Below are 144,179 nucleotides of genomic sequence, written 5' to 3'. Positions count from 1 at the left end.
CCAGAGGCCCTATGTGACTGCGTGCTAAGAAACCAGCAGGCATCATGCTGGTTGGTGCTTTAAACTGAAACCTTAAAATCCACTAACAGCAGCCACAGATCCTATTAAAAGAGCTTTCTTCGTACTTGTAAGTTAGCAGGAATGAGCCAGTAAGAGGGTGGGGCTGTGTGGCCGGCTGGAAACTAGGTGTGATGAGTCGCTGTTTGGTTGCTAGGAGATGGGTTTTATGTGACAATACAATTCCTTTCCTCTAAAGAACTAGAGTGCTCGTTCTGTTTAATGAAAGCTGAGCATTTTCTTGGTACAAGAAGTACACGCAGTTTACATGAATTTTCAATAGTATAGTAAACATGGCTTATGAAAGGGAATACTATTCTATTCTAGAATTCTTCTGTTTGATTTACACCACCACCATAGAAATCATCTGCCTAAGGAGACAGGCTGACTCTTCCCCGTGTTTGTCTTGTCTGTCTGTGGTCTGAATGGGATAGATTGTCTCCAGGCTTTTAAATCACCGCATCTGCCTCTGCATTGCCTTGAGCCTTTCAACTGAGAGGGAGAGCTTATCTTCAGAGGTATGTCAAGGCAGAGAAAAGAAGACAGTGAAGCCCCTCACCCTGGGATCAAGGTGCATGTACTTCTTGTACCAAGAAAATGTTTCACTTTTCTTAACAGAAAGAGCACTCTAATTCTTTAGAGGAAAGGGATTGTCATATAAAACCCAGGGGATAATCAGCCTGTCCTACTGACTGATAGCCAAGAAATTTCAGTACAGTTGATAAAGCCAAAATTGCCTTGTGGGGACCACTTTTAGGTCAAGTCGACATGAGCCAGAGTCACTTAGAAAGAGGGAACCTCACTTGGGAATGGCTCCCACCAGATTGGCCTAACAGCAATCTGTGGAGCATTTTCTTGATTAATGATTGGTGTGGGAGGGTCCAGCTCACTGTGGGTGGGGCCACCCCAGGCTGGTGGTCCTGCTTGCTCTAAGCAAGCAGACTGAGCAAGCCATAGGGAGCAAGCCAGTAAGCAGCACTCCTCTGTGGTCTCTGCATCAGCTCCTGCCTTCAGGTTCCTGCCTCAACTTCCCTTGATAATTGATTTATAAGCTATAAGATGAAACAAATGCTTTCCTCCCTAAGTTATGTTTGGTCATGCTGTTTCATCACCGCAATAGAAACCCTAACTAAGACATACCTACAGAGATAATGTGTGTTTGCCTAAGGGTATCTCAAAGGAGTCGGTTAAAAACACCGGAGCTATTCCTACTTCAGGGGAGAATGTTTGTAGCCTCAAGTTTTACTGTATTAGTGCTGTGTGCTCAGGGTTAGGGTTACATCACTAAAACGTAAACAGTACTCTTCATGAAAACCACTTTACAATTTCATTTACAGAAAGGAACTAAGGTAAGAAACATACTTAAGCCTACTCTTATATTTTTACTTAGTCTTTAAACTTTAAGCTTGGCTTAATCTTTAAACCTTGTAGTTTAGATCCTTTGAGGAATGTAACTTTGAAAGCCACAGGGTCAGAGCGGTGAGATGGGTCAGGAAATAATGACTGTTGCTGCTAAACCCAGAGGCCTGAGTTTCATTCCCAAGACCCATATATAGCATAGCAGGAGGGAACTGTGTTCTGCAAATTGTCCTCTGACCTCCACACATGGCAGGGCTGTTCTCAAGCATAGTTAGCACAACTAACTAACTAACCAACTAACTAACTAACCAACTAACTAACTAACTATGTAAGTAAACAAATAAAGGTAACTAAAAGAAAATTTAATTTAGATGAATGAAATGCCACAATCAAATACAGCCATTGTAAAGACACCTAAGCATGACTCTCTCAAAGCTCACACCCATTTCTTGTGCATTTCTTATGCTCACACCCATTTCTTGTGCATTTCTTATGCTCACACCCATTTCTTGTGCATTATCCATTCCCTATTTGTCACACTGTCTAAATGATAAATTCTCTTATCTTTTTCTGAGCGAAGGTCCCTAAGGGGGATGGGAACTCTTCAGGCTGCTGGTATCTGTGCTGGGCTGTGTCTCTCTGCTGCCACTAATTTCTTCTTTTGTTGCTTTTTAATTATATTTATTTGTTTGTTTGTATATTTATTTCATGTGTGTCCATGTGTGTAGTTGCTTGTTTATTTATTTTGTGTGCATTTGTGTGTGTGTTATTTACTTTGTGTGTGTTTGTGTGTATATTTATTTTGTGTGTGTTCCTGTGTATAGTTTATTCATTTTTTTCTTCCTTTATTTATGCTGTGTTTGTGTGTGTAGTTATTTCTTTACTTATTTTGTGTGTGTGTGGAGTTATTTTTAATTTATTGTGTGTGTTCCTGTGTATTTATCTATTTATCTATGCTATGTGTGTTTGTGTATCTATCTATCAATCTGTGTTGTGTGTGCTTGTCTATTTATCTATCATTTATCTATCTATGTTATGTATCTATCTATCTATCTATCTATCTATCTATCTATCTATCTATCTATGTTGTGTGTGTTCGTGTGTGCAGCAGAGAATAACTTGAAGACATCCATTCTCTCCATCTACCATGTAGATCCAGGGATTGGATTCACATCCCCAGCCTTGGCATCCTCGATCACTGATCCATCTCCTGGACCCTCTTTGATTGATTTTTATTGATCATTAATATGAAATGGTACATTACTAATGCTAGTCTCTGTACTACGTCTTTGAACCCTCATAACTTTAACATCCTCTAACATAACATGTGACATATAGAGTGGTAATATAATTATTGGATAGATGAACAAGAGGAAGCACAAATGATTGATTATGATGTTGTGTGTTCCAGTTCTAGGGATTTGTTTTAATTGATTCAAGGCTCTGAAAACAGTGGGTGATTGGTATTACAAGAAGACAAGTCTTCCCACAGACTTAATTTAGGGTCCTGTCTCACTCTGTCTTCATGAAGCCATATATTTAGATAGAAATATAAGTAGAAACGTCTCAGGTATTCAGAATATGGATATCCTCTTAGGTTTAGGTATATAAAATTAATTTTTAAGTAGGAAGTTTTAGGATGCATTGCAGTGGCAGACTACCTACTCAGCTAACGTGCGAGCCCTGGGTTCCATCCCCAGCAACACACACACACACACACACACACACACACACACACATAAGGAAAGCATGCCGGCTTGCAGGTCAGTTCATAGGATCACCGTCTTTCCCTCAGGCCGTGTGAGCGTTTCCTGGAGCAGAGCTTTGCCGCTCTGCTCATCATCTGAAAAGGCATCAGCACAGCAGGAAGTAAGATGTGAGCAGCTCTTACTTCCTTTCCACTGTGTAGGAAAATCTGTGGATGAACTTTGCCCTCTGGGTCTCAGAGAATGAAAATACGTGCTCTGACAGGGCATTGGTGGACTATGGAACTCTGGTTTATATCCCCTAAGAGTGAAGGTTAATAGTCATTGAGGGTTCTAAGCTCTTTCCTGAATCCCTTTAACTCTCACAACAGCCCCACAGGGTGTGTGTGTGCATGTCTGTATAAGGGTGTGTACATGGGTATGTGTGTCTGTATGTGTGCATGTGTGTATATGTGTGTATATGTGTGTGTATGTGTATATATATGTGTGTATATGGGTGTGCGTGTGCTTCTCCTATATATTTTATTTTTATAGATTAAGAACAAGGCACAGGCCGGGCAGTGGTGGCGCAAGCCTTTAATCCCAGCACTTGGGAGGCAGAGGCAGGCGGATTTCTGAGTTCGAGGCCAGCCTGGTCTACAGAGTGAGTTCCAGGACAGCCAGGGCTACACAGAGAAACCCTGTCTAGAAAAACAAAACAAACAAACAAACAAACAAAAAAACCCAAGAACAAGGCACAGAAGCATTAAATAAGTTGTTTACAGACTCAGCATGTAACAGAGCCAAGTTTGGGTTCTAGATTAGCAAGGTTTAGAATTTATACTCCTAACCTTTCTAAGTCTTTGCCTCTCCAGTCAAGAAGGGAAAAGAATGGTCATCAAGGCACCGCCTTTTGCAACTGCACTCTCCTTGGCTTTGTCCTGGGATGGACCTGATGGCTCACATGATCCAAGGCTCAAAGGTCTTGCATGCACAAGGCAGCACAGATACCCTGCTGGGCCCCAGCACGCACCCTGTCTTGCTTTGAGAAAATCAAGGTGGATATTTACCTTCTCTGGGCTTGACTTGAGACCTACCCCTGCATACTCATATCCTCAAAGGCCGGGACTGAACTTCATAGGGGGCCATAAAAAGTACCTTCCAAGAGTCCAGCTCTTGCAAGGGCAAGCCTGGGGCTGCACCCAAGGAGAGGAGCTGACAGTCATTAAAGAGAGCATTCTATTCTCTGTCCTTGTCGAAGGCTGCCAGAAATACAGAAGACCCTACTGCAAGGGAAGAAGTGGGGGGTTGAGGTGCTGAGGACCTGAGTGGGGAGGGACCAGGCACATAATACATCCCGAAACACAAATACACACGCGTGCACACACACACACACACACACATGCATGCACATATACACATTTACTGTACAGCACACTCTCACTTCAGGTACACGTTGTATACCACACACTCACACACTACACGCTCCCCAGCACTTCCCTTTATCAGCAAACCCTTCTGGAGGCATAGACACCAGCATTCCAAAGAGAGCACTACTTGCTCCCCTGCCTGCTGAAGGCCTAACTCCCACACTAAATCACAGCAACTGCCAAAGAGCCGGTGGGCCCCACCCTTCTTGCAGGAAGTGAGAGAGCAAGTAGCTAGTTTTTCTTTAAGGGCTGGTGCACATGTTAAATAAGTGATTAAAATGAGAGAAAGAGAAAGAGAGAGAGAGAGAAGGAGGGGGAGGGGAGGGGGAGGAGGAGGGGGAGGGGGAGGGGGAGGGGGAGGGGGAGGGAGAGGGAGAGGGAGAAAGAGAGAGAGAGAGAGAGAGAGAGAGAGAGAGAGAGAGAGAGAGAGAGAGCTGTTTAAGAGGTAGTGACAGCTCTGGAGAAGCACAATAGGGAAGGGACCAGGCAGTAGCCTGGCAGAGACCACAGGATTCCCATAAAGTCTTTTATACAAAGCTCTGAAATTCCAGAGCCCGAAGGAGGTGGCTCCCTCTTCGGTTCAGTGGGGTTGAGCTGCCAAGAATGTACGGGAGCCTTCAGTGCCCTTGGGACATCTGAGCTGTGGACCAGGAAGGTTAGCCCTAGAGAAGATTCCATGATAGGGCCTGGGCTCCTTTGGCATTAAGAAAATCAAAGTGTGACATATTCTATGAACTTGGGGTTGTACTTCAGAGGGCCACACCCCCCACCATTAAAAAAAAAAGAAAGAAAGAAAGAAAGAGAGAGAGAGAGAGAGAGAGAGAGAGAGAAAGAAAGAAAGAAAGAAAGAAAGAAAGAAAGAAAGAAAGAAAGAAAAGAGGCTGGTTTACAGTGCAATCTGAGTAGACTTGGGATTCACAGAAAATGGACTTCCACTTAGGGTCCCTTAAAAACAAAAACAAACAAACAAACAAAAGCCCAAGAAGCTACAAGCAGATCGCTTCAGAACCAGAGGACTGTTAGTTCAAGGCTCTGGTGTATAGAATATAAGGTGCACTGGTCCCATCTGGTGTCGTGTTAAAATGTGGGTTTTCGGGACTGGGGAGATTGTTTGTGAAGTAAACTGCTTGTTGGGCAAACATGAGAACCAAAGCGTGAGCCCAGGAACCTATGTGAAAATCTACATACGGTGCCATGCACCTGTGATTCCAGGGCTGGGGAGGCGGGGACCGTGGTTTCTATAAGGCTCATTCCCCAGCCAGCCTAGTCTAATGGGCTAGCTCCAGGTAAATGTGAGAGGCCTTGTCTTAAGACACAAAATGGTGGGGCTGGAGAGGCGGCTTAGTAGTTAAGATGTCGCTCTAACAGAGGACCTGAGTTAGGTTTCTAGCACCTATGTCAACTGGCTCACAACTTCTCATAATTCCAGCTCCAGGGGATCTAACACATCTGGCTTCTGGGTACACCTGCACACACACACACACACACACACACACACACACACACACACACACCCCAACTCTCAGGAGGCAGATGCAAGCAAATCTAGAGTTTGAGACCAGCCAGGGACAGTGAGATCCTGTCTCAAAACATCAATAGTAACACAAATCTTTAAGAAACAAAATGGACAGCAATTGAAGAAGATATTAGAGACTGACCTATGGCCTCCACACACACGTGCACACATGTACACATACATGTATGTTCATACCATGATATATGTATTTCACAAAGGGTTTGGCAACTCCACCCGGCAATGCCAAGGCTTCTGAGTCTGGGACTAGTCTTTGAGTATCAAAGGGCACAAAGAGGACATGGGAGGGTTCGATCAGTGAGTGCTCCAGTGGCTGGAAGGCTTCCCAGAGAAGGAGTTGTGTTGTACCCTGCTATGAGACTGTATGAAGAAGGTGATAAATGCCCATATTACCCTGTATGTCACCTATAATGAGTCCTCATCATGCATGGCCACCATATAGTCAAAGTCAAGGAACTATAAGTCAAAGCCAGGGCAAGGATTGAGCCGAGTGATATAACCATGTGCTTAGTAGATGCTGGCAGTGGATGTGGGTGATATAAAGAATCTCTGTTGAGAGCTATTGTCATCTTTTCATTCCCAGATGCAGGGGAGTGGCATGTCTCCTGCTGGCCTCTGAGCCCTAGGCCAGCCTACTCCGCACCTGCTGTTCTCCCCCCATTTGTGGTTCTTGGGGTGCAAGGTAGACATGACTTCAATATGGCAGTGAAGGAAAACTCTGCGGTATTGCCTGATACCTTCCGGGCTGGTTATCTGTCAAAGGGAATGTTTGCAAGATGGTGTCTTCCATCCTGTTGCCTGCCCCTCAGTACCCATGTTCACAGAGCTCTTGCAGAGGGCCACAGTGAGAAAAGAGACATTAGATAGCCCATCACTAATGAGTCCTGTCCTGAGGGACAAGGGAAACCCTGGCTGCTTCTTCTCTGGGTGGAACTGACCAGGGAACAGGACTTGAGGTGAGCACATGGGGTGGAAAGTTATTTTTCCCTCTAAGCTGGCTGTGGCAACATGTGCTTGTAATTCCAGCACCAGAGAAGTAGAGTCAGAAGGATCAGATGTTTGTGGCTATCCTATGTAGTGGGTTTGAGGCCAGCCTGAGCTGCCGGAGACACTGCCAGAAAGAAAGAAAGAAAGAAAGAAAGAAAGAAAGAAAGAAAGAAAGAAAGAAAGAGAGAGAAAGAGAAAATCAAAACAAATCAACCAACCAATACACACAGAACAAAAAAAGCCACAAAACAATCTAAGTTGCTCTGCCCAGGACAGGACTCATTAGCATTGAACTATCTAATGTGTTTTCTCAGCTTGGCCCTCTGCAAGACAGCTAGAACTAGCTAGCTTCGTGAACAGGGGTGCTGAGGGGCTGGCAACAGAAGGGCGGACAGATGCAATCTCGAAAACATTCCCTTTGACAGATAACCAGCCCAGAAGGTATCAGGCAACACCATGTACCAGCTGGGCCCTGCCGGGGAGGAGCAGCTGGGCTCTCAAAGGCATGACAGGAATCTAAACAGAAGTGATTTATTTCCTCAACTTGCTGGCATGTTTTCATCCCTACATTTTTCTTCCTGTCCAGGAAGGCAAGGCAAATGATCTTTCAGTCACTTGGCAATGTTCCTTTTTTTTTTTTTTTTTTTTCTTTTTTTTTTTTTCTTTTAAATGCGTTGGTACCTGAAACTCTGAGTCTGTTGGGTGGATGGCAGCGTCCAAAGTTTCTCCTTTTATTCCTTAATTGTGCCTGTATGTGTGTGCACGTGGAGGTTAGAGGTCAATCTTGGATGTCCTGCCTTAGGAGCCATCCACTTTTTTTTTTTTTTCAATTGATGATATTTATTTTGATGTTGAAAACCAAATAGGTACTATCATACTTAATAGGTTTTAAATTTTTGATGGGCTTAAAAAACAAAAGTACGAATTATATTTTATTAATTTTTAAAAACATTACATTTTAATTATAATATATACACATATATATGTATATGTATATGTATATGTATATGTATATGTATATGTATATGTATATGTATATGTATATGTATATATACACACACACACACACACACACACACACACACACACACATATACATGTTATTTTTGAGAACAGTCTCTCTACATAGTCCTGACTGCTCTGTAACTCATTACGGAAACAAGCATGGCTTTGAACTAACAGATATCCACCTGCCTCTGCCTCCTGGGTGCTAGGATTAAGGGTGTGCACAACCATTCCTGGATTTAGTTAGTATATTGTTTGAGATTATAATAGAATTGCATAATTTCCTCTTTCCCTTTCTTTTCTCCAAACCCTCCTTGCTCCATATCTCTTTTTGCTCTCTCTCAGGTTCATGCCCTCTTTGTTCATTAATTGCATGCATGTTTATATGTGTATGTGTGTATATGTATACATATATGTATATTTACAACTGGCTCAGTCTGTATAACACTATTTGTATGTGTGTTTTCAGAGCTGACCACCTGGTATTGGATAACCAATTGTTTGCTTTCCTGGGGAAGACTGTTTCTCCTAATTTCAGCATTCCTTAGTTTTCTATAGTTCTTCGTGTAGGGTTGAAACCTTAATTCACCTTGTCTTTTGAGATTGACTCTCACTGGAACCTGGGACTCACTGATTTGATTAAGCAAGCTGTCCAGTGAGCCCCTCGGCTCCTCCTGTTACTATGTCCCCGGCACTTGGACGATGAGCATGCACCATCATGTTTGACTTTTGACAGGGGCTCTGGGGATGGAACTCAAGCCCTCATGCTTGAGCAACAGATACTTTGATCACTGTGTGAGCTCTCTACCTGATGCTCCTGTTCTTTATCTGATCTTTTTCAGTAACTGGCCAGGCGCACTATGTTTCCCAAGTGAAAGACAGAGTAGCAGGAGCAACCTTTACTCTTCCCCGATGAGCACAGAGCCCTACTCTCTATCAGCAGTTGTTTCTGGTCTAGTGCCTTCCTAGAGAGCCCCATGCCTGCCTCACCCTCCTGGGGAGCCCTGCCCAAGAAAGAAGTCCCTGTACACTCCCACAGTAGCTTCAGAAAACAAAGTTTGCTGTGGCCAGGAGCCTCTCCCACCTCTGGGTGTCCTCATCTCTAATCCCTCAAGACTTGTACCATAAAAAAATGTCATCTCTCTGAAGGAAGGGGATTCCCTGGGCTCCTCCTCTCACCCCCCCCCCCCTGTGTCTGGTGACACATTTAGCAAACCACCCAACAGGGGACTGGCAGTCTGTAAACAGAAGACTTGTTGCTATTGTCAGCGTCATCAGGGTGGCCAATAGAAACAAGGGAGGGCCAGACTCAGCAGACGCAGCACCATGTGCTGGGTTTGCAGGCCTGAGCAGGATGTGACTCCTGCCTCTGCCAGGAGCATATCACAGAGAAGAGGGGTGTTGGAATAGAGAGTGGGAGTGGAGAACTCCCAGAGAGGGCCTAAGGGACAGGCTGACAAACGAGAAGGGAGAAAGCAAGAATGTGACTTGAGCTGTTCCCTCCAGAGAGAGAGAGAGAGAGAGAGAGAGAGAGAAGAGGAGGGGACATCATGGAAGAGAGGGTTGTGTGAAGGCAGAGAGATGAGAAGATGCCTCTTTGGGGCATGGCATAGTCTAACTTGTCTGGAATGGAGATGGGAGGGAAGGCTGAAGGAAAAGGCACAATGGGGCCAGCTAGGGTGTGTCCATTCCTCAGCACCACGCAGGAACAAGAGCACCAGGAACTAACGGCTAGTTGACTTTGTGGGCCATGGTTGCACCGGCAATAGGAACCAAGGATGAATCTGAAGAAGCATATGATCAGGAAAGAATGATCAGGGAAGATCAGGGCAAGAGTCCAGGGACTCCCTGGAGGGAAGTTATGGAACACCCAGCTCAGTGGCACACCCACACGTGTGTCATCCACTGGGGGTCATAGGTGATACTCCCCACTGTACAGATAAGAGAACCATTGCCCTCAATGCTTGCTAGGCGGAATCATCTTGCTGCCCTCTCCCATGTGACTGTACAGGCTCCAGTGTGAAGTTCACAGCTCTTCCCACAGTCTTATTCTTGACTGTGTGTTCTGTGCACCTGTAACAACCCCCTAACCCAATGGGTCTAACTGCTTAGTGCAACCGCCAGACTCCAGGCATTCCACCGAATGCATTGTTCAGCCCGGCACGGTCTTCGATCTCCCCTTGTTTCTCAGAACACTAACATCTCTGAGGTTCATTAAATAGTGACTTTTGTAGATCATCCCTCACTTCGGGCTTGTCTGATGTCTCCTCCTAGGTTGAAGGAGGTGTTTGAGTAGAAACATCAAAGGAAGGGTTCGTGTTATTGTAGCTTATCAGATGGAGCAGGATTCCATCTGCCCTGTTATCAATGTTACTCATTTTTTTTTCTTGACAGGTCCTGGCTCAGGTTTATTTACACAAATAGCAAGCACTTAAGGATAACTCTGTATAGACAGGAGCCCAGGAAAACACCAGTCTTTCTGTCCTCACATGGATAGTTGAAGTCTTCTGTCCCAGAGTCCTCATGGGACCCAGGATTCTTGGCCTTGGCACTGGCCAGTAGAGCCGGAAACACTAGTGATGTGAGCACCCAAGCACTGGAGATGTGATGGACATCAGTAGTTCAGCATGGGCAATGCAGACAAATTAAATGAACCTGTGGCTGATGCCCTGGGGACTGTGACTTCCACAGGATTGACCAGGGCCAGAGGAGACTGTGCCACAGCACTGGCACCGTTGGCCCTCAGCTTATGTAACACTCTTTCTGGTTCATGTGTTTGTCAGGAGCTGCTTTATGGTTTCTAGAGTTTTGTTTCTTCTATGAATTCTGTGCTACTATGGGGACTGTGCTATGTCTACCCAGTAGCTGGACAGTTTTATCTACATTGATTGGCATACAACTAGAAGATTGAGCTATCTACCTATCAACTATTTATCTGTCATCTATTTATTATCTATCATCCATCTATCATCTATCTATTTATCACCTATCACTCATCTATCTATCATCTATCTATCTATCTATCTATCTATCTATCTATCTATCTATCTGTTATCATCATCTTACTATGGACTCATAGATTCCAATAGTATTAGATGAGTTTATAATTTCTTGCCATGTGTATAAATATTTGTTTATATTTTAGATTTATTTATTCTTACTCTATGTCTATGAGTGTCGCCTGTATGTATGTTTTATACAGTGCACACAGAGACTAGAAGATGGCATTAGATCCCCTGAAAGTAACATAACAGATGGTTGTGAGCACACAAGTAGGTTCTGTTCCTGGAACCTACTACTGGGTCCTCTGCAAAAGCATCAAGTACTCTCAACCACCGAACTGTCTCCCCAGTCCCAATGATATATTTTAACGTTTGAATCATTCCAGATTTGCCTAATGAATGCACAAGTTGGCTTCTGTGTCCTCCCGATTTACCTCTGTCACACTTGGGAGCTCTCTGATGTTCCAGCTCTACAAGATATTCTAAGTTTATCTTGTACTTTTCCTGGTGGTTATGGTTTCATCTCAGTTGCTGTATTAAAGCACCATGACCAAAGCAACCAAGAGGAGAGAAGGGTTTATTTCACCTTACAACGCCAGGTCACAGTCCATCATTGAGGGAAACCAGAGGAGGAACTTGAAGCTGAAACCCTGGGGAAACACTGCTTGTTGATACATTTTCTCCCCTCCAAGCTTACCTAGTTTTCTTACACAGCCTAGGACTACCTGCCCAGGTATGGTGCCAGCCACGATGGAATGGATTCTCCCTATCAATGAACAGCTAGGACAGTTTCCGACAGACATAACCAGCCAGGCACAGTGAGCGTTCATGAGCATTTCTGACTTCCACCGTGATGGATTATGGGTCATATGTTCTTCACAGACAATTGTCCTTAGAGGATCCATATGTGGCATGGGTGTTTCCCTTCCATCCCCACATGCACCTCTGAATGCCTCATCAGCTGTTCATTCCATAATTTACACTTCTCCGTTTCCATTGATTTTTTTTTTTAAAAGGAACACTGTCTTCGTATAACCAATAACAGTGTTAGAATGTGCCCCTTCAGTGACTGTGGTATTATGTAATTGTCACCTCCACAGCTAGAACCTTTAGTGATGCTCCTGGATAGGTACCAACAGAGAAAGAGCATCATCTTGTCTTTTGTAATGTCAGTTAAAAAAAAAAAATTCTTCAACTTGAAGTTCTTAGACAATAGTGTTAGAACTGTCCATATTTAATGTGATCTCTCTCCCCAGTGCTGGTGGCCCATTTGCTTGCTCTTCAGGAACAATGATTTCTAGCGAATAATTTTCCTCAAGCCCCACAAAGTTACCTCAAGTTCTAGTCCTAAGGTAGAGAGCAAAGTATATTATGGAAAAAAAAAAAAAAAAAACAAAGAAACAAAATACCATAGAAAAGGTATTAGGGAGAACGGCACTGCTCTGGAGACCTGCATCTCACATTCGGTCCTTCACCATGAAAGCCAGTCAGCTGTCTCCAGGAAGTGGCTTTTCTGATAACACATTGCCTTTAGGATGAGGTTGAATGCTTTTTAGTGACGGCCTGAAGCCATATTTTGTTGGGTTGCTTCATCAGAGACACTCGAGGGTCCTAAGGCCTTGTGAATGGTGTTGCCTATAATCTCCATTTGCTGCCTCTGTTCTTCCAACTTTGTACATAAACTTAAATTCTTCCATGTGTGTTTCTTGCTTATTCAGTTCTCTCATCCCTGGTAAAGCACAATCCTCGCCCTTCTGTAGCATGAGCCTCAAGTCACATTGTTTGCATGGACACAGGAAAAGACCAAGAATTCCTCGTAGGATGGATGGATACTTCTAAGGAGTCCACTTAAAATGTAGATCAGGGGTTGACAAGATAACCTAAGAAGTGAGAGCATTCTCGTCAAGCCTGACAGCAAGAGTTTGAACCCAGAGGCCCTCATAGTAAAAAGAGAAAAGCGTCTCCTGCAAGTTGTACACACATATACAGAAACATGAAATTTGGAAAAAAAAATTAATGTAGATTGGGCTCTAAGGTGAAAACTGTGTCCTTTTACTCAGGAAAAATAAAGCAAGCTCTCACTACTATGTGGCCTCTCAGTTTTGTCAGCAAACGCTTCTGGAGGGTAACAGTATAGAGTTTTCAACAGCAGCACTTGGTTAGAGTAACGACAACCAAATAACCCGAGTCAACCCTACTCTAATCACCACTCACAATGACAGGAGTCAAAAGGAAAATCAAGACCAGAACATTCATATATATTGGCACTGGACATCTGCTTTATTTCATACCTTGTTTGTGTCATTATTTTTATGACTAATAATTTGTCAGTTATTATATGGTAGATGCTAATTTCTCATCACTAAGAAAAAACTTGTTGTGCAAGATGGCTAAAACTAAAAGTATGCATTTGTAGTCTAGAAAGCGAGCCTGTCTCATTTTTTTTCTGTTGTATTGGCTTCTCATCTGATGCAAACAACTGACCCAAAGAAACATTTGGGCGTTAAATACATGTTGCATAAGGCACAGTGTTGAGTCAGGGAAAAATTATTCCACTTACATTCAAACTATTTAGTTAATATTTTATATGTTTCTATTCGGTTCACTTAAAACATATTTGGGGGGGACTGGAGAGATGGCTCAGCGGTTAAGAGCACTGACCCCTCTTCCAGAGGTCCTGAGTTCAATTCCCAGCAACCACATGGTGGCTCACAACCATCTGTAATGGGATCCGATGCCCTGCATGCAGGTGTACATGCAAATAAAGCACTCATATACATAAAAATTAAATAATTAAAACAAAACAAAACAAAAAACATATTTGGGTGTTGTACTAGTCAGGGTTCTTGAAAGGGATAAAATTTGTAGACTGAGTATACAGTACATGGGAGAATCTATTAGATTGGTTTATAGTATATTTATTATGAAAATTATATTCCTTCAATTGACCTATATGCCTCTGTCACACTTTGACTCTGAAGCCCCAGATCTCTAGCCCATATTATAAGTCCTAAGAAACTGGATCTCCATAGCACCAAAGGATGCAGCAACAAGGTAGATGCATTTACCATCAGGGAGCAAAGATGGGCAAGGAAAACAGCCCCTACCCCTACTCTTCCTCTTACCTCTTTATTCTGGGGTACCTAATACTCATCCTTAATCCTCCCTGTAATTACCCTTTCAGCTCCTCTAGAACTCCCTAGACCTTGCCAGAGTTAACTCTAGATGCAATCAAGTTGACAACCAAGATTAACTATCACAGATGGATAATGGCTTGTGTGTTCTGGCTGAGCAATGTCAGGAACATAGGTGAGCATGTTTGTCTTTCCTTAGTGTCAGAACAATAAAATTTTCAAAAGATACATCAATCTTGTTGACTTTAACTCACCACATACTCCTAATCTGGCAAATAATTCTAATCCTAACACTAACTCTGAGATCACATATACTCCACACAATGATAAGTAAGTAACAAAATGGCTAAAAAAGGGTTAATTAAAACTGTTTCAGGGCAGACATGGTGGTACACACCTCTAATCAGGTATAAGGATCGTTGTTAAGTTCGAAGCCAACTTGGTCTACATAGTGAGTTTGAGACTAGCTTGAGCTACAAAGCAAGACTGTAAAAACAAAACACTGTTGTGTGGTTCCTGGGCTGACTAAAAACAAGAATAGAGAGCAGAGAGTCACTGCAGTTGGTTAGTTGGGATAGTAACATGAGACCCAAATACAGAGCACAGCTCCAGGCTTTCTGGATCTACATTTAGGGTTTCCATTGCTGTAAAGAGACACCATGACCAAGGCTACCCTTATAAAGGACAACATTTAATTGGGGCAGGCTTAAAGGTTCAGAGGTTCAGTCCATTATCATCAAGGTGAGAAGAAACATGGCAGGAACCAGCAAGCATGGTGCAGGAAGAGCTGAGAGTTCTACATCTTGTTCTAAAGGCACCCAGGAGAAGACTTGTCTCATGGACAGCTAGGAGGAGCCATCCCTACAGTGACACACTTTTTCCAACAAGGCCACACCTACTCCAACAAGGTCACACACACCTCCTAATAGTGCCAGTCCTTGGGCCAAGCATATTCAGACCACCACATACACTGACCACAATTCAAGCAACCTTAGATCAAATGAGGATTTGGGGGTAGGTATGCTCAGATGAAGCCCCAAGGGCAGAATCAGGAAGTTAGTCCCCTGTTGATACAATGGCTTGTTATCAGATAGTCTGATGATCAGATAAGAATGTTAATAAGAACTGTATTAGCTATGCTTCCTTTTGTAAGTTGAGGGGTTATGCATTGATTGGCTTGATGTGTTTAATAAACTCACTGGCCAGGCTTTTCTGATATGTTGATATATCTATGTGTTCTTGATTTACTGGATTTAATCCAGTAAATTCATAGTTAGTTCTATTTTTATTTGTGTAAACATGTTATCATTTTGTGCCTCATGGTTTGTGCTGGACAGTGGCTGTTAATGTACACAAGCAATAAGCAGAGTTATTTGGCCTCTGCATTCACTCCCACAGTGGAGCTAAGTGTTCTTACAAAATGGAGTCACTTAGGACAAGACACAGTCTGAAAGATCTGTAAATATGGAGTAATGAAGAACAAGGTATAACTTGAGCTCCAGTTTGTCAAGTTTGCTAGTAACTTCCACTACCACTTACCTGCTCACTCATATACACTGCCTGCTTTACAATTTGCTACTAGCAGCATTGAAAATAATCTTTTGGGGCTGGAGAGTTGGTTCAGTGGTTAAGAGCACTGACTGCTCTTCCAGAGGTCCTGAGTTCAATTCCCAGCAACTACATGGTGGCTCACAACCATTTGTAATGGGGTATGATGCCCTCTTCTGGTGTTTCTGATGACAGCTACAGTGTACTCATCATATATATAAAATAAATAAATAAACTCTTTTTTTAAAAAGGGGGTGGAGTGTAAAAAAACAATCTTTTATATCTCTTATGCAAAAATCTTTTGGCAAGAAATTTCAATAGCTTTGAAGGGGAAAAATATACTCTGAAGTGTGTGTGTGTGTGTTTTATATTTATACTAAAATGAACATCTTTTTGTTAAAATCTGCTTTCTGGCTGGGCAGTGGGGGGTGGGGGGGCATGCCTTCCTGGAATCCCAGGACTCCAGAGGCAGAGACAGGTGGATCTCTGAGTTTGAAGCCAGCCTGGTCTACAGAGTGAGTTCCGGGACAGCCAAGGAAACACAGGAAAAAAAAAAAAAAAAAACTGTCTCAACAAAACAAAACAAAACAAACAAAAAAAACCAAAACAAATAAATAAACATCTTTCTGTTCTCTGTTGTTTTGTGTTTTGTTTTATATTTATACTAAAATGCAGATGTGTGTTTTCTTCTGTATGTACTTAGTCTTACCACATTGAGTCATGTTCATGAAGGTTTACAGGGTTGGAACCAGAGACCAGAAAGAAAACATACTTATTACCATAAAGGTAGCCTTTATTTTCCTAATGACAGCTTGTCAACCAGGCTCTTTGGCTATAATATTTCATAAAGTTCTACTAAAGAATAACGAATATGGCATGTGAGATGGCTCAGCAGGCAAGGGTACGTGTCCCAACATCTGAGTTCTATCCCTGGGATCCACACGGTGAACAGCGATTCTCATGTTCTTCTCAGGTCTCTATATATACACGATAGCCTACAGACACATATAGAGACGAATCAAAAAATAGCTGCTGTGGCTGTATGAGCACGAATCGCCCCATAAGCTCATATATTTGGATGCGTAGTCTTCAGGAAGTGGTATTACTTGAGAAGGATTAGGAGGTGTGGCTTTGCTGGAGTGGGTGTGGCCTTGCTGGAGGAAGTTTGTCACTGAGGGTGGGCTTTGAGGTTTCAAAAGCCCAAGCCAGGCCCAGCATTGCTCTCTCATCCTGCTGCTTTCAGATCTGGATACAGAACTCTCAACTACTTCTCAGCACCATGTCTGCCTGTGTGCCATCCCACTTCCCACCATGATGATAATGGACTAAATCCCTGAAACTGTAAGTTAGCTCCAATTAAATGTTTTTTTTGTTTTTTTTTTTTTTTTTAAATAACAGTTGCTGTGGTCATGGAGTTTCTTCACAGCAATAAAACACTAAGACAACAGTAATATAATTTTTAATTTAAAATACCAAAGGTTTAAATGTTGGACAGATTTTCTGAAGTTGTTTGTCAAATGAATGACAGACAATGAAACCTGATGCTGCTATTTTGGTTCTTGGGTTGATCATTGTCAAAGTTTCAGAAAGGACATTTGAACTGATGGATGGTAACTGCCTGACTGGGAAACCATTGCTCTGTAGACAGAGCAATAAAGATGTGATCATCATGAATCAGTGTGCTCTCTTCTTAATGATTCAGGGGAAGGGGCAAGAGAGAGCTCGCAGTTTTGAACACTGACTCACGTCATTCACAAATCTGGGAACATCAAATGGCTCAGTCAATCTTTTCAGTAAAGTAAGTTTCCGGTAAGGAAATGGAAATTCAAGGGTCGGCAAATCCAAACATTATCAGACAGAGTGGGGCTGGGGTTAAACACAGGCCTTGCTCCAGGCAGCTCCCACCTCAGCTTGGTGGGGGTTTTTGTTGTTGTTTTTTGTTGTTGTTTGTTTTTGTTGTTGTTGTTTGTTTTTTGTTGTTTGTTTGTTTTTGTTGTTGTTGTTGTTTGTTTGTTTGTTTTTTATTGTGGTTAAGCCTGGAGCTTCTGTCAGGTAGCTCTCAGTAGGAAAACATAGAATATTTGAAAGTCATTCTTATGAGCCACTTGCTTCCTAGTTCCTAATCCTAAGCAGATCTGAGATCACTCTGCAAACAGCTGTTTCCAAAGCCATGAGCACACAAGAAACCAAGATCTAAAAAAAAAAAAAAAAAAAAAGGCTTCGTCCTGTAGACTTATATGGTCTGCCCAGTCAGTTTCTGTCTAAAATCAGCAGCAGGACAATATCTTCTTGACCTCAACTCCTGTTGTTCCAGCCTTAGACTGTTTCCAAGTAAGACAAGAGAACACAGAACACTGACAGGAAAAAAGGAAGACTCCCTGCAGTAAGGCCATTTTTCTTTTCCTCCGTCTGGCTGAAATCTCCGATGTTCACAGAGACAGTGCTATGCTGTGCAGAACATAGGGAGGTCTGCAACCTCTGTAGTGGCTTGAGCCATTGGGGGGGGGGGGGGTCAATGTGTCATTTTCAGTGGAAAATAAGTGAACATTGAAGATGACCTCGTATTCTGGGTTTGGATTTGCTTTACCAAATCCAGACACCAACTGACACTGATTGTGCTAACAATTGATAGGGGTTGGTTTTGTGTACAGGGTGTTCAGAGGCTGGTTTCAGTGTGCAGAGAGATCTGGTTTCGGTCTGAATGTTAGCATTGGCATTTTCACTGGAGCATCTTCTGTTTCAATGCCGTCTAAAAATTATTTTCCAGCACCTCTGGTTAGTTAATAAAGATCTGATCAGCCAATAGCTGGACAGGAGAGTTAGGAGGCGGGGACTTGTGATCCCAGAGCAAGTGTCTCTGGTGAGGACCACAGGGAGAGAGCGATTGAGTATGAGGACTCACCATGAGCATTGGCATGAGGGGCTCGCCAGGGCAGTGGTTATGAAGACACTGATGGGACAGGAGCAGCCAGGGCAAGACTAAGGTGGCAAGTAACAGAGCATGTGAGTGGGTAGCAGCCAGCCTAATCAGGTTAGATTAGAGTTAGAATAGATAAGTATCTGCCCAGCTACAGTGCTCGCAGCTTGTTAATAAATCTAAGGTCTGTGTGTCATTATTCGAGAGCCAGAACAGGCATAGAAAAGCCCCGAATTACTGCTACAAAGGATGCTTTTGCCTATTCACTGGATAGGAAGAATGCCTCAAGATGGGCTGCACAGATGATGGCTTAGTAGTTAAGTACATTTACTCCTCTTTCAAAGAACCCAGGTTCAGTTGCCAGCAGGTACACAGCAGCTCACAGCCATCTGTAGGTCCAGTTCCAGGGGATCTAATGCCCTCTTCTGGGCTCAGAGGGTTATCAGCCATGTATGTGGTACACATACACACATGCAGGCACAATACTAATGCACATAACATGCAAATAAAATCTTTAAACAGACTATTTCAAGAGGTGCAATGTCTTTACAACACAGATCAAAGTTTTAAACTCACAGCAAACTGCTTTAAAAACTTTTTTTTTTAAGATTAAAAACATTTTTATTTTGTGTCTGTACATGGACCACAGCATGCAGGTGCCAAAAGAGGCCAGATGAGGGCAACTGTATCCCCGTGGAACTAGAGGTACAGTGGAGCGGCTGTGAGCTGCCCTGTGTGGGTGCTGGCACCTAAATCTTACTCATCTCCAAGGGCAGCCAGTACTCCTTCCAGCTGAGCCAATTCTCCAGCCCGCAACTAGGTATTTTGTAATCCAAGAAATGACACATAAAAGACAACAATGAAGCGTATTGGTGCACGCCTTTAATCCTACCATCTGGGAGGCAGAGGCAGGTGGATCTCGGTTAGTTCAAGGCTAGCCTGCTGTGCTTACTAGAAAGACCTGGTCTCAAAAAACGAAAACAAAAAACCCCACACAAACCAAAACAAACCAACCAACCAAGGAAAGAAACCACATTGTAGTAGATGAAGGCACACGAAGTCAAAAGTCCTTAGTATATACAGTTTGGCACTGCCATCGGGCTACCATGAGATTTCTAACAACATATGCAAGCTCTATGGGCCTTCAAGTATCTGGTTCTGGAGTTTTCCAGGATTCTTCCGTCTTGTCTTTAGAGCCCTGGGATACAAATACCGGTTATTAGTGACATGGAATTTGGAGATTCACATAGGTTCTCATGGCTGGGTATCAAGAGCTTTACCCATCAAGCCATCTTGCCAGCTCTTTTAAAGTATCCTAAGGGATACTTTGTGACTCACAAGGGTACTTCACTTGTTACACCATGTGTCCTGGGAAGACAGTCACATGCCTTGTACTCTGAGACTGTCTATTGATGGACAGTCTGAATCAGGTGTCCCTGGTCGCTCTAAGTACAGTTAAGGATGGAAATGAGAACTTTGTGATGTCTAAGGGAGGCGTCACGTCAAGCCAAGGAAATGAGGAAAGACACGCAACTGCCTCACGCTGAGGCCAGGAAACTGGACGGCAAAGTCAAGTCAGGATGGCAAAAAAAAAAAATCGTGGGCAGGCAGTTTAAGGAAGCTCTGGGCTCGTGTATGGGTTAGATTTTGTCTCCTCTCTCCCATCTGGCTGCTCGCTCCCAGTACTGCGAGGGTGGCTCTTGCCAGGTCCCGGTGACACACAGATTTTTCTCATGGAAACAGTCACACAGAAACCGTTCCCCGCCACATTCCAGAAAGGTACTGCGGTGCCGCATGACCGCATCACCGCCCAGCCGCACCAGCCTGGGAGCGGAAGCTCACATCCGCCCAAGCTGGCCTCCACCTCTGGGCGCACGGGCGGATCGTCACAGTGGCTGGCCAATCAGAGCGCGCGACTAAAATAGCGCAGTATAAATGCTGGCGGGAGGACGCGGGCCTTTCCGCGCCCGCGCCGGGCGGGGTTGCGCGCGCAGGTGAGGGCTCTCCGCCCCGCCTACTGCACACCTGCTTCCGCCCAACGTGGGCCCGGAAGTCGTTAGCCGCCGCTCCGCACTCTGGCGGCAATTTGGTTCGTAAGTGAGTTACACGCACTGAGCCGCAGCCTTGCGTCATCAGGCCGCTGTGTAGCGCCGGTAGAGCGGCACTTCCGGTGGGATCGCGCCCCGCCCGGGTTCTGAGGAAGGACCAGCCCTTCTCCACCCTGGGAGCGGTCCGGCTCGCTGTTCCAGGCCTTTCTAAGAGGCCGAGCTCCAGAGCGTGAAGGGACAGAGGGCCTGGTCCCCTTGCACACCTCACACCTGCCTCCATTCTCATCCAGGCAGTGACGTCATGCAGCATCGCAGGCCGAACCCATAGCCCATATTTAAGCTACTGTCTTCTCACCCTCTCAGCTATGTATAGAACACTTAAATTTGCTTTATAACAGAGGCTTTAAAATATTTAGGAACAGGATGCTGGGCAACAGAACCCACTCACATATTTTAAAAAAAATCTAATGAAAAGGAATAGAAAATTGACAGAAGCGTTGACATCCTAATATATTCAAGATTATGAGCAAGTAGAATTTTCCGGATAAATCTAATGACAACTCAATAGAATGATGCAGGGCATCGCTTGAGCCTTTCCCTCCCTCCCTCCTTTATTTTCTCCCGTTATTTTTCTCCATCTTTATTCACTTTTTTAATACACAATTTAAACTGAACAGATCTTAAGACAGCTGTGTAAACGTCTGCATAGGAGTACAAAGGCCATTAGCCCCAGGCCAAGATCTGGGCCATTAAAACATTCCAGGTTCCCCTTTGTTCTCTCCAGCCAGTACCATCACCCAGAGATAACCATTATTCCGACTTGCGTTTCTATTTGTACATTCTTAAATGTTAAATAATTATAATCAGACCATATGCTTTATTCTGTTCACTTTCTTTTATCAAACAATCTTGTTAAAAATCAACCATGTTTGTATATGCCCCTAGTTTGTGGGTTTATTGCTGATTCTATTACATGAACGTTCTACAATTAATTCATTGTACCATTGGTGAATTTGGGACCATATTCAGTTTGGGGCTGTTAATAAAGTTGCTGTGAACATTCCTCTAGTCTTTTGATGAAAGTACAGATTTTAAAAGTTTCTACTGAGAGTGTGTCTTTAGGTGTATTTGTGGTGTTTGTGGCTGGAGGCCAGAGGAGGCTGTTGTCTCAGTGCAATTACCTTCTGCCTTATTTCCTTGAGATAAGAGTCTCTCACTCAGCCCAGAGTTGGACTAGTATCCAGAAAGCCCTAATGCTGCTATTGTTAGGGTATTGGGTCTGCTTCTTATGTGGTATTGGGGATTTGAACTTGTATCCATGCACCACTGAGCCCACATTTTACATGGGTACTAGGGATCTGAGTTCAGATTCTCGTGCTTGGAGAGCAATCTCTTTACACACTAACCTGTCTCAGCCCATGCATGCCTATCCTTGATAACCTCGTCTCTAAAACTTTACAGGCAATAACACTGACTTTGAGAAACACACAGTCAGGTGGTGGTGCACAGACTTTAGTCCTAGCGCTTAGAAGATGTTAGGAGGTAGTTTACTAGGAACGAGTTCCATCTTGCTGGCAGAATCAAAACTGAGTTGGTGTTCCCAGGCCTCAAAACCCAACTCCTATCCTGCTTCTCCAGGTGTGTCATGTTTGAGAGGGAAGTTGCTGTTATCCCTGTTGCCCAAACTAAGGCATAAAAGTCATAAATATGCTGTCTGTCTTGATTTAATTGATTATGTGCCGCTTGGCCACTCCTTTGTTCCCTTATCATTCTAAATTCCGGGCCAGAGTCCAGGAGGGGATCTGGCTGCAAAAGCTGACTCAAGGACCCTGAAACCAGCTGACCTGGATAAGGCCCAGTCACCAAAGTTAACTCCCTTGTTTAACCCCTTGTGTCAAAATATGATTGACCAATGCACCAACCTACCCTGATCCTCCGTGCTTTGTGTTCCCATTCTATAAAAACATTGTACAGGCCCCCTTTGAGGATGCAGTTCAGATCCCAAACTGGCTGCCTCCCTGCAAACATGCAGAAAATAAACCTTTCATTTTTAAGCTTCTGTCTTTGAAGTGAGTTTTCTTGGCTTCCACTCCGAATCCAACAAAGGCAGAGGCAGGTGGATCTCTGTGAGTTCAAGGCCAGCCTGATCTACAGAGTGAGTTCCAGGACAGGCAGGGATACACAGAGAAACCCTGTCTTAAAACCAAAAAAAAAGAAAAATGTACAGTTCTATGAAATTTTACATATACATGGCCATTACCAAATCAAAATCCAGAACAGTCCCTCACTCAAAACTCCTTCGTGCCATGGTTTTGTAGACTTTCCTACTTGTAACCCCTGAAAACTACTAGTCTATTCTTTGTTGCTTTGGGTTTGCCCTTTTTACTAATAAAGTGTACTTACAAAGTAACATTCAGTGGATACTTTGAATCTGCCTTCTTTCATACCTGTGAGATCTGTCTAAATTGTTCCAGGTTTCAACAGTCCTTCCCTTTTCTTTCTCCCCCCCCCCCCCCCCAATCTCTTCCAGTGTCTTGCTATTTAGCCTTTGCTGACATTGAACTTGAAATCCTCCTGCCTCAGCCTCCTGAGTGCTGGGAATTTCAGGCATGCATCATAATTATGGTCTCACTTACAACAATTGCCAGAAACCATTTTCATATAAAGGCATGCTTCCATTTGTTTGTTTTATTTTATTTTTGAGAGGACATCTCATTATGTAGTCCAGATTGGCCTTGAATTTACTGATTTAAAACTCACAGTATCCCCTCTGCCTTACCCTCCTCAGTACTGGGATTACAGGCATGCCCCACCACATGCTTTCATTTCTTTTAATCTCTAGGAGAGAATAGTTAACTCTACATGAATTTTCCAAGTGTTACCCTGAGGGTCATGTGAGAGTTCTCAGGACTCTGCGCAGGTCCCACCCCTAAGGACCTCCAATCGCCAGACTCTGCTCACAGAGCACTACAGACCAAGCCCCTCCAGATGCCGGTAGCCAAGCTCCACACTATGGAGTAAAAAGTCCAAACAGAAGACTTGAAAACCTAGCAGTCCCTGAGCTTGAAATCCCACCAGTCCCTGGGCTTGAAAATCCCACAGATCCCTGGGCTGGCCCCAAGTTCAAAACTTGAAATTCCACCAATCACCATCCTGGAAATCTCCACCCTTGAAAGTTTCACCCTGCTTCCCCAAGAAACCCTACATAACCCCTTTCTTCTGCTCAGTTCTCTGCTGCTTCTCATCTGAGCAGAGGGAGGGTTTTTTTTCCTCCCAATAAATTTCTTTTGTTGTGTGGTGTGACTTTGTGGTATTTCTTGGCTCCCAGCTACAAGGATACCTTTCCCTTCAGAGCTGCAACACTTGACTGGGGAAACCATTTCCCTCAGAGCTGTAACACTTACACTCTGCGTCCTCACCAGCACTTGTCACAACTATTTTTAACTGTTAGAGGAGGAGGAAGTAGAAAGTGGAGTGAGTGAAGTCACCATGAAAGGAGATGGGCGATGAGCACATGGCCAGGAGAAACAGCAAGTATCTGGGACTCAACACTGGGGAGTAGCCAAGCCAGCAGTTAGAAGGGTAGATTAGGGGTGACCCCACAGTAATTGTCAAAGCCAAATAATAACCATAGTCTGAGTCTCACTTATTTGTAAGATAGTCTGGGATAAGCTTAAATTAGTCATATTACGTTTTGGTGCCCAATATGGGGCTCGAACCCACAACCCTGAGATTAAGAGTCTGAACTACCCAGGCTATTTTCTCTGCAGTGTACCCTAGATATGTGCTGTTTCTCCTGGCCATGTGCTCATCATCCTTCTTCTTTCATGGCTATTCCTCCTCACCCCACTTTCTTCTTCTTCCTCTTCTCAATTCTCTCCCCCAACCAGGTTACTCCAAACTCACCTATCTCTAATCCCACAGGTTGAGAGACACAAGTTTAAGCACACATCACTGCAGACCTACACTCTTAGTCCAATAATTGATGTCTTAACTACACTGGATATTTTATTTTATTTTATTTTATTTTATTTTATTTTATTTTATTTTTGCATTTTTTTAATGTATGAGTACATGCCTGCCAGAAGAGGGCACCAGATCCCACTATAGAGGGTTGTGAGCCACCATTTGGTTGCTGGGAATTGAACTCAGGACCTCTGGAAGAACATTTCTTTAGCCCAGACTCTTTCAATCTGAGACTATAATGTGCCTGTGTATTTATTTGGGTTGCCTTTTATTTGTTCACTCAACATTTAGAAGTATTCTTCCTATAGTTTCATTACCTGGTTAATTAGATTTATGATGTTTTAAAGCAATATTCTGATTCTGCCCTCCCCCCTTCCCCCCCCCCCTGGATTTTAGTACCTAAATGTTCCTTGTTGTTTTAAAGAAATGTGGCTTGTTTCTCAGTGTTGACCTTAATATAAATTCCAAGCTTGACTGACTGATTTGTTCATTCTGGAAGGATTTTGGAATCCAGGGGACTTTCCATCTACATAATTACATTGTTTGTGAATGGGGATGTTTTGTTTCTTACTTTCCCATATTTATAAATTATATTAACTTTTAGTGCCTCATTTTATGATAGAGCATTATTGTGATGTTGACTAGGAGAGGTGACTAGGACGTCTATCCTTCCTGGTTTTATGGAGAGTGTAACATCCAGTCACACTTAGTATGTTAGTTATAGGCATTTGTAACTTGTGTGTGTTAGTATGAACTTTTTGTTGTTTGTTTGTTTGTTTTTTGTTTGTTTGTTTTTTTTACTAGTCTGGTTTTTATTCCTATAATGAAATACCAGAGGTAGCTAACTTTAAAAAGAAAAGGGGTTTATTTAACTCACAGTTTTGAAGACTGAAAATTCAAGACCAAGAGGCCTTGTTGGTTTGGCCTGAGGTGATGACCTCCTAACATGACAACCAAAATATTTGACAGAGCAAGAGTCATCTGCCCAAAATCCCTTTGAGGCTTCAGCCTCAATTAATCTAAGAACCTGCAACTTAGAGATCCCACCTGTCAAAAGAAAAATGAAGAGGACCAAACTTCCAACACACTAATGTGCACATACTTACTGGTTTTCAAATATTGCTCTGGGATAAATCCCACTTAACATATAATTCTTTATATTGTTGTATTTAATGTGTCTTTTGCATCTGTGTTCATGAGGGTTACTGATACATGAGATTATTTCTTGACTTACACTTTATCTGATTTTTATATGTGTCATCAAGTCAAGAGAACTTTAGAGAAAAAGAATGCCACATGGTGGTGGTGGTGGCACACACCTTTAATCCCAGCACCCAGGAAGCAGAGGCAAGAGGATCTCTGTGAGTTTGAGGCCGGGTCTGGACTACAGAGTAAGTTCCAGGCCAGCCAGGGCTGCACAGAGAGACCCAGTCTTGAAAAACCAAATGAGCCAACCAACCAAAAATAAAAAACAACCCAGAGAGGAAATTTTGCCCATTGTTTCAGATGATTTTAGTAACAAGGACAGCAAGGCAGAGCAGTTCAGTCTGTGAAGAGGTAGTTTGTGGTACTGGCTGTTTCCATGGCAGTGGATTAGAAAACAGAAAGTAGGACCCACTGGCTTTCTCAGTGAAGAAAGGCACTTGCCACTAAGCATGATGACGTGGGTTTGAGCCCAGACCCCACATGGTAGAAAGAGAGAATTGACTGCCACTAGTTGTTCTCTGATCTACACACACACACACACACACACACACACACACACACACACATGCATGGACACACCTGTATACACATGCACTACACATACACACATATGCACACATATATGCATACACATGCACTACACACACACACAGAGTAAAAAAAGAATTTTAAGGAGAAAAAAAAATGGAGAGAATGAGGCCAGATCCAGAAATAGATATAACCTTCAAAATAGGACCCTCCTTCCCTCCCTTCCTTTCTTCCTTTCTTCCTTCCTTCCTTCCCTCCCTCTCTCCCTTCCTCCTTTGATTTCTTAGCTGCTTTCTTTGAATTTCTTTTAAAGATTTATTTATTTATTTCCTGTATATGAGTACACTGTAGTTGTCTTCAGACACACCAGAAGAGGGCGTCAGATCCCATTGCAGATGGTTGTGAGCCACCATGTGGTTGCTGGGAAGTGAACTCAGGACCTTTGGATGAGCAGTCAGTGTTCTTAACCACTGAGCCATCTCTCCAGCCCTTCTTTGAATTTTTTTGAGACCAAAAAGAGAAAGCTAATGTGTGTGTCTCTGTGTGTGTATGTGTCTGTCACTCCTCCACATGGGACAAGCCTCTGGTAAAGTAGTTTGTCTTAGCAGACAGGCCTGTCTACAGAGAACCCTCTTTTTTAGCTTCTGTGTGATTTCTTGCCCATGCCTGCAGCTCTTGTGAGGTCTGTGGAGATTAAACCCACACATGGGGCAAGTACCTCTAAGATGTCCCAGGACAGCTTGAACTTTATGTTTGGAGATTTCTCAAGTGGTCTTTCTCTTAGCACATTTTCTAAGACATCAGTTCTTTTGAAACATGGTGTGGCTCTTTTTCAATGGTCTGTCCTGGTTAATGTTCCATGGGAAGGAAAGGTTGGCTGAAGAACATACAAAGATCAGCTTAGGTGGCTGGTGGTTTTCAGGTTGGTGTACTTACTCTGAGAGGGGTGTTCAAATATCCACTCTCCTTTCTGTCCTTTGTCAGACACATTTAAAGCTCTGCTGTCTTAGGCACATGTGGGTTCCGGTAGTTATAACTGTGTTGGTGGCTTCATCACTTGTGTGAACAATGAAAGTGTGGGGCTCTCCTCTGGAAAAGACACCAGCAGCCTGGAAAAAGTCAGGCCTTAATTAGTCACAAGAGATCAACTATTGTGTCAACATTTGTATCAGTTCCTTGAGTTCCACTCAAAGGAGACAACATGACACCTGCATGTAATAGTTGATTGTAGGGGAGGACTCCGGGGACTAGGGAGCCCGTACAAACTTTTATGACAGGCAGAAGGTCTTCATAACTGAATGGAAAACAAACCTGTTCTTTAATGGAAAGAAGCCAAATGTCTATTTTCTGTGGTGTGGACTGAATAAACATTCTTGAAAAGATACTCAAGTTCCAAGGAACTCGTGGCCACGGTGAGTCACAAGATGTTCAGAAATGAGGGGGGACATCGGAGAACAGCTTTCAACAGCAACGCTGCTTTTTAGCTCTGGCAATCTTTCTTGCTCAGAAATCTGCTTGGACTTGAACACAGCGTGTTAGTCAGCTCTTCACAGCTCTGATGGACCTGAGAGGACAAGCTAGAGAGAGTTTGTTTGGGATTACACTTCTCACAGTCTTTGGGTCCAGGTTCCAGGCCAGTGACACGGCAAGAAGAGGATGTGGCAGGGACTCCTCACCTTATAGTGGGCAAAAGGGACTAGGGACCGGGTGTAACTTCTAAAACATGCTCTTAGTGACCTGCTTTGTGCAGCCAGGTCCCACGCCCTGGTTTCTATAACCTGATCATCTAGAGACCAAGCATTCAGAATTCGAGTCTCAGTGTACTGAGTTTCCAGGTACAGCTGTTGCAAAGAACCTGGATTCTCTTTCCAGCATCCATATAGGGTGGCTCATAAGACCTGTAAGTCCTGCTTTGGGGACATCTGACATCTCTGGCCTCCAGGACAACTGCACTGGTATGTACACACACCTACATAGATACACATACACATGCTTAAAAATAAAATAAATCTTACAAAACAAATCAAAAGCAAACCTTGAACTTGTGGGGGACATTTTATATACAAACCATTACTTGTAGCTATTTGAACTTTTCTTGGTTAGTACTTGTGAGATACATCTTTTCTATCCTTTTATTTTTAAACTGCCTATATGATATATATATATATATATATATATATATATATATATATATATATATATATATATATTGGTTTTTTTGAGACAGGGTTTCTCTGTATAGCCTTGGCTGTCCTGGAACTCACTTGGTAGACCAGGCTGGCCTCAAACTCAGAAATCCACCTGCCTCTGCCTCCCAAGTGCTGGGATTAAAGGCGTGTGCCACCACCGCCCGGCTAAACTGCCTATATGATATTTAAGGTAGGTTATGTGTGTGTGCTTGTGAGTGTTTTGTAGATAGTATATAATTGGCATTACATCTTTTTATTTACATTGATTGGTAAGTTTAGATCAAGGTTTATCAAACTATGCCTGGCCACTTGCCCATTTTATTAAGTAAAGTTTTATCAAAAGGCAATCATGTTAGGGTTGGAGGGTGTAAGAGCGCTTGCTGCTCTTTCAGAGGACCTGGGGTTCCATTCCCAGCACCGGTATGGTGCTAACAATAGTTTATAACTCCTGTTCCAGGGGGATCTTATGCCCTATTCTTTCTTTCTTTCTTTTCTTTTTTTTTTTTTTTTTTTTTTTTTTTTTTTTTTTTTTTTTTTTTTTTTTTTTTTTGGTTTTTTGAGACAGGGTTTCTCTGTGTAGCCCTGGCTGTCCTGGAACTCACTCTGTAGACCAGGCTAGAAATCATGTTTGTTTGCTTATGTATTATTTTGGCTACTTTTTACTCCAGAAGCAGAGGTCCACATGATTGTACTGGAGACCTCGTGCCTGACAAAAGTCACAGTATTTACTATCTGGTCCCTCCAAACAAAAATCATAATTCCTATTTGTGCCATCGACATTTAGTTGTTGATATGTTCGGATTTAGGTTATTTTTATGCTATTGTTTCTTCTAAATTTATCCCCTTTGTTCTTTATGCCTCCATCTCTTTTTTCTTGCCTTATTTTTTTTTTTTGTATTATGGGATAATTTTGTAGTATTTCATCTTAATTTTTCCATTTACTTCTTTGTATGTATTTTAACAACTGTTAAAAAAATACATAGGAATAACAAATATTACTTAAGGGCTGGAGAGATGGCTTAGTGGTTAAGAGCACTGACTGCTCTTCCAGAGGGCCTGAGTTCAATTCCCAGCAACCACATGGAGGCTCACAACCATCTGTAATGGGATCTGATGCCATCTTCTGATATGTCTGAAGACAGCTACAGTGTACTCATGTACATTAAATAAATAATATTTTTTAAAAACAAATATTACACTCTCAAGCCTCACTTGCACTAATATTTTATCAATGCTTGATAAAGGAAAAAAAATCTGAGATATTTCCGATTTAATCACCAAAGGCTGACAGCTGGAGGGCCAAGGATACATGGAGCCGCTACAACCCAGAGAAAAAACTTCTGAAACCTGGTAAATGACACCTAGGCCAAGGCCACCAGAATAAGTTTATATATAAACTTTACATATTGCTTATCTCATCCCGTGAGGAAGAAACTCATCACATCTCACCTCAAGGCTTTGCTTCCCTCACAACACGCTTCTCTCAGATAGTGCCCAAAAGTTCATGCCTTCTTTCTCCAGTAATGCTTTCAGCTTTAAGGTTGGCAGACATCCCCCGACCACCTCCCTCCCCCAGTTACTGCCTAGCCTGACTATTGGTGGTTTGCAAAAGTTTGTCCCAGGAACTGGCCCTTCTGTGGGCTAGCATCTGGAAATGGATTTGTTTTTGGGTGGTGGGGTGGGGTAAGGTTCAAGATAGGGGTTCTCTGTGTAGCTCTAGCTGTTCTGGAATTCACTCTGTAGATCAGGCTAGGCTTGAACTCGGAGATCCACTCACCTCTGCCTCTTGAATTCTGCGATTAAAGGCCTGGGTCACCACTGCCTGATGTGCACTGGGTTTGTTTGTCAGGGAAGCTATTGCTTCCCTTATCCATCCCTAACATTCAACACCTCTGCCATGTTGAAGCCAGAGGAAGGATGGTAGGGTGTTGCCCATACCCCGGACATCTGTCAGAGAGCACAGCAGGAGAGGGTCTGCTTCTTACTCAAATCGGTCTTGGACCCACTCAACTCCATAGAGACAAAGGCCACGCCATGATAAAGCCAGTTAAACTTCTGTTTCCCTGCCAGAGAACTGGCTTCTCAGAAATCCTGTGACCTGGAGTCTGCTAATCTGGCTGATACCTTTGGAGGTCCCCCTACTCATGGCTCCAAGATCCTCTGTATCCTGAGACCACTCCTGATACCACCGGTGCACAAAGGCCCATGGGGGCAGTGGACACACAGCATGTAGTTTCTGATTAAGCCAAATGGCCTACCCAAGATCAGAGTCCCACTCTAGCCCCTAAGCCTGTTCTGACCTATACCCTACCTCCTAATGCTGCTTTCCCCTTCAGTTGTTATTCTTGCTCTTTTGGGCAGCCTGGCAGTTTGGTCCCCTAATAAACTTTTCTTTCTACCTATGGGGTGGTCCAGTTAGGTGGTTTCACTGCCCCCTTGCTTACAGGAATGCCTTACTCAGTTGGGCTTTCAGTCCCTCTGAGAAACTTCTTAGCAGAGAGACTGGGCATGTTGCTTCCTTAGATTTGCTTTCAGATATTTATGGTTTTGATCCTATTGTTTGTGGTAATTATATTTATTTTTCATTTAAAGTTTTTGTTATTGGTATGTAAAAACACAAACTATTCTTTTAAACCTTGTGTAGCTTGTGGTTTTGATGCGTTTATTTAGTTAAAATTTCTTTAGATGCATTCATTTTATGTGTGTGAATGTTGTGTCTGCACATATGTATGGGCACCACATGTATGCTTGGTGCTCAAGAAGGTCAGAATAAAGCATCGGTTCTCTGAAACTGGAGTTCTGAAGGGTGGTGAACCACTATGTGGGTGCTGGGAACCGAACCCAGGTTTTCTGCAAGAGCAACAAGAACTCTTAACCACTAGCCTTCTCTCCAGCATTTATTTATCTCTCTGAATTTATTTATTAATCCTGATTGTGACTTATTTTTTATTTCTATAAATAAATTTTATGTCATAAGTATTTTTACATCCTTCTTCCCAACAATTATCCCTTTCTTTTGTAGGACATGGGAAAAACAAAAAAAAAAAACAAAAAACCACTCCCTCCCCATTCTTACAGGTTCTGTGGCTGGTGAAAGAATTGAACTGACAGACGACAGATTAACAGGAAAAATGTCATTTCAAGTTAAGTATTGTGGGGAGTCCCACAGAACTATGAGACTCAAAGGAGTGAAAGTCTGGGGAAGGAAAAGTGGTGAATCAAAGTTGCCTAGTCAGCAGGAAAAAGAGCTTAGTGGATAAAAGCTGTTTGATAGTTGCTGTTGCTTTAGATCAACACCGAGAGCAGCCACCTAGGGAGCAGCTGGCTTCAAATCCCTTTCTTTTGTTTCTTGCCTTACGGCACTGTGGGGGGCTCCAGTACGATGGTAAATACAGATGTGGAGAGTGGTTACTTTTACTCTTGAAAGGATGAGAAGGCTGTTCCCACCCATCTCCGTGTGTGTGTGTGTGTGTGTGTGTGTGTGTGTGTGTGTGTGTGTGTGTGTGTGTGTGCGCGCGCGCCCTTGTGTATTTGTAGGTTAATATGATCTCACATGATCTCTTAGAGCGACTCTGGGTTCCTTATTGTTCTAGAGACATTAACTGAGTCTTTGGCAGGCTCCAGGGAAGCCAGAGGCCTTATCAGATCAGAAAAGCCAGTGCTCGCTTCTCTGAGCTGTTGTTGACTAACCATGTCTCAGGACACAAGGGGTTGAGTGTGAACTGGGTTCCTCTTCTCTGTTCCCCTGGCAAGACCTGTGGTGAACACACTGTAAACCTAGGCCTAGTCCTGGAAGCCTCCGTACAATCTAATCTAAGTCTAGAATGTTTTCAGTCTCTGAGATTCTGTGTGCTGAACATGCAAACCCTTTCTTGGTCTCTCTGATCGCTGGCTGGTTGATTCAACTCAGTTGTTCTGGCTCAAACTCCTCTCCAAGCTGACTGATACAATCTGGCTTCTCTCTCTTGGTCTCTCCTGAATTGCTCTGTTTGGCCTCATACTAACTTTGGCAATCTGTTCTAATCTTCTGGATCCTTCTCATTCTCTGACTCGTTCTGTCTTCACCTGTGTCTAGCTTGTTCTCTCCCTGCAACCTCTCTGTGTAACCTGTCCCAGTAAAACTGCCTCCTCTTCTCTGCATTGCCCTCCTAAGTAGCTTCTGTTTCCTCTCTGTTCTCCTGAGAATTGGGCATATCCTATTCTTTTAAATCTTTCTCTGATTCATCACTTTGTCTGCCACTCAGAGCCACGTTACTTTCAAACGTGGCTGCTTCCTTCTACAAACTAACTTTACCTTCATTGTTTGGGATTAAAGATGTGTGGTAAGAGTGAGACACATCACAATTTGAAATAGCTTTTTCTAGTAAACAACACAATCTCAGGGTTCACAGTGTGATCACATATCCTGCAACAGGAACCCGTGCAACCTTCCTTGTGGGGTAGGGCTCACTGCTTCCAGTTCTGTAGAACAGAGGAGCAATCTTTCAACGATTCACAGGATTTCTGTCCCAAATCAATGGATGTCGATCTCTGATGAACACTGCTAATGCATTCCCAGTATTAGGAAAATAACGGGTTACCATTACCTTTCTGTCTCTGTGTCTTGCCTCTGTGACCCCTCACATGCTCCTTTCAGCATGTATGTGCATGGTCCCTGCAGAGGATTTGAGCATGGGGTCGGATGGATTTAGAGGTTGAGGGGGTGTAGCCTGGATTGGGAGGTGAGAGCTGAGAAAGCCTTAACTCCCTATCACAAGATACCCTGCTATACCCAAACCCTCCACCTGGAGGGCTCATTCTTTCCTGGTTTCCATTGTTTTGGTCCGTTATTTTTGTTATCAAGGGCTGTAAAAAGTTTCTGTTATAATATGTAAATGACCCTAAAAGGGGAAAACACACACACACACACACTATTTAGCACCAGCCTGTGCTTTCATTAGCACACTATTTATGTATTTATCACTTAGCTTTCTAATGATCCAGCATAGTTGCTGGCAGAACAGTAGGGAGCTATGAAGACGAGAGATCAGTGCCCAGCGGAGTCTCAATCTGCAAAATAAGGGAGTGTGCAGTAAATTATCATTCCCAGTTCCCACAGCTGAGCATCCCAGAGACTCCCGCAGCCCAGTGGGAGGACGGAGGTGAGAAGCAAAGATCTAATCACACAAGCGGTGCCTGGGGCTGCCTGGATCCTCCTCTGTGGCTCCTGTTGAGGAACCACAGGCTTCTCCGAGCTCCTTCTACCTTAGAGGTCTCTCCTCATTGATCCTTGCTCCTTGGATATTCTCCAGTCTCTCATCTCTCTAAAGCTTTGCCAGAGAGTGCTGACGCAGCCAAGGGTCTGGGTGTGGATAGATGGCAATACTCATCAAGTGGGATTAGAGACTTTCTCTTATGCTCTTGCAACCTGGTTTGGTCAGTGCTGGCCTTCATGGTGGCTCTGCATCACAACTCTCTAGCTCTAGGCTTTCAGTCTCCAGGGCAGATACTGTTTCTTTTGTTTTTACCTCTGGTTATTTTGTTGTTGTGGTGGTGGTGGTGGCATTTCATCTAGGCTCCGTCCTGCAGTTACCTGGCAACAGCCAGATGTGCCTGACTCACTATAAAAGGAGCTGCTTGCCGCCTCCTTTCTCTCTTGCTCTCTTTTCTTCTCCTCTTGCTCCTGCTCCCTTTCCCTCTTCCCCTTCCCTTTCTCCCCCTCTAAGTGCTCATGGCTGGCCTCTCTCAATTCTCTCTCTCTCTCTCTCTCTCTCTCTCTCTCTCTCTCTCTCTCTCTCTCTCTCTCCTCTCCATGCCTTAAATAAACTCGATTCGATTCGATTCAATTTGATTCGATTCGATTCTATACCATCCTGTGGCTGGTACCTCAGGGAGAAGGAATGCCTCAGCATGGGCCCGCAGGGGCACTTCCTTCCCCCACACCTTACTGTGCCTCCACCAAACATATTTCTTCCTTCCTATCTTTTTATAAAACACAAGAGTTGGGGTGGGGGTGGGGTATATAGTCCCAGATGGCCTTGAACTCCTAATCTTGCCTCCACCTTCTGAATATTAAGTTACAGGTATGTGCCATATCCATCTTCTCCCTCCAGCTCTTTCACCCAGGGTCAGCAACCTAGTAAGTGCTCAACACACTTCTTGTTGATGAATAGATGGGAAAGTGGGTTGACTTTCACTGATCTACAGCTGCCCTCTCTTGGATTCAGCCTTTGCTGTAGACTGCTCAAGTCTACTTAAACGCTAAAATTCAGTGGTTCTGATTCCACAATAACTGTCTTTAAAGGGGCCTCCCCGAGTTGTTTTCTCTCCTGTATAGAGTCTAGTCCCCTCATTACGAGATCCTCTGTCATCTCTGTAACAAAACCAGCTCTGGCTGTGCTGTATCGCCTTTCTATTAAGTTCTGAATTCAGCTTGCAAATATTTTCTGGAGATTTCTTTTTTTGTACATCAGGGATATTGATGTACAGTTTTTTCCTCTTTGTTTTGTTCTATTAATACCACCAGGTGAGAATAAACCCACTACCACAAATTTTGAGCTGAATTGGAAGCAAGCTTCATTAAATACTGGCCAGGATAATGAACACTGGCTGGGTCCATACCCAGGATTCCCAGAGTATGAATTACAATAGACAGGCTCTTATAAAGGCAAACCTCATGTGTAGTTGGGGTAAGCAGACTTGTTTGCAGAAGCAAAAATATGTGGATCTTATAGGAACAACAGCCCCAGCATCCCAGGAAGTTATCCGTCCTTGACAAGTGGGGCTTACAGGTTAGAGGCATTTTTGTTTATGGATCTCTTAAGCATAGTGATTTAAACTTAAACATAACTTTAGCCCTCAAAGTTCTTATCTGGTTTTACTGTCAGAGTAAGACATGTGTCTAGGTGTTTATCTATCTCTTTAGATTTTCTAGTATTTTTAGAACTTAAGTTTTCAAAATATTCCCTAATAATTCTTTGGATTTCTATGGAACATATTATATTACTGATTTTGTTAATTCTGGTGCTCTTTTTTGGTTTGAATGGCAAATGGTTTGTCATTTTTTTTGTGTGTGTGTTTGTTTTTACAAAGAACCATCTTCTTGATGTTTTACGTATTATTCTATTAGTCTCCATTCTTATTAATTTCTGTTTTGATCTTTTTAAGTTTCTTGCTACCTAATGGCCTTCCATTTTGGTTTTTGTCCCTGCTGGCTTGTTTCTTTCTCCTGAGAGTCTGAGTTACATTGTTAGGTTATTTATTTGCAATCTCTACAGTCTAATGGAAGCACTCATGGTTACAGACTTCCTCTCAGTCCTATCTCAAAAGTTCTGGTTTTAGTGCTTTGATTTTGATTTGATTCTAGAAAACTTAAAATATCTTGTCTGTTTTGTTCGGTAATATAATGATCTTTCAGTTCCTTCAGTGGGTTTTGGTTTGGATGATCCATGTAAAGACAAAAGTGGATTACCAACGTCGTCATTATTTTTGTGTCAGGACCTAAATGACCTTCTATGACTATTAGTATTTGCTTATAGCATTAAAGAAAAAAAAAAAGATTGCCTAAAAAATACTGGAAAAAGTCATAAACCAAATTAGGTAGGCGTATGACCTGGGATTTAAAAAAAAAAATAGATGTTTAAAAAAACTATGATAACATGAAATTATGACTGAAAGTATGGTTAAAATATAAGAGGAAATTTAAGGGCAAAAGAGAAAAAAAGGATGAAATATTGGAGACAATTGTTTCTGGGCCTTTGAATGTTGGGGACCTGCACCTGTAAGAGCTCTCTTTATTTTAGTAGTGTCCCTCCTTCACACATCAGAGGTCACTGCTGACCACACCTCAATTTGCAAATCGGTGGGTTGGGCAAGTTCTTCCACTTTCCTGAAACTCCCCAGTTTTTATCTCCTGGGGTGGCCAATGTTCTAGCATTGGGGGTGACTCCCACGTGTATTGGGATCATGGGACGTGAACATAATAGAGATCTTTATGGGCAGCTCTGTCTTTGTATTGTCAAGTCTCCCTAGGGATTCAGCTGTGGATGTCAAACGGTCTGCAGGGCTTCAGAGCTCTACAGCCGTGAACCTTGTGGTGGATAGAGGGCGCACACATTCACTGACTTCAACCTTAGAGCAGTCAGACTGCAGACGTGTTTTCAACTGGTGAGGCTGGATCCCAGACAAGAGGGAGGCCATCTTCCCCTGTCTACCTCAGTGCCCAGGCCACGTCTTCTGCTTCACTCACATTTTTGTTTGTCAGTGTTGGGCCTTCTTACTCTCTGTAGCTCCCTCCCAAGGCTGCCTCTCATCCCAGAATGGAGACAGGTTGAATGTAGGCTTCCCAACTTGTGATTGGCTTGTTGCTTGTTCCCAGGCTTCCAGGATAGCTCAATTCTAAAAAAAAAAAAAAAAAAAAAAAAAGCTCCCTCTCAAGTAGGTGTCTGATGGGGCTGGTGAGATGGCTTAGCATGTGAGAATACTTAGTGCTCTTACAGAGGACTCAGGTTCAGTTCTCAGCACATACGCAGTGGCTCACAACTGGCTATAACTCCAGTTGCAGGAATTCTAACACCTTCTCTGGCTTTCACAGGCTCCTGCCCACATATGACATACATAAACTCGTGAAGGCAAATGCCTCATCAATTTATTTAATTAGTTTTAGCACAATTACTGGGGGATTAGCCCTAAGCTATTTTTCTATGCTAGACTACTAACTATTTCCTGGCTATGCTCCCTAAGTTACTTGCTTTTTGCATAAAAGTGACTTTTATTCTCCTGTTATAATTGTTATCTAGGAGGCTTATTGCTTCCAGCCTAGGCCTAGGGCTGGAAGCTTCTAGCCCCCATACAATCTAATCTAGGCCTAGAATGTTTTGAGCCTCTGAGACTCTCTTTCTTTCTTTTTTTAAGATTTATTTATTTATTATACATGAGTACACTGTAGCTGTCTTCAGACACACCAGAAGAGGGCATCAGATCTCATTACAGATGGTTGTGAGCCACCATGTGGTTGCTGGGATTTGAACTCAAGACCTCTGGAAGTGCAGTCTGTCAGGCCAGCTGGACAATCAAGTGGGACCCTTAGACCCTGTGGAGAGGACTGAGATGCGTGAGAAAATAAGGTGGCACAGCAAGTCAAGAAGTCTGATCATGCTGACAAAACTTTTATTGTTCACACAGGTTATATACTCTAAAAACAGGATATGGGGAGGGGTAGGAAAGGAAAGAGGGCTTTGCAGGTGGAGGAAGCTAGCTGCAGCTGTGGGGTCTAAGTTATTCTTACAAAGCCTTGCCGTTACCAGGGGTTCTAACAACATCTATCTAGCAGGATGTTGGCTAAATCTAGAGATCAGGAGGAAGGGTTACTAAGGTGGGTTGCTATGAGGCCTTGTTTGAAATTCTGAGAACTGACAAGTGAATCATGGAAGGTAAGCAGAAAGAAGAATAGTAGATAGGAGAGCCAAGGGTGAGTGTTTGCCAAGAGTAAGGCCTTGCCATGGCTTCCCACACAGTCAGTGCTCTTAACCACTGAGCCATGTCTCCAGCCCCACCTCTGAGACTTCTGCTGAATGAGCTCACCCTTTCTTCTTTCTGAACTCTGGCTGGCTGGTTCAACTCAGCTGTTCTGGTTCAAACTCCTCTCCCAGACTGATTTAGTCTGCTTTTCTCTCAGCCTCTGACTTGCTCTGCTTGGCCCCATACTAACTCCAGCAATCTTCTCTAATCTGGCTCCATCTCATCTGGCTTCTTTTGTCTTCACCTATGTCTAGTTTGTTCTCTCTTCAACCTGTCTCTGCACAACTGTCTCAGTAAAACTGCCTCCTTCTCCCTCTCTGGGCTGCTCCACTTTCCCTCTCAACTCTACTGCACTGCTCTCCACGCACTCTACTGTATTCCTGCACTGTCTGTACCTCAGGTAGCTTCTTTTTCCTCTCTTCTCATGAGAGTTGGGCATATCCTATTCTGTCAAATCTTCCTGATTTGTCACTTTGTCTGCCACTCAATTAGACATCACTTTTAAATGTGGGTGCTTCCTTCTACAAACTAACTTTACCTTCATTGTTTGAGATTAAAGAAAGGTGTGTGGGAAGGGCTTGTCTGTATTCCAGCCAGAGGGATTAAAGGTGTGTGGTAAGGACTGAGCCACACTTCTCTCAGTCACAAACTCCTGGTCCATTCCATCAAATGGAGACCTCCTGCTCTGTCTCTCCCTCTCCCTCTCTCCCTCTCCCTCTCTCCCTCTCCCTCTCTCCCTCTCCCGCCCCCTCCCCCTCTTCCTCCCCCTCCCCTCCCCTCCCCCTCTTTCTGTCTTTCTCTGCCTCCCACCTTGAGCCGTCTACCTGCTAACTGAAGCCCCACCTTCCTCTCTTCTCCCTAGTAACTGGCTGTCAGCCACTTTTAATTAACCAGTCAGAGATGACTGGTGAGCAAAGTTTATGCAGCATCATTTGGTGCATCTGAAAATGTGCTTGTTTAGATTGCAATCAGGTGGGGGGGTCAGTATTTAGCATATGAATACATAGCAGCACCAGACCAACCCCCAACACATATGCACAAAAAAGAGAAGAAACGAAAGATTTAAACAAAAAGAGAAAGTGCCTGGCCTTAACCCTCTCCTGATGACCATCTTACTTGAAGTCATTGTCTTGTCAAGACCACAGCTGAACTTGAGGGTGTGAGAGATGTGTTCTTGGCTTGTAGGTGGGACTATCTTTTCACCCCAGCTGCCTAGCTTAACCTTTTGGGTGAGGCTTTTCTTCAGTTTCCCTCTCTGGGAGCTTCAGGGCCGGAGCTGTGTTTTTCCTGGCTTTCTTCTGTTGCCCCTCTGCACGCTACTTTTGCTGTCTTCTAACTCAGTTTTTGTCAGTCTGAGGCCTTTTGTCTTTTTTTGGGATGGAGCCTATGTCTGTTTACCTTGATGCTTTCCTTTTACTGGGTCACTTGGTGCCTCTGTCTGCCTTACTCTATAAGTCTCAATTCCTGTCTCTCCTCTTAAATCTCTCTCTCTCTCTCTCTCTCTCTCTCTCTCTCTCTCTCTCTCGTTCTCTCTACACACACAGACACACACAGAAAGAGAAAGAGGGAGAGAGAAAGAGAGAGAGTGAAAGAGGGGGTGTTCCTCTGTGGAACTTGCTCTGTAGACCATGTTGGCCTTGAACTTGGAGATATACCTTCCTCAACCTCCCTTTAAAAGTGTGTTTTAAGCATCTACCCAAGCTTCTGAGAGGAGGCTTTGTGTACATTTTTCTGCTTATGACAGGTGGGTTTGTAGAGTGAAAAATTATAAAGGCCATTTTATGAAATATGTGTAGATTTTTTGCCTTACAGAACTGAAAATAAGATTTCAGGCCTTCACATTCCAGGTGAAGGACACTTGCTGGATTACATTCCTCAAGCCTCGCCCAAGGCAGGAAGGCATTCCTGATTACAGATAAAGATGCTACCACCTAGGTGGGGCCCTAGCCCTATAGCCGGAAAAAGTAAAGATAGCAATCTGAAATGGCCGGATAGGGCACAATGGCATGGTAAAAACCACATTTTTGAGAAGAATGCAGGGCGATTTCCACATGACACTAATCATTTAGAGTGAATACCTCTGAATTGTTCCACTGTTTTCATGTTTTGTATCTTTAACAACCCCATCCCACTCCCCTGGTTTGTGGTTTTTCCCTTTAAAACCCTCCAAGGACTGGCCGAGGGGGTCGGACCTTGACTCCAGCGCGAGTACCTGGTCAGACCGCTGGCTGCCAGCTCTTTCCCTAATAAACCTCTGCTGATTGCATCCAGGTATGGTTTCTTGTGATCTTTGGGTGGTCGCGATTCCGGAGGCTTGAGGAAGGGTCTCCCGAGTATGGGGGTCTTCATTTGGGGGCTCGTCCGGGATATGCGACCACCTTAATCCAAGAACCACGCTGGGAGGTAAAGGGACACCGCGGTTTTTTCTGTCTGGTTGTTGTGTGACCTTTTGTATAAATTGCCTGGTTTTTCATGTACTGATTTCTGGTTTTTCATGTGCGGGTTTGCCTAAATCGTCTGATTTCTCGTGTGCTAGGGTTGCCTAAATCGTGTGCTGTTTTGTCTAGGTTTGTTTAAGTTATTTGGTTTCTAAGTTGTTTGTGCCCGTCTGTCTGAATTATTTGGTTTCTGAAAAGTGCACTTCGGTTTGGATTGGCAGCTGTTTCTGTCTCGTGAGGGGCAGTAAACCATTTTTGTTTCGAGAGGAGACAAATGAGTGATTAGCAGACGTGCTGGAGAGTCACTAGCTGCTGCACCCCCAGAGACGTTTGGGGGTTCATCTAGGTGCCGGGGAGGACGTGGAATCCCTCTAGGCTGGCACAGGTTTGCATCTAGGTGCCGGAGAGGACGTGGAATCCCTCTTGGCTGGCACTGGCGATTGAGACGGGTTTTTTTTGTTAGTCTTTTTGTGTGTTAACAATGAAAACTAGAGAGAAAAGGTCAGAAATGGCCACCGTGGTAGTTGTGCTCTCATGGCAGTGTGTCTATTTTTGGGTTGTTCATTGCTGGTATGTTAGAAATCTGTTAGACTTGGTCCAGCATAGGCTGACCAAGTTGTCTGAATCTGTTAAATCTGAATCTGTGAAGACTGACCGCGTTGTCTGGTTATTGGAGTCTTACTTGGAAGGTGAGAGGCCTTCCAGAAGGTCAGGGGATCTGACCGTTGGATTTCAGGGGGAAGGTGAGAGGCCTTCCAGAAGGTCAGGGGATCTGACTGTCAGGTTTCAAGAGACTGAGCGCTCCTACTTGGGAGAAGACGTGGAATCCTTCTCCATCTGGGGTCGTGACCAAATGTAGTTAAGTGTTATTTGTGCCACCCGTGGCAGGGGTGAGCTATCTGTGTTTTATGTACTACACGTGAGAGGGGTGAGTTATTTGTGTTGTTTTTTTTATATGTGTGTGTCTTTTCTTGGCAAATCATCTGTGTGTTAGCTGTTAATCTACTGTGTTAAACATCTTGAGTTAAAAATAGGTAACATGATTGCCGGCAGAGAGAGAAATGAAGCCGCCGGTACAAGAATACAACTGCAGAAAGGCGGGCAGGTCCTTTAATAAGGGGCAGCTACCTCGGTTCGTGCTCGTGTTCCTACAGCCCGCCTACCGCATGTAGGGAATGCTTCAGGTAACAGCACATGGAGGGTGCCCTCACCCAGCCCGCTCACCCAGCCCCCACTTGGCGGGCTACAACTCGTGGTTCCCCAGCACAGCAACAGCGTGCAACAGCTACCTAGTTTGGTATTCCTGGCTGTACTGGGTACCTTGAGGTCACTAGTGCAACAAATGGCGGTTTTCCACCTGCCGCCTATGAAGATAGATGAGAACCCAGGTGATAAAAGAAAAAAGAAAAAAAACCTGGCAGTGGAGCCAGGACAGCTAGACAAACAGCCACAGCAAGATTGTTCACCTGAGAGTTAATTATTATTTTTTTTTTTTTTAAAAAGAGAGACAAGAACTGGTTAAAACTGCTTACTTAATTTAGTTTAAAACTTACTTGTGAGGCAGTCTTGATTTACACAAGAAAAACTGATAATTCGCCCTGCTCTGTGGCTAGGAGAAGGACACCAGCAGAAAGCAGAAAAAAAGGGGGCCAGCAGTTTTTTTAGCTTCTGTAATAAGGAAGTTGATAATGATTTTTCCCAGTTTTATAAGTAAAGGAGTGCTTTTTTTTCTAAAATTACAGCTTAAAAGTTATAGGCTGCCCTGAGTCAGAAATATATATATATATATATATATATATATATATATATATATCTCCTTCAGTTTTGATAAATTTTTTAGCCATTACTGTTTGAGACAATTTCATTATTTGTATGAGATTTTCATTAAGATTTGGTTCAAAGATGAGAGTTCTGACAAGATAAAATTAAAGAAGTGGTGAAGACTTGTGCTCTTACGTTAGACATAAAAATGTTTACTTTATTGTTCTTGTTGTAATCAGAAATAACTCTTTAAAAGGTTTTTATAGAACTATGACCAAAGTTTCTATTTTGTTAAAAGTTAAATTCAAATAAGTGTCAAATGTAACTCAAGTTGCCTTTTAAAAATTGTTAATAACTGTATGAACCTTCAACATCTTAATAATCCTTGCTGTGAAATGCTATAGATAAGGCTATTCATTCTGATTTGGTTTCTTTCTTAGAGCTTCAGAGGTGAGCTCACATTACACCTGTGGACAAGGTACTGTTTGCAGACTGAATTAGGTTATGGTCTCTAGTGTGATGTGAACAGCAGTCATGCAGCCTCACAAATGCATCAGTCTACACAGAGTTCAAAGCAATAAATAAGGTAAAAGCCTTGCTTTCACAAGACCTTTGCAGGTTCTGGTCTTCAGATTGGGGACCCCGTCAATTGATCAGGCCGTGGTCAGCAGCAGGTCAATTTGGAGCAGATTTGACTGAGACCTCCATGTGACAGAAGGTAAGGGACACCCAGAGGCCCACGCCAGATTCCGCTGATAGGTCTTGAGAGAGAAGATTATATGAGACCCCACTAAGTTTGATCAGGACACATGAGGTTAAGCAGAGATCAGATAAGTTACCCACAGCCTTTCTAGACTAGCTCATAGAGACATTCTGTCAGTGTAGACAAGGCTCCAGAGGCTACAGAGACTACAAGATAAGTCATTGAAAGATTTAGGAAGTATACTACATATTAAAATGATTGATGGTAATAGCAAGTGAGAGAAGATTTAAAAGAAAGGAATAGAGAAGAGGAATAGAGAAGGTTTAGTGTAAGTCTAGAAGAAAAGAGTAGAGAAGAAGAATAGAGATAAGTTGCTGTGAGTCCACAGGAATAGAGAGGAATAGAGGAGACTAGAGAGAGGTGAAGAAAGAGAAAGGTGACAGGAAAGAATTTACAGAAAGCAGAAAAAAGGGATTCCAATCAAAGAGAGATAAAACTCTTTGAAAAAGACCAGTGTGTGCATTGCAAGTAAAGGAGCCAGCTTCAGGGTCCAAGAGGGTCCTAACAAATAGAAGCCAGGGCCAGAAAGTCCCAGGCCTCGAAAAACACCCCAAGTGGCGAAGATAACAGCTCTGTGTGAAGACGGCTATTGAGATAGACGGGGCAGCTTGGAGCCACCCAACTTTTGATAGACACAGGGGCTTCCTCCAGGCCAATGGGTCAAAAGGTATTCATGGACTACCCGAAAATGGTGGACTAAGAGATGGGCTGGGTATCCCATTCATTTATGGTCATCCTAGACTGTTCCTACCCTCTGTCGGGTTGAGACTTACTCCCCAGGATTGGGGCCCAGACAGGCTGCAACTAACTGACAAGAACTCACGGGTAGAGGAAAGGCTCCTCCTACTGACTCCAGCCGGGAGCCGAGGTAACGTGCTTTACAGACGGGAGCAGTTTTCTCCATGCTGGTCAGAGACAAGCCAGCGCTACTGTGGTGGACACATGCCATCTGGACTGACTCCCCACCCCTGAGATCATCGGTGCAGAGAACAACCTTGGAACTTGGGGCTGACAAGAAAGCCAACATCTGCATGGACAACAGGTATGCTTTTGCCACAGTCCATGCCTGCAAGGCTATATGCCAAGAGAGGAAACCCTGATGAAACCGGAAGCTGTAAATATTTGTTGCCCAGGATACCAAAAAGGGAGGAGACTCCAGCCTGAGGCAACAACCGGACAGATCAAGTGGCTTGATACAGGAGCCCTCCCAGGTTTGGGGCCTAAAATAGACAATGGCGCACACAAGAAGAGAGAACTATACTCCCCAGAAAGCAAAGGATTTACCAGGCTAAATACACAGATGGACTCTTAAGATATGAGTGCAACCAAGCAGCTAAGAGACTTAAAGCGTATAAGGGACCTTAGGTTCTAAGCCAGAGAAATAATAAGACTTAGAGTAGATAAGAAATACCTAGGAGAAAACAGCCTAGAATAGGGACCTTCCCGAGGTTTCAAGTGTCCTAGGTAATTAGATCAAAGAGCAGTTTTAAGGTAAGTCAGGAATTGAAGATCCACTGTTTATATTGTCTCCGAAGCTCAGGACAGGTAGAGAGAATATACAGGACCCTAAAATTAAACTACCCTTGGGAACTGGCGCTGGCTAGAGTGTCCCTTGTTCTTGCTCCATACCCAGAATGCCCATTTTGTGTGAGAAATGATTTTTCAGGCTACTAAAAGACTGTTCCTGGTGCTGTGGACCATCCGACCTCCTTGAAGTTCACCATCACCACCTGTGACTGATGTCAACTGGAGAAGATCCAGATGCCTGAACAACCCCCTACTCTTTGGCTCCAGGTCTTCTGCTATTCTACAAGGCTAAAGAAGCATCAGGCCTTGACTCCTGAGACCACCCCAGAGGCACAGGGAAAATGCTGCCTTGGAGGGTGGGACTTAGTGTGTGTACACCCAAGGTTAAATGACAGCTTGTGATTACAAGATTGAAGTTGAAATGTGAATCTAGAGTTATATAGATTTGTTCCTTTTGCAATTTCTCTTTATTATATATGTGATTTTATGTATATGTAGACAGCTATGTGCCACAAAATGTGGAAAAGTAAGAAGACAACTTTGAAAGTGTGCTACAAAGAAAAGGAAATGTTTTGAAACCCCTAGTCAATAGAATAGAGCCCAAGAACCCCTGCTAACAGATACCTAGTGCCTAAAATTGATAAATGGTAGACTTACAGCTCCGGGTTAACACCATGTGTTTCCACTGCTATCTTTGATGAAAACAAAGATTATTGTGTACTTGTCCAGCTAGATCCTGCAGGTACTCTTGAACTGAGTTTGAGATACACCCTAGATGATTCTGCAGACAGCCTATTTTCCTTGACTCTAGCTGTTACATTGTGACTAGGAGTGGCCATAGGTATAGAGACAGGTGTAACTACATTGATACAGACACCTCATTACTTTCATCAGCTGAGAGCTGCCACTGATGTGGATTTGAGAGCCCTAGAACAGTCAGTAACAAAGTTAAGTTGTTACTAGACTTGCTGTTTCTTAAAGGAGAAAGTCTGTGTGCTGCTCTAAGAAAAAATGTTACTATTATGTAGACCATTCAAGAGTGACCAGAGAGTAAATTCAGAAAAAAAGTTAGACCAGAGACAAGATAGAGAGGCACAGCAACGTTGATTCGAGAGTTGGTTCAATCCTCCCTTGCTGGACCCCTTGTGATTTTACTTTTGCTCTTAACCATAGGCCCCTACATTTAAAATAGATTAGTAACTTTTGTTAGAGAAAGGATAAATGCTGTTCAGCTTTTTGTGTTGCGCCACCAATATAAGACTTTGGGTCAAGAAAATGGTAATTATGATGACACTGGAGTTTAAACTTTTCTAAAGATCCTAATCGGAAAAAGTGGGGTGAGAATAGACTTATTAATAATTGAGTTTTTATGATTAAAAACATAACCAAATTGGAAGAGGTGGGGATGTAGAGTGAAAAATTATAAAGGCCATTTTATGAAATATGTGTAGATTTTTCCGCCTTACAGAACTCAGAACTGAAAATAAGATTTCAGGCCTTCACATTCCAGGTGAAGGACACTTGCTGGATTACATTCCCCAAGCCTCACCCAAGGCAGGAAGGCATTCCTGACTACAGATAAAGATGTTATCACCTAGGTGGGGCCATAGCCCTATAGCCGGAAGGAAAAAGTGACTCTAGATCGTTTGGGCTAGATTCTCTGAAATGTTCCACTGTTCTTGGTTACCCCTCCCTTGGTCTTCCCAGTGCTATGTTCAAAATTTGTAAAACAACCAATCATGTGTAAGCACACGAAAATGCCTTCCTCCCCCCACCCCATGCTATAAAAGACCCTTTATCCCACCACACGTGGCCAAAAACCCTGCTCTTGGAGCTAAAGAGCTTGTCGTTTTTGACCGCCGGCTCCTCCCCTAATAAACCTCTGCTGATTGCATCCAGGTATGGTTTCTTGTGATTATTGGGTGGTCGCGATTCCGGAGGCTTGAGGAAGGGTCTCCCGAGTATGGGGGTCTTCAGGTTTTTGTTTGTTTGTTTGTTTGTTTGTTTTTAACTATGTCTGTCTTTGAGCCTTAGGCAAACTGTTGTCTTGCCTGTCCCAATGGCTTGCATCTCTCTTGACTTGGTCAACTGGAATCTCAGAGAAACTCTCTTGGGGTCTCCTGAGCCACTTTGGACTTTCTCTGGCACAAGACACAGTTCACATTTGTGTTGCTAGCATTTGTGAGGCTAAAGGAGAATTGTCATGAGTTCAAGGCCTATATTGTGGAGTTCTGGGGTAGCCAGGAGTACTGAAGGAGACCTGTCTCAAAAATAAATCCTTTGGAAGCACCTAGTCACAGCAATGTTGGGCAGCAAGCTGAGCACAGAACAGGAGTCAATGTTGATATGATTTAGAATTGTATCAAGACCTCTGGGCCTTCTCAAGCAGGCACAGGGAAGCAGGGTGGAGCATGAGTTAAGTCAAGGTTGCTGTGGGATCTTAAGAGTATAAAGTCAGTGGAAGCTTGTGTGGAGTGATTTCAATAGCAACACACAAGTCTTTACCCATGCTGTCTTTACCACACTTTGAAGGAGTTGGTTAAGTCTTCAATCACAAGGGAAGAGTTTCCTTAGACTCTGAGCGACTCTGAGCCTCCTAGGGGCCTCTCAGCCCTCTCTGAGTGCTTGCATTTGAAAATGCAATCTGAGGAACCTGCAGAGCCAGTTACAGAAGCCTGGGGTCTCACCTTAGCTTTGCCCGTGCTCTGTGCTGTGTGCCGCAAGGTCCACACCCTCTGCTTACGTGAGTATCAGAGCTGAGCATTCTTTTCTGGCTACCGGGACAAACGTAAAATCTGAAACTACTTAAATCACTCAAGTCCGGGGCAGGTTGACCCAAGATCAAAACTAAGCAGGATGTACTGAGAGCTGGTGGGTACCGTGTGTACTTCCTGCTATAGCATGTGGTTGAAGTGCTGTAAAACACAAAATATCCTTTTTATTGAAAAAGCGATGCGTGTTTATTAACTTTAAAATTAGAAAACAAAAATGAACAAACAAAAACCATCCATAATCTTCCTCCCGCCATCCCTACGCCGGGTCATACTCTCTTGGCTACTTCCACGGCACAGGAGAATTTAAGATGGGATTTACCCGTAAAGCGACCAAGACAAAGCTCAGGGATAAATGTTGCTGATGCCTGGGAATGTCTTCACTGGGCTTGTGAGGACGGAGTAAGGCTACCACTCTGGGTTTAGTTAAAGGAGGAATATAAAGCCGAAAAAGCTGGAGACTCCCTGGAGCTCACTGTGCAAACCCCCTTCCCATTGCTCCAGACAGCCTGAGCTAACTGGGTGTTTCAGTGCGGCAGTGTTACAGCTGGGGCAGGAAGTGAGACATCTTTACCATTTTATTGAGGTTTAACAGGACTCACATGAAGAAGTGCAGAAATAACACTGTCCTTTTTTGGTTTTTGGTTTTCTAGACAGGGTCTCACTACCTAGCTCTCTGGCTGTCACTGTGTAGACCAGGCTGGTCTCAAACTCACGGTGATCCTCCTGCCTCTGCTTCCCAGATTAATAACACTGTTCTTAGTTGCCTTTTATGTTTGTGCACACCTCTACTTGCATCAGGGTCTTAGGAGATGACAGAACACCATAGCTGAGCCATCTAGCCAGTGCCAAAATGGGTTCACTTATGATTGAGTCGAGCCCAGGAAGCCAGGACTGCTGACAACTTAGGGTTATTTTTGAGATAAAGATGCAAAGGTAGCTTCAAGTGTGGGGAAAGGTAATTGGTGGTAAGGAAAGGGGAAATGGTGGCTGGTTTTTACACGCACGGTCAAACTCCATGACTGGTAGGTAGAATTCTTTTTTATTAACATTTTTTTTTCCATACAATATGCTTTGGTCATGGTTTCCAACTCTTGCCAGATCGTCCCGACTCCCTAACCACCCAACTCAGAAAGTGGAAGTTTTGGCCCTTTGACACGAAAGTCACGCGTGGCCTATGTGCAGAGAAAAAATTCAGGGGACCAGGAGCCATGTGTCAAAGAATTTACATCCAGCTACATGTATGGCGGTCTAACAGTCTCCGGCTTACCTAGGCGACCTCTAACTGTGGTGAATTTTAAAGTCAACCAAAATGAAATTAATACAAAGCAAATAACTAAAAGCCACAGAAGTGAGTTAAATCTAAACGATGTAGGCACTGTAACACAGTGTGCCCTCTTACAGGTGCCTGAGTGTAATTATATGATTAGTGGGAAATCAGAAGCAGATGAGTTGTTGGTTATTGGGAGGGTGGACAAGCTGTCTGCTGGTGTGACAGAGTGACAGGTAGTGGAGTAGCCACCGTGATATGTTCTGTGGTATGATGTGGCAGGAGGGGTTGAGAAGAGAGTAGAGGCAAAGAAAGAGAGGGAACAGAGAGAGGGGGGAGAGAGAAAGAAGAGGCCGAGAATACAGGGGGTAAGGAGGAAGAGAGGATGGGAGAGAGGGAGGGAGGGAGGGAGGGAGGGAGAGAGAGAGAGAGAGAGAGAGAGAGAGAGAGAGAGAGAGAGAGAGGAGACACACAGAGAGAGGAGGGGTCAGAGAGAGAGAAAAGGGTAGGGTCAGAGAACTGAGAGGCCCAACAAGTCTTTTTATAGTAAGCTAAGCTCTTACCTGGCTGTTGCTAGGTAACTGTTGGGTGGAGCCTAGAAGAAATGCTCACACAACTAAGAGGAGCCAGGGTTAGAGTTAGGGTGGCTAACACAGTTTGGGATACATAACCACCACATCTGACCACTCTACTCAGCTTGAAGAAGCCAGGATGACCTTTGTCCTAACCCTCTAATGGCATTTAGAGTAACCTCTTCAGAAAGAAACAAGGACGGGAGATTGAAATGGGACCAGTTCAGAGATAAGAGCCTCAGCCATAAGTTGAAATGCCCTTGGCCTCATTCTGGCTGGAGGCCAGGAGTGTCAGTGTTTGGGGACACTGATCTGTGGCCTGACTTCTAAATGATTTCAGGTTTCTTCTTAAGCTGGGGTAATGATGACAACAGGAGGTATCATCTGACCAGGCAGGCAGGGGCTCCCCACTTCAAAGCTGTGGGTCTAGGAACACCTTTGCTGGAGGCAGGGGTGTCTAAGGGGAGCTCTGGCTCCTGCCTTTTTGTCTCCTAAGTGAACACTTCTACCTAGAGCCTTGGTTCTCAGCCTGTGGGTTGAGACCCCCTTGTGGTGGGCCACATATCAGACATTTACATTATGATTCATAACAGTAGCAAAATTACAGTTACAAAGTAGCACTCAAAATAATTTTATGGTTGGGGGTTAGCACATGAGGAACTGTATTAAAGGTTGCAGCGTTAGGAAGATTGGGAACCACTGGTCTAGAAGTTACACGAGGTGTTTGACAGAAGCTGAAAGCTCACATCTGGACACATGGCTGACAGCTCAGTTCCCTACAGTTTACTGCAAGTCTTTTAATGAACCCCAGAGTTTCAACTTCATGATGCTCTATTTCCTGAGGACCCCCCCCCCGCTGTACAAGAGTCTCTCTCTCTCTCTCTCTCTCTCTCTCTCTCTCTCTCTTGCTCTCTCTTTCTTTAAGCTTCCACCTATGAATCTATAATAAACTTCTTTCTAAAAGTCACAGTCAATGGTCCATGAATTTCACTCTTTGAATTTTAAGACAATAACCTGAAAGCCACTGGTTCACGACAGCTTTGGTGTGGCCACTGGACTTTCTCCTCCTCCTCCTCCTCCTCCTCCTCCTCCTCCTCCTCCTCCTCCTCCTCCTCCTCCTCCTCCTCTTCCTCTTCTTCTTCTTCTTATCGAGCAGGAGTTTCACCTAGAGAACATCCCCTTGGGGCTCAAACAATGCAATATGCTTCCATCACAGACACACTGTTATGGGCAACTAAGGTTGGGCAGCCCTAAGGTTTAAAGCTATAACAAACGAAAATAAAAAGAACTATGTAGTATGACATCTAAACTCAGCTCCGTGATATTACACCTCGAGGTGAGGTGGGGTGGGGTAGTTAGAACCTGTAGGTAGGATATTAGTATTAGAGTTACACCCAGAAACACTTCCATATGTTTGATTTCTTAAGATATGAGTGGTCAGATCTAAAAGTGGTTGACTGTATGCCTCTGTATATGTTTGAAATACTTTATTAAAAAGCAGAAGGGGAATGGGCCAGTGAGATGGCTCAGCAGGTAAGACTTGCTGTTCTTCCAGAGGACCTGGGTTCAATTCCCAGCACCCATGTCAGGTGGCTCATGACCACCTGTAATTCCAGTTCCAGGGGATCTGATACCCTCTCCTGGCATTCCCAAGTACCCACATACACAAGGCACACACAAAGACACACACACAAAGGCACACATACACACACATTTAAACTTAAAATGAATGAATGAATAAACGAATGAATGAAAAAAAGCAAAAGGAGGCTGAGTGGAAACCAGCACACACTTTAAAGATTAGACATTGGGTCCCATATCTGTAACTCCAGTGCTGGTGAAGTAGAGACCAGACAAGATCTCTGAGTCTCAGTGGGGTCAGCCTGCTCAGATTGGTGGGCTACAGGTTCCAAAAGGGACTTTACCTTCAACAGTAAATAACAGGACAGCTCCTGAGGAGCTGAAGTTGACTTCTGGCCTCCACATGCACACACAGGCATGCATACACGCATGCACACATATGCAAATGTGCCCCCCCCCACACAAATAGGAGTACACACAAATATACAACCTCCCCCAGAGAGTGGGGGGATAAGGGGGTGGAGAAAAGCCACTGAACCCTTCCAGCCTTTAAGGGGCTTGTCTGGGGTGTCAGGGGTTACCAAGACATCCTCCCGGGGCTGGTACATCCGAGCCTGGGTTGTGCTCCTGAGAGGATCCCCTCTTGGTGTGTGTCTCCGTCCGTCCCCCCACCCTCCGTCTCCCAATCTCAGTCATTCACTGTGTAAACAGATCCTGATGTGACCCCCACATTGCTTTCCTTAATCCTTTGACCAGCAAACACTTATTTCGAAACTCTTCAGTCTCACAGATGGAAAGGAAATTCCGCATAAGGGTCAAATGTGGACAAGCTTGGTTAAACACAGTTAAAACACACACAGCTTAATTAATGTATTTAATGCAGTCATAGAAACCTTTCCTTGCTTGAACATGAATCTTAAATATTTAAATATTGCCTTCTTATTTGGCAGTTCTTTCTGGTATCTGGGGATAAGGAGACGCTCGCGCAGGCCTGAACGAAACCTCTTGAGTTAAATAAACTATACTGGGAAATGGGCCCCTTGCTAAGTTCCCTCTGGAAGTGACACCTGCCTCTATAGCAAACAGTTTCCTCTCGGAGTGGTTTCAATTCCAGGCCAAACCCGTTCTGCAGCATGCCTTTGTCCCTTTTCTGGGACTGAGCGGTGTCGGTGTCGGCTTGCCAGGCCTTTAAACCCCATTGGGTTCTTTCATTACCTAAGAGCTTCTATTCAAAGCCATTGAGTAGATCACAGAATTAACATCTAAAAAGGCGTAGCAGCAGGAACCCTGGAGACCTGGGGATCGTGCCACCTTACCAAGCTGACCTCCCCGAGGTCAGTTTGCAAGAGGAAGGGGCTTCGGCCAGTGGGAATAAGATAAGGAGGAACCAGGGTAGTCGGGACCTGGGTAGGAGCCCGAAACTCCCCCTCCCTGTGGTCTTTCTTTTTTCCTTCCTTTCTTTCTTTCTTTCTTTCTTTCTTTCTTTCTTTCTTTCTTTCTTTCTTTCTTTTCTTTGCTAGGTCATTCTCACAGATGGGATTAAAGGCCTCCCTCCCCTCCTTTGTACTTTATACACTCTCTTACTCAATTCTGCGCTGGTATCTCCCTCCCAATGCCAAGGAGGGAAAATACCTGCACAGGGAATCAACTTTATTGTTTTCAGTCAGTGTGAACTATGTTTGAATATACATTTTTGACTCATTTCCATTAAAAAAAAAAAAAAAAAAACCACCAGACAAGGGTTTTCTTTAATGGAGCAAGGACAATTTGGGGGTCATTTTCAAAGAGTCTGACTAACCAGGCCTCAGTTTACCCTTCAAGTGGATCCTTTCTGCTCTGCTTTACTTCTCTATCTTTCCAGCCCTGTGCACTTCCTGGAGGAGACGAGGGTGCTGAGGCTGGGGTAGGGGATGAGGTGGAGAGATTGGGGGTGCTCTCTAATAATTTATCATTATTTTGAATTTGAATTTGGTTTCTGGTCTTTCTTGTACTTTGGGGTTATCTCAGGGAAATCTGAACATCCGTTGGCAAACAAAATATAACGACCAAAAACCGAGGTATTATTATGGGAGGAAGGGGAGAAAAGGAGTCGCATTGTGTCTCTTGGCCTGTTCGGGTACCAAGGTCTCACTCGTCTTGCCGATGCCTAACTTTGTGGTTTAGAAGTTAGAAGCTGGGGGGAGCAGCTGAGAGGCCCTGGAAGGGAGAGAGTAGCTGATCTTTGTACGTAAGGGTTTTGTCAGAATAGCCAGCTAACTGGATGGAGGTCAAAGGTCTGAAGGACAACTGAGAGCGGTCTCCCTGCAGCGGCGCTCTGCTCAGAGTGTGTTAAATACGTCGCGTTCTCGGGTAGCATTTAGGAGCCTCGGGAGCCATGCAGAGCGTGGTGACTGCAGTCCGTGGGGGCTCTGGAAACCCACATTGACGGCCACAGCACATGCTTTGTCCCTTTAGAGGGTTGCTGCACACGGCTGGTCAGATTATACTTGCAAATGTGCTTCGGCATGTCGGCAGGAAGGGGACATCCAGAGTGCCAACAGTGTGGCCTTTGTTCTAATGACGCTGCAGGGAGGGGCCCTGGGCAAGAAGCAGATTTTCGAAGCGTGGTTCATGCCAAGAGACGTCTGCTACATCTCGTGGGAAGAGGACTCCTGTTCTGGGCTTTCCTCTTTCTCTTTGGTTATACAGTACAGTTCTACATCAAAGGGGGTTGTTTTGGTTGGCTCTTGTCGCACAGGCTGGCTTCCTGGAGGAGGTGTCCATCCTCTTTCTTCACTGTCCTACATTTCTCACTGTGATGCCATCAGGCTTCAGTAAGATGTCACCTCTGCTGTCATCCTCCAGGCCCTTCTGAGGATCGCTCTCCTGTCCTGTAGACAGAGCCGAGCACTGGGCCCTGCTTTTGCCTGGACTGGTCCTTAGTGGGTATCAAAGGGTTTTATCTCCTGTTCTCTCACCGGCTTCTGACTCTCTTTCTCTGTTCTTGTGTTTTGGCATTCACAGAGAAAGTTCAAACCCTAGAGTTCCTATTCATGTCACCGAGGCCTGGGATGTGGGGAGATCCTATCAGTCAATACAAAAGTGATTCACGGGGCTGGAGAGATGGCTCAGCAGTTAAGAGCACTGACTGTTCTTCCAGAGGTCCTGAGTTCGATTCCCAGCAACCACATGGTGGCTCACAACCATCTGTAATGGAATCTGATGCCCTCTTCTGGTGCGTCTGAAGACAGCGACAATATACTCACATACATTAAATAAATAATTAATTAAAAAAAAAAAGTGATTCACATGAAGCGTTTCACACAGAACACATCTGGTGCACGCTGGCTTGTGCTACTTCCAGTCACTGCTCGTTCTACTGGCTGCCCATCTGCACCTTCCCGTGTTCTGAGCCTCCACAGCTGGAGAGAGCGTTAAGTGTGTTAAGGGAGTGTAGAATCCATGATGGTTGCTCAGAGAAACAGGGTTGCTTTCTGATCGGTCCATTCTCCCTGGGGAAAGTTGTTGGCTCTGTGTGCTTCTGGCAACCTGGGAGCCTGCCTCTGTTTGACTTTTCTCTGAAAGATATACCCTGGAAAACCCCACCCCCCTGCAGTGTTTTCCAGGACAATGACATTCTGACAAAGGGGATATGAAGGGTTTTAGGACGTTACCCACCAGCTTAGACACCAGTTTAGACATTCTAGAAGTTTGTGGTAAAACCACAAAACTAAGTAGCCTGGTACTTCTGGCATTGGACATTATAGCTGCCACCCCTCTAGCTAGCTGAGCTATGTGAGCCATGTGAGTTCTCCCACCTCAGAAGAGACTCAACAAAACTCAGAAGAGCACTGTAGACTGGCTCTCTGGGAAGCTAGCCTCCTGCTTCTTATTGTTGATGTAAAGCATCAGAGGAGGCTTCTCTCTGCTCACCCACCTTTTTGTACCTGGCCTGCTGTTCCAGGGTCTGCCCTGCCTTTCAGTCTGTTCCCTGCCTCTCCTGTCTCTCCTCTCTCTTCTCCTCTTCCCTTCCCACCTTCCCACCATAGTTCTCAGAACCATGGGAGAAGAATAACTGGGTTGGCTGCTACGTTCCTTCAGAGGGAGGTATGTGACAAGAGAGTCCCTCCATGACTAAACACTATCCAGGCTTCTTCAACTAGGGACTCCATCTTTGGAGATATCTCCAGGAGTCTACTTTTAGCAAGAATCTAGTTAGGTCAGTTTAGCCGGAATCAACCCTGACCTGGTAAACCAATCACTCTGAGTAAGTCCCTCACTCCTAGCCCTTGCCCTGCTGATAATCAGTGTCCAGCCCATTGGCGGCAAGAGCTCTCCGGGGTCAGTGCAGCTGGAATCTCCATCATCCACTGAGACTCCTCTGGGAGCTGGGCACAATTCTCTACTGTTCGTGGTTGGACTTGAGACCAGTGTCCTGCCCAGAGTTGCCAAAGTCCTAAGCCAGCCTCCAAAGTTCTGAGGACTCTGAAGATCATTCCTTGCGTCTTCCACATGGACAGACCAGCTGCCATCTGTCAGGGAAGGTCATGGCTGCAAGGGCAGTTTCTGCTCACCCTCCTTTCGTGTGTGTGTGTGTGTGTGTGTGTGTGTGTGTGTGTGTAACAAGAGAAGCTATGAACACTTCCTTTTCTCAATCCCAGAAGGCAGCCAAACCCTTAAGGCGGACATCAAGGGCTTCCAAGTTCACCTCTATAAGACTTGGTTGGTAATGTAGGTTTGTGAGGCATCCCTGGAGTGCAGTAGGCATCAGTGAAGACTTGGGAACACACGTTCTGGGGAGCACCATCAGGCAGCTCTACTTACTCACAGACCTTTGTGAACCTGGACCTGGGCACTGGATTTAAAACAAAACAAACAAAAACTCATAGCTCAGTGGCTAAGGGCACTCTTCCAGATGGACCCGGGTTCAATTCCCGGCACCCATATGCCAGCTCACAACTGGCATTGTAACTCCAGCTTCAGGGAATCTGACACCCCACCCCACCCCACCCCCGCCCCAGGCTTTCAACAGACATAGATGCATTCGAAACACCAATGTACATGAGATAAAAAATAAATTATTTGAAAAAAATTCTTCATTGGGGTGTGTATGCAGGTGTGGTTTGTGTGAATATGTGCTGTGTGCCTGCACTGTCTCAGATAAAACGCCAGAGTTGTTGGCCCCACAGAGTCAGCATCCCTACCTGATGTCTAAAGCCTAGACTGCTCGGCTCTGATCTTAGCAGTCAGGAAAAAATGCTACAAGTCAACTTTATGAGGGCCACTCGAGCTATAACTGGGGGCCACAGGCCCTTCCTCAGGGTCTCTGAACTACAGAGGCCCAGGAGTACCTGCTTTGAGTCCAAAAGTGTACATACATACAGGAAAGCCCTGAGCTGGCTAGTTTCTGTCAATTTGGTAAGAACTAGAGCCTTCTGGGAAAGAGGAACCCCAACTGGGAAAATGCCCCCATCAGACTGGTCTGTGGGGCATTTTCTTGACTGATGATTGATGTGAGAAGGCCCAGCCCACTGTGGGAGGAGCTATCCTTGGGCAGGTGGTCCTGGGTTCTATAAGAAAGCAGCCACATAAGCTACAGGGAGCAAGGCAGTGAGCATCACTCCCTGTGACTCTGTTTCCCTTTCCTCCTCCACGGTCCAGCTTTGAGCTGCCCCACTTCCCTCAGTGCAGACTGGGTGGGACCTGCAAGCTGAAATAGGCCCGTTCCTTCTCGAGCAGCTTTTGGTCATGGTGTTATATAACAGCCTCAGAAGGCTCACTAATTTATCCGGGAAACACAGCTCAGACTAAACCGTATTTAATGAATGCAGAAAGGGAGAGGGAGAAGCAAAGTGGAAGAGAGAGCACTGGTCGGGGAGAGGCAGGAAACGCCCTGGACGGTTATTTGCCAGTACACATGGACGTACTTAGTGTCTCCAGGTGGAGCTGGCTTTGCAAGCCTGAGGATTTGGAACACAGACACGGAGTCAGTCACCGTGCAAGGATTCTTTGTCTCCCTTCGAAGCTCCTGCTGTTCTCGTGAATTCTAGGCTTCTGGACACTGTTGCTTTCTCCCAATGCGGCAGATTTTAGGAAACCACATAGCCCGGTTTCTTTGTAGTAATGTGTTGCCAACTCCTGCCATCCGATCCACAGGCGTTTCATTGCTCTCATTTAGTTTAACGATTCCTCTTCCCTTGCCTTCAGCTGCTTAAAATAGAATTTAATGATGTTTTCATAGCACCCGTTTTTGTGCACTTGCAACTTTGAATCAGGGAACAATTTATTATGAGTTTTTTTTTAATTTGTTTTATGTGTATGAATGTATGCTTGCACGTATGAATACGCTACATGTGTATTCGGTTCCTGCAGAGTCTAGAAAAGGGCTTCAAAATCCCTCTGGGACAGGAGTTACAGGTGGTTATGAGCTGTCATGTGTGCTTTGGGGAGCCGACCCAGGTCCTTTGCAAGAGCAGCCAGTTGATCTTAATTGCGAGCCACTGATCCAGCCCTTGATAATGGCTTTTTATTCTGAATCTCCTTTGCATTGTTAGAACCTTCTAGGATGGGAACAGATCCAGTGACTTGTATCAGTAGCATATACTAAGCACACGCTTCTCTAGATGGGCTGTTTATATGGAAAGTAAAGGAGGTCCAGAACACAGCATCCTGTTCACAGAACGGAGGCACATTTCTCCTCAGGAGTCTCGGTTCCAGAAGGCTACGTGGATGGCCCCGAATGATAATCCAGCTGTTTACATGATAATCCAGCTGTTTACGTTCAGGCCCTTGGAAAGATTTCTTGGAAGTGAGTTTAAGGGCGGTTTCTCTGCGTGGTCTGGGATGTTCTCACATGGAGTGGTTCAATTAAGTCGAAGAACTGTAACCAGACTTTTTGGCTTCTTTATTGGGTCCTTTCCCCTACTTCCTTTATCCATCCCGACCCCTTCCAACCCCCCAACACTAGGTATGAGAGAAAGAAGGTTAGAGGGGAAAAGGGACAGAGGTCTCTTTAGACTATTCCTGCTGAATAGGGGCTGATTAGCGTTGAGTTCCTAGGGGCAAGCCTAATCTTTGTCATCAGAATATCTCCAAGCAGCAAGCACAACAACAGGAACCAGCAGCAGACACTGACTGCAGCCTCTGGGATTTTTATAGCCTCTCAAGAGTCCCCAGAATTCCAAATGCAAACCTGTCTTCAGCTGGCAGAATCACACCCTCGCCAGAGCTTGAGACAAAAGCAGCTGTGGACATATCCCACAGCTGGGATTAAAACGAAAACATATTGCCACAACATAGCTGGGTTTTTAAAAGAAAGCAAAATTCTCACTACGGAGAACACCCTGCTTTTCATGAATCTTGGGTTTTGAAGATCTTTCCTATGCATTTTAGTGGTCTGTGATGTCAGAGTGTCAATGTTGTGCTATACTGTGTGCCCTCTGCCTCTTCCATTTTAAGCATCCTTTCTTACACTCTCAGAATCTTGCTTTTTCAACTCTGTTTCTATCTTAGTGGCATCAGACATTGTTAGCCAGTCTAATGGGAAATTCCGATGGAGGAGAGTTTTTTTTCCTCCAATATGAGATGGTGAAGACCCCCATACTTGGGAGACCCTTCCTCAAGCCTCCGGAATCGCGACCACCCAAAAATCACAAGAAACCATACCTGGATGCAATCAGCAGAGGTTTATTAGGGGAGGAGCCGGCGGTCAAAAACGACAAGCTCTTTAGCTCCAAGAGCAGGGTTTTTGGCCCCATGTGGTGGGATAAAGGGTCTTTTATAGCATGGGGTGGGGGGAGGAAGGCATTTTCGTGTGCTTACACATGATTGGTTGTTTTACAAATTTTGAACATAGCACTGGGAAGACCAAGGGAGGGGTAACCAAGAACAGTGGAACATTTCAGAGAATCTAGCCCAAATGATCTAGAGTCATGTGAGATCACTCTGCACACTCATTCTTCTCAAAAATGTGGTTTTCACCATGCTATTGTGTCCTATTCTGCCATTTCAGATTACTATCTTTACTTTTTCCGGCTATAGGGCTATGGTCCCACCTAGGTGGTTGCATCTTTATCTGTAATCAGGAATGCCTTCCTGCCTTGGGCGAGGCTTGGGGAATGTAATCCAGCAAGTGTCCTTCACCTGGAATGTGAAGGCCTGAAATCTTATTTTCAGTTCCGAGTTCTGTAAGGCGGAAAAATCTACACATTTCATAAAATGGCCTTTATAATTTTTCACTCTACAATGGTTATGAAAGGTCCGGGACTCCCCAGAAAGGAGGTCCACTTAAGTCACAGGATAGCATGCACCCAAAGGACACACGAGAGACCATCTTGCTGTAAAGCATATGAGGTGGTTTATTATATCAGAGCTCTGGGCCAGCCCATATCCCCATATCTCACATAGGGGATAGAGGGACTGACCTCGTGGCTCAGGGGTCTAGCGCTTATATATGGGCGGGGTGGGGAAAAAGCGAACTTTCGCGAGGGTGCACAGGATTGGTTGTTTTACTTTTTTTTTTTTTTTTTTTTTTTTTTTTTTTTTGAACACTAGTAGGCCATACCATGGGGGCAGGGTGTAGTTCCTCCCTTGGCCAGCCAGTTTCTGGGATGTTCTTAACAGGCCTTTGTCTTGTAACTCCCCCTCCTCTGTAACTAATTAGATGGACCCAAACCTGCTGGCAGGTGCTTTTCTGCCCAAGGTCTAAGGCGAAAAAATTTACACATATTTCATAAAATGGCCTTTATAATTTTTCACTCTACAGTTAGCCATTAATAAGGGCTGGTGAGTGCTCTTAGAGCTCCCTCTCCAGAGATGGTAATGTCAAGTCCTGTTAGGATGCCAGGTGAGGGCTGCTTCTGCATTGTAAATCACCCAAGCCAGTTGCATTTATAAGGTGTTACTTCTTTGCAGTCTAACCATCGATTGGAGGTCTCTGAGTAGGAAGGAGGCCGAATTTTATACCATTCTCCTGTGTCTCAGAGAGGTGGCTCCAGGGATACCAGGCTGGACATGGCTGCAGTGTGTCCCACCAAGATGACCCCAGGCTTCTGAGAGAGCTCAGGAGTGGGGCAATAAACGATTTGTGCTTGGAGATTCCTCTATTGGAAATAGGTTCTTGGGGCTGGGGGTGTAGCTTATTTGGTAGAGTGCTTATTTAGCACAGGTTAATCCCTCAGCCAGATCTCCAGTGTTGCATAGATTGGTGTGGGGGTGCATGCTTGCAAACCCAATGCTAGAGAGGCAGAGACAGGAGGATCAAAAGTTGAAGGCTGTTTCTCACTATATAGTTCAAGGCCACCCTGAGCCACAGGAGACTAAGAAAATGAAATCAAATAAAACAATAAAATAATGGATTACTCTGCTTAGCTTTTTGTTTTGGTAAGTGTGTGTGTGTGTGTGTGTGTGTGTGTGTGCGTGCGCGCATGTTTGTAGGAAAAAGAGAGGAAGGGGAATTTACTCTTTTCCTTTTCCACTTAATATCAGATCTTTGTTATACAGGCCTTTCAAAAGTTGTTTACATAAATTGGTTTCCAGATTAGTGTTTGATTGTATGTCTTTGCAGTTAGGTTTTTTTCCATAGCCTTAATTATTTGTTCTAGTATACACTGAGCTCTCTAGGTGAGGGGGGACACCCAGTCCATGTGCCTGCTGGGCTGGGGATTGCACCTTTTCTACAGTTTTCTGGAGGAGGTTCCTACAGTTTTCTCCTGTCCAGGAGGTTTGGACAGATCCATCTCTTGCCTGCTGTCCAGGAGACTGCAAGGCTTTCCTTTTCTGAACAGCTCTACTTGAGGCAGCCTTTGGTAAAAGACAGGTTTCTGCTGAGAGGGCTGGTCCCCCCTGTTGGTATCAGGAACCAGCTTGGCAGATGGCTCCAAACTCAGGAACATCACACATAGGTGACATCTGTTGCCAAGGAAACTGCATACATTCCCAAAGTCCACTTCCCACACTTACCTTCCAGCTGGTTATGTCACAGCCTAAATAAAAGGCAGACCCTTCCTCACCTTCAACCCTTTTTTCCCTTGTCTTTCTCTCTTTCCCTTCTTTGTCTCCGTTCTTTCCCCAATAAGCCTCTGCCACATGGAACTGCTTTGGTGTGGTGTGGTCTGTCCGGGTGTGAGCCACCATTCCAACACATCATCCCTCTTTTGTGACAGAGCAGGCTGAGGGAGTGGGCAGACTGGCTTCTGGACCTAGAGGACACAGTCCTTCCTTCATTGGGTTACAATCTGAGAAGGGAGTTTTTGACCCCTCCATGGGGCTCCATCTTGACTCTGACCTTGCCGGGGCAGTGGCAGACAGGGAAGTGTAGTATATGCAATGAGACCAAGAGAGGAAAGAGAGGTTTGACACAAAAGGTTCTGTTCAGTGAGGATTTCTTTGGTGAATCCTTGGCCATTTGAACTCAAGTTCCCAGAAGAAAAAAAGAACAGAAGGAGGAGGAGGAAGAAGAGGAAGGGGAAGAGGAAAAAGAGGAGGGGGAGGAGGAGGAAGAAGAAGAGGAGGAAGGAGAAGAAGAAGCAGCAGCAGGAGGAACCACCATATTGTCTTAGGGTCACCAATGTGAGAAAATACCAGGGGAGTTAAGTTAGGGAGGAAAGGGTTTATTTGCCCTACACTTCCACATTGCTGTTCATTATTGAAAGAAGTCAGGACAGAAACTCAAATAAGGCAGGAATGGAGGCAGGAGCAGATGCAGAAGCCTTGGAGGGATGTTGCTTCCCCTGGTTTGCTCAGCCTACTATCTCTAGGAACACCAGCCCAGGGATGGCACCACCCACCATAGGCTAGGCCCTCCCCATCGATCCCTAATTGAGCTGGATCCCATGAGGCATTTTCTCACTCAAGGCTCCGTCCTCTCTGATAACTTTAGCTTGTGTCAAGTTGACATAAAACCAGCCAGTACACACATCTACACTGAAGCTTCTAGAAGGCTGATTGACCAATTAGAACTTGGCCACTATGGAGAACTGTAGTGTTATCTACTGAGCTAGCCTCCCTTGGGCTATCCTCAGCTCACTTAGCCATTTGTTGCCCGACTGTGTCTGACCTAACATCACACAAATCCTTTTGAGACGACATATTCACTTATCGGACAACTCCTGCAAGCTTACACAAATTCAAAAACTCAGGCTGTCATTGGATAGCAGATACAGATTGTAGCAGATGTGTCTCAACTTGCTACAGCCTGCCTGTCTGATGTTTCCACTAACACACCTGAAAAGTGCCTTGGATTCTGACTTCCTTTGTTCTGTTACTATGAAAATGACATGAGCCCAGATACAGGATCTCAAGATCTAGGCTCTGTTTCGACACTACACTGTCTACCTGCAACTGAGAAAGACAGGCCTATTAGTATTCTAACATAAAAATTGATGGATACACTCTTTCTCTCCCACTCTAGATGCCATCAGGCTGATTCTAGCCACTCCAAGAACCATCAAAGTGTCTAAAATCAGAGCTCTCAAACCCAGTCTTAGAATAAAACAATAGCCAGGCGGTGGTGGCAAATGCCTTTAATCCCAGCACCTGGGAGGCAGAGACAGGCGGATTTCTGAGTTCGAGGCCAGCCTGGTCTACTGAGTGAGTTCCAGGACAGCCAAGGCTATATAGAGAAACCCTGTTTCGAAAAACAAAAACAAACAAACAAACAAACAAAAAAGAATAAAACAATAACAAAACCTATATAAACCACCACAGCAAAAAACAAACCCAAAACAAAACAAAAACAAAATGAAGGAGGGGACCCAGTGAATGATGTTCTCGGAATCCTATCAAGCAGTTCTCCTGGACTTGGATCTGGACATTTGAAAGCTGTGCTTTGTTCTGCCTTCTCCCACTTAGGTTCCCTGACTAGGACTTGTAATGCTCAGGGCTGCTGCTTACTCACATCTCTTTCCAGGTATCAGGCAGGGAATCCCCTCCCCCCTTGGCTCTTATACAAAGGGAATTACTGATGTGCTTGGGAGACTTTTGAGTAGACTCAAGGAGGATTATCTCAGCTGCCACGGCTGCCACCCCACTCAGCAGGAAGAAGCCATATCAGTCATTGTCCCAATTCCATAAGGAAGTTAGAGTCTAACTCTATTCCGTGTGCTGTCTGCCTCCTGATCACTCTCACAAAAGCCCCACGAGGAAGGTGGGGAGCACAGGCACCCAGAAGCAGTAAACTGGTCCAGCAACAATGACGCAGAGGTGGCAGAACTAGCTTGGCATGACCCAGGTGACAGCTCCTACTGTTGGACCATTTTACTATGTAGACACTGGCACAGTCCTCAGTGTGAGAGTCACACAAAGCCCTATCTTTAAAACAGAGAGCAGTTGTGTACCACACAAAAGATGCAGGGTAGGTCAGACACCAGTTGTTCTTCACATCCACACAGTGACCTTGCTGCTCTGAATTCGATCACTGATCCAGGCTGTACCCTGGGTATTTACTGTGGGCCGGCACTGTGCGAGATCTGTCAAAACCTCATTGTCCTGGCTAGTTTTATGTCAGCTTGACACAAGCTATAGTCATCTGAGGGGAGGGAAACCTCAATTAAGAAAATGCCTCCATAAGATCCAGCTATAGGACACTTTCTTAATTAGTGATTGCTGTGGAAGGGCTCAGCTCATTGTGGGCGGGGCCACCCCTGGGCCGGTGTGGTCTTGGGTTCTTTTTTTTTTTTTAATTTATTTTTATTTTTTTTTATTTATTAGATCTTTTATTTACACTTTAGATGCCATCCCCTTTCCCCATCCCCCCCCTTAGAAAACCCCTATCCCATGCCCCCTTTTCCTTTTTGCATTTATACATTTAAAAAAAAATGTTAATCATAGGCTTTATAAGTTTGGTATTGTTCAATCAGAGGTGTAACCCACTACCCAACCTAGATATAACAACTATCTTTGACTGGTGGAGATAGATGAACATCTGCCTCCCTGTCTCCCCCCTCTTTCTCTCTTTCATCACCTAGCTTCTCCTCTCCTTCTTCTTCTCCTCTTCTTACTCCTTTTCTTCCTCTCAGTACTCCTCCCACCTTAGCTCCTCCTACATATCACCCTTCCTGTTAAAATGAAAATTTTCTCTCAAAATACAATTAGAGCATAATTATGCCAATTTGTACCAGTGAGGTACAAGATAGTCCTAATACCCAGTCCATCCTTTTGTTGACTAACCAACACCTCTGTCATCTATCCTAACTAAAACATTTAGTTTTGAACCTGGCTTTAGGATGAATGTCAGCTGACGACCATCCGCTCAAATCTTTTCTCTCGAGGTAAATAGCTATAAGTTTTCAACCCCGTCAGAAATCCAGAATGACTGAGTTATCTATAATTGTGGGAAGCACAAAGCATAGCTTCTAAAACTTAGCCAATTTATAGAGACCTCTGAACACCTGGACACTCACTCTACTTCAAAACGTTGGAGCGTCTGTTCTTCTGCCTTCTGGCCCAGGATCATCTGACAGGTGGTCTTGGGTTCTATAAGAGGGGATGATGAACAAGCCAGGAAGCAGCACACTTCCATGGTCTCTACTCCTTCAGTGATGAACAGTGATATGGAAGTATAAACGCAAATAAACTCTTTCTTCCCTGAAAGAGTTTTTTGCTCTGGTCACGGTGTTTCGTCACAGCAATAGTAACCCTAAGACACTTGGGATTGATATAGGCTCGTGCACAATGCAGGGGCTGCACACAACAGACCACGGTATCTGTCTCAGTACCAAGCACTCAGATGCTGCTTTGGATGAAAGCACCGAGTCCTCATCTGGACCCACAAAGGCATTAGAAACAGGATGCAAGCCTGGCCTTGATGGCTTCATTTTATGTGTGCAGTCTCTTTTACTCTAGGGTAGACTCCTGTTTGAGTCTGCACAGGCATGCTAATCACAAAGACAGCTCTGTCTGCCTAAATTGTGATCTCATCCTTTCTCCTTCAAGGGTGAAGACACAGAGATAAGCCATCGTTCTAACCCCACTGTCACCCTGGAATCTAGGAACAGCAAGACCTAATGGGCAATCAGAGAGATGCTTTATGATGCAAGACAGTGCACTCAAGAGCAACTCCTCTAGTGGGAGCCAGGCTGCTCCCTGCTGCTGTTGGCAGTGGCTTATAGATTAATTTTTTTTTTTTTTTTTGGAGGCAGTTTCATGTGGCCAAGGCTGGCCTTGAACTCCCTATAACTCCTGCTCTACCTCCCAAGTGCTGGAATTGTAGGTATGTGTCCAGATGCTGGACTGATCAACAGCTTCTTATCTAATCGCCTTCTCTCTCTGTCTCTCTCTTTCTCTCTCTCTGTCTGTCTCGCTCTGTCTCTCTGCCTCTCACTCTCTCTGGAGACAGGGTCTGTCTATTATATAGTTCTGTCTGTCCTGAAACTCTATGTAAACCAGGCTGGCCTGCTGCAGGATTATTCGATCACACTGTGAACCCTGAGATTGTATTGTTTTCTGGAAAAACCTGTTTCTAGTTGTGGTATGGCTCAGATTTAGCACACACATAAATCCCTCTGGCTGGAATACAGACAAGCCGTTAGTATGCACCTTTAATCCCAGATAATGAAGGTAAAGTTAGTTTGTAGAAAGAAGTGCCCATGTTTGAAAGTGATGTCTAATTGAGTAGCAGACAAAGTGATGCATCAGAGAAAGATTTGACAGAAAAGAATCTGCCCAAATCTCATGAGAGCAAAGAGGAAAGAGAGGTGACTTAAAAGAGAGCAGTGAGGGGGCTGGAGAGATGGCCCAGTGGTTAAGAGCACTGACTACTCTTCCAGAGGACATGGGTTCAATTCCCAGCAACCACATGGCAACTTACAATTGTCTATACCTTCAGGGGATCTGACACCCTCACACAAACTGACATGAAGGCCATAATGCACATAAAATAAAAATAAATACGAACGCCCCCAAAATCCCTTTTCGCCCGCGAATAAAGACAGGAGGCGATAGTTGGGTTTACTGCCACGAGGAACTTTTTACTACTCCATACGATAAAGCGGAAAGACCCAAGAAACCGGAAGAGGGTCCCTTAAATACACCCTAGAGTGACGTATTCACTTCTGAATGGCTGTTCGCTCACTACCCAATATTACGGCTCGGGATAGGCCAGTGGCTTGGCGCTCTTTCTGCCTAGCAGCTGCGCAGAATGATAGTTTACTGATGGGGAAACATGTGGCCAGCGCCATGTTGGAAAATGTACGTGTGTAGCCACTGAAACAGCGGCTCACTACAAGAGAGAGAGAGAGAGAGAGAGAGAGAGCAGTGAGAGGAGAAAGGGCAGTTTTACTGAGCCAGTTGTACAGAGACAGGGTGCAGGGAGAGAACAAGATAGAAACAGATAAAGACAGAATGAGCCAGAGAATGAGAAGAAGCTAGAAGATTAGAACAGATTGCCAAACTTAGTATGAAGCTAAACAGAACAATTCAGTCAGAAGCCAAAAGAAGCCAGATTGAATAAGTCAACTTGGAGAGGAGTTTTTAGTCAGAACAGCTACCAGCCAGCCAGAGATCAGAACGAACTAGAAAGGGTGAGAATATTCAGCAGCAAGTCTCAGATACTGACAACATTCTAGGCCTAGATAAGATTGAATAGAAGCTAGAAGCTTTCAGGACTAGGCCTAGGGTAGCAGATAGAGGCAGTAAGCCTCAGAGACAACAATTACATCAGGCAAATAAAAGTTACTTTTACACTGGCTTGGAACTCACAGAGATCCACCTGCCTCTGCCTTCTGGGTGCTGGGACTAAAAGTGTGTGCTACTACACCTGACCTAAATGAAATTCTTGATCGAGAGAAAGAAATAGGGGAAAGAGTTGTTTGAAACCTCTCCTGCTTCCGTTGCTTGACATTTCTTCTCCTCTTGTCTCTTCTTCCTTTCCTTCCTCCTCCTCCTCTTCCCCCTGCTTTCTCTCTCCATCTCTACTTCTATTGTTGTCTAGAGAAAGGAGAATTTCTCTGGCTTAGCCCATGGGAGCCTTGCTAAGAAAGCCGAGGCCTTGAAGCAAATGGGGAGCTGGTCCACTTCTAAGTTTGCTTTTGCTTGAGGAGCATGTGGGGGTGGTTGGCTGCCACAGCTAGGGATCAGAACGAACTAGAGAGGGATCAGTGCTAGAAGCAAGTGGTTTACAGGGATTCTTTTATGGTGGAAGACCATTGTGTGTAGCATCAAATTACCATTCTCTGGAGACTGTGATACAGAGCCCAACCCTGGGAGTTATGTGGGCTGAGTGGTTATTGCAGGATAATCATGCAAAATTGCCAAGGGCATTTTCAAGTGAACTTTGTCAGCAATTTCTTGATAAGAATCTCGTAAAGCAAGGATCTCTCCACCCTCCACATCCACACAGACTCGGGCTTCTCTTTCTATGACTTCAATGCAGATTCTACCAGGCAAGGATGGGACTTGCATCTGCACTCATCACACACAGATTTTGTGATTTTTCATTATTCCCCGAACAATGCAGCACATCTGCTGATCTGTAAATTGTTTGGTTTTATAGGTTGTCTAGAGATGATTTAACACACACAGCAGGGTGTGTGCACGTCATATGGAAACACTACATCATGTTATTTATGGGGTTTGAATGTGACAGGGTTTTAATATTTGCATAGGAACTAGTTCTTCATGAACACCAAGAGATGTCTGTCTAATCTTTATGTACATAGGTATGCATATATATGCAAGTATGTGTCTTTTGTTTGAAGTACGGCCTCTTATAGCTCAGAATGTCCTCAAAGTTGCTACATAGTCAAAAATGACCTTGAACTCCTGATTCTCTACCTATACCATCCAAGGACTGGTATTAGAGGCATGAAGACATGCCCAGATATGTCTGTCTTCCTGTCTGTCATCTATCTATCTATCTAGCTAGCTATCAATCATCTACCACTTGCTTTTCCTGTTAGGATCTATGATATTTTAGAAGAAACAATAGTTCAGGTCACAGAGGGCCACAGGAACGCACACCACAGCTAGGTGAGGCTCGGTGACCCACAGGACTGTTTGTTTCCTGGGAGCTTCTTGCTGACTTGAGTCTCCTGCCAATGTTCTGGTGTGAAGCACGTCTAGGAGTGTCACGCCACACTTGACGCCAGCCCACGGTTTCAACGCGAGAGGAAATGAATCATCGGCTGTATTTGACTAACTCTGTTAATAGGAATAAGAGGCTCATATCTCTAGTAAGGTCTGGGCCATAAGACCAGATGCTCTTAGTTTCTTTGGGTTGCTATAGCAATATACCTTAGACTGGATCATTTACAGGTCACAGGAATGCACGGCTGTTTCTTGAGACTGAGGAATCCAAGATGATTTTGCTGGCTGGTTGTCTGGTAAGAGGTTACTCTTTGCCCACAAATGACCGTTTACTGCTGCACCCTGACATGGAAGAAGGGACCAGGGAGCTTGTTGATGCCTCTTTTATAAAGGCATGAACCTCTCGAGTGGGAGAGTCCTCTCATTGTTTCCCATCGGTTCCCTCTCTCCGTACTAACACATTGGGCCCTAGGTTCCAAAATATGCATTTTGGGCGAGCACAACTCTTCAGACCATAGCATTAATGTCCCTCAGCTGGTGAATTAAGGTTCACCAATGGAATGGAATCATGTCTATCAAAAAAAAAAAAAAAAAAAAAAAGGGAATGAATTATTGTGCATGGAAAAATATGAGTGAAACTCAAAATAATTTTTCTGAGAAGAGGGCAGATGACAATTATACATATAGTATGATGACTAATCTTTATTGTCACCTTCGTGTGTTAATAGATATTTATCCATATTTTTTTTCTTTCCCAGCCTCAGCTCCCGGAATGATGATTCTGAGACTAATTGGTTGTTATTAAATGCCTAGGCCATAAGCTTTAGACTGTTCCTTGACTAGCTCTTAACTCATCTAACCAATTTAAACTATCCTATGTCTACCACTTAGTTAGTTATCTCTCCTTTAGTTCTGGCCCACTTGTCTCCTCAACGTCTCCTTCAGCTTCTCTCCAAGTTCCTCTACCTGCTGATTTACACCCATCTCCTCGGCCTGTTTGTCTTCTGTCTCATCTTTTCTGGGTCTCTCCGAGTCTCTCTTTTATCTCTTACTATTTCCCAGAATCCTCTCTTTTCCTGCCAGCGTCCCACCTCCTATTTCCTGCCTCAGCTCATTGGCCATCGGCTTTTTTATTGACAGGTGATGCTTATAAGCGATTCTCTCTACACTCATGGGAGTTAGAATAGCCTGGGAGGTAAACTTCCGGGCATGTCTGTGAGAGCGTTTCCAGAGAGGGTGAACTGAGGCGGGATGGCCCACTCTGAGTGTGGGGGACGCCACTTGTCTTAGTCCTAGAAAGTGTATTGAGCACCAATAGCCATCGCTTTCTGACAGCAGTTGCTGCCATGATTTCCTTGCTATGATGAACTATAGCTTCAAAGCACAAGGCAAAAGCACTTCCCTTTTCATGTTGTATTAATCGGGGATTTTGTAGTGGGTAAAGACGTTTCTTCAAAAATTACAAGTAGACCAACCATTTGATCCAGTCTGTGCACACACCCAAAGGACCCTCTACCCACCCTAGAGATGCTTGCTCAGTCATGCTCACCGCCTCTTTGGTCATGGCAGTAAAGAAATGGAGCCAGCCTAGATGCCCATCAGCAGATGAATGGATAATTAAATTGTGGTGGTACAATCATATGATGTGTTTATTTGCCCCAAAGAGAAGTGAATTTTTAAAATTTATAAGAAAGTGTATTGATCTTGAAACTATTATTTTAGATGAGGCAACCCAGATTTAAAAACAGACAAATTTACAAGTCCCCTCTCAGTTAGATATCTTACCTTTAAGTGTGTGTGTGTGTGTGATATAGCCAGAGAGTAAGTCATGAAACATGACATAAAAAGGAGTAAGAGGTGGGGAGGGGTTAAGAAAGACGAGGAAGTAGAAGCATAAACAGAAAGAAATTATGTTTGAAAATCTCACCATGAAACTTACTATGGTATATGCTGAATTAAAAAGTAAAATGAAAAATGGCATTTAAGCTGGGCAGTGGAGGCACACGCATGCCTTTGATCCCTGTACTTGGGAGGCAGAGACAGGAGGATCTTTGAGTTTGAGGTCAGCCTGGTCTGCAGAGTGAGTTTCAGGACAGCCAGGGCTAGAGGGAAGAACCCTGTCTTGAGCTGTCAACCCTTGCCCCTCGCCGAAAAGGCATTTCTTCTTCCCCCACCTTTTTGCTTTTAATGATGTAGCCTGACCTGAGTTCTGGGAACTGAACTTAGGTCCTCTGAGGAGCAACACATGCTCTTGGCCATTGTGCCATCTCTTTAGCCCACTCTCCGTTCTCAGTGTCTTAGAACCATGTGTAACTGAATAAACGGAAGGCCTGAGCTGGTACAAACTTGATTTGGTGAGTATGGAGAGCTGTGGAGGGGTGATCATTATGCCATAATTTGTGAGAATCTAGGATATTGAAAAATCTGCCCTTTGTTTTAAGCAGTTTTACTATGTTGTTGTTCAGGCTAGCCTTGAACTTATGGTGCTTCTTCTGTTTCAGAAACTCCGGTAGCACTGAGGTTAAAGGTGTGTTCTACCACGCCCAGCTAGAATCAATACATTTTGGATGGGATGCTCTAATATACTTATTTTAGCTAGTAAATATGAGTGAGCATTTCAATAGTGGGAGAGGTAGGTCATCTACCCTTTGCCTGAAGTGGAAAAGGACCCATAGTGTCATGGTTTTGCAATCATCTGTACAACACACCAAATAACAGATCCTCCTGCTGCTGTGCACAAGGATCTGCAGAAACCAGCTTATCATTAACACAGCTGAGGATGACCTTGAACTCCCAATCCCCTGGATTCTATCTCCCAAGTGCTGAGTGAGGATGCATGCACCACCACGTTTGGTTTCTGCATCGCTGGGGATCGAAGCCAGGGCTTCATTTCTGCTAGGCAAGCAGTCTACCAACTGACCTACATCGTCAGCCCAGACTCATTGCTAAGGACACATTCTCTTGAAAACACGGTCAGATTCTGTTAGTACATAAACCACAAAAGTACGACCAGCCTGGGAGAGCATATCTGAGCCAGGGCTAGAATACTCAGAGGGGATTACTCCAAAGGGGGTCACTGAAGACACTGACAAGAGGGAGAAGGGATCTTTAATTGGCTATTACCACCAACGATGACATCACTGTCCCCAAAAGAGTTCTTCATCCGTCATACTTCGGTCCCTCCCAACACTCATTCTAGCAGCTTTGGGGGTAATCCCCTTGTGATTTGCTAAGACAGTGTGGTTTCAAGTTCCAGAAACCTGCTCTGTAATTATTTTGACCAAAAAGGGAATTTACTGGAAGAAAGCCTTGTCATTTCAGGGCATTACTTTGAAAAGGGCAGGGCCTATTTGGCAATCCTGGGCCCTTTTTTTTTTTTTTTTTTTTTTTTTTCAGCACGATGCCCTTAGCGACACTTAGACTTGCCAGGGTATTTCTTTCTGTCTTCTCCAGAAGGCCAGCTTCCTGTGCAACATGCTGGAGTCGCTGGTGGGCCGGGTGGGGACACAGTGGTTGGGGAGGATGGAGGAGTGGCTGAGTGGTACACTTTCTTCTCTCTCTCTGAAACACTAGTCATGCTCTTGCTTACGGTTTGGTTCTCCTTTTCCTTTGCTAACTCTCAGACCACCCAGTCTCTTCTTTTGGTTTTGAATGAGCCCCGTAACTTGAGTACCCTGTGTCTACACCTGTAGGCGCCCATTTTACAGGGTCAGCTTTTTCTTCATTGCTCCCTGTCTTGGCTACAGCGCGCATCTTCTTTGGTGTGATGGGGGATGTGGAGAGAGGTCAAAGGCCCCACTGCTCAGGAGACTGCCAAGTCTGAGAGAGGAGCACTGGGTATGGCTGCAGCTTGGTTTTGATCCTTGGATTTGAGGGAAGGAAGACCTCCTGGAGGCCCCTCAGAGGCATGGGTTGGGGTACAGGCACCTGGCAAATCAGCTTAGTGGAGTAACTAGACACTGTTATGGGGTTGATCAGTCTGCAGGCCCCAGGGGTTTCTCTGTCTTCCTGGTCAACGAAGCTCCCCTAAAACTGTCAGTGGGTGAGAAGTGGGAGGGTCCCAGCTGCAGGCAGAGGCCAGAGTCTCTGTGGGTCCCCTTGTCCAGTTTGCACTGGAAACAAAACTCGGCCTTTCCCATCCATGGTGCTGTCTGAGAGTGGCTTTTCACAACCTCACTTCTCTGACTCTAGCTTCTCTGAGAATAATCCAAAATACTGCTATCTACCTCCTATCTATCTATCTATCTATCTATCTATCTATCTATCTACCTACTATTTATCATCTATCTGTCTATCTGAGATGAGTTATTTCTCTATTGTCCAGGCCTGGCCTTGATCTTCTGGGCTCAATTGATTCTCCTGCTACATCCTTCTAAGTAGTTGAGACTACCCATACACAAATGCATCAGATGCATCAAGCCAAGTTGACTTAAAAGCTCTCTCTCACTAGACATTATCTATCATCTACCTACCTATCATCTATCTGTCTGTCTATCTATATCTATCTATCTATCTATCTATCTATCTATATCTATCTATCTATCTATCTATCCTATCTATCTATCCTATCTATCATCCATTTATCTATCCTATCTATCTATCTATCTATCTATCTATCTATCTATCTATTATTTATCATCTGTTTATCTATCTATGTATCTATCTATGTATCTATCTATGTATCTATCTATGTATCTATGTATCTATCTATCTATCTATCATCCATTTATCTATCCTATCTATCTATCTATCTATCTATCTATCTATCTATCTATCTATCTATGTATCTATCTATGTATCTATGTATCTATCTATGTATCTATGTATCTATCTATCTATCTATCTATCTATCTATCTATCATCCATTTATCTATCCTATCTATCTATCTATCTATCTATCTATCTATCTATCTATCTATCTACTATTTATCATCTGTCTGTCTGTCTATCTATCATCCATTTATCTATCCTATCTCTCTTTATCTATCTATCTACTATTTATTATCTATCTATCTATCTATCTATCTATCTATCTATCTATCTATCTATCTATCTTTCTTTCTTTCTTTCTATCTATCTATCATCTATTTGGCTAAGTCATTCAAGGCCACATTCAGATGCTGCCATCAGTTGCTATTGTCTCTCCTTTCCTGATGATTCTGCATCCTCTTTCTTGTCAGTGTGACTGCACCTAATGCCCGGCTTAGCATCTCATCCCCTAAGTGGTTGATTCCAGTATCACAATAATGTTCTTCTGCAGCCTTAGGGAAAGTCTCACTTGTGGTGTCTGGTTGCATCTTCATTCTGCACATCTGGATCTGCACATCCGCCCTCTACCCCACTGAAGCCTCTCCTGAAGTGCCAGGCCCTTGCTGCTGGGTCTGGTTCCACATCCTGCTCTTTGCTTTCCTTCTGGGTTTGCTTGTGTTCAGCAGGAGCAGAACTTTCTCTCAGAGGCGCAGGCCTGGCATGGAGATTGTGCAGCTCTGCCCAAGGCTTTCTTGGGGCTTGCTGTCTGAGGTTCTTCTCCTGTCTTCTCATGGATGCATTCTCTGGTACCTACTGCAGGGTCTCTCATAGCTCTTCCATTAGGCAACTTTCAGTGGCTTTGTACAGAACACTCCACCCTCTTCATTCCATGGTCAGCTGACTGCTCTTCTGAACCTTTCCCATAGGGCCCTGCTGCAGGCTGTCTGTTCATTGCAAGTTTGCAGTTGCTTATTCTTGCAGGACTTTATGCTCTCTCCCTTACTGGAACCGAAACCCTGACACTGGTACCTCACAGGGAGCACTAAGTAGGATGTCCCCATTGCTTCAGGCCTGGTAAGCCAGCCTCTGAGCCCTGACCTTGGACAGGCTCTGGCTGTGCCCATGCCTGGTTCAGCTGTTAGACACAGACGTATTTCTTCTCCTAACTTTATTCCCAGTTCGATCAGAGACTGCATGTGATTTCCATCAACCCCAGGCTCAGAAAGTCCATCCCTTTCTCCTATGAGATTCAGGATAGATGTTACCTCAACTTTCCCAATGAATGTTCTGCTTTGGTACTTGAGCTCTCCCTCCAGCCTCCATAGCCAACCCCCTGCACTCTCAGGACCTTACTCGCTTCAATAACCTGCACTTCCCTCGAGCAGGTAGATCCCTCAGCCCGAGGCTTCTGTCTCTTTGGTACTCCCGTTTAGCTTCCTGTTGGGAGTATTTTATTACAACAGGAAGGTAAGATAATCATAAGCAAGACTCATTTCTTGTATTTGTTTCACATGCCACAAATAGTTGAGGAAGAGGTGGAGTCAGCTAAGCCACGCCCCTCGAGGCCTATGTATGATTACTTTATTAGCTCCCATCTCTGATCATTGGTTATGGAGCAGTCAGACATAGCTAGAGTCTGGTTACATCATTTAATTTATTAGTTTAACTTCTACTTTTCTCTAACCCTGAGAATTATAGGCAAAATGAAAACAGGAGACTGGTGTTTGAGAGAAGAGACAGTGGGCAGAGGTCTTTAATGTTCATTGGTGACTGAATATCCCACCAAACTAAAGAAGATTAAAAATTAATAATGTTCAGACCCTGCTGCAGACTGGCTGAATCAAAACTAATATTCACTGAAGAAATAAAAGGTACTGTTTTAAAAAGTACGTTCAGCTGAGTGTGGTGAGACCTTTAGTCTCAGCACCTGGGGGACAAAGGCTGGTGGATCTGTGAGTTCGAGGCCAGCCTGGTCTACAGAGTGAGTTCTAGGACAGCTAGGACTACACAGAGAAACCCTGTCTCAGAAAACAAATAAAAAGTACCTTCAGTGGGACTGGAGAGATGGTTCAGTGGTTAAAAACCCTGACTTCTTATCCAGGTGATCCAGGGTTCAATTCCCAGTATCCACATGGTAGTTTGTAATCATCTATAACATCAGTCCTAGGGAATCCAAAGCCTTCCTCTGGCCTCCAAAGACACAGGCATGCATTCAGGTAAAACTCTTACACACACACACACACACACACACACACACACACATACACACACACACTGATCTAGTGAAATAAAGTAGTTTTGGGGTGCCTTTTTAAAAATGTAGGCTTTGTTATCTTCAGCTTCCAAGTTAAGTGAGCAAGCAAGCAAGCAGCCAATCAACCAACCAACTAACCAATCAGCCAACAGCTCCTTTAGGAGTGTCTTACCTCAGCCATAATGAGGCTTAAGAAGTTTGCCCAGGGAAGGAGGCAGGACTCTGTTAACCATGTTTAGGAACTATAGGTCAGAGCAGAACCCCAGCTGTTTGCTCACTCATGTGTTCTAAGTCTCCATGATGGGTCCCAACACACAGCACACACTACATAAATATTTGCTGACTAAGGCAATGGCAGTGTGTACAATTCGAGTGTACTCCCTGGTCCCTTCTTAAGTGTGCAGACCTCCCCTCCCCCACCCTTGACAGCATTCAAGGAGACTGTCACACCTCACCGGCTGTTTTTGTGTTTCCTTCATTTTGAAAATAGTAGATTTTTTTTTTCTAACAATTGAAGACAATGATGTTTTAAGAAAAAAGATTTTAATGAATAATCTACATTAGGTAAATAAATTAACCACAAAAAGAAAAAAACCCCTTCACATTTTCAGTTCCCCCTCCCCCCTACTAAACATGAGCCAATGGTTTCTAAGGCTGCTCCTAAGGCCTTCTTGATACCAAGGGCGGCGAAGGGTGGCTTTCGAACAACTTGGACCCCTGTAAGACACAGAGATACAAAATATGAATTAATGAAGGGCAGTCATTTGTTGAAGAAAGTTAAAATAGTCGCTGAATATGTGATTTCCCGTGAGTCCCACTTCTCAGAAACTGGCATCCAGCCAAGAGTTTAATGAGAGTAGACTAGGGGGTACACAATGCTTTCTTTGTCTAAAGATTAAATGGACTTAGCACAGTAGTGACTAAGCCAGCTGCAGTGATGTGTGCCTGTGGGGGATGCATGTCTGGGAAACTGAGGCATCAGGATCGTAAGCTCCAGGCCAACCGGGGCTATGGCACAAGACCCTCCTTAAAAATCCAAACCCGGAACCAAAAGGTGACCACTCATACTTGATGGCTGACAAAGAGTGAAGCAGTGCTGATGAGGCAGTGACCTCATCTTTTAAAACAATTGTAAACTTTATGATAGCTCCTAGTAACATTCCATGTGTTGTGGTGTTGTTAGGAATGTTGTGGCAGGTACACACAAGAAGTGAAAACATGCTAGAGACAACAAATTAACACATCAAGGAGTCCTTTACATAATTTGCAGATTTTAAGTTTTTTCTGTCTGTCGGCTTGCTTGCCTGTCTCCTCCCTTATTTATGTCAGCCTCTGTCCTCCACAGGGACACATACATACTTGTATAAGCACCCTCCACATGTGTACCCTTACACACATGAACATCTGCATGTACACATTTAAAATCTGAAATGATATTTATTAGAATTAGGGACTTTATTAAAAAAACAAATACTTCTTAGAAAAATCCAAGCATAGCAATTTTGTTGGCTGCAACTACATAAACAAATACAAGCCACAATTCCATCTTTGGCTTTTCTTTCCTTCCTCCCTCCCTCCCTCCCTCCCCCCTCTTTCTTTCCTCCCTTCCTTTTCTTTCTGTTTTTTTTTTTTTTTTCTTCTTCTTCGAGACAGGGTTTCTCTGTGTAGTCCTAGCTATCCTGGAACTCACTCTGTAGACCAGGCTGGCCTTGAATTCAGAAATCCGCCTGCCTCTGCCTCCCAAGTGCTGGGATTAAAGGCGTGCGCCACCACCGCTGGGCTTGCTTCCTTCTTTCTTTTCTTTCTTTCTTTCTTTCTTTCTTTCTTTCTTTCTTTCTTTCTTTCCTTTCCTTTCCTTTCCTTTCCTTCCTTCTCTCTCTCTCTCTCTCTCTCTCTCTCTCTCTCTCTCTCTCTCTCTCTTTCTTTCTTTCTTTCTTTCTGAGACAGGGTCTCACTATATAGCTCTGGTTGTCCTGGAACTCACTATATAGATCAGACTAGCCTGGAACTCACAGATAAGCCTGCCTCTACCTCCCAAATGGTAGGATTAAAGGCATGCACCACCTATGCCTGACCAGAAGCCACATTTCTAGACCAGTTGGGAATTCCTTTCCTGCCACCAGGCCTTTCCCACTGTAATGGACTGTATCTCTTAAACTGTAACCTAGATTAACCCCTTCCTTCCTTAAACTGCTTCTTTCAAATTTTCTGACATAGACAGTGACATAGAGGAAAGTACTACCACTGAGTCTGCCCGCAGAACCTAGCGTCCCCTCTTGTCTCCAGGCCACAACAGTGTCTCTTCGACATCTCCTAGGCCATGACCACTCATAGTCACAGACTCTAAAGATCACACACCAGCTTTAGGGACTCTGTTTACTTTACCAGTCACAACCATTTCTTCTTCAGGGGCAGCTGTATGGCAGAAACACAAAATGACAGCTCTGTCCCAAATGACAGATTAAACAGAGCAGGTGCTAAGTAGACCATAAAAACAGCCATTAAGTACTTTTTGCTGAAAGTATCAGCCTTGACATGCTTTCATATAGAATATGACTTTCCTCTTATATCTTCATTCATACATATATATATATATATATAATAAAACTTTATAAAGAATATACATTTGTCTCATATATATGTATATATATTTATAAAATTTGATTTTTCAATGTGCCTGGTTTAAAATTTACCATAAACCATTGCCAAGGGGAACCCTGAGTGATTCCTTAAGGACAGCATCTGCCTGTCAGTCACCTCCTTGGTCCCCTCCCCATCCTGCTCTTCCGATGACATCATCTGGTCAGTCCCTAGCTCTTCTTTCCACCTCCCTTCCTGTGCTCCACAGCTGTTCCCTTGCGGGTATCCCCACTCTTTACTCCTTCCCTCCTACATGGTTCAGTGCCCCTGGACCCACTGTCTCTTGTCCAAACACCTATGGAGTGTTTCCCTACAACTCAAACCCACCGGGCTCCAAGATGGCAGCTGCTGTCTTCCCTCGCCTGCAAGCTAGTGGCTGTGGCCACTATCAAGAGTGCCCTAGTCTTTAATCTTCCACTATCTCTACTCACAGCAGGGAGGGCACCGGCTGTGCCAAATGTCAGAGACTAGGGTATGCATATCACACAGGGCAGAGCAAGGGTCTGTTTTGATGATGCTATCATCTCAGAACCAGAGGGGAAGGACCAGCTTGAGGCAAACACACACAAATACACTTAGGGCACAAAGGACAGTGAGCTGCATCTGTGCATGATGCATGATGGACTCTGTGTTCTGGCATGCAGATTTTTAGGGGAAAAAAGTCTTTAAAGCAGAAAATAATCAGTGTTTGCTTTTTGCTTCTGAAAGTACATGGCCATTTGACTGGCACCTGTTTTGCTGACCGTGAAGGCAGAGGGCACACTGTCAAATTTGTACTCCTGGAATGCAAAAGCAGACTGAGTTTGGAGCCCGGTTTCCTCACTAGAACATAGCTGTCTCCCTGAACTGTCTCCCAGACACCAGCCTGTCCTGACCTCCTACTGTGTCTGGCCCTGGCACTCAGTACCACCCACACAAAGCCTTACCCTCTTGTCTCAGTATTTGAATAGTACCAATTAATTGTCTTGTTTTCATTCTTTTCCAAACTTATAGAGTTGCTATCCTTAAAAATATAAACATGATACCATTTCCTGCTCGAGATCTACCCCAGTTGTCTCAGGAAATGTCAATCTATGCAGGCGAGAACAAAACAGTTTTTTTCTACAACTCATGATAGGGAGTGAAATAAAAATAATTTTCAATAGTCGTTATGAAGTAGATAATGTTTTGAAAGAATTGTTATTTCTCGACTTAATTAATTGAAAAGTGCAACCCACCAAGTGGATTCACTAAGGAGTGTCATGGACTGACAGAACAATATGTCTGCAAGTTACTTAGACCTAGTTGGTCTAACAAGACATTAGTTCTAATGATAAAAATTAGCATTTTCTAACCATACACACTGTACTAGAATGCTCTACAGAACCCATCAGAGATAATACTGCCACATTCCTAGACCTATGGAGATAAAACCAGAGTATCTTATGACTGGATAATGCAGTCAGGGCTATGACACTTGTTGATGTCACGTTTGCTCACTGGTGGTGGATTCTTCTGCTGGAAAGGAAATCCCAGCATGGTGGTTACCTTCCTGCATCTCTGGGCTCATGAATGTTTTTAATGTAATTCCCTTGTGCTCAGCTCTCAGGACTTAAAAGTATCATTTGTTCTTGGAGAGCCTTGTCACTTTCATTTCTGCCTATTAAACCTCAGGCTAATGCCCCATTCAACTTTTAAAAACAATGTAACCAGACACAGCTCTACAAAAACAAAGGATAAAAATCTCACAATTAGCACAACTGAATTCAATTCAGCATTGTGCAAATGCTTTGAGTCCCTGCCATTCAGGAAGTGTCTAAACTTCCATGGCACCTTCCTAGAGGTGCAGGTGTGAAGGATGAGAAGACATACTTTGTTTCTCCCATGGCTTACAAGGGCTTCGGGGGTAAGATTAAAGGACCTGCTGAGACATTGCTGGATTGAGGGCTAACATTGGCCACGGTAAGGTGGCAGCCTGGCGGCACTGTCTGTTTAGAAACTCCATGTCCTGTTTCTGTTTGCCCTCCCTTTATGTTATATTTAGAGAAGATAAATGATTGTGAAACAAAGAACAAAACAGCAGCTGTCAGTGTGAGAATTTCACTATCGCCACTTTGATCTACCTATGAGGTCACAGTATCGGACAGGCTGGACTTCAGAAGGGGGCCGACAGCGATTTAAACCATGCAGAGAGCTGTTCCTCATTCCTTTTAGATGAAATCCTGGACAGATTCTACAACTTTTCTGGGTATTTAAAAATTATGGTAAAACACATAAATAAATAGACACAAAATAGAAATAAAATAAAAAAATAAAAACCTTCCACCCAACGCTCATCTGGCTAGACACCCTTCTTTATCAGCTAGCTGCAGGCAGGGTGTTGTCTGCTCTTTCTCTTCCCACCTTGCTGTAGAAGAAGCCTGTTGTTTCTGATCTCTCAGAAGCCAGTGGGCCAGAGGCTGGGAGAATCGGCCATCAAGGCTCCCAAGGTGAGGTGGTGGGCATACTACAATCTTAGCTCTTCCTCTCAAAGAGAATGTTTGGAAGCTCATGCCTTGTCCTGGCCCCTTGTTTGGGAAGACACTGTCTGCCCGAAGCAGAGGAGGAGAAGGCAGGGCAAGGTGAAGCTTCTTTGGGGGTTGCCAGTGTTCTGTGCAGTATCCAGTCCTGGGGAGCTTCAAGGGTAGTGCTCATTTGTGTGACAAGACAGCTGTGTCTTTTGACTCCATGAGTCTGGGCTTCTGGGGTGGGAGTGTGGGGTGTGAAGACTTTTTGAAGCCACTCACTGATGGAAAGTCTGCTTGGACCCTAGACCCTTTGACTACCAGGGCTGATGAATTTCATGCCTTACCACTGCTGGCCACTTGGTGCAGCAGCCAGCTCTGCTATAATGGCCATGCTATTTCCTGAGAGATGAGCAAAGCTACCAGGGGTCTGTGGGAAAAGGAGGTAGCTGTGCGGGGCAGGGCAGCTGAGAGGTTCTGCTGTGGACCATCCTGAGTTTGTCTGCTGTAGCATGGTGGCTTGTCACTTCTTCCCTAGTACAGAAATCCATTATCTACCGTGGGGCAGCATATAAGCTTTGCAATAAACCTGCTCGAGGGCAATGGGCTGCAGTTGCAGGAGAGTGGGTCGGACTCCCTAGCGCTGCTCCGGAAGCTCTCTCCCTCCCGGACACTGAAATACACACTGACTTCTGCACAGGTCACACCGTGCTCTGCTCTCCTGCTGCCTCAGGCAGTCAGTGCCTTCCTGTCAGACAGGGCAGCACACAGCACACAGCTGTGTAATTCTTGGCCTCTGGGACCTTGTCTCCTTTGAGAAGGGAGTCCCATCCAGACATCTGGAGACGTGGCTCTAACAGGAGATGGAAAACCCAGTAACATTAAGCAAGCACCTTTATGGCACGGAGCAACTTGGTTCATCCCAGCAAGGTGACTAAAAAGAGAGGCGTGAGTTAACTGAGAAACTACTTTTGAAAGAATTTTAAAATGGTGTGAGTAATCTCTGAGATAAACTGTTAGTAGTTGTATTAGTATTGGGCAGGCCTAGGTCTAGCCTTGAACTCACTTTGTTGCTGAGGATGACCTTGAACTTCTGATCCTCCACCACATCCACGTTATTCATTGTGAGGAATCAAACTTATAGCCTAATGTCTATTAGGCAAGAACTCTACAGACTGAGTCCTTGAAATACCCCCAGCCCCTGAAATAATGTGTTAGAGATCCATTTCAAAAACAAGTAGAGAACAAATTCAGGGAGGATCAAAGTCATGGGAAAGACCTGAAAACCAGGCTCATACAACAGAATTATATGTTCTATGAAGTCAGAAAGTGAACGAGATGGTGATTTGAGCAGCCATCATCTGTGAGGTAAAGATGGGACTTGTGAAGCTAGAAGCCCATTCTCTGCAAATCATGAAGCTGGAAAAACAGAAAACAGATGGACTGAGCTTGACAGACTGAGTCTGGTCACACTAAGGGCAACATTACCTGGCTAATCCTTCCTTCCTTCGCTTACTCATTGAATAAATATTATAGATCCTTTTATGTGGATACTGAGAAGTCAAACAAAATGTATCTTGATCCTCAAGAGCTAGTGAAACTGGTAAGAACTGGCAGACAAATGATGATACCATCGTGAAAGAGATGGCTGGGAGTGGACTTCAGGCCCTGAAACTGAGCAGACCATACTCATCTCCTCAGGATGGCATCAGAGATACTCTGTGGAAGCTCATTCTCAGTCTTGGAAGCCTGCTGTATTCAGCTTCACACAGTACAGTGACCACTAAAGGGAGAATGGCCAACTGCTTCTAATGGCTCTATATGGTCATCCCTTGGGCCCAGTGTGACCAAGCAACCTCCTTTGTATTGTATTCTCCTGGAATGTGGAAGATCCCCCCCATTCTACAAGTGGTTTCCTTCTTGGTTCTATGCAACTGAGTTGAGCATAATGATACCATTCTCAGCTGTGCTTGGCCAGACGGCCAGTGAGACTTCTCAAGACACTGACATCCAGTGGGTTGGACTGGTCATGGTGGTCACAGATGACAAGGCCACTTGTGACTTGGCCAATCATGGGAATGTCTGCCCTGCCATGTCGGATAGGGGTCAACATCAGTGGTGTGGAAGAAAAACCAGCTTGCCAAATACAGGAATAAGACAGAAGGTTGGACGGCGCTCTACAAACATCCTGGATGGGCATGACTACACAATTTGAGGAGCTCAGTGCCAAACAAAAAACTGAGCTCCTTATTTAAAGACTAAGGATTTTAAGACAACAGATGCAGTGTCGAACACCTTTAATCCCAGCTCTTGAGAGGTAGAGGCAGACAGATCTCTGTGAATTTAAGGCCAGCCTGGTCTACAGAGTAAATTTTAGTATATCCGGAGCTACAAAGAGAAACCTTGTTTGAAAAGAACAAACAAACCAAAGAATTTTGAGACAATGACATAGAACATAAGTCTTGTTGGGAACCCTCATGAGTACTGTGTTCTATGCAGTTCTGCAAGTCAAATGATTATGAGGCTCTCTGAGCTGTGATTAAAGATAAACTGACTGGTCTTTGTGGGCAACCATCAACCATCATAGGACACAATGGAAACTATGACATGAAAGCCTGGACACCTACAAAGCACAGCTGGGCCCAAAGGTAACAAAGCCAAGTGATGTAACAGGCCCTATGGCCATGGGCTGCTGCTTTAGAGTTATGAAAGGCCTGGAGGATGGGACAGCTAGGAAGGATGCGTACTTTGGATTTGGGGCTGAACAATGAAGTCAGAGGCAACTTATCCAGTACTCATGTTCTGCAGAGTGACCTTCCAGAGATGGGGTTGGCCTCGTGGCATATGACGGTCATGAGGATCTAGCCTCTGCTGCCCAGATGCTGGCCATAGCCAAGAGCCTAAGCCAGTGAAGTAGACCCTGGTGGAATTCACCAGAAGCCATGGAGCCTCCTATAGCATACCGATAAGAGTCCTAAGGCTTGTCAGCCCAAGACCTGACTATGTCAAAGAAGGCACGGCACTTCTATCTGCAGTACATCCTGTCCACTGAAGGGCGCAGGACCACATGTTTGTCTCCTGGAATCAAAAGGCCCAGCTTTGCTCAGCCACAGCATCTGACTGAACAGTGAGGAAACTTTTCTTGAATCTCTTTTCTTCATGAGTTTTTCTCCTTCCCATGAGCCATGTGTATGCTACTGGATGCTGGAGCCCCAGGAAGGCTTCACAGAGTAGTGGCCCTTGAGCTCAGATCCCTTAGTGGATGAATGGGAGGCTGGCACTGCTTTTCAGTTCTAGAATACCAACTGGTTCTTTCATTAATGCTGGGGCTTCTTATTTTTCACTTTATTTGTGTTTTACTTCATCAGAGACATTTCTAATAGCTGTTTGAAAGTCACCATTGCTAGTTCCAGGAGCTGGGGCATCTCAGCATGCAGTTTTTTCTTTTAGATTATGGTTTTTTTTTTTCTATTAATAGATCAATTTTTAAACTGGCATTTTAATTACATATTTATAGGAGGCAGTGTGATAACTTGATGCATGTACATGATCTGTAATGATCAAGTTAACAGTATTTCTATATCCTCCTTGTCTCTCTGCTTTTCCTGGCCACCATGAGGCAAGCAGCCAGTGCTACCTGCTATTTCCCACATTTCACTTCAGGCCCATACAATGGAGTCACTGACCGAGACTAAAACCCCCTAAACTGTAAACCAAAGTAAGCACGTGTTCATGTGGACCCCTGCAAGGGCCTGCTGTGACGATGAGGTCTGACTGCAGTCTACCGGCAGCAGGGCTGCTCCAGCTTTGGCTTGGACTCCCGTTTTGTGTCATTTTCCATAGCTTTACTTTTGACGTATTTGTCTCTTTGAGTTTCATGTCTTCCCTAGGCATGCACCTTAAGCAGAGATTCCCTCAAGTATGTCAAGTTGTGTTTCTTGTAGATAGTATGATAGGATTGTTCTACTTTATACTCTGCTAGTTGCTGTCTTCTGAAAGCCAGTGTAAACCATTTAGTGTAACTGCTTAGGAGGCGCCTCTGCTGTTTGCTGTGTTTTCACAGGTCTTACACATTTTTATGCTTCTGTTTCCCCGTTACCGCCTCCTTTTTGTATTAAATGTGTGTCTTCCACTATACAATGTAATACTTTGTTTCCTTTTTATTATTCTCCTTAAAAACTATCCTCTTAGTGGCTGCTCTGGGAATTACAGTTCACATTTTAATTGAAGTAATCTACTTTAGACCAATACAAGCTTCATTTTAACAGTATAGGAGCATTTCCCTCTAGGATCACCCTGTCTCCCCACCTGTGTACTGCTAATCTGAAAACTGTATCTTGATACATTAGGATCCTACTGGTAGTTTTATAATGACTGCTTTATTATGCACCTTCTTAAGTGGCAAAAGAAAAAGTCACAAAGTTCCATAGTCTTTTACATGTGTATATATGATTTCCAATGATGCTTTTTATTTGCATGCATCTGAGTTACTATTTTTTCATTTCAGCATTAGAATTTCTTGTAGGGTAGGGCTCCCAGTCACAGCTCTTTTGTGTGCATGTGTGCATGTGTGCAGCATGTGTACATTTGCATAGTGTGAACACACTATGTGTTCACACTATGTGGTGTGTTGGGACTGATCAATTTTTTTACTATCTGGCAAATGTTTTATTTTTTTGTTCATTTGAAGAACAGTTTTGCTGTCCCTTAGAATTCTTGACTCCTAGTCTTTCTCTCTTTGAATGCATGGATGTCCTCATGCCTTCTGACCCCCATGTTGTCTGTATAGTATGACGTCAGTTGGCAATCTGAGGAGCACATACACAGGATGAGTCATGTCTGTCTTGCTACCTTCACAGTTTCCTTACCTCTTGAAACTCTGTGGCCATCGCCACGTGGTGTCTTTATTCTATGGAGAGCTCACTAAGCCTCCTGAATAGGGAACCTGGTACTTTCTACCACATATAAGTTTTTAGCCATGTGTCTTCAAATCCTCTTCTGGACTCTTCTATCTGGTATTCCCTGTCCACGTCTTCGTATGCCTGATGGCTTTTGGGCTTCTGAGACTCTGTTCATTAACCTTCCCTCATTTCCATCCTGTTCCTCAGAGTGGATTTATTTTTATTAATTCCAGGTTTTGGGATTCTTTCTTCACAGATCAAACCTGCTTATGGAAGTCCCGGAGAGAGGTTTTGATTTCAGAATCTGTACTTTTGAACACCAGAATTTCCACTTGGTTCTGATGGGTGCTTTGCTTGCATGTCTGTGTACCACATGCGTGCCTGGTGTGTGATGAGGCCAGAAGGCAGCAACAGATCTGCTGGAACTGGCGTTGCAGAGTGTTGTGAACCACCATGTGGATGGCTGGGCACTGAACCCTGGTTCTCTGAGGAGCAGCCATCTCTCAGCCCCACTGGTTCTGACTTTCACTGATTTTGCTAGTTGATGAGACCACATTCTCACACACTAGTTCTCATGTACTGTTTCCTTCAGCTCTTTAAACATGCAGATGATTCAAGTCAAGTTGTCTGTAAGATGAAATATGGACTTCCTCACACAGCTTCTGCAGACAGACCTTTGTTCCTTTCCATGAATATACTTTCCAAATTTTTTATTTATTTTTTAATATTTCTTTCTTATAAGTCCTGGACATTTTTGAGTAAGTGTGGCATAATATTTTTTTAAAATTTTTTTCTTTTTATTTTATTGGATATTTTATTTATTTACATTTCAGATGTCATCCCCTTTCCCCATTTCCCTTCCCTAGAACCCCCTATCCCACCCCCCCTCCTTCTTTTTGCTTTTATACCATTTGAGTTACATGCAAGTATTCAGGTCAGTTCTAGGTTGAGGGTCTAGCAATACAATAGATGCAAATAGTCAAGGACCAAGCAAGACAATAAACACAAATAGTCAAAGAACAAGCAAGGCAATAAACAAAATTCCATGAATACTCCTATGATCACTGTTTCTAAGGGTTTATCAGGATGACCAAAATATCTGAGCCTAATTCCCTGTTTTAGCCCAATGTCATTTTCATGTCTGAAGCCTACTTCCTTGGTCTAGCCTAAAATTTAGATTCCTGTCTGAAATTACCTCTTTGTTCTAGCCTAAGATTTAGATTCCTACCTAAAGCCTATTTACTTGTCCTTGGCCAATGTCATATTCCTGCCAAGGAGCCCATTTCCTGTCCTTGGCCCATGTCAGATCTTGCCGAGCAGCCCCAAAGGCTCTATGTCTCTCCCCCTTTTTTATTTCATTAACAAGACTGAGCCTGTCTTAGGTTGTTCTGACAAGAATGCCTTCCTTCTGTTTTAGGTTGGTAAGGCTCTGTGCAGAATCTTACCTATCCTTGGCTTGCCAGCCTGTTAATTTAATAACTTTGTCTGGGGGGTGGCATAGTATTCTGAAAGACAGATTCTTGCCCCACCCCTACTTTGAGTCTTTTGTTGTAGTTTTATTTTACCCTTTAAAAAGGTTTATTTATTATATTTATATGAGTATATGGTAGCTGTTTCAGACATACTAGAAGAGAGCATCAGATCCCATTATAGATAGTTGTGAGCCACCATGTGGTTGCTGGGAGTTGAACGTAGGACCTCTGGAAGAGTAGTCAGTGCTCTTAACCACTGAGTCATCTCTCCAGCCCATATTTTACTTTTTATAATAACCTTCTTGCAAAAATACTGTCAAATTCTCTTCTCTGTTGTGTGTGACCACTAGAATCTGCTCAGTAAAGGTAGTGGGTCGACAATTAGAATTCGTATTAAAAATATCCCTTTCCAAACCATTCTTAGGTATGTTGGGCACGCAGTGCATGCCACTGTGCATGAGAGAGGTCAGAAGACAATATGCAGGAGTGAGTACTCTCCCTCCACTGTGAGTGTCTTGGAGAACTGATCTCAGGTCATGATGACTGGTGTAAGTGGATTTACCCACCAAGATATCTGGCTGACCCCTAGAGACAAAGGTGAGTCACTAAGTCTTCCATCCTTTGCTGAGAGGCTCTATATGGGTTGGACATGCCTTCAATTCCTATCAATCCTCAAGGTCAAGAAGGGATGAGTGATCCATGCTATCTCAGGTCTTTCCCGGGCACGCACACAGTCACCCTCCATGCAGACTCCAGGAGTATGTCAACACTTCCTAAGCTCCCATGCCCATCTTACTCACACGTTTTTTTTTTACCACCTCTTACTGCTCCTGCTCTTGCCTCCATCTTAGGTAAATGTCACATTATACTCACGCCTGATTTACATTATTTAGTGACAATGACCTGGTGTTAGGACCTTTGTCAATGAGCAGCCTCTGAGTCAAATCAAATAAAGTCAGGCCCTAAACATGGGCTTTCCAGGTAGCTAACCCAAAGTCAAATAGTGACAAATGTTTTTGGAATGTGGCTATGAGGGACATTGAACGTATTTGGCTCCCTTCAGTGGCTGCTAGGCTACTTGTCAGCTGTTATGGCCCAAGTCTGCTGGTCTCCAGGGTTGTGGTGTGGGGCTGAAACAAGACTGAGACAGGGAAATTTGAGTGGTACTTATTCCAGCATTCAAGGTGGTGGTGGTGTGTTTCCCTCCATATATGGCAGGTAATTTCTGTCCTGTGCCACAATACAATGTTTAGGACTGAGGAATGTTTTGTTTTAGCCCAGACTATTAGACTACAGGAGATATTTTCCTATGCCTTCTCTCTTGTGACTGTTAGCTCCATGCTGTGCTCATGGCAACAACTTTCCCCTTGTCCCCTTGTTTGCCACCTTTAGCTTCTATGCAATTACCACCTATGAGTCAAAATAGTTAGGAAAATGTGAGAGTAGGTATGCGGGTCCGAGGCACTACCTGTGGACTTTGTGGTATTGCACTTACTCAACATTATTTTGAGCTTCTTTCTATGTTTTAGACCAGTGGTTCTCAACCTTCCTAATGCTGCAACCCTTTAATACAGTTCCTCATGCTGTAGTGATACCCAACCATATTATTATTTTCATTGTTATTTTATGACTTAATTTTGCTAGTGTTATGAATTGTAATATAAATATCTGTGTTTTCTGATGGTCTTAGGCAAACCCTGTGAAAGGATCATCGTCCTCAGGTTGAGAAATGCTATTCTATACAATGTGTTTGTATAGATTTGAGATAGATGATATGTGTTGGTGCTACCTAAGCCATAGGGAATAAGAGTTTTATAGTGCTCTATAGTGGTGAGATTACAGGTCCAATAGCATCTGGGCTTCAGAGACACATGAGAAGAACCAGAATAAGTAGAAGTTTCATAGTAGTGGTTACAGGGTAGAGGGAGAGAGTTTGTGCCACTTTGGCATAGGAAGAATAACTGGGAGGAGTGGTATCTTGCTGAGAGAAAAAAGACATTTATTGGGGTATATGCGCATGCTGATATAATAAAATTTTGCCCCCTGTCATAATCATGCCTCTGACATCATAATCCAGAGCTCCTAATGATTACAACTATGAATAGAAATGGGAAGGCATTAAACATTTTTTCTGTCTGGTGTACTTATGAATATATGTGAATGCTTATGCCACAGAACCTATGTGGAGGTCAGATGACAACTAAAGAAGTCATTTCTCTCTTTCTACTGTGTGGTTCTCAGAGTTTGAACTTGAGAGTGTCAGGCTTGATAGCAGATGCCTTTACATGTGCCCTGGGATAGCTTTTAATGTGGTATAAAAGAACTTATAACTTCAGTTACTTGAATAAGCACTTACTTATAATTATATTATAAGTTATAATTCAGTTACTTGAATAAGCACTTACTACTGCCTGGGCCAGGGGAGACAGAACTAAACAGGAAAAAACTGTTTCCTAGCGCATGAGGTAAAATCAGCCTCATTTTAAGACTAAACAGAGAGAGATTAGGGCTGGTGATGTAACTTAGTATGTAAGGTGCTTGCCACCAAGTCTGACAACCTACATTTGAAATCGAGAACCCACAGGTGAAGGAGAGAACTGACAGATGTGGTGATTAAGGAAAAGCAGCTGACAGAATGGCCATGTGTTAAGGATCCGGAGTCGGGGTGAAGACCGAAGAAGTCACTGAGTACAGCAGAACTCTAGTCTACGACAATCATGAGAGTTGCTCTGGCATCCGGCTAAGTTGGCAGATAATGCTAGAACAAGGTAAGTCTTCAATGGGAGTCTGGATCTCCAAGGCCTGCAATGCATTTTTAAAGAACTGTTCTATAAGCTATAAAATCAGCATACAAAACAATGAATCTCGCTTGTTAAAGAATTTTAAACATGTAATTATGTACATGTTTAAAATCCTTCCTCTCCCCACATTCTTCTCCTGTGTCCCCTGCCCCTCCCCCTCATCTTGCTGGTCTCCCTCTCCCTTCTTTTCTCCAATATTCCATCCCCTTCCCTCACCCCCTTTGTCTCCTGAAGATCACGTCCATGATTCAGTTCCTTTTCTACTTCACACACAAGCACACATAAATACATACACACAAGGCAGACACATAGACACATGGACACACACACACACATATACACAGGCAGATACACAGACACACAAACAGATGTGTACAGATATGTACAGATGTGCACACACAAATTCAAAGCTAAAGTCTACATGTAAGAGAAAAAATTGGCATCTGTCTTTCTGGATCTGTTTTATTTTGCCTAATGTAATAACAATCAGCTACATCCCCTTTCCTACTGGTGTGACGGTTTCTCTCGATGGCTGAAAACTGTGGCACAAGTTTATCAGCATGCCAAGCTTTCCTATGGCCATTAAATTACATATAAAGTTGAACTCAAGTTAACAGTGTTTTACTGCCTCCTAGTGGTAAATGTGAATATTAATAGAATCCAAATTGTTAGAAGACTACAATTAACACACATTTAAAAACCATGAATCAGTATACTGACAAACATTTGTTTTGAACTTTACCTTCAAAAATTAGTTAAAATGACCAGATTGTCTAGGTGGTAGAGTTAAGGAATAATGGGTATTGGTTACTGGCTCTATCAGTGGGGAAATGAAGCCCAAGCTTAGGCTCTGAAGAGTGGCTTCACATTAGATATGATCAGGAAAATGGCCAAGGCTACTTTACTATACAATACATATAAATAAAAGATTAAGGGAGAACATATCAAACTTTCTAGAGTAGGCAGAACATATGGAATCAAAATTAGGTAAAACTGGAATGATGTGGTTCATGTTTTTGCAAACATAAGAAAATGACACTTTGCTGGGGTAAAAGAAATAGACAACGAATAAAACCACTAAGTGAGCTCTTTCCCCGTTTACATAGGAGAGCTCTGAGAAAGAAAGAGCCTCCTCTGAGGCGAGGGTTAGCTGCTTGCGGGTACAGATTCCATCCCAGGTGTGGCTTAAGCCAGTCCCTGCAAGTTCTTGGAAGGACTCTCAGGCTATGTTAGTCTCCCTCACATAGCTCAAACCTCATGCTGTTAAACAGGGGAACTGACATTCTAGCTTCTCTCCAGTTAGTTATGTGGGATCAATGCCATGGTTCCAGTCTGTGTATGGTGACCACACATTTGTCACTTACCCTGTCCTCTCAGTGTTAGCTGAGACAGCAGGAAGGATAGGTTCATAAAAGGAGCCTTAGCAAATGTGGGTAAAGTCAATGGAGATGAAGGTGTCTACTTATCCACCTGTTAGTGCAGCTGCTTATGGTTATGACCAGTCACATAAGGAACCTTAGCCTGCTGCCCATGTGTGCCTGAGGTAACTCTTCATAAACAATGAAAACTCAAACTCTCCACTTACTATACTTGTTTCTAGCTGGTTTCTTTTCTCTCAGGTACAGAAAGTACCCTCATCTCTCACTCATCTCTATTTCTTTCTAGGATGGATGATGACAAGGCTAAGCCTGTCTCAAGGCATGTTACAACACCCCAAGGCTCAGAGACAGTACAGTAAAGGGGACAGGACGTTTTGAGCTAGAAGACACACAAGGCTGTGAAATGCCTTCTGGATTCAACAAAGCTATCATAATCTTGAACTCACAACAGCTTGTGATTATCTTTCCTGGGGCTGCACAAGACTTTCTGCAGTCATGAAGTGGGGAGGTCATGGGGCTCCCTGCAGAGCTATTGGCTCCTGGAAGACACTGGGAGAAGGAAGGGGTCATCTCTCATTATGGTTAACCATAATGGGGAGCCACTAGGCTCCAAAAGACAGTTCCAAACTCATGGTCATACAGATGGCCCTAGATTAACTCAGTGGGTCACAGAATAAAACAGACACAGATTGGTAAAGGGTTTTGTAGGGACTGACAGAGAGGGCAGACAGGGTGGGGGAGGGAGATAAAAGAGTGTGGAACATAAGTAATTCTAATGAATTATATACAAGTATGAAGTTGTCGAAGAAGAAATTATTGCAAAAAGCAATTAGCTTCAAATTAATTTTAAATAACTTGTAACTTATAGGTATTTTAACTAGTAATAACAAAATAATTTTATATTTACTATTAAATTTGATTAAAATATTTTAATAATTAGCAACAGCTGTAATAAAAATTTTGGGGCTTTTTGCTAAAATCAGTATGTTATAGATTTCAGAATGATAATAAAGACTGTTTAATATGGGTAACCTAGCCCAGCAGTGGGTAACAATGAGTTGAATGTTTCACGTTCTGCAGAGCAGTAACTCACTTAAATCTGTAGTCAGTGCCGGCAGAGGGCAGAGGGCAGAGGGCAGAGGGCAGAGGGCAGAGGGCAGAGGGCAGAGGGCAGAGGGCAGAGGGCAGAGGGCAGAGGGCAGAGGGCAGAAAGCAGAGGGCAGAAAGCAGAGGGCAGAGGGCAGAGGAGGAAGCTTGTGAGGTTGGAGTCTTGGCCAAGGCTCTGGTGACAGTAACTCACTGCATTTGTTACCTGCTGTAAATCACCCTCCACTTCCTAGCTCTGGGATCTTCATTTGTAGCAAGTACTCAAGACAGCTACACTATGAGACTATGAGGACGTGAGCGTGTCTTACTCAGGACTGTGCCCATAGGTTTGTACCTCCTGCTTGGTTCATGTCTACTGGCTGACTTAGCTAAAGGAAGATGGAAATATAAACATGATTACCCAACTCAGGAAGTTTCCATGATGTTTAAGCAGTATTGTGATATAATACATGGAGAACTGGGTGCACTCATTTTTTATTTATAATCACATATACACTCTTGTACTGGTCTTAAGAAATTACAGTAGATATGTAAATTAGTCATGCCACTTCATGACTGTAGAGTCTATCTCCGCTGGCATTCTAAGGCTAGACTGAATGCCTGCGTGACAATGCAGGCTTCAGTTACTGCCAGCAGCCATAAGGCTGAGATGGCCATCTGCACTTTCCATTACTGCAGGAAATGGTTTCAATGAGCTGTACTAAGAGTCTAGAGTAACTCCCCTATATACTACAGCCTTCTATAACACACAACATCTTGCAACATTTTTTAGAGACAAGCAACTTACGTTTAACTAGTATGGAAAGACATCCTACTTGGTAAAAAAAAGAATATATGTAAACAACACAGTTTTTAGTTACAAAGTAAACATATTTTCTAAATGTTGAATCATGTATGAGCCTAAATAGCCCACAAAATGTCTGGGCACTTCCAGCCAGCCACCCAGCAACAGAGGCTGTGTGTAGAGGGAGGGGACTGCTTTGCCTTGACTGGCATTGTCTGAAACTTCTCTGTGGATGAGATATGAAAAAAGAAAGATGCAAGAAGTAACAGGTCCAGATCAGTCAGTAAGTCTTTTTCAAACACTGATGCTGGAGGGGTGGCTGTTTAATTTTCTACAAACAAGGGCTCAGTCTTTAAACCCCAGCCTTCAGGAGTGAGCTTAGGGATTGTCTACAGTACCAATGGGCTCGTTTCCTACAGAGAAGACAAGCTTAATGGCTGGCAGCACCTATTATCTCAGTGAGACATGAGACCTACCAAAAAAAGTTAGCTCACAAGATAAGAAGAGATACACTTACTACTTATATATGAGAGTAATGGGAACTAGTGCTTGGACAAGATTCTAATCAGTAAGACAACATGGCCTTTGAATCTTCTGTTAAATAAATGAAAAAGTGTCATTTTTATTAGTTTTATTTTTTTTAATCAGAATTGATTTGTTTACCAACAAGACAAAAAGATTTGGTGGCTAAGTAACACATTTCTAAAGTCTGGGTCACATGCACTAGTACCTGACTTGCATTATTACTGACCAGATGTTGAGCTGCTCTCGGGATCCAGTGATCCATCTGGTTGTGACAGTTCCTCCCCTACAGACTCCCTCAGATCTGATTGGTCACTCTGCCATAAGGGATCCCCCTCTTCCACAGGCTTCCTTTCTTGGAATGGTGTTGTCTGTGAGGAGACTTTGTCTGTGTGCAATGTGGTTGGCTCCTGTAATTCTAAACTCACCGAGGGATCTGTCACTGTGTTAGGACCATTAACCACCTCTTGTGTCCTCTGAGCAGGCTGCGTGGTTTCCTTACGCTCGTAATCATTGATCCTTCTTTCAACCACTTCACGGATCAACACTGAAAAGTTCAGAGGTCATTTTGAGTTTCCATACTTAGAGACAAGTAGAAACATCCCCTAGGCCCCTCCCTTCCCCATTAGCCTTTATACATTTAGCATGTACAACTATCAATGCTTTGAACAGGTTATGTCTTTCCATCTTTGAAGATACCATGTACAAAGCAACAACAAGAAGATATACAATGAAGTCACAGGAAAACCAGAATGAGAGAGGGTGAAAACTGTGCCTTTGTTACTATAGCTGACAGCCTCAAAGTTTAAGAGCCGTCACTAACACTATTGGCCTTCACTTGCACTTCTTGAAAATCTCAGATATGGCTTTTATATAAAGTAACTTACTGTCAAGCACAGTTCTTCCCACCATGCTGTGTTCCATGGATTTTTCAACTTCATTCATTAGCCATGGAAGGAATCCTACCTCAATATCTGCAATAAAGAATTTCATTAAGCCATTTCTGCAAATCATCACAGACAGCGCCTTTCCCTAGTAACACTGCTCAGCATCACTGTCTTCTCAACATAAAACATTAAATAAACTCATATAATGTAGCAGGAACAGCGGGACCACCTCTGTGTGAATGCCTCGCATTGGTCACAGAGATCAGGAATGGTTGTTTTTGTTTTCTGTTACACAGTTTAAAACTTGAAAATGAAAATCTTACCTGAGATATGGCATATGTATTATGAAATTCAATGTTCGACTGCTCCTCCTCCTCCTCATTCTATTAAATAACAATACGGTGCCTGCCCCTAAAAACCATCTTGAAACTTAGTGTAGACTGCTGTGTGCAATCGTGTTAAAGTGCTTGCACAGCGGATATTCCACTGAAGTTGAAGCAAAGTTTCTTCTAACAGAAGTATTTAGTCCCCCATTTAATATGCAGTATTTTCTGAATGGCTCCTTCTCAGACACCCTTTCGCTGTTCAGCCTCCACCTGGCTCTGGCCTCGAGGGAGGTGTTCTTCTTTCCAGCAGTGCTGGTCCCCAGGTTTGAATCCCACTTCAGTGCAGTCTTTTTTCTGCCCTCCCTCCTTGACCCAGTTCAGACTGTGCCTGCCTATGGGCCCAACTCCGTTTTCACTCTGTGGGAAATCTCATCATTTGTAAAATACAGCTTCTACTGCAGTAGAATGGAAGTTAACCAGAGTACGTTCAGAGAATGTGGCAGAAGCTGTGCTGTGTTGCTGCCTGTGCCTTGGACTACCCGACCCTACCTGCCTTTGGGGGCTCAGTCAGTGCTTCCATTTGATTTTCTGTAATTTGAGCTTATGGCTGCTGGAGAGAACCTCAGACTCCTCTAGTCTTTTGTGTACATCTGGAACGAGTCGATTGTATCACCGAGTTCACTGCTGTCCTCTATCACCTAAGATGCTGCCAGTTGGTTCACTGTATCACAAGACTCAGTGTTTGCTTTTGTCAATTTATCTAGAGATGGTAGGAGCAACCAACCAGCATAATTGCTTTTCTTAGTTTTCCACAATTTGTCAAAAGTTTTAAATATAGAGTCACTAAATTCCTTGCTACTCACAATAGGTCAACCAATATAATCAAATGTGTTTGTCTAGATAAGTTGGTTAACTAGTTCATATCACAGGTTTTACTGCCTGCCATTCTTCTAGGAGAGGCTTTAGTAACTGTAGGTATTAGCAAATTGTAAAACCAGTACCATATACTTCTTTGTTTTGGTGGGGTGGGGACGGCTTTAAGACAGAGTTTTCCTTCTCTAAGCTCTGGCTGTCCTGGAAATTGGTCTGAAGATCAGGCTGGCCTGGAACTTAGAGATAGATGTGCCTGTCTCTGACTCCTGAGTGCTGGATTGAAGGCATACACCATCACTGCCCAGAATGTTCCAGATTCTTAAAATAATTCATCCTTATAATTCTGTTGCTTTAGAACCACACTTTGTGCCAAAATATATGAGGGGCAGGGTTCTCTACAGAAACAGAATGAGTTTATGTACATAAAAATCTCACTTAAATTAAATTTATGATTTAATTTCTAAAATCATTTTAAAATGAGAAAACTGGTGGTCATAAATAAAGCTAATGAAACTGGGACCTAAACTCATGTTTTCACATCAAATCTTTCTATTACATAATCCTGCTTATCAATAAAGAGATGCTAATATCCTAAATCAACACGGTTATAACACACTGCTTTAAATATTCAAGCTTTTCTTTTGATATCTAATAATGGTACATATTTAGAAAGTATGATATTTAAACATCTACAACTGACTTTGTTTCAGAAATATAAAACTTCTAATGCAAAATAAAAATGGTCAGGAGGTTGGCATGGTGGCACATACCTGTGTTTTCAGCATCCAGGAGGAAGAGTGGGGGGAAGAGGAGAAGGAGGAGGAGGTGGAGGAGGTAGAAGAGGAAGAAGAAGCAGGAGGATCATAAGTTTGAGGCTAGCCAGGACTACAAAAAAACCAGGGCAGTGATCTTACACATGAAATAAATTTGAACCAGTAAGAATATTTTCAGCATAACAATGAATCTAACAAAAGTTTTCACAAACCTCTTTCAATTGGATCATAAAAGTAGCCACTATTCCTGAGACTGTCAAAGACAGATGGGAGAAGGTCAGCCAGGTACCGCTGAGCGAATGCACGAGCCGAGATCTTTTGTGACGTCTCAGTCTGCTTATGTACAATCTCCCACTGCTGTTTCTTACGGCGTTCCTGCCAAGAGAAAAGATGTCACTGCATATGGAAATCTGAGTATTTTGTTCCCTCCGGCACTAGGACTGATGAGGTTAAGGATGTGGAGGCCTGACTGTCCACAATGTAACACATTTGAGTAACTAGTCAGTGTTGAGCTTACGAATAAAGGAGCCAAAAAAAAAAAAAAAACAAAACAAAAACCAAACCTAATTTCCTGACCCATTTTCAAGTAAAATACTTTCTATGCTTAACACAGAATGTTATCAACAAGATAATGGCAGCTGGATACAGTGGCAGGCAGGCACACACTGTTAATTCCTGTACTAGGGAGACTGAGGCAAGAGAATGGTAGGTTAAAGGCTATCCTGGGCTATACAGGAAGACCTTGTCTAAAACAACCATGACAGATAATGATATGTATTTTTTATTAGCCACATCATAAAGTAGTACTTATTTGAAATTATAGTCTTATGTATCTTCCATTGAAGAACATCAACCAATGATTTGACTTGTTTTTAATACCTCTTTGAATTAGTAAGGCTAATATGGCTTTAGAGATTATGAAAGCTTGTTTCTTGGTGTGCATTTTAGGTCAAATGACATCTATAAAGCTAATGAATGCTTTTCTATATGCCCGTATAAAAGTGGGAGCATTAACATATTCTTCAAATAATCTATATTCAAGGTTTAAAAACAAATATGGATCTAGATGACTTATATTCTAGTTGTTTCCATGATCTACTTTCTGACAGCAAACACATACTTTGTAAATATCTTATTGGCTGTCTCAACAGAGCTTCTGTAGTCAGTGTTTACTTTATATATGCAAGCAGAGACCTGCACAGAACATTTCTACAGAGCCCTATGTTCTTCATATAAACAATTACTAATTTTGGAAGAATGTGTCATATTCTGATTGTGTCATATTTAGTAGAAGTTTCCTACAAATGTACTTCTCTTCACAGTACTTTGGGCTTCTTGGGAAATACTTCTCATTGGTTTAAGTATTCTGGCACTACCTTTTATCTGCTCAGTATGTAAGAAAGACTGACAGCCACTGTCAATACCAGAAAGATCCTTAAATATAATTGAGTATAGATTATTCTAGCTGTAGGCTATTTATACATTTTATTAAAATGAGTTATAAAACTTTTCTTATTGAAGATTCATAAAACATAATTTGAAAACAAGGGCCTAGCCACCAGGAAACAGACTGAACATTCTCTTCAGGTCTCTGTGGACCGTCCATCCTGCCTTTTCCCTTCCTTTTATCTTGCTGCTATTGGATGATGGCAAATCAAAGTATTTTCTCTCATGCTCTTTTCAAGCTCTTGACATTTAAGAGAACCATCCAGGTGGATGCATGTAATTGAGGAACCTGCATTTCATTGAGAGCTGTGGGAAGCCAAGTTTAATAGAAGGTAGAATTTACAAAATGTAAGTGAGAGATTTGTGATCTATAAAAGACCTGAGCAATAAAGACTGTAAGTCTCTTTCACAGGAACATTCTCACAGTGCTGGGTTCTTCATATAAGCAATTACTCTTTAGTAAAAAGGATTACTGGCTTCATGGTATGCTATATGTAAATTTGGACATAATGTATTAAGTGGCTAAGAGACTAAGGAACAGTTTTGGGTATCGTATGTAGGGGATGGGTCCAGCATATGCAAGGCTCTGGCATCAATCCCAAAGAAATAAGAGAAAAAGTAAAAGACCAAAACAGACAGACAGGCAGGCAGGCAGGCAGGCAGGCAGGCAGGCAGGCAGGCAGGCAGGCAGGCAGGCAGGCAGCTGTACCTTTTCCTCTCGGTGCCTTCTCTCTTGCTCTTCCAGTCGCTGCACTTCAGCCAGCTCCACGTTGCGTATTTCTTCATATGCATACTGACTGGCCCGCAGGTTGGCTAGCTCCTCCTCTTCCATCACCTCTAAAAGGGCCTGCTCAATTGTCTTCCCCACCAGAACCTCTAACATTGGCTTGACTTCAAGATCAAAGTCAAAAAGCTTAAACACAAAAGAAAGCAAACAAAATTTTAATCATGAACCAAATGTATAATAAGAATGTCAAGGGGGATGACAACAGGAGATTGCTATGTCACCTGTGAGTCAGACACTTACTGCCACTGTATGTGTTTTAACTCTCAAAACAACCCTATAAGGCACACAGAGGAACACTCTGATTATAGGCAAAATCTATTAAGCTAAAACAATCAAGGAAATCCATGTTTATCAATGTGAACTCTAACACTTAACAATTTTAAGCTGGAATTCTGAAACTAAAGGTCAAAGTCCTGTCTTTCATATTCTGTCTGTTTTCTGCTAAACATTGACTGGCTGTTCTTAAAAATGACAGTTGAACAAACTAAGGACTAAGAATAGTGTCCATCTGAAGTGACTCAAGTCTAACAAGTCGTCACTTCTCTGCAGAGCGTAAAATCTTCCTTCCTTTTCCAGACTTCATTGAGTTTCTCAAGTCTCTTTATTCTCACGTCTCCACCTCCTCGCTCATGTAGTCACTGACTTTAGTTCCATAAACTGGCCTACTCATGCATCCCACGTGGAGATGGCCATGTCATCCAGAGTTCTTAAACACAGTTCCTTCATAAAAGTTATGTACTCCACAAGTCACTGAGAGTGGAATCTCTTATATAAAGGGTAGTCCTCTTCCTTATTTGGTGCAAATCTTAGGTACACACATTAAGCAAACATGTAAGCAAAATTGAATGTGTAAAAATATTTGTAATGAATTTATTTTTCACCAGAAAGTAGGAATCAAAATAGTACACTTGAAAACATTTCTTGGTACTACAGGATAAAACTACCATAGGTAATATCTGGAAAGAAATCCAAAAACTGAGTCTGACTGTGAAATGGCTCTTCCCTCTGTGAAGCGCTACCTGAGCCTACTTTTATGCCATTTTTCAAGACAGAAGGAAGCAAAAGGATGTTCTGTACCTCTCCTTCTAGGATCTGAGTGGCCACATCTTTGCCGGTTTTGGCAGGAATGAAGAGGGGTGTTGGTGGTCTGTCCAGAAATGCATCTGTCTGGCATTCCATGTCGACTTCCACTATGCGGTCAGCAATTTCTTCAAGGTATAATTCTAGAAAGAACATTATGTACAGAGCTGACAATTAATTATGGCCTATTTTTGGCACACACATGTATTTGAAATGTCAGCTTACCCCAAACAGAATTAAGTTACCAGGCATGGTGGCACGTATCTGCAAATCTCAGCACTTCAGATGCTGAGGGAGGGGGACCTCGCATCTAAGGCCGAGCCAGGATCAAGAGTGAGCGTGAGCTCAACACTCAAAACAACAAAATAAACTCCTAAGCCAAAATGATACCAAATTAAATGGATTAGAAAATAAATCTTAGAATGAAAGTGCTCAAATGTGGGGCTCAGTTTACTCACTGAGCTAAGAGTATTCGTCATGGCTGAAACACCCTGGACTTTCCACCGGACTAAAGGAGAACATGAGATGTAGGTGTCTGTAAGAGACTGCATCTTTAACAGGATTAGCTATAAGTGTGTTAGGTGGCTGGGAATTTTAGGACTCATGCACCAAACCACCTTTGGTATTCTCCCTATGCACAGTAGAAACAGGCACGTGCAGGTATGTGTCACATTAATACCTTGATGAGGCAGGGCGATGTGCACCATGTGAAGAACTTGAACATTGAATACAGGATCCAGCCAAGCTCTACAGCTCTCTGCCCTTAGTCTCCTCACATGTAAGAAGGATCAGGGGTTACTTGTCACACAGGATTTTTTTTTTTTTTTTTTTTTTTTTAACACAAGAGAGTAACAGGTAAAGGGCCAGAGGCAATAGTAAATAAAAAGTAGGGGCTCTATCAGTTAATATCCAGATGGTATGAAGCTTGGCTTGAGACCCCCCCGCCCCCACGCATTAGCAAAGCTCTCATGTTTCGAACTTACAATTTTGAGTTGGCCACACTCACAGCTTTTATACACACCCAGGCCCAACACTAAGCCTCAGGTGTCAGGATCACAAGGATGGCTAATCACAGACACCCACTCATTCCATGCTTGGCTTAGGAGTAGGGAAAGCAATGTGGTTTACTCTTTTTGGTTTTAGTTTAGAAATAATCATAGTGACCTGCTCATGGCCTTCACTGGATAGACAAAGACTCTCAAGTCAATCAATCTAAAGAGAACAAGTACTGTCTGATTACCAAAGTCCTGTCAACAGGAAATGCCTTGTCCAGCACAGCCTGGTTCTGGAAACCTGACCAGGGAATGAAGAAAGGGCAGACACACAGACACATGTACATGTACAGAAAGGCTGGGGTCAGGTGGGCTATGCCCGCTCTGATGGAGGCACCTACTATCATAGCACCCCAGAGTCTCAGCATATTTATTACGCACATCATGGGATGGGGTGGGAAGTGGTTAGCTAGTGTCCGTAGGAGTGTCTGTAGCAAGTAGTCTCAGGCTGTAAACATCTGGGAGGAGAAAGCTGCAGTTGCTTGTCTTTGCACACACTGGTCAGTCACTTGTAACACATACTTGCACACTGTACATTCACACTCCGAGCAGAAGGCTTTGCCAGTGTGCTGTGGTCGGAAGCCCATGTCAACAATACACACTTACTCAGAACTTCATGTGCTGCTTGTACATTCACACACTCAGGACCTCCTTAGCTCTTCATAAGGAAAGTCTCTACAGCTGACGGGGGTGGGGTGGGGGTGGGGGGAAGCAAGGACTCCTGGAACCTGCTTTACAGGCACCTATGTGCAAAGTCAAAGAGAGCAAAGGAAACAGGCCAATGCAAAAAGCAGATGACTAAAAATGAGTGGGTTTATTCTTCCTGAAAGACAAGTAAAACATCCACACAGAGCTGCAACGCTCTCCTGTCAGGCTTGAAAAGAAAAGTAACTCATGTTGGGTTGTGAATAATAATCCTACTTTGAAATTGTGCTAATTTTATGTCAACTTAATACAGGTTTGGAGTCATCTGAGAGGAAGGAATTTCAATTAAGAAACTGCCTCTATAAGACTGGGCTGTAGGCAATCCTCTAGGGCATTTTTAAAATTAGTGATTGACAGGGGAGGGCCCTGCCCATTGTGGGTGGTACCATCCCTGGGAAGGTGGTCCTGGGTTCTGTAAGAAAGCAGGCTGAGCAAGCCATTGGGATGTAAGCCAGTAAGCAGCACCCGTCCAGGTTCCAGGACCTGCTTGAGTTCCTGTCAGGACTTAGTTCAGAGAGAGACTACAATGTGGAAGTATGAGCCTAATAAACCCTTTCCTCCCCAAGTTGTTTTGGTCATGGTGTTTTATCATGGCAACAGTCGCCTTCACCAAGACAGACATGTAATATGTGGAAAGGGCTGAGAGAATTTGTAGTCAGAAAACTCTTTTGTCAAATCCAAATCTCTCCTTCTAGTACTTCTGACACTATAATGACATGTGATCTATATATTATAAACAGACTTCCCTACCACATAATGGGGAGGGATTGACACATACACATGGGAGACAGAAATATTCTAAAGGAAATGAAATGTAAGCTCCAATGGACTGCTATGAGCAGCTAGGTGGCTGTGACGCCAGGGGCGGGACCATGTACCTGTCTGCACGTCCACATGCTTCCTGCCCTCCACGGGCTCAGGCGTCCGTGGTCTGAGCTGCTCCTGGGCCCGTTTTCTGGCAAGAGCCCTTCTCCTGGCCTGCTGCTGTCGCTGAAGCTCTAGAGGATCAGGCTGTCCAGGCTGAGAGGGACAGACAAGGCTTAGAAATACCAGACATCACTTCTCAAAGCAGATCGCTGCTGCCACTGACCAAGCCATGCCCGGCCAGCAGCAAAGCTTGTGTCAGCTAATGGCTCCTGATGATCACCAGCATGGTGAGGGTGTGAGGAGGGCCATTTTGCTGCAATGTGGTCAGGTGATGCAAAGGTCACAGCAAATGCACACTGGGACACATGGGTGCAGAGTCCTAGCTAACCCCATTTCCCTTCATCAAGCACTTTTACCACCAGTTCCTCTGGTGCCTAGTAAGTGTGTGTGTGTGTGTGTGTGTGTGTGTGTGTGTATTCTGTTACAGTAAACTTTTAGTGGATAGTAAAGAAATGGAAAACCGTTAGTTTTTTTTAAATAAATCTGAATTCAATGGGATAGATTTCCCTTAATTTTTTTTATCAGTTCGTTCAAAGAGAAAACATTCTGAGTCCAAAGAAAGCATCTTTGAGTACACAAAAGAAGCTGATCAGAGGGCTGGAAACACTGCCTGCTTTAACTTAACACAATTACAAAAGGAAGAGGGAAATTGGACAGTATTTTGAATGAAAAGTCTCAATATCTGAAATATAAACAAATTTTAAATCTTGTGTGTGACTATGTATATTTGTGTATGTGCAAGTTCATGTCTGTGAGTGTGGGTTTGTAGTACACGTGCCAAAGCACATGTATAAAGGCCAGAGGACAACCCTGGGTGCCATCCTCAGAAATGCCAATACCACTTTTGAGACAGGGTTTCTCACTGGCCTGGAGTCTACCCAATAGGTGAGACAGGTGGCCAGTGGGCCCTAGGGATCCTCCTGTCTGGACCTTCCCAGTTCGGGGATACCAAGTGTGCTACCCTATGTCCAGCACTTTTTAGTGGGGTCTGGAGATCAGACTCAAGTCCTCATGCTTACAAGACAGATACTTTCCTGACTGAGCATCTCCCAGACCCTATGTTTTTTTTTTTTTTTAATCACCATAAAGGAACTGTACATATTTACAGGACACAGTGTGACACTTCAACACACACATACAATGTGTAGTGGTTAGATTATAACAATGAGCATATCTGTCATTTCTTTGAATTGGGAACACTTACAGTCTTATTAGCAATTTTATTATTTTTTTTAAATGTTATATACAAGGAATCCTACAGCACAAAACACCTTGAAAGTGACTTGCTTTTTCCTAAGTATTTACCTGAGGCATTTAGGTCATTATCATGTCTCAGTAACCTACCTACCTCCTCCTACTTGTTTCAAGATTTTTATTTTTAATTATGTGCGAGTGTGTGTGTGTGTCTGTGTGTGTGTGCGTGCAGGTGCTGGGGTTTATAAGAAGGCATTAGATTAGCACAGAGCTGGAGTTACAAGTCATTATGAGTCACCCAACATTGGTGCTAGGAAACAAACTCCGTTCCTCTTAACTGGTGAGCCACCTTTCCAGCCACCCCCACCCCACCCCAACTCTGCCTTTGCTGAGTCCAAGTTGACTGTCTGGACACACAGGCTTTTCATCATTTCATCATGTAGACAGTGCTGCATCTTTTGATGTGTCTGTCAGCAGTATCTTCTCTCTGGCTCACAGCTTTTGACATTTTTCTAGGCGGTTTGTGTACTTTTTAGCTTTCAAGCTTTGAGAATGATATATTTTCATTATAAGCCCTTTGTTAGCATGTTGTTATCTGTTGGAGTGTGGTTTGTAAAGTTTTGTAGCTTGCCCTTCCATTTCCTTACAAGGCTTGTCATCAGTCCACTTAGTTTCTGTGTGAGCCACCCTCCCATCCATTTTATAAAAGAATATGAAATTCTCTTATATTTCACATTTAAATCTATCCATTTACAATTTTCTCCTCATTGCTTCTTTGAAACAAGGCCTTCCTACATAGCTCAGACCAGCCTCAACCTCATGATTCTTCTGCCTCAGCACCTCCAAGTGCCCCCATTCTTTCTACTTAGGATTGCATTGGTATTTGGGGTCTGTGGTGATTCCACAGAAGTTTTAGTATTGTTTTTCTATTTTTTTTATTGAAAAAATGATTTTATTCTCTCTATATCCTTTAAATAATAAAGAAATTTGAGATATATGTATAAATAATTCATATTCTTCCTATAAATGTAACATATCCAAATGTACACATGTACATTCCATAGGCTAGAAGTCACAATTTATATTCTATGCAGCTGAATCTGTCTTTGCACCATAAACATAACTGAACCTTTGCATTAACTTTCTAATCATTCCCTCATTCTCTTTATACTTAATTAGTCCGTAATATTCTGCATACATATATAATTTCAAACTACTAGCTAATTATAAGTACTTCCATTAGACATTATTAGGTATGAAGATACTTTCTTCAAACATTCACATTTGCCTTTCAATTTGCAGTATTAATACATGAATATATATTTTAAAAAAAGAGGTTTTCAGCTAAAAAATAATACAGGAAAAGCAGGCTCATGAAAACAAGAAGGATTCATCATAAGGTTAGGGAAGCATTAGCTTGAGTGTTTTTCTATTTCTGCTAAGAATGTGATTAAGATTTTGATAAGAATTACACGGAATCTTTACACCACCTTTGATAACAAACATTTTTACATTATTATGCCAATCCATGAGCATGCTATGTCTTCCTGTCTTGCACTGCTAACTGTAATTTCTTCCATAGGTGTGGACATCTTTCTCTTCCTTGGGTATCTGTCTATATTTCTTCCATAGGTGTGGACATCTTTCTCTTCCTTGGGTATCTGTCTATATTTCTTTCATAGGTGTGGACATCTCTCTCTTCCTTGGGTATCTGTCTATATTTCTTCCATAGGTGTGGACATCTTTCTCTTCCTTGGGTATCTGTCTATATTTTGAAGCTAATGGAAGTTTTTCCTGATTTCTTTCTGTGCAAGTTTGTTATTAAGTTGTTATTGATTTTGGTGGTAGTTGATGATTGTGTATCTTGGTACTTGGCTGAGTGTTTATAAGGTCTCTGGTGGCATCATTAGGGTCACTGAAGTATGGGCAACTTTGACTTGCTCCTTTCCTGCACCTATTCTTTGTTTCTCTCTCTTGCTTTATTGCTTTAGGTAAGGCATTGAGTTTATATTGAATAAGAGTGGTTGTCCTTGCCTGGCTCCTGATTTCAGAGGAAATGTTTTCAGTGTTTCTCCATTTAGTGTCATGTTGGGTATACATTTATTATGTTATGGGTGCTCTACTGTTCATCAAGAAGGACACCGAGCTGAGCATTTACCAAAGGTGTTCTCTGTACACACTGGTCATATGGTGTCTGTCCACACATCCATTTATGTTAATCATTTCCATCTATTGGTTCAAACTTGCTTCCTTGGGGTGAAACCACCTCAGTCACAGGGCACACCTTTTTTAATGTGTTGCTGAATAAAACTTGCAGTTTTACTGATAAATATCATGTATGTTTATTAGGGAAATTCATTTGTACCAGTTGTAGTTTTCTTTGTTATGTCCTCCCTGGCTCTGGCATCAGGGAACACCAGCTTTCTAGAGCAGGTGTGATGTCTTCCTTTGTATGTTGGGGCTACTTTGAGCAGCACTCTTTCTTCAAGGTTTATAACAATTTGGCAGAGACTCCACCTAGCCCTTACCTTTTCTTTGGGGAAACTTTATTACTGCTTCAATCTCATTACTTCTTATGAATCTATTTAAATTACCCATCTCTTTGTGACTTAACTTTGATAGGTCATTTGTGTTTTTATCCATTTTTCTATGTTTCCATTATTTTACTTTATTATTTTTATATATGAGTATTTTGCATGCATGTGTGCATGTAATTTCCCAGTGCTTTCAGAAGCCAGAGGAGGGCATTAGACCCCTGGAATTGGACTTATATATGATTGTGAGCTGCCACATTGGTGCTGGAAACCCAAACTAAACAAATAGTTTTTAGTGTCTCTCAATACTTCTCAAAGTTGTCTACAAAATACAATGAAGGACTATCACATCTGCTCTAGAAAGGCAGTGTGGTCCCAAGGCCAAAGCCAGACGAGGACACACCAGAAGCAGCTACAAACCAATTTCCCTGATGAACACAGACACGATTCCCGATTAAATTCTTGCAAATCTTATTCAACAACATATTTAAAAGGATATATACCATGACTAAAACCTGTTCCTCTGGAAGATCAGCCACTGCTCTTAAATAATGAGCAAGCTCTCTCCAGACCCAAGATTTTCATTAAAAAAGCAAAATCAAAAAACCATATGTTTAAAAAGTATTCCCCAATGATTATCTGGATTTCACAGGAGTCTTTTGTAAACTCCCATTAATAGTTTTATTAATTAGCTTTTTTCATTCTTCTGGTTAGTTTGGTTAGGGTCTGTCAATCTTATCTGTCCTTTCAGGAACTTTGGGTTGATGGAGTCTCCTTCACTCACCTAACCTGGTATTTATTGTTGTCACTTACTGCTTTTTAGCTTTGTCTTGTTCTTGTTTTCATTCTTGAGGCACATCATTAGGTCACTTATTTGAGATCTCTGATGGTTGCTGTTGTTGTTTTGAGCCAGGCATTTTGCTTTGTAACCTATGTTGGCATGGAACTCCCTATGTATACCAAAGCTGGACTTGAACTCCTGGTGTTCCTCCTGCCTTAGCCTCTCAAATGCTGAGACTACAGGCACATCCCACCATGTCCAATTTCTCTTGATCTAATTTAGCTATAAACTTCTTTTCATAACCGTCTCTCTGATTTCTACAATACAACAAGGGTATTCAAGAGTATACTGTTCAGTCTTTAAGAATTTATTTCAGTAGGGGTTTTCCCCCCTTTTAATCCACTATAATCTGATAAAGAATAAAAATTATTTTGATTCTTTTGCACTGTTTTATTATTTTAAAATGTTTAATTTAATGAATGTATGAACATTAGAAAAGGGAATAATTTAAAACATAATAAAAGATCAGATGGCACTGAAATTAGGTAAACTATAGCTTTGAGAATGCTTTCTAAACCAGTCATATCATTGAAAAGCACCTACCTCTCTTTTGTATTTATTAAAGCATTCTTTGTGACCTAGAATATGGCCCACTTTAGAGAAAGTCCAGGGGTTGCTGGAGGGAGTGCATACTCCATTCTGTTGGATGGACTGACTATTCTGCCAATGTTAGGTCCATTTGATCTATGGTACAGTTTAACCCCAAAGTTGGTTGACGTTTAGTTTTAATGACCTATCTAAAGATGAGAATGGGGTACTGACCATCTACTCTTTTAGTAGCAGGACCCATAAGGCCTTTTATGCTCATTTGTATTTGTTTTACAAAATATTTGACACATATGTATTTATAATTGTTGTATATTGGTGGACTATTACCTTTGTTAATGTACAGTGGCCTTCTTCATCTCTTTTGACTGACTTTGGTTTGCAGTTGGCTTTATCACATGCCAAAAAAGCCACCTGTGCCAGTTTATTTTTGGCTTCTACTTAAACTGACTTCATTCTTTGGTTCTAGCCTTTCACCAGTGAGCTTTTTCTTGGAAGTAACAGATAGTAGAAACAATTTTTTTTTTTTTAAATCCAATCAGCCAGTCTATAGCTCTTTATTGGTGAGTTGAATCCACTTACATAATGAGGTTATGGAGGGATGTTTACTAATTCTTGTGACTTTATTGATTGTTTTAGGTTTTTATTAATTGGTGTTAGGGCTTTTTTGTTTACTGTGTTGGACACGATGGATTCTTTTGTTAATCTATTTCTGATGTGAAGTTTCCTTTTCCTGAGACTGTCTCCTCCACTGAGTACAGTATTCTTTAAGTAGCTTCTCAAGTACTGGATTGCCCTCAAATGTGCAGACTTCATTATCAACCTCAGAAGACAGATTTCCTGGATACAACAACCTTGGCTCACAGTTATTTCCTTCAGGGCTTAAAGTATCATCCATGCTTCCTGGCCTTTAGGGTTGCTGATCAAAGATTGAGAGACCAAATTTTTTGGGTTCAAACTCCATCTTAGCAAACGTGACCTAAGTTTAAACTCAATTAAACTAACAGGCCAGTCAGTACCTAGCATCAGTTTCCAAGTTACCCCTCTGCAGGCGTGACTACCACGTGCACCTTGCAGCTGGGGCCAGTAAACAGCAACACAAAATATGTGGGATATCAGAGTGTGCTTCAGCTGTTGTAGGCTATTGAAAACCAAATCTTTCGTCAGGGTATATGGTTCCAGATGGCTGCAAAGTTGATCTAGCCGCTTTCTGCTAAAGTCGGCTCCCAACACCCCTCCCCAACAAAATCTGAACCTATCTCCAGTTTGTAGGGTACCCCTAACAAGACCTGCATCTCTAGGTTATTTTCCCCCAACAAATACCGCATTTAGCACCAATTTCTAGACTAATTCCCAACAAATCTGCACCTCCAGGTTACAAGTCCACTCCCTGCCTAACAACCACCAATTAGGAGGAAAGCAGAAGTTAAGTCTATTGTTTGGCTCCCAGCACCAAACAATTTGCTAAAGATCATAGTAGCACCCCAATTAGATGCTTGCCAGGCTAGAAACACTCACCCCTTGCTTGCTGCTTTCTATAAAACCTTGTCTCGATGAATGTTCAGGACTTTTTCTTCACTGGAACTGTCCTGCAGGTTGGCAGTGAGTTAAGCCCGAGCTAGCTGGAATAAAGACCCTGATGTTTATCTTAGTCTGGGTTTCCATTCCTGCACAAAACATCATGTCCAAGAAGCAAGTTGGGGAGAAATGGGTTTATTCAGCTTACACTTCCACATTGCTGTTCATCACCAAAGGAAGTCAGGACAGGAACTTGGTGCCAGGAGTAGATGCAGAAGCTATGGAGAAATGTTGCTTACTGGCTTGCTTCTCCTGGTTTGCTTAGCTTGCTTTCTTAGAGAACCCAGGATTATCAGCCCAGGGATGGTACCACCCACCAGGGGCCTTCCTACCCTTGATCACTAATTGAGAAAATGCCTTACAGCTGAATCTCATAGAGGCATTTCCTCAAGGGAGGCTCCTTTCTCTGTGATAACTCCAGCTTGTGTCAAGTTGACACACAGAACCAGGCAGTACAGTGTGACTGCATTGGGTTGGCTCCTGACTGGTCTTTCAGGGTTCTCAAACACTTCCTTAGTACTACATTTTAGTGCACTGGCTGGGAAATTCCCCATGGCTTTCAGGACTATGAATCTGGAGGGTCTCGATGAGGGCAAATCCAGTCTAGGTCTGTCTATATGTGTGTTTGTATCGCTATGATAAACTTCCTGCTTCCTGTCTGTCCCCATGCTGAATCTGTCCATGTAGTCTGTATGTGGTACAAGCAGTTTGGCCCACAAATTGGAAGTTTGTGTACTGAGCGTCTATGTTGCACCGTGGTCTGTGCTGTTCATAAATTCTGAGTGGTATCACATTTGTAATTCTGTTCTAGAAAAAAGCCCCGAATCTGTTATCTGTGGCCGGGATGTAGTTAAGACAGATGTATCAGGGGGCTGTGGTTACATGTTGCCAGGAGACATCCTGAGCCTCAATCTGGGGTGAGCATGGGCTCAAAGAGCTGAGGGTGTCCACCCATCTGGGAAAAGGTCTTAAATTTCTATCAGTGGCCAGGACATAGTTAAAACAGGTGTGTTTGGGGGCCGTGGCCATGTGGGGCCAGGAGATGTCCTGAGCCTCGATCTGGGGTGGGTGTGGGTTCCAAGAGCCAAAGTAGCCTAACCAATCTGTTACTTTTGTCTATTCCTGATAAGAAGGAAGGAACAAGTTTCTTTTCTTTTGTGTTTCTTTCTTTCTACTGGTTATTTCTCTTTTCTAACTGATAGGAAAGGTTGGTCTTATGTGTTGTGTGACAGAGAGGAAGGAATGAGTTTCTTTTTTGTATGAGTGCCACTTTCTGGTGGTTTCTCATTTCTGCCTTAAAGAGGAAAGGTTGAATTTGTGTTTTTCTGTTATATTTGTGTTTCTCATTACAAGGTGACTTTGATGGAAGTATTAACATGGGACAGGCACCTTCAACTCCACTAGAATAGCTCTTTGGCCATTTTAGGGATGTTAAAACTAGGGGGGATAATCTCTCAGTCATTATTAAGGAAGGTAAATTGACCACATTCTGCAGGTCAGAACGGCCCACTTTCAACACAAACTGGCCCCCAGAAGGATCCTTTGACTTGAGATTGGTCCAATGGACTGAGAAAGTCATTTTTAAACCCAAATTTGGCCAGTCAGACCAAATACCTTACGTGGTGGTTTGGTGAGGCCTCCTAGAAGATCCGCCCTCTTGGCTTAAACCATTTCTCCCCAGACAATAGGCAAAATTTTAGCCTTGGCTACCAAAAAGCCCAAGGATACAAAGGAAGAGATACTGGCTCACCCATCTCCTTCTGCACCATCCCTCTACAAAGAGGAATGGAGGAGGATGTTATCTTTCCACTCCCACCCAAGTCACCCCATCAGGTGGGACAGCAGCCACCACAGGCAGCTCTGCAACAGACGGCACCATCACAGGCAGGGGGAGGGGAACCTACTGCAGGGACACAAAGCTGATGGGGGCTGCCTCCTGAGCCAGAGTCTGTCATCCTGCCCTTGAGTGCAGCTGGGTTGGTCAATGACCAAGGGAACCAACCTTATCACTAATGGCCCTTTGCTATCAGTGACCTTTATAACTAGAAAACTCAGAATTCTCCCTTTTCAAACAACCCCAGAGAAATAATCTCTTGGAAACAGACCTCTTCATCCACCAGCTCACTTGAGATGATTGTCAATGTTTGCAGGTTCTCTTCAACACAGAAGAGAGGGAGAGAATCCAGGCAGAGGCCAGGAAGCTGGTTCCTGGCCCCACAGGGAGCCTACCAACAACCAAGCAGCTACTGATACTTGTTTTTCCCTAACTTGACCAGCCTGGGATTTTAACACTGTTGAAGGTAAGAGGAGGCTCTTGGTTTACCATCAGGCTATGCTGGCAGGTTTCAAGGTGGCCACAAGATGGCCCACAAATCTGACCAAAGTGTATGACTTTAGGCAGGGAGAAAAAATGAGAGTCCTGCAGCTTTCTTAGAGAGGGTCATGGAGGCATTCTGACAATACAGCCCCAAGGACTCTGAATCACTAGAAGCAAATGCAGCAGGATTAGTGGACAGCTGATTTGGACTTGTCTGCCCCAGGGATTTAAAAACTCATCTACCATATTTGATGAGGCCCTCCATGAAGATCTGAGTGAGTATAGAACCCAGTATCGTAACCTTCCTTTTTTGCAGTATGTGGGTGACTGTCTTGTGGCAGCAGAGACTAAGGAAGAATGTCTGAAGGGAACCCAGGACCTCTTGGAGGCCCTGGGAAATTGGGCTATTAAGTCTCCGCTAAGAAAGCTCAACTCTGCCAACCACAGGTGACATATCTAGGATATATATTAAAAGAAGTTAAGAGATGACTCTGAGGCCAGAGTGAGAGATGCTGATTCGAAAAAAGCTGTAACTGTTAAGGATGGTGAGGCCTGTCAATTGACCAATATGGCTGTCAATAAGAAGAACCCCAGTACTTGATACTGGGGCACCAAGAGGAGTCTATTGGGAAACGGACTTCATGGAGATAAAACGAGGAAAATTTGGGTACAAATACTTACTGGTATTCATAGACACCTTTTCAGGGTGGACTGAAGCTTTCCCAACTAAGAATGAGACTGTTCAGATGATAGCAAAGAAACTAATAAAAGACATTCTTCCAAGGTATGGTTTTCCTAGGCTTATGAGGTCAGGTAATGGACCTGCATTTGTGTCCCAGATAAGTCAGGAATTAGCTTAGGATTAGCTTAGTCAGGGGACTGATTGGAAACCTCATTGTGCTTACAGACTCTAGAGTTCAGGACAGGTAGAAAGAATGAATAGAACCCTAAAAGAGACTTTAACTAAAATGACCTTGGATGCTGATGGTGACTAGGTGACTCTTCTCCCCTTTGCCCTTTATAGAGTATACTTTATATTTTTAAATTTACACACAACACCTCCATCTATACAAAGTTCTCAGGAGGCTCTTTGGTGGCCTTATATAGCTTTTTCTGCAAAGCCTGGTATCCAAATTCTGCAGAATCCAGTGGACCCCAAGAATTCCCTTTCCTGGCAGAGAGTCTTGGGTGTTGGAAGGCACAGGACAGTTTCTTTCCTTATAATTTCATGTAGAATAAGCATGAAATTTCAGAGCTAGGAGTCAAATCCAGGGCCTCCTTTCCATTAGCCCAGTACTCTATTACTGAGGTGCACTCCCCTCTGGCATCCACTTTTAATATGTCTAACATTCAGGGCTCAGGTACTTTGAGCTGTTTTCTCTACTATCTTACATCTGAATGGCTCCATCCAGTGACCACTGGTTAAAACAAGGCACAGCTCCACCTGGCTGGCCTGGTGCCCTGCCTTTCTGCTACTTCCTTTATATGGGAGATTCAAATGTTTGCTCTGAATATCCTGTGATCACCTCTCAATCATTGCATGGCGTCCTGGAACAAAAGCCTTGAGCTCAGATAAATGGCTTGACACTGACCAATTAAGGTTCCGCATGGGAAGCCTGCTAACATAACACCAGTGATGTTTTCAGTTAACATGTTTCTCTCCAGCTTCTTTCAAGACCTTTTAGATTCCAAAAGTTAGATTCTGACGTGGCTTGGTATGCATTTGATTCTCCTTGGGGTTTACTTACAGTGTTCTGAATCTCTTCAATCTTAAGTCAGTTGCTAAGTTTGTGGAATTTTCAAGCATTATTTATTCAAATATTTTCTGTTTCACATGGTTTATTTTCTTCTGAGTCCACCAGTTTCTTCTAGCATTGCCTCCAATGCACTGTCGACTGTGTAATGAGTTTCTTATTCTGGTTATTTTAGGTTTTAGTTCTATAGTTTCTATTTGGTTCATTTTTATATCCCCTATTTTTCTGTTAAGCTGCTTATTCATTGGCATACATTATTCATAATTTTTCACTCTGGTTGAAATATTTCTGACTACTTTAGAAGTCTCACAGTTCTCACATCCAAGTCATCATGTACGGCCATCTTGATTGCTTGTCTCCCAAGAGACTGTCTTGATTTTGTGAGTAACTCTATTGCTAGAGATCTGGAGCTGGACGTGGTGAGACATCACATCCTACTCAATCTTTTCAGTAGAAGTTGTTCTTATCACAGTAGGTGTATGTGTGAGTAGGGCTGGGAGCCTCACTCCCAAGGAGGCTCTCCTGCCACCTTAGTGATACTGGGTGGTGGTGGTTGTGCTGATGCTGGTGTCTGGATGTGGCAGTGGCAGGAGGGCAGCAGCACTGACTGCTGCTCTGTTGTTTCTCTTTGACAGAATAGAAACCTAGCTCCCTGCTGGTTTTGATACCAGCACTCAGAAAAAGTAGGGCATCAACATGTGTCATTTCCTACTACTTAGCTCACTGTGGCTGAGTGAAGGTGGAAACCCAGCTTCCTGCTCTCCTTTTGTGGACAGTGCCTCAGCAGGAGGAACAGGGGATGGAGTTGCATTCTTTTGCTATATATGTGCGATTTACACTGTCTTGCTGTTTGTAGGGTGGGAGTGTTGCCTATAAAGCCCAGCCTCCCAGACACTGTGGGAGGAGTAGGACAGCTTCTCTTAGTGTCTGGCTGAAGTATGGGTCTGTAGGCCAGTCCTTCTCCCTTGGGGTTATGCCTGTGGGTGGTATGGGCTTCTCCAGCATCCTGAGCTTGGTGTAGGAGAGGCAGAAAGGAAACACAGAAAGATATGTGCATGCTGCTTTTCAACTGAGTCTCAAAGTCCCTGGCCAGCCTGCAGCCTTCCATTTGTGAGTCTTTCAGGGTTTCTGAGAAGGCATCTTAGGGCATTCTCAGTCCTAAGGAGGAGGAACAGGAAGTTTTAGGGCAGTTTTTATACTAAGATGCTGATTATTTGAATAAAGGTATTTTTTAAAGGGTTATTTACCTTTTTCCATTTGTTCTAGGTATATTGTGCTCACTACACTGCTAAAGTGACACAATATGTCTAGACCCATGTGTGGGCTCTTCCTGAGCTGGCTGCACCAAAACTGTCTAGAGAAGCTTGTTTTTTTTTTTTTTTTTTTTTTTTTTTTTTTTTTTTTTTTTTTTTTTTTATGCACAGTTAGGACTGGAGAGACGACTCAGTGCTCTTCTAGAGGTCCTGAATTTAATTCCCAGCAATTACATGGTCACATGGTGGCTCACAACCATCTGTAATGGGATCTGGTGCCCTCTTCTTGTATGTCTGAAGACAGCCACAGTGTACTCATATACATTAAATAACTAATGATTTTTAAAAGTGCAGTCCTAGCCCAGCAGTGGTGGTGTACACCTTTAATCCCAGCACTCGGGAGGCAGAGGCAGGCAGATCTCTGAGTTCCAGGACAGCCTGGTCTACAGAGTGAGTTCCAGGACAGCCAGGGCTACACAAAGAAACACTGTGTCAAAAACCAAACCTAACAAACATATAACCCCCCAACCCTCAAGAACCTCAACCCCCAAAATCCAACAACAATAACAACAAAATAAAAAACAATGCACACTCCTGTGTTGTGTTTTTGAGTGTGTAAAGAAACAAAACATAATGAAGACTTTTAGATTAAATAGTTTCAGTAGTAGAGGATAAGACAATCTAAACAAAACTAAATGTGTCAGGCGCCAGCCAGTGTGGCCTCATACTAATGGTGTCTGTAAATTGCTTAAATTGATCTGCAACAATTTAGTACAAAGATCCAAAGTCAAAGTTAGAATCTTTTAGAGGATCTACTAGAATCTGTTGAATAAAGACAAAATAGGGTTTATTTTAGTGATTATTTATAACTGTGGAAAATATGTATGATGTAAAAGTTACTACTTCTCTTTTTTCATGCTGGGAAATATACGGGCTGGTGAGAGGACTTTCCCTTAGAACAGACTACAGAAAACAGGGTTATTTAGTACACTGCAAAGACAGCAGCATGCACGGTAGAATCAGTGAACTGACACCACATCTACTGCCCTTGGGTATACAGCTCCACAGCAGACATGCTCACACAACTGTGACCAGCACCACTCACCCTCAGACTGTTCACTCGTCTGTAACTGAAGTGCTGAGTCCATCAAACATTCACATACATACATACATACATACATACATACATATGTACATACACACATGCCTATGCAATGCATACACATATACATATATAATACATAAATACATACATAATACATACACAATACACACATATGCACACACATACATACATATTCAAGTATATATAGACATACTTGGGGGTTAGTGTTGGGGACTGAACTGAAGGCCTTGCACATGAGGCAACTGCTCTATCATGGTCTACACCTCCAGCTTCTATGTCTTTAAAAAATTCACTCTTCAAGTAATTCATTTTTATTTAATTTTATAAACATTTTAGGTGACAGACTAAGATCTGACACAAACGTACAACTGATCTTCACCACAGATAAAATGAAAGTTGTGTTAGACCACTGTCCTGGTTAGTTTTCATCCAGAGTCACCTGGGAAGAGAAAAAGCTCAGCTGAGGAACTACTCAGATTGGATTTGCCTGTGGCCTTCTCTGCACGAGACTGTTTTGCCTAATGACTGATGTGAAGGGCTCAGCCCACTGTGGGAGGCACCATCCCTAGGTTGTGTATGAAAGCTGGCTGAGCAAGCCAGGTGGAAACATTTCTCCATGGTTTCTGCTCCAATTTCTGCTTCAGCTCCTGCCCTGACTTCTCTCAATGACAGGCTGTGATCTGGAGGTGTAAGCTAAATAAGCCTTTTCCCTTTCTAGCTGCTTTTGGTCATAGTGTTTGTTACCACAACAGGATTGAACTAGGCCAGCCACTCAGTGTGCTTACCACCTGTCCTGTGGGCAGTGCATAAGTGTTGCCTCGGATCACCCTCCTGTCATACATGATGTTCCCATAATTCATAGGTTCTTCAACTCTGTAAAATAGAAAATTCTAAATGAACAATAGAATATGTGTATGTATACACACACACACACACACACACACACACACACACCCCAAGTGAACCTGTTTCAAAAGACCTTGGATGGAAACTGTCTTCCAGAGGTTGGAGAGCTGGCTTAATGCTTATGGGCACTTGCTCTTTCAGAAGGGTCGGCTGGTTCCCAGGGTAACTCCAGTTTCATGGACCCTTGTATCTCTGGCACTGTGTACACACACACGCAGACAAACATCCATACACATAAAGTAAAATACAAACATTTAAAAATGTACAAAGGAAATAATAGTACAGTCCATAAAATACGGAGTCAAAGCTATGGTTCATGTACTGTTTCTCTGTGTAGCCCTGGTTGTCCTGGAACTCATCTTTTAGAGCAGGTGCAGAGATCCACTTGTCCCTGCCTCCCGGCTGCTAGAATTAAAGGTATGTACCACTACCACTCAGCTGAAAATGTAATTTATTACTTTCAATAATTTCATGTTGGGAACTATCACTCCTATTGAACTGAAGAGAAACAGAGATGATCTGTTCAGACTTCTCTTGCTAGTAAGACACAGGGCTGTGTTTAGGCTTTAAATACTTAAGACTATTCATCAATTGTGAAAAGGGCTCAATAAATTGGAGTCTGTCCTAAAAGACTAAGAAAGCTCCGTTCAGGGACGGAAGTGCACATTTAGTAAAAGAATCAGTGTTAAAGAAAGCTAACTTTGCTCTGCAGTCCTTCAGTGCGCTTCTGTGTACAGCTGTGAGGCCCACCCTCATCTACACCCACGACACCATCACAAGTGGGGCTGAGCTGCTGACGCACACCACAGCATCTCTGGAACATGAGCACACAGCATGCTTTTCTGTCCCTGCTACTTGGTCTCAGGCTGGGTCCAGCTCAGCTGGACGCTCCTCTGTGCGAGCGTTCTCTTTTCTAGCCCCATGTGTTATGTCCAGAGTCTTTACTTATGGTTGTTTCTCAGCTACTATCTGTACTTCCTAAAGGCTCAACTTTCTCTTGTCCATAGAGCAGTGCTTCTCAACCTTCCTGATGATGCAACCCTTTAATACAGCTCCTCACGCTGTAGTGAGCCCAGCCATAAAATTATTTCCTTGCTACTTCATAACTGTAATTTTGCTACTGTTGTGAATTGTAATGTAACTATCTCATATGTGCCCTCTCCACCCACCTCACGGTGGGAGTTGTGATTCACAGAACCCCTGCCTTAGATGGTCTCATCCACGTGCAAAGCTTCAGTTATAGTCGACACACCAATTCTATTTTATTTTTCGTTAAGTACTCTCAACTCCAGGAGTATCAGCTGCCCAAAGACATCTTACTAGGATGTCTAGAAGGCAAATTCAAACCGGACTATCCTCTCACTCCAATGTAATCCTTCAGATGATTCCTACTTCACTAAATGCTGCCAATAACCACAGCTGTGACTTATTCGAGAACGCTGGGAATCACCTATGACTGCTTCTTTGCCTATCCCTACAGCTGGCGACAGTTACTGACTCCACGCTGCACTCTCCACAGGCCATCCAGTGCTCGCTGCCATCACTGTCTATTACCTGGGCTGCCCAAAACCCTCTTAACTGACTAGGACAACATTGCTTCCTCAATGTATCCTATATCCACTGAAGCCAGTGACATTTTAGAAGAGAGATTGTCTAAGTAGTACTGACTTGATTAATGCCTTCTACTATTAAACTAATAAGGGAAAATACCAGTTGACACTATCTATCAGAACAACAAAACCATGATACCAAGTGTTGACAAAGATGTAATGTATTTATTGTATTTGCTCATTCATATATATATATATATATATATATATATATTAACGATCACGTTCCTAAGAACCTGCCTCATAGAAGTAAAAGGCCCGGTACATACAGTAGTCTGCCAAACCTCATTCTTAGTAGCAACAGCTAGCTGTAAAGTGAGTATCTATCAACAGTGCAAAGTCTGAATAATGATGGTTACACCTGTACTTTTCATTACTATGATACTATGGAAAACACTGAACACTCCAATTATTAAGAAGGCAGAAGAGGTTCAGACTTGCGTATGTTACTGTTACTATGAGACAAACTGTGATTGTCGACTTGATTGACTGGATTGAGAGACACCTAGGAGCTTAGTGAAGCAGACTTCTAGGTGTCTGTGATATTCCAGAGATGATTAGGTCAGGAGTTCTCTGACTCAATCAATAATTTAGACCACTGGTGAATTCAAAATCTGAACAGAGACTGTGGAGAAGTTGGATTATAAAAAGTTGGCTTTAATGGATGAAGTCATTAAGGGTATGACACTGAAGGGTGTCTCTAGGCTCTGACTCTTCCCTGTTATTTTCTCCTCTGTTTTCTGGCTGCCATGAAGTGAGCATCTGTTTCCTCATACACCTTCCACCATGATGCTCTGCCTCACCTCCATAAACATGGAGCCAAATGACCATGCAACAAAACTTCTGTTGGCTAAAATAAATCTTCTCCCTCCTCTGCTAGTTTTCTTGGTATCTGTTCAGTGATGGAAAGTTCAGTAACATACACACACACACACACACACACACACACACACACACAGAGTGTGTGTCCATAATAAGAAACCATGAATTTGAGTATAAATTTGTGAGCCTGAAAAGAACAGAAAATGTACACAGACAGGTAAGGTGGCTTGCCTTAACAGCAGGCAGAAAGGGAGACTGAGGTATAAATCATAAGAATATCACAGACATGAATGAACTCTTAGATGCTTTTTATGAATATGTATGTGCATGCACAGAAAATACTAGAAAAATAGATTTAAAATTTATTTAATATGGGGACAAAGCTAACTGCAGAATAATATATACTACTTTAATTTTATCTTAGGAAGAAATCTCTTCTATATATATGGCCATTTACATGAATATAAAAAAGAACAACAGACAGTGCTAAACAGTGAAGCCACAAAAGTGATTTATTATCTATCTATCTATCTATCTATCTATCTATCTATCTATCATCTATCTATCTATCATCTATCTATCATTCTTTCTCTTTTATGAGAGTTTTGAACATGTGACTTCTTCTCCTAATCTCCAAATTCATTTGGCTATTTCCTCAGATCCTTCTACCCCCCTCCCCCAAACCTCCAATATGGATAGTGGCTTCCTATGCCCTCCCAACATGTCTTGCTTCTCTCTTGGTGTAGCAATGACAAGTTTAGTGCCTGGTTTTCACAATATTTAGTAGACTCCTAAGGGTGATGCCACCGTCTTTTTTTTCATAAGTGTCTCTCTGGATTCTAGCTTGCTGACACACATGTACAACTAACTGGCTCATAACTCGTCTAGAGAAGAAGAAACCACGGGACTGTCAAATCAATCTGTACTGTGTCTATAACGCATTAGTTGCATAACCTCAGGAAATGAAAGCAATGTCACCTGCTTCTTGGAGCTGTAGCGACAGCTACAATAACTGGCACAATAGCAGTGTTGAATAAATGGGAACAATTCCCATTGCAAGGTCTCTAAATCTGAATTAAAAAGTCATACAATTTCATCTGTATGTTAAACCTTGCAGGACAGGGCTTCAGTTCTTTGTACATTTAGACTAAGAAAATTTACATCATTGGTATGAAAATGTAAAAAATGAACTTCAATTATGATTAAATATACAACTCAAATATATATCACTATACACATAGACAATACCAAATGTACAGCTAGAAAACAGTACAGAAGGAAAGGCCTAGCTTAGACAAGGCAAAGAGAAGCAGCTGAGGCAAGGGTGAGGCCATTGCTAGCTTGGCAGCCCTCAGCCAGGCCCCGTCTACCTCCAGAGATATATAAAAGGCCACCGGAAGGTGAGAGAGTCCTTATGTCATTAAGACAGCAACATACACTCTCCCATTGCTTTCCTATAACTACTTGTTTAAACCGTCTAGTTAGCGGCTAATAAAATGATGGAATTCCTGTTATTTTGTTATTGTTCTTGGTGGTGGTTGTGTGTGTGGTTGTGTGTTTTTTCCCTTCTTTTGGTTTTGCTGGTGCAAAATTATTTATTTCCTGTGTTTTCATGGGTGTAGTTAACCTACTTAGGGTGGAGTTTTCCTTCTAGCATTGTCTGTAGGGCTGGGTTTCTGGATAGACATTGTGGATGGCATCATCCCATGGTCTGGAGTGCCATACGGAATAAAAGGGGGAAGCAAGCTGAATACCAGCACTCTTCTTTCTTTGCTTTGTGACTGATGCCCACAGCCAGGTCACTTTCCCTGCCGTGATGAACTACATCCCCTTGAACCGGAAGTCAAAAGAAACTCTTCCTCTATTAGGTTTGCTCCTGTGTGGTACCTGATCATAGCAACCAGACAGAGGAGGCTACTAGAGCCCTGTTCCAGCCTCTGCTCTGTCCTCACAGCTTCTGCCTCAGCTTCCCTGTCTACTTTTACTTGTGTGGGCTCACTGAGATAGGGCCCCACTCAGACAACTCAGGATAATCTCCCCATTTTATCATCTGAAATTTAACTGTACGGATGAGAGCGTTTTACCACATGAGGTAGTAATGCGTTCGCAGGTTTTGGGGATTATGTGAGGATGTTTCCAGGAAGCCATCAATATTCTGTCTGCTATGATAGTGCCAAGCTTCACTTGGTCACTGCCAAATAAAAGGGATGGTGCAATTTTTTTTTTTTTCATTTCTTTGAATTAAAAATACTCACTAGAAGGTTTGCATGGTCTTTATGAAGAGATTTGTAAAACAAGGTTGTCACATTTCGGTTTGGGCACAAGCCTATGAGTGAATTTAACTGTGTCTATGTGATTGTAACCTGCTGAGTACTCTTAGCTGAAATACATGGGACTAGAAGTATTTCAGATTTTTTTTTCTCAGTTTGGAATATTTGCATATAAATGACTCAAATGTAAACATACTTCATATATGTCTACATACATAGCCTGGAGATAATGACATACAGTATTTTAACTGTACTGTATTCTGACTAGGACTAATCACCATAATGTTTTATGTGGAATTTTCTGCTGTGACATTGTGGCAAAGATCTTCAGGTTTGGGGACTGGCGGGACTGCTCAAGGGTTAAAAGCCCATACTACTCTTGCAGAGGAGCAGAGTTTGGTTCCCAGCATCCATGGTAAGCAGCTCACAACCCTTTGCAACTTTAGCTCCGATGGCCTCTTCTGGGGTCCACTGACCCCCACACTCTCATGCACATACACAAAGATTATATATTATATATTATTCTTCAAGCTTCCAGATTCAGGATGCTCACTCTATTAAAATGTCTTGTCTGTAAACAAGAAAACCTGTATCTAAATTTTTTTTTTTTTTTAGTTTTATAATTTATTGTGCTACAAAAAGGCAGAAGCCCTAGAGCCACATCTGGCTTGTACTGGTTTTAAAATTTTAACTTTCTCAGAGGAAAAATGAGATATTCCCATTTCCGTGTTGGTGAAACTGGCTTCTCAAATCTAAATATAATACTGGGATTCAGCCCAGTCATATATCTAATTAAGATAATTTGTAATTTCGCTCCCTTTAAACACATTGTTATCCAGTCTAGCCACAGGTTATCTGGAAAACCTATTTACTATGGTCAAGGTCAATATAGAAGCTTTTGAACAAGATTGGACTAAGGACTTTGTAGGACAGAGGCATACTGACATAAAGATAATGATTCTTTGGACATGGTTATATAGTCACTCAACCAGAAAGTTTAGCTAATGGGTAACCCTGGGATATGTTTATTTACAAGGGTATCATGGACGATAACCATTCTTATGGTTAAGAGTCTCAATCTACTTTGTAAGTAACCACTTTCATCAAACATTTCCTATGGTTTCTGCATTGCTTTCAGACACTGATAAGTTAGTCAACATGTTACTTCAACATAAAACTCAACTAGTTACAAAAAAATTCAGACATCCTACTGCTTCTGTCTCAGGCCTGGCCCAGAGTTACAAGTGTTCAACCACCACTTCAATTTACACTAAGAACTTCCTATGTGTTAGGCAAGGTTACAGGTGAGCAAAAGGTATAGAGTTGCCCGCTACCATGAAGCTTGCACTCTCAAGACCCGCTATTCCAAAACTTGAAAGAATTCTGAGAACCATAAACTCTGTAGTCTTTATTATACATACAGGTTGCAAACATTCACTAGGGTAACGATATGTTTTGTGGTCCTGAATGGAGGGCTAACCTAATTCCACCCAGACTGGTGTGAAAGAAGGGCTTCATGTGGCTGGCTCTCTCATTTGGTACATGCTATCCTCTGTGCTTCACTTTCCTCATCTGCATGATGGAAGTGATGATACCAACTTGGCAGAACTGTGGACTACGAAAGAATGTGTAGGTGAATGCCCCCGTATGGGGTTTGGTGGTGTCTATAATCATTCGTGTACATGTCATGGCTCAGACCAGCTGTGCCTCGGTTTAACCACATAATTGTTATGTGGTAGACAAGGGAAAGCAGAAGAGATGCAGAACAGAGACCAGACAGGAGCTACTTTGGTCACTCACGGCTGCAAAATGCTATCCCGGTAGCGGCGGCGCTGGCAAGCCACGGCCCGGGGCCTGCTAGTATAGGTGTAGGTGCCTGAGGCCTCGGCCGCCCGAGGGTTACGGTCTGTCACCGCCGACGCCATGTTGGGGGTCGAGTCGCCTCCCCTTTGGTGAAGGTGGGCTCTGAAGCAGGTGGGGGCTAAGGAGTCGTTGTAGCCGGAGACGTGTAAGTAGTGCCAGGGGCAGGGATGCTGCGACCCGAGAGACTGCCGCTCACGGGGAAGGGGGCGGGATGCGAGCGGGCCCCAGCAGCAGGTCGCGGGTACCCTAGGGTTTCTCCCGGGAACTTGGAGCGAGTCAGTCGCGCTCCCACGGGTTGCCGAGCAACCAGAGGCTCCGCCTGGAGGCAGGAACTCCAGGCAGTTCCGGCCAGCTGGGTTTCCGGAAGGGTCTGTAGTAAAGGGCACATCCGACTCGTGGCCCCGCCCACCTGCTGGTCCTCGGGCGCGGCTGCGCAGTGGCGGCTTGGCTGGCAGGGACGCCCAGATGTTGGTGGCGTCCATTGGGGCGAAGGTAACGCGGTCTGGCCCGGCGCGGAGCCTGCTGTCAGCGCCATTCCCGCAGGCCCATGTGCTCCTGATCTTTCAAGGGCCGTCCCCGGTTGTCTCTTCTCCTGCCACGCCGCCGCGCTCCCCGCTACCCGGGCGGTGACACGCCCTTGGCAGTCTGTTTGCCCGCTCTGTTACGCGCTGGGGCGGGCGAGGCGGGCGGAGCGGGCGGGGCGTGCTGTCTCCTGTTTCCCAGTTCCTCCTCCTCCTCTACCTGGCGCTGATTGCCGAGCCCGCCTTCTCCACTCACCTTTAGAGGACCTTAGGCCATCACGGCGACTTGTCCCATTCTTTAGACATGTAACTTTTGGAAAGGGCTGGGTAGGTTGTTGATGAAGCAGGGCTCCCTTACACTTTCATCCTTTAGGCGCCCAAGAGCCGAGCGTTTTAGGATTTAATTTTAGAACTTTAAAGAGGTTGAAATTTTTTGTGTAAGTGTATGCATCCCTTGTGATTACGTGGGTTTGCAGTTAACACCTTAAGTGCAGCTAAGTGCTGCCTTGGCTTTAATCGCCCTTCTGCAGGGTACTAGCCCAGCAACACGTGGGCGAATGGTTATAGTTTTTGTGCATGCACGCCTTGTTTTTCCCAGTCTACAAAATGGGAGTAGAATTTATCCCTTCGGGTTTGTGAGGATTTAAAGTGTTAATTGAAGCTTCAGTACTTAGAACTGAACTGTACCCGGTTAATGCAGTTTAAAGCACAGTCACCATTCTATAAGTATACTAAAAGGTGTGAGGTAAATGCTATAGACAGACGTTGCTGAAGACTTTCGATCTGGCTAGTTTTAAAAAATCTTTTGAGAAAGTGACATTGAAGTGAATATAATGTCGAGGTTAGCATCTGAGGAAAAGGTACCCCTTGAATGTCACTGATGGGGCCATAGCTTAGAGGCTAAAAGCAAGTTTGTGCACCAGAACCCACAGTAGGAGAGAACATTCAGACTCACACACTAACAATAAGCAGGTGTGATCAGAGGTTCAAAAGTCTGAGATGTAGAAAACCACGAGGGTGTATATAGATGACTTGTAAAAACACTAAAGAAAAGTTGGCATTATTTTGTAGAAATGTTGAACAGCTTATCAGAATGTTTTTGTCCCTTCGGACCAAGAAACCAATTCCAAACAGTGAAAGCAATAAAACATTCTTTCACTTAAGTTCAGAAATAAAACCTGGGGTTTTAGCATCCTGTTTTTCAGGAGGAAGGAGGAGCAAATTGGTTATTTACCTAGAAATGAGTAGGTAGCCAACTGTGCCATCCCAGCTAGAGCTGGGATTTATTAATAATGTGATAACACTAAAAGTTCTGTAGGTTTCTACCCACAGCCTGGTTCTCTTTGACAACCTGGGCAACCTCATTTACTGCTTTGGTTATAGCAGCACTCATATTTATGTTAGTAAAATCTTTTGTGTAGAGTCTCTCTCAGGTGACAATCCCGGATATCTGTGTTCTGGATGATTGTCTTGGATGATCTGAAATGCAATGATTTGGTCAAAGGGTTTTGAGTATTTGATTTATGCCATTATGTCAGTCATTGGAAACTAAAGGTTTAGAAGTGTTTTTTTTTAATTAAAAAAAAAACATTTTTGCCTTTGTGAAATTTATCTTTTAATAGATGAATCGTAAAAACAAGGCAAGGGAGTAAAATTTAGATGTTATAAGAACCAAGAGGAAAGATGCATCATGAAGGGTTAGGTATAAGGAGGGGGGAATTTTAAAGTGGTTAGAGAAGGCTGAAGGAGGAGGCATTCATCCCGGCAAAGATGAGAAGGGGGAGAAGTAATGAAAGCAAAGACTGGCAGAACATTCCAGATCAAGGAAGCAGCAGGAAGAGAGTTGGTGGATCCATGAGAACAAAGGGGGAAATGAGGTCAGTGACCATGTTGCGTGTTCCGGAAGTTAGTGAGAAGGCTTCGGCATTTACTCCAGGGCTAAAAGCCATTAAGAGGTTTGAGTAGAAGTTTGACACTTTGATTAAAAAGAACCCACCCAGGGCTAAAAGCCATTAAGAGGTTTGAGTAGAAGTTTGACACTTTGATTAAAAAGAACCCACCCTGCTCCGGTTTCTTCACTGAGAATAGACTACCCTGTGGCAGAGGCGAGGAGACTGTTACCCAGTTTTCCTGAACCGAGACTAGCATTCAGGTGGCAGATAATCTGGGGAGATGCTGAGGCGCTGTCTTGACGATTGAAACAGATGGATTGAACATGGTCAAACAAGAAGGAAAGAAGGAAAGGGCTATGGGTAAATGTTGCACAATGTGCAGAAAACTTGCCCAAATGCTTTGGCTGACTTTGTCTAGAGAGGATTAAACTAAATATTTTTATACTAAGGATCAACCTGAGGTTCTCGAGCATACTAGCCAGGTAAGTGCTCAAGCAGCTGAAGTACTTTACCCAGCTTAAGGATTTGATCTTAACTGTAGCTGGCAGTTAAGAGTGGGAGAAAATGGCCTTAAAGGATTCAGACAATTTGAATCTGCATTTTGTTGTGTTTTTCCTGGTTGCTGTTATCCTAAATCATAGGTCTTTCTATCTTCCCCAAGAAAGCCAAGGGTGTTTGGCAGATGTCCATCTTTGGATGAACTTGAATATTTATTTTTTCCATTTTAGCTTAGAATTCAGCAGGTAACTCCAATTAAAAGTCATGCAAATTGTCAGGCAGTCTTCATTACAGCCCCTGTCCCTTCAAGCCTTGGTTGTGGGTCTCAACTCTAGTTTTTCTCTCCCCACATTAGAAAGGCTCCAGGTCATAGCTTTGTGCTTGGCCGAAATGCCCTGCACAGGAACTAACAAAATCTTTGAAGAGGAGAAGCAACAGAAAGTTCTGTACTACTTCTGTGAGACCACCCTGATAAACTCTCAACATAACAACCAAGGGTACAGAGCAGAAAGGGCGGATTAGAGACAAAACCACCCTGCTGGTCAAGCCATCCTGATAGGAGGGAGAGAGTTAAAAAAAAAAAAAAAAAAAAAAAAAAAAAAAAAAAACTATTCAGAGAAAAACCCACAGAATGTACTGATTAGTAACCAACTGTGTCCTTCACAGCCCTGGATAAACATAGTCCACCAGAAATAATTGCCTGAGTGAGTGTGGCCAATAAGTTTAAAGGCTAAGCAAAGTGTCCAGTTAGCTTTAAACATCTTTGTTGTTGCTAAAGTTTGCCTATGTTAAAGTATAAAAGGTGTATACTTCAGAAATTCGGGGTACTACCTCCTGTGGGAGTGAAGTGACCCTGACGAATCAGAATAAAGATTCCTCTTACTGATTGCATCAATCTCGGTTTCTGTGTCTCTGTGCACTGTGTCCCAGAGTTGAGACTTCCAGGTCCATCATCTTCTGTTTCTCCCCTTCCAGGGTTTCTATTCTAGTACTTTACACCCTGGCCATTACCAGCCAGTCTCCAGCACCTTTAAACAACTTGTATGATTTTAGTGAGGTTGGATTTTAAAAAAAATATTGTTTCCTTTTAAACCTTTACAGTTATTCCTAAATTATGATTGTTCTGATTGGTGGTCATAGGTAGAGGCCACTCTAAGGTTGTTGGGCCAGAGTGATTGGAAGAACAAATTGCCATTACTAGGAAAGTCTGGAGCAGAGCAGGTTTTGGGGTGGGTATTGGAAACTCAGGGTCATCAAAATAGATGTGCATTTGTCATACACGTGGGAGAACTAAGTAGATGATGGGTAGGGAGTGTAAAGTCTTGGGGGATTGGTCCAGAGCCAAGAGAAAGATTATTGACTCGATAGCACAGAGATGGTATTTAGAGTTGTAAATGAATGGTGGGATCACTGAAGGAGTGTAGAGAAAGAAGAATGAGCCCCTGGGAACTTCTGCTATAACTCAGAAGGATGAGAGAAAACTAGCAAAGGAGACTGAAAAAGGAGTGGGCAAAGATGGAAAAGTGCAGAAAGTCTGGTTGCCTGGGTTAAGGAAGGAACTCCTTTGAGGGAGAGGGAAGGAGCCACCGTTTCTAACATTCATAGGTGGAGAACACTTGGGTCAAGAAAATGATAGCTATGATGATACTGAGGTCTAAGTTTTTATGATTAAAAACTTTTCATTAGAGGAAATGGGGGGATGTAGAGTGAAAAATTATAAAGACCATTTTATGAAATATATATAGGCTTTTTCTTTACCCTAAACCTGAGCAAGAGAATGCAGGTAACAGAATATAAGATTTCAGGCTTTCACTGCCCTGGGACACATTCCAGGTGGAGGGCATTATCCCTGAATCAGAGGACACTTGCTGGAATAACATTCCTTAAGCCCTCAGGGTGGGGAAGGCCCAAAGCAAGAAGACATTCCTGACCACAGAGAAAGATGCAAGTCATCTGGGTGGTTCCAAGAAGTAGCTAACTTTCCACTGTTCTTGGTTACCCGCCCCGCCCCCCCCCCCCAGGTTTTCCCAGTGTTACAGCCTGCTTATGTTCAAAATTTGTAAAACAACCAATCATGTGTAACTGTGCGAAAATTCCTTCCTTTCCCCACCCCATGCTATTAAAAAACCCCTCAGCTTGCTGGCCTTTTGTCAAAATTCTGTTCCTGCATGGATGAGCAGTTTTGACCTTGGCTAGCCATCTCTCTCCAATAAACCTCTGCTGATTGAAAAAAAAAAAAAAAAAAATAAGTGGGTGGGTGGGAGGAGAGAAAATTGTGACTAAGAAGGCTTACTGTGAAGGAATAGAAGTGGTCCAATCACAGAGATGAGTTAGATGAAGAGAAAATGTTCTGGTTTTGATGGGACATTTGATATTGTAGATGCTTGTAAGGAGTGGCTCAATGGGAGTGGGGAGGATGCAGGGCAGGAAGGGAGGAATTGGAACGATATAGCTAAGAGATGGGCCCTTTTGCACCAAGAGGATGAATAGCTCCCCTATAGTCAGGAGAAAGGGAAGCTATACATTCAGGGACACAGGTTTTGAAGTTTTGTCATAATGGGAATTTTAACACAGCAGACACTATGCTCCATACTTTACATATGTGATGTCATCTAGTTGTAATGATATAAATTCTAACATTCCCATTTGTCAGGCAGAACTGATACCTTAAAGGACCTTAGCAAGGTCATAAGCAGGACAGTGACAGGTAGGATTGAATGCTGGTCTGTTTGATCCCATCACTGCACACAGTATCAGCTCACGATGCTCATGGTCTCCCAGTCCTGGAACCTCCTGGTTCTTACCTCCTTTGCTGTCTCCTTTTCTGCTTCTCACCCTCCCCCCACCTCCCGTAGGGAGAAGTATTTGAAAAAGTGGCAGCTTCACTAGCTGTACCACAGCCACACTCCCTCTGTATGTTCTCATACTATCTGTGGCTGAGGTGCCAGCCCAGGAGCGCTAGCTCCATGAGTCGTAAGCGTGGCTGCTGTCCCTGCCAGTCAGCTCTGTGGAGTCTATGGCTCTTAGGACAACTCTGCCACCCTCACAGTGCTCAGCTCAATCCACCACTACATCCACGGTGCTCATGGTACCCAGTAGAATGAAGACTCTTAATGCTTAAAGATTATCCAGTGGATTTATATATCAGCAAATACTCAATACAGAAGATGCCCACATAATTAGAGTTGTTACCCAATATCTAACCTTTTGACATGAATAACTACCCAAGACTCTTAAAGACACAGACGTCTCCTGCCATCTTTCTTCTCCTTCTTTATCTCTCCTTCCTCTTTCCTTCCTCCTCCCAATTCCCAGCTCCACCTACCTCTTCTACTGACCAATCACAGAGCTCCATTGCAAATACAATGGGCAGGAAAGGTTCCTGCAAAAACCCACCCCCCCATTTCAATAACCACACAGTACTGTTTCCTTTTTGCCTTCTAAATGGTTCTTTATTCTTTTTAATATGTTCTATTTTCAGAGATAAAGTGTCCCTATGTACCCGGTCTCAAACTCAAAATCATCCTGCCTCAGCCTCCCAGGTTCTGGGCCTACAAGGTGTGTGCCACCACACCTGGGTCATCTGTCTTTGCACCTTACCAGCCTTTGCTTGATTGTCTTACTCCTATCTGCCTTCTGGAGCCACAGAATGTCACAACTGAGATGAGATCCGGCTCTGACCATGCCGGTTCCTACCCCCCAATTCCCATTACCACATTGGCCACAGGTTCAGGGTCTTTACACCACAACACAGACAGCACTGTCAGCTTCCTGCCTGCCTTCCGACCACAAGTGCTATAGCACTGCCTTGCAGACTCGGTCAGTATCTCCCTGCCATGCTGCTCAGTGCTCCTTCCTCGTTCCTTCTCCCAGCTTATGTTCCGCTCATATTTCAAATCTCAGCTCCTCCCATGGTTGTCTCCACGAAGACCTTTCTGGTCTTCTGGCTCATGCTCCTCTGGCCTTCAGTCACATTTCCATCTTTTGCTCACCACAAGGCACTGAGTAGGACTCATGGGCATATTTGCTCCCCGCAGGGAGGCCATGTGCTTACTGAGGGATTAGGTCCCACTGGTGTCTGTACGCTTGCCCAATAGATGCAGTTTGCTGAGTGCATCAGCAGCAGAAGTATGCATTTTACCCGGGAAAAGGAAGGAGCATCTTCCTTTTTTTGGTGTGAATAATTTGAGCAACTGAGTGCAGCTTCAAAATGTTTCCAGGTTCAGATAACAGAAGACAGAAGAGAGCTTGGGAAGGTCACTGTTCAGCACACACTGAGCAGCTCCCCAGAACCAGGTATACCCATGAGCACTAGAGAAACATGGAACTTTTTACCTAATATTGGGGGTCAGATAATAGGCGAGTGAACCGGAAAAGGAAGAAAATGTTAGTGAAGCAGAAGTGCTTAGTTGAAAACACGAGATGTTACGGACGGTCGTCCCAAGTGGCTGCCTTGGATTAAAAGGTAGAAAAGGCCCAAGGAAATAATATTCAACAAAGACCCATGTGACACAGAAAGGACTCAGCCACATGGGGTTTGCTGGGAGAGCAGACCAGGCAGAAGGTGATGCCAAGTCACTGCTTCTAAGCAAGCTTGTTATGTTGAGGAACTGAAGGAGGGCAGGATGGCCAGAATTAGGAGTTCCAAGGGGGGGAGAGTGAGGAGAGAGCTTTGAGAGTGTCGGAGGTGGTGAACAGTCAGATCGGCAGGCCTTCATAGGACAGGAGGTGTGGACACAGGAGAGTCATAGAGGAGTTTTAGGGAAAATGAGATGACTTGGGCTGATTTTACAGGATTGTTAATTGCTGTGTGAAGAATGGATGCCTGGAATGGATGCTAAAATACTAGTTAAGAAGGCATGTAGTTCTTCAAAGAGGGCACAGGTCTGGAGCTAGAAACAGCAGAGAAAATAGAAGAGGGGTGTTGGGGATATTTTGGAGATTTAAGATAACACTGTGTTTTAGCTTTAACTCTTAACTTGAGATGACATGTCTAGAGTCATCAGAGAAGGAATCAATTGAAGGATTGCCCAGATCGAATTGGCCTAGGGGCATGTCTATAGGGGACAGGTTGTCTTGGTTGCTGTCATTGATGTATAGGGCTCAGTCCCCTGCTGGAAGCACCATTCCCTTGGCAGGTGTTCCCAGGCTGTATCTCTAAGCATGGGTCTGTGACCAAGCCAGCAAGTAGCATTCCTCCTTGGGTTTCTGCTTTAAGGTCCTGCTTGGTTTCCTGCCCTGACTTCCCTCAACAATGGACTAATCTATAAGATGAAATAAACCTTTTCCTTAAGTTGCTTTTGGTCATGGTATTTGTCCCTGAAACAGAATGACACTAGAACATTTAGTAAAGCATTAGATATGGGAGGACTAGACGGGTGCATGATAGTCGCCATACTTCCAACTCAAGTGAAATAAAAACAAACACACAATTCACTGAGATGCAGGTAGCTGTCAGAGGGATGAGAAGCCCAGAGTTCTGTTCTGGATATGCTAATTCTGAAATTCACGGGCACATGTTGGTGGGTTCTACTGCAAGTGAGCAGTTCCACAGAATGGTTGGAATAGAGAGAAATTTGGTATTTAGAGGTGGCCAAAGACATGAAAGGCAGACAAGCAACAGAATGTGGTCTGTGGATAGCTTCCAAGGTTTTCTGGCTCATGTATGAAAAATAAATGACAGATTTTTCTACACTGATGGTCCATAACATCTACATGTTACTACCAACTTCAAAAGCTAAAGCAATTAAATCCCTCTAAACGTGAAATGTTGAAAGGAATCTCAGTATTGACCACACTCAAAGAAAACTTCTGTTTTTTCTATAGGAAATAATAAAAATATAATATATACATGTATATATTTTAATATATAATATATTGACACATTGTATACATGTATACTAAAATATATACCTTATATATTTCTTCTTAGGAAGAAATGACTTTAAAAGTCTTTAGTTAAAATGTACAGAGGAAGGAGCATTAGAGAAATGTATTGGGAAGTTGATAAAAATGTATTCTATTCAGGTGGTAATTTTTGTGAACTTTTTAGTCTTCTTAAGTTTATAATTCACAATGTTTTTTTCACCCTAGATAAGCATCTGTGTTTGTGATTTAATTTGTATTTGCAAGCATTTTTTTTCCTATAGAAAACCTCCAGAATCATGTAAACATCGGGTCCTTTGACCCTCATTCTGGCTCAGAGGAGCCTGGCTTTCAGGCTGACAGTGTTGCGCCCGAGGTTCCTTGAATCTGCTGGTTATACTCAGAACTGTAGACCTGCTGCCTTTCAATTTCCTACAGAACTGAGAACCAGACAGGATGTTCCGATCATTTCCTTTTGATCTAAAGACTTCAGTGATTCTCTCTAGTAAGAGCCAGGGGGAGCACATGCTCAGCAGTCAGAGTAAAACCATGACTCAGAGTGTGCAGAATAGCTCCCGTCTTCTTGGGAAGTTTTCAGTATCAAAACATGTTGTGTATTTGAATGAAAAGTAAAATTCACATCCAGTGGATGGAAATTTCTTGTAAGAAGATCTGAAACCCCCCTAACACTTTCTATTCTTGAAAATGAGAGTTATTTTTGCCAAAGGATCTGGGACCTGAATGCATTTTTTTTTTAAATTGGCAGGTTATGATAAGGCCTGTGATTCTGTGATTTCATTCACTGGTTCTCATCTTCCCCTACACACCACCTCAGTACACCCCTAAACTGTGTACCACAGTTTAAAAACACTGGAAAAGTGTGGGCCAGAGGCAGTTTTTCGATTTGCAAAATTTTAAGGCCACAGGTTTCTTTGTCTTAATATCTGCTTTGTTGATTGGATTATTTTGTGGTTTTAAAAACATCTCAGATTTGTAAAACAGAACAGACTTATTACAGAAGGAGTATAGAATCAGAACATCACCCCTTCTCTTGGGGAACATGTACAATGAGGGCCTGTACTGTTAGGGGATAGGCTAGTGATTAGTCATTTCACCGATGATTCCAGTTGCTTTTATCCGAGTATTTGTAGCAAAATGTTATAGGATTTTCATTGTGGTTGGAAATAATACGGTATTAGTAATGTGACACTTAAATCGTTATTGTTCCCAAGAATAACTTCATGAACCTTAGGTGCCTAGATCTTTAATAGACAGTAAACTTCTCCAGGCCTCAGCACACTGAGATATATACAGCTGAAATCTGTTCATTTGGGACTTACACTAAGGAAGATTGACCAACAACTCTTTTAAAGATTGGAATAATGATTTTCTAGTCAACAAAAGTTATAGCAGACTGTAGTAGAAAAAAAACCCACAACAACAAAAACTCTGTAAATTGTAAGATTGTGCATTTTGCCCTAGAGACATTCCCCTCTCAAACGTCTGTGCTGCTATAGCTAAATCCAACTGTTCTTGCTTAAGGATCATCCCAGGCATTGACTGGCAGGTAGAGATTCCTTCTGTTACTTGGGGTTTTAGGCAAGTCATTTCTAAAATGATTTCAAGTCTGATCTGTGGGGATTGATATCTGACTACCCATATCCATGGGAGAGAGAAAACTTCTAAAATGCCCTGTCACTCCTGGAGATTAAAGAGATTTGTGAATGAATTTGATAATAAATACTGCTGGATATGGGAAACCACAGAAAATTACTGAGAGAAATCCTAAAATGGCTGAATGAGGGCTGGGTATAGTTCATTGTTAGGTCAATTGCACCGCATACATGAGACCTAAGGTTCAGTTTTCAGAACCATTTTTAAAAACAGGGCCTAAGTGTGTCGCAGGTTGGTCTGGTACTGCTTGTATTTAAATTCTAAATACGGCTTCCAAGATGTGGTTGCCCCCTCATTATACCAAGTGATGCTGTGTAAACCTTGCTCCCCAATTTTACTCATCAATAAAAGGCTAGAGCCTGTGATTGGGCAGTGGAGGAAGGGAGGTAGGGTTTGAGGATTGAGTGAGGGGTCTCAGAAGAGACCAAAAGGAGAGAAGAGAGGACACAGAGGTGGAGGAGGCTGCCATGAGAGGAGATGGACTATGAGCACATGACCAGGAGAAACAGCAAGTAACAAGTGGTCTTGTAGTTGGGGAATGAATTAGTATAGTGTTAGATCTGTCCAATCTAGGCTTACGGCTTTTAAATAAAATACCTGGGGTGTATTATTTTATGTAGGCTAGCTAGAATTTATAATTCCTTTTACATAAGTGAATGGAAAGATGTAGTGTTTTCATGGAATGGAGGACTCAACAGTCTGAGGTGATCACTCTCTCAGTTGACATATGAATTTGATTAAACTCCAATAGAAGTTTCTAGATATTAGGCTGAGGGTGTGGCTCAGTTGGCAGGGTGTTTGCTTAGCATGCATGGAGCCCTGGTTTGGGTCTCAGCACCCTGTAACACTGGTTGTGATGGCAAAGGGTTGCGATCCCAATTCTTTGGAGATGAAGAAAAGAGGATCAAATGTTCAAAGTCATTTTTGGCCATATAGTAATTTCTGTGCCATATCAGGCTACAGAGTACCTTGTCTCAAACAAAACAAGAAAACCTTTCTAGACATTGGCAAACCTAACTGGGAATGTATAAGGATTAAAGGTCTTAGCATATTTAAAGAGAAGGAGAAGGTTGTGACATAGTTTCAGGTCTTCTTTTAACTTCTGGTGTCTGCACCATGTGACACCCTTGCTGTGTGACACGGGCAGAAGGGTAGTTACACAGAGCAAAGAACTAGAATGCTGCCTCTAGGAAGACGCACATGTACAGTCAGTTGTTTACTTCTGGGGGGATGGGCTGCTGGGGACTGAACCCTAGGGCCTTGATCATGCTCTGCAAATGTTCTGTCACATCCACAACCCTCAATTAGTTTTTGGCAAAGTCACTGAAGCAAGACACAGGGAATGTCTTGTTTACTACTACTACTTCTTCTCCCTCTCCCTCTCCTCCCTTTCCCTCTCCCTCTCCCTCTCCCTCTCCCTCTCCCTCTCCCTCTCCCTCTCCCTCTCCCTCTCCCTCTCCCTCTCCCTCTCCCTCTCCCTCTCCCTCTCCCTCTCCCTCTCCCTCTCCCTCTCCCTCTCCCTCTCCCTCTCCCTCTCCCTCTCCCTCTCCCTCTCCCTCTCCCTCTCCCTCTCCCTCTCCCTCTCCCTCTCCTTCTTCTTCTTCTCTCCTCCTCCTCCTCCTTCTCCTCCTTCTCCTTCTCCTCCTCCTCCTCTCCTTTTCCTTCTCCTTTTCTTCTCCTTCTCCTCCTCCTTCTCCTCTTCTTCCTCTTCCTCCTCCTCTTCCTCCTCCTTCTTCTTTTTCTTCTTCTTCTTCTTGCTGTGATAAAAGACACTGTGGCCAAGACAACTTAGAAACATTTAAATTGAATTCCAGAGGGTAGTAGAGCCCATGACCAGCATGTCAGGAAGCATGGCAGCAGGCAGGTGGGCATGGCACTGGGGGGGGGGGGCATAGCTGAGTGCTTATATCTGATCCACAAGCAAAGTTTAGATTTGTACTTATTAATGGAAGAATGATTGCCTTCACCCAATTCCACCTTTCAAGGTAAGAAGGAGTTTAAGGCATGAGGCATGGGTCCACGCTACAGCACGTATTTGCCTGTTTCCCTTATCATTTGATAGGAACAGTGGGTTGGGGGAGTTTCCATTTTCTGTAAGACAATACAAACTTTCATTAGTTTTTATTCACTTTATTTTACTGCTACTGTTGATTTTTAGGTTTTAACGTATGTCCTGTGTCTTTAGATTTTTAAATCATGTTGTAAAGGCCTATTTTATTCTGAGGTTATCGGAGAAGCTTCTTCCTATTTACTCTAGAACTCTGACTTTTCCATTTCCCAGCCTTAAATCTTCTATCCTTCTAGAATTCAATCTGGCATGCACTGTGAGAAACCGTTCCAGTGGTTTTTTTTTTTTTTTTTTTCCTTAGACAGCCATTCCTCTCAAGCTGTTTACGAAGTGTCTGTGCTTCACACAGTCTGACCATCAACACCATGAGCTGAGCCTTGCCTCTGTTCCCTCCTGTGGGTTAGGGCCTCTCCGAGTCGCCATCCACCTGTTTGCTTGAGCATGACTTAAAGTAAGTCAGGGCGCCTTTCCCTGTCATCTTCCCTTCTTCAGTTCTCCTGGTTTGTGCTGATTGAGATTGAAGATATATGAGATGTGGTTTTTAGATGAATTTATTGCATTGTTGTGAGCAACACAAACCCAGAAAGCAAACCCAAACAACCCCTTGTAGTGGCTAAAAGGCCCCAGCAGTCCTCCTGTCCCAGCTCTCCACAGATTTGGGGTCACAGGCATACGTAGCCACAACCAGATTTTAATGAGATCCATAGATCTGAACTCAGGTCCTCATGCTTGTGCAAAAGCAGTTCTACACGCTGAGCCATCTCTCTGGTCCCCATATTAAACTTGTAGCAGAGAAAACAGTGTCTCAATCTACATTCAAGATATTGCTAAGTGATTCACTGTCATCTCTAGCAAGCTGTGCACATGTTGGCCTCCTCAGTATTTCTCCTTTTGCAAATGAAGAGTTAAAACCACAGAGTTCAATTCATGAAGAACCTTCAGGTATCTGAGATCTTATGCGATGTAGCTTCCTGCATGGTTGATAGGAGGAGAGCATGTACTGGCAGCTCTCCCAACGAGATTGCAATCAGGTGTTTATCTAATTATTTTTTAAGTGTACATTACTATAAACAGTATTAGACATTCCCACCCCAAGCATTTCCAGGCACTGTGGTGGCCATTAGCCACTGCTTGGTACATTAATGTTGCAAAACCTAGCTGCTGACTTGATGACTGTGGGATCCGCCATTGTGCCATGTGCTTCCTGGGTTCAAGTTTTAAACAACTGTTCTTGCCTCTTGCAAACATTCCCAATTTTGGTAAATTTCCCTAAGCCAACATATCTAGGTCAGCTTCAATTTATTTAAGTCCTAGGGTCAGGGACAGAGTGTGTGCTTTTGAAAATAACTACAGTACATTGTGTCTCACCCTCCTGCTCATCCCCTCTTTATAGGAGGAAAGAAAATTTCTTAGGGACACCAAGGCTGATCATTTGTGTCAAATCGGAGCGTGGAGTGAACCTTGCTAACACCCAGTCTCCAACTTCCAGTCTCCAGAACCATGGACAAGGCATTGCTGCTGTTCAGTGCCCCCTCCCAGCTATGGTACTGCTGTGGCAGCCTCCACAAATGGACAGACATGGAAACAGAATTAGGAAGTCCAAGTTGGAAACATCAGTAGACCACATAGAAACAAGTGAGTCCCACACCATGTGATATTTGAAGTGGTCACCGTATCTTATCCTTACTGGTCAAAGAAAGACATCAATGAGAATGATACACACTTTACCACGAGGAGCTATGGGTATCTAGCATAAGCTGTGCTGGGGCTTCCAGTCTCACTGCTGCTTTTTAAATTATAGGCTATTAGCCAGGCGTGATAGTGCATGTCTTTAACCCCAGCACTTAGGAAGCTGAGGATCCCTGTGAGCTTGAGGTCACTCTGGTCTACACAGTGAGTTGTGGGCTACACAGACACACCCTGTCTTAAATAAATAAATAAATAAATAAATAAATAAATAAATAAATAAATAAATAAATGGATGGATGGGCATGTGAGGAGGGTTTGCAGGACTTGAGGAAGGGTCACATGGAGGTCAACTCATTAAATAAAGTGGGAATACATCTAACACTTTCCAGTTTGCCATCTTGGCTAGCTACTGCAGGCGATGTTCTGATTCTCATTAGCAAGTTGCTAAGAGCCACTGTGGTAATGTGGCCTGTAATCCCAGTACTCAGCAGGCTGAGGCAAGATTCACATCCTGGGACCGCTTAGGCAACAGGGAAATTCTGTCTCAAATAAATTATATATGTTGTATATGTCCATTTATTCACATATCCATATATATGAATAAACTCTGTCATCTATTATCTATCTATCTATCTATCTATCTATCTATCTATCTAATTTATCATCTATATCTATTCATCCATCATCTATTACCCATATTTATATATCCATTGCCTATCTATCTATCTATCTATCTATCTATCTATCTATCTATCATCCATTTCTCCATCTATCTTCTTTCCATCTATCTTCTCTCACTAAGAACCTGGTGGGAGATAATATTTTTTCCCCAATTCTGGAAGACTAGTGTGGTGCCTGGCTCACGGTAGTCACTAAAGTCCTAACTCTGTTCGTGCTCAGCTCTAAGAAAGGGTTGCTCTTATTCACTTACCAGTCAGAGGGAGATTGACTGTCCTTTAAGATTGATTTATTGTTGGTGCGTAATAGAGCATAAAAAAGATTTCCTTTTATGTATTATGTTTTGCCTGTGTGTATGTAAGTTCACCATGGACATGCCTGGAGGGTAGAAGAGGCCCTCAGATTCCCTGGAACTGAAGTTACAGATGGTTATGAGAAGTCATGTGGGTGCTGGGAACCAAACCCAGGTCCTCTGAAAGAGCAACAAGTGCTCTTAACTGCCCCCCACCTTTGCAATGGGTTTCTCTATGTAGCCCTGGCTGTCTTGGAACTCGTTCTATGAACCAGGTTGGCCTCTAACTCAGAGATCTACCTACTTCTGCCTTCCAAGTGCTGGGATTAAAGTCATGCACTACCACTGCCCAGCTTATTAGAGTTATTAATGTTACTTTTGATCATGATGCTTGGGCAACCCAATTTACAACTTGGCTAAGCAAATGTTCAGTAAATCATTTCTGAGGAAGAATCAGGTATTTTTTTTTTTAACCTGGTAGTGAGATACCAGAATCATGAGTGTACACAGTATTTTATAAAAATATAATTATAATTAGGAATATTGTAATATTCCTAATTAATTCCTATCTAATAGGAATAGATATAATTAGGAAGGTTGGAGCCCTGTACTTTAAAATATTTCAACATATTGGCCGTTGAGTAGTACAATTCTAATATCACAAACATTTCTCCTATGCTTGCTAATAATAAAGGAAATTGAACATCACAAAGGCGAGGTGTGTAAACACATTGGAAAGTCTACTTCACTCCAATGGAAGCATTGCATGTGCCAGAGTATCCTGTGTTCTGTAGTTTTTTTTTTTTTTTTTTCCTGTCCCCTGAATGACTGCTGGCTGAAAAAAAGTGGCTCAAATCCCCAGAGAACAGAGACTACATCTCCTGGACATTAGCTCCCCGAGGTATGTGTTGGCCTACAGTGACTGTATAGTGAACAGACACTGGTTGAATGGACCAGTGTGTGGATGATGCCCTTGGTGGATTTTTGTTTGAGGCAAAGGATATAACACCAGCAAGTAATGAACTGTTTAAAGGAGGAGGGCAGTTTATTGTGAATGATAAATAAACTGCACCGAAGTCTTATACAAGATTCCCCAGTGCATACAGCATTGCTTACCTTCACACAGCGGCACAAGACATCACTGAGCTGCAGAGGCTTAAAGCGCTCTGCCTGAGCTAATACTGACAGAATGTGTTTCCACCACGCCACCCACATTCCATTAGATAATCATCAAAAGACCTTCTCCCAGTGTGGCTGACAGCTCACACACCAAGTACAGTGTCTTTCAGTCTGTCCCCTTCTACGATGCTGTTTAGTTGTCACAAGCCTGCTCAGGAGAAGACGCATCAGAGGCTCAGACATTTCCGCCTTCATGCAGCTCACGGAAAATGTGAACACAGGCATGACATTGGCTGTAACATTAAGACAAGTAAAGATTCCTTTTCTAATCAATAGAAACAAGCGCCTGAGGACAAAAAAACCCCAACATATAGAAAGTATAGAAGTGCATGCACTAACGGATGTATGCAGACACCCTTTGCATCTGATACCTTGTATATAATACATTTTATACATTTACTACATATTGCACAAACCCGGTTACACACAGACACGATCTGGCGTCACCGTGTGAGCTGTCCTCACAGAGGAGAGCTCGACACGACATTCTGAATAAGCTTATCTCTGACATTTTTGGGAAATAGAGTCAACCGGTAGTTCTCTTGCAGTCGTACCTTCACACACAAGTTAGCCATGGTACAAGGTTTCCACTCCTAAATGTAGGATTCTTTGGCACAGCAGAATTGGTCGACCTCAAAGACCAAGTGGCTGTGTTGTGGCCCGAGACAGTCTAGCTTAGCCTTTTGCATGGACTCGGACATTGTCCTCAATCGGTGCAGTTCAGATCTCCCCTGAGTTTCTACAGAGACATGGACAGTCTGACTCTGTGTCCAGTGCTCAGTTACAGAAGACAATCTGTGTCCACCAGGTGTCCCTTCACTGAGGTCATTTCCATGGTAAGAAGGCACAGGAGGCACTGCTGTTCTCTGCTCGAACATTCTTGCCCTCATACTCCCAACTGTCTGGCCACCGTAGGCTGTGAGTCCTGCTGTCTGGTAATAAATGGCCTCTTCATAAGACGGTGGGCTTCCTGGCTTCCTCACATCTATCAACTGGACCATGTTATCGACTGACAGGGCCCAGGTTCCAGACAAGCTGAAGCCCAGAGTTGTTTGGCTTTGGATATCTGACTCATTTTCCTGGATGATTCTGCCAGCAAGCTGGCTCTCTTTCCTCAAGTCCTTCTGGAGTTGGTCTCTAGAAAAGTCTTTGGATTTCTCAGACCCAGTGCTGGAGGTCCGGGGCAGCACTTTCTTGTGAGACGCAAAGGAAAACGACATGGAGTGCTTTCTAATTTCCCTCTGGGGTTTGGTCTTGTCTGTCTTGGTTGTGAAACTCTGGTGTCTGGTGAAGAAATTTCTCTTGGGACAGGATGGAGAAGGCACAGGTGAGCTGTCCAAAGATTCGCTTGGGGGGAAGCTGGAGAAAGCTTTGGGTACAGGTCCCTGTGGAGATGCTAAAACTTGGGTCAAATTCTTTACCTTCAAATCTACTTGTCTCTTGGGTTTGCCTTCAACTGCTGGGAAGACTTCCTCTGTAAAGGGATCTTCAGCTTCATCACCTTCTGAACAGGAGGAGGCTTCCTGGGGCAGAGCGAAGCTGTCCTCACTCCTTGTTAGCTTTTGCTTGGTTATTGGGCCCATGAGGCACTCTCGTGAGGGTGACATGTTGGGTTCAGAGAACCGCCTGTCTTGCTGGCCAATGGAGCTTTTCAGCCTGGCTACCATGCTAACACTGGATTCTGAGCTTGATGCACAGGTGTCCCGGTTGCCCCGGGTATCCAGACCAGCCACCGTGGTAGTGGGACCCTCCAGCTGCCTGCTGGGAGAGGCAACACCACTCGTGGACTCCACATCTGGGTCATTGCTGTCATAGGCTGAATCATTCTGCAGAGTCGACACGTCTGGGGAAAGTTAAGGGAGAGTTGAACATTCTGTCCAGGCTCTCTTAGCAAACTTATTTATTGCAGGCCACCCTATTTATACCTGTGGTGCTTTGGTGGAAGTGTATTGGGGCTCAATTTGACTTCCGTCTAAAATGGTCTTTAAATGGTAAGGAAACGGAAAAATAAAATGGAGAAGGACGCAAAAGAGATTGAGGAAAGGAAGCTGACAATGGTAATCTTCCCTAAGTTCTACTGATCTAACATTGGTCCTTCAGGTAGAGCTTGTACAGGATCCGTGTCCATTTTGATGGACTCACATTCCATTGCAGAGCTGGAATTTCCTTACTCCAACCCATAGCTGAAGTTGACTTAGTAGAGTCTAGAGTTATCCATGACTCAGAATGGGAAGGGGAAAATTCCAGAGTGTTACAGAAAGTGGGCTGTGTCTGGTGTATGTGCGTGCGTGTGTGCGTGCGCGCGCGCGCGCGTGTGTGTGTGTGTGTGTGTGTGTGTGTGTGTGTGTGTTAATCTCTGTGGTTAGTGACTTCCTTACAGATTTCCGACTTGTGAAGGTGAATCCTGCTCCTAATACCAGGGATGCGTTGCATTGCTGCACGGAGCACCTACGGCCGGCACGAACTTCTCCCCAGAACCACACTCAAGTGACAGAATGTTCCGTACCTGAACTGTCAGTGTGTTCCAGGGAGTCGTCAGAAGTGATGCGGGAATGTGTCGGAATGTTCTCCCCAAATATTTCAAAGCAGTTGTCAATGAGGAATTCCACCAAGATCTTAACCTGTAAGAAAAGAGAAAATATTCAGTTTGTCAGCTTAAGTGCATTCATAAAACAGGTAGCAAAGGATGAGGACATATTGGGGTCAACTATTCAGGAAGTGGCAGAATTAAGACTAGATACTTTCATGTGCCTGGAAAGCACACTGGAATAATAAATACACTTTATTTTTATTATTATATTTTTGAGGCATGCATTTTTTTTTTTCAGAATTAAAAAAAAAAAACTTTGAAGTAACTACAATTTCATTTAAGGAAGTACTTGTCCAGATTCCTAGCTGAACAGGCAGAATGTGATACACAGAATAAAAAGAACAAAGTGTCTTTTTCCAGCTGTGGGGGTAGTGTTGTGTCTGTTTCTCTGATCTGTCTCCCAGGACAACAGAGGATGCATATATTTTGTGCTTCAGCAAATGCAGGTTTCTATGAGGGTGGAACCAGGACAAACACATCCTGCAGTTCAGACCTCCACTGTGGTCCCTGAGTCATTTGAGAAACTCAAACCACAAGCATTTCAGTGCTTGGCCTTTACAGAGAGTAGGCTCGTGACCAGGGAGTTTCTCATACAGAGGCAGGACATACCTTATTGTTCAGGTCCCTCTGGGCCTGGAAGGACAGGCTCTGGTCATTCTTCAGGGTGAGCATGTTGGGTCCGATGCAGATGGCTAGGTTGCTGGAGTCCATCTTGTTGACCTCCGCATTCTTGCTGATGAGATGGAGCACGTACACCAAGTGCCTGAGCAGAAGGAGGTTGGGCCGGGGGAGGCGGTCAGCAACCCTGGAATAAAGTTGAGGGACAATGATTTTCACATAGTTTGAGTATGGCCTCTCGGAAGGTTCCACCCAAACCAGACTTCCTTTAAAACAAGGAAGGTGCATTTTCACAAGAAACATTGTGAAATGCTCATTCAGGGACTCCCTGTGGTTGTAGCAGGGCTCCAATAGTGCCCGTCTTGATCACGTACAGGAATGTTGTTTTGTGAATCAGAGCCCACTAACTGTCACAGTCTGCGTTACATTTTGAAAACAATTTTGTTACTTCACTAAATAACTGTGTCAGAATTCTTTGTGTGTCAAGCCCTATGAGACTGGCTTCCTCACAGCGCTTTAGATAATTTTCAAATGAAGATCACCTATTTTTATATCATCCTGAGAAATCTTTAGCGAGAACTAATCTATAAAAGCATGTTTATAACCAGGCATTGCTCTGGTGATAACAAATTAGATTCTTAAATTAGATTCTTTACATTTTGATACTTCAAAAAAATGAGGTGAATCCAACACATGGGTCCTTTTCATTTCTTAGTGTTATTTTTTTAGAAAAGACTTTTATGTGCAAGCAGAAACACTGTGATAATCTTATTATTCTGGGGGGGAAGGGTATGGGCAGAAACTATCTTTTTTTCTGGTAAATATTTCTGGAAAATACTTAACCATGGGGACAACTATTGCATATTGATAAGCTTTCTGAGGTCATGGCAAGAGTCCCAGCATATTAGTGGAAGACCTCTGGGATTCTCCAGTAATACAGAGATCACACTTCCATTATAAAATGCTAGTTATTGGAATTTGAACTTTTTCTTTAAAAAATTTTAAAATTGACCATAAGAATGGAGTTTGCTATGGAAATTTATGAACAAAACAATTTCTTCCAAGTTGCTCGGTGGTGTCATAAGAGTTTATGAGAGAACAGTGGTTGGCGAGACATCAGTTAATGACATTAAGGATAACTCTTGTTGTCTAGCCTGTGATAAAGCATTCAGGGGTCTGAGCTCATCTTGTGCCTTTTAAAACTACTCCTGCGTTTAGGTTCCCTGTCATCTTGGGATCTCTGAGTACTGATGTTTATGCTCTGCTTTTTAAGAAGTGTTTTCTCTCGTTTGGGTAGAACTGCTTCCTCTAAATACCCAGGAATTTTTCTGGCTTCCACGATGGGAGCAGACGGGCAATTCCACTCAGGTTTCCTGGCCCGCACAGTTTCCGTGAGACAGAAAGGAATCTTGAAGCGTATGCACAGTTTTATGAAGGATCGAAGATGGAGGCCTTGCCTCCTGCAGGGCCAGAGAACTTACTGCTTCAGGGCCTCGATTCTGTCCTCCTCGCTGGGCTTCTCCAGGGCGCCCATCCAGTCCTCAAAGAGGTCACAGGAGAGCAGCTTCAGGGGGATTCCTCGGAGGAAGTCCTGGAGGGAGAAAAAAGTGCATCCAAGTCACATTGCTGTATTTACTTCCTTTAGGGAGCCCTTCCAAATTCACAGAGTTCTTAAGAACCCACCAGTAACCAGCATAGTAAGATGCACTGTCCTTAGGTAGGTGAAATCTGGGGAGACCAGATTTATGAATGGACTTGGCCATGGGGCAATCAAATAATGTTTTGAGAGAATTTCATGCCACCCTTTCTGTTGAAATCCAGGATCGTTGAAACAGAGGCGCTTGTATGAATAATGGGAAGTTTAATTGAGAAAAAACTAAACTCCTAGTCCAAGCTGCCTTTGCCTGGCAGGGAGCAGTGCCAGGCCCGGGTCTCCTGATGAATTTGTCAGCGCGCCCTCAACAGGCCATCTGGTGCAAGTGCCGCAGGCTCACCTTGAAGACCACAGCCAGGAGGTGCACAGGGAGCTGGTTCAGATTCACCGAGCCCCCACCATTAAGCTCCTCCTTCAGCTCCTTCCGGGCTTTCTCGCTGGCAGCTTTCCTGAATATTCCTTCAGTTGAAGGACCTTTAAGGCAGAGGATGGTGAGGATGTCCTGCGGGAGCAGACACAACATCAGAAAAACGGTCATTTGGTGATATCCACACTGCTGCTGTTAAAGCACGGAAACCTATCTATCTGTAGGCTTCTGTTACAGGAGGAGAGACTTACAAGC

At 43.4% G+C, this 144,179-nt stretch overlaps 2 protein-coding genes and 1 long non-coding RNA gene across 8 annotated transcripts in view; 1 reads left to right on the top strand and 2 right to left on the bottom strand.

Annotated features, from left to right (window-relative positions):
- The first annotated feature begins 51,939 nt into the window (after window positions 1–51,939).
- On the top strand, window positions 51,940–93,392 carry LOC143440064 (uncharacterized). 4 transcript variants are annotated; one of them, XR_013107963.1, is made up of 5 exons: window positions 51,940–52,110; window positions 68,006–68,073; window positions 86,701–86,873; window positions 88,852–89,044; window positions 90,743–93,392. It is a non-coding gene; the product is annotated as an uncharacterized LOC143440064 (long non-coding RNA). The 4 variants fall into 4 exon arrangements; XR_013107964.1 differs by lacking the exon at window positions 68,006–68,073 and having other exon boundaries at window positions 51,945–52,110; XR_013107962.1 differs by lacking the exons at window positions 51,940–52,110; window positions 68,006–68,073 and adding an exon at window positions 79,824–79,888.
- Window positions 75,305–123,034, bottom strand: Rsph3 (radial spoke head 3). Of its 3 annotated transcripts, none has more exons than XM_076926682.1 (9): window positions 122,277–123,034; window positions 115,654–115,741; window positions 101,677–101,818; window positions 99,039–99,184; window positions 97,884–98,087; window positions 95,941–96,103; window positions 93,757–93,843; window positions 93,298–93,416; window positions 75,305–75,497 (listed from the first exon to the last, which is right to left on the bottom strand). In XM_076926682.1, the coding sequence occupies exons 1-9, from the start codon at window positions 122,819–122,821 to the stop codon at window positions 75,441–75,443; spliced, it is 1,551 nt and encodes a 516-aa protein (XP_076782797.1). In that variant the 5' UTR covers window positions 122,822–123,034; the 3' UTR covers window positions 75,305–75,440. The 3 variants fall into 3 exon arrangements, with proteins under 3 accessions (XP_076782797.1, XP_076782796.1, XP_076782795.1); XM_076926681.1 differs by lacking the exon at window positions 75,305–75,497 and adding an exon at window positions 88,939–89,078; XM_076926680.1 differs by lacking the exon at window positions 75,305–75,497 and having other exon boundaries at window positions 92,028–93,416.
- Window positions 123,035–138,544: 15,510 nt separating this feature from the next.
- Window positions 138,545–144,179, bottom strand: part of Tagap (T cell activation RhoGTPase activating protein) — an 8,845-nt gene continuing 3,210 nt past the window's right edge. The window contains exons 6-10 of the mRNA XM_076926679.1: window positions 143,898–144,059; window positions 143,385–143,494; window positions 141,895–142,090; window positions 141,202–141,316; window positions 138,545–140,538 (exon numbers count right to left, since the gene is read on the bottom strand). Coding sequence (XP_076782794.1) covers window positions 139,289–140,538; window positions 141,202–141,316; window positions 141,895–142,090; window positions 143,385–143,494; window positions 143,898–144,059 — 1,833 coding nt within the window. The 3' untranslated portion in view covers window positions 138,545–139,288. The remainder of the gene's footprint in view (window positions 140,539–141,201; window positions 141,317–141,894; window positions 142,091–143,384; window positions 143,495–143,897; window positions 144,060–144,179) is intronic.

Source organism: Arvicanthis niloticus, chromosome 28 (assembly GCF_011762505.2).
Source record: "Arvicanthis niloticus isolate mArvNil1 chromosome 28, mArvNil1.pat.X, whole genome shotgun sequence".
In the NCBI taxonomy this organism is placed as follows: domain Eukaryota; kingdom Metazoa; phylum Chordata; class Mammalia; order Rodentia; family Muridae; genus Arvicanthis; species Arvicanthis niloticus.
Note: the sequence above shows the minus strand (reverse complement) of the source record. Positions and strands in the feature narration are given on the sequence as shown.

What these genes read in the sequence shown, in the direction of transcription:
- Rsph3 (XM_076926680.1), bottom strand. Translation starts at nt 122,821, where the DNA reads ATGGACGCCACCAACATCTGGGCGTCCCTGCCAGCCAAGCCGCCACTG. An exon ending in CGGGATAGCATTTTGCAGCC is followed by an intron (nt 115,742 to 122,276) that starts GTGAGTGACCAA and finishes TCTATTTTACAG; the next exon opens with AGTTGAAGAACCTATGAATT. An exon ending in TTATGATCCAATTGAAAGAG is followed by an intron (nt 93,844 to 95,940) that starts GTTTGTGAAAAC and finishes TCTTTATTGCAG; the next exon opens with ATATTGAGGTAGGATTCCTT.